This window comes from Lutjanus erythropterus, chromosome 9 (genome assembly GCF_056507025.1).
Source record: "Lutjanus erythropterus isolate fLutEry1 chromosome 9, fLutEry1.hap2, whole genome shotgun sequence".
Lineage (NCBI taxonomy): Eukaryota > Metazoa > Chordata > Actinopteri > Lutjaniformes > Lutjanidae > Lutjanus > Lutjanus erythropterus.
In genome coordinates this window covers 21,540,604-21,684,160 of record NC_139325.1, presented here as the reverse complement: position 1 = coordinate 21,684,160, position 143,557 = coordinate 21,540,604, and the positions used below count along the sequence as shown (strand labels likewise).

The 143,557-nt window shown below is 38.5% G+C and overlaps 10 protein-coding genes across 16 annotated transcripts; 7 read left to right on the top strand and 3 right to left on the bottom strand.

Annotated features, from left to right (window-relative positions):
- Positions 1–1,360: 1,360 nt before the first annotated feature.
- Positions 1,361–7,945, top strand: grinab (glutamate receptor, ionotropic, N-methyl D-aspartate-associated protein 1b (glutamate binding)). The gene is made up of 6 exons (XM_084726551.1): positions 1,361–1,843; positions 3,170–3,270; positions 4,644–4,844; positions 5,241–5,369; positions 5,455–5,598; positions 7,710–7,945. The coding sequence occupies exons 1-6, from the start codon at positions 1,417–1,419 to the stop codon at positions 7,860–7,862; spliced, it is 1,155 nt and encodes a 384-aa protein (XP_084582677.1). The 5' UTR covers positions 1,361–1,416; the 3' UTR covers positions 7,863–7,945.
- A 688-nt stretch (positions 7,946–8,633) lies between these two features.
- On the top strand, positions 8,634–11,908 carry LOC146321411 (speriolin-like protein). The gene is made up of 4 exons (XM_084726550.1): positions 8,634–9,347; positions 10,540–10,749; positions 10,861–10,985; positions 11,536–11,908. The coding sequence occupies exons 1-4, from the start codon at positions 9,188–9,190 to the stop codon at positions 11,866–11,868; spliced, it is 828 nt and encodes a 275-aa protein (XP_084582676.1). The 5' UTR covers positions 8,634–9,187; the 3' UTR covers positions 11,869–11,908.
- Positions 11,909–14,055: 2,147 nt separating this feature from the next.
- smpd5 (sphingomyelin phosphodiesterase 5) lies at positions 14,056–18,843 on the top strand. Its single transcript, XM_084726549.1, has 8 exons — positions 14,056–14,254; positions 15,342–16,558; positions 16,672–16,747; positions 16,839–16,979; positions 17,095–17,184; positions 17,284–17,347; positions 18,100–18,259; positions 18,436–18,843. The coding sequence occupies exons 2-8, from the start codon at positions 15,431–15,433 to the stop codon at positions 18,541–18,543; spliced, it is 1,767 nt and encodes a 588-aa protein (XP_084582675.1). The 5' UTR covers positions 14,056–14,254; positions 15,342–15,430; the 3' UTR covers positions 18,544–18,843.
- A 788-nt stretch (positions 18,844–19,631) lies between these two features.
- Positions 19,632–22,159, top strand: malsu1 (mitochondrial assembly of ribosomal large subunit 1). Its single transcript, XM_084725678.1, has 4 exons — positions 19,632–20,054; positions 21,439–21,614; positions 21,704–21,785; positions 21,897–22,159. Exons 1-4 carry the CDS (start codon positions 19,745–19,747, stop codon positions 22,049–22,051), a joined length of 723 nt encoding a protein of 240 aa, XP_084581804.1. The 5' UTR covers positions 19,632–19,744; the 3' UTR covers positions 22,052–22,159.
- A 4,427-nt stretch (positions 22,160–26,586) lies between these two features.
- LOC146321408 (peptide YY-like) lies at positions 26,587–29,017 on the top strand. 2 transcript variants are annotated; one of them, XM_084725676.1, is made up of 4 exons: positions 26,587–27,816; positions 27,992–28,174; positions 28,268–28,357; positions 28,955–29,017. In XM_084725676.1, coding segments are annotated over exons 1-4 (300 nt in total). In that variant the 5' UTR covers positions 26,587–27,814; the 3' UTR covers positions 28,980–29,017. The 2 variants fall into 2 exon arrangements, with proteins under 2 accessions (XP_084581802.1, XP_084581803.1); XM_084725677.1 differs by lacking the exon at positions 26,587–27,816 and having other exon boundaries at positions 27,832–28,174.
- Positions 29,018–30,233: 1,216 nt separating this feature from the next.
- pals2a (protein associated with LIN7 2, MAGUK p55 family member a) lies at positions 30,234–46,477 on the top strand. 3 transcript variants are annotated; one of them, XM_084726547.1, is made up of 13 exons: positions 30,234–30,399; positions 33,550–33,630; positions 35,146–35,264; positions 38,035–38,187; positions 39,335–39,484; positions 39,717–39,944; positions 42,645–42,776; positions 42,976–43,078; positions 43,588–43,659; positions 43,777–43,938; positions 44,040–44,242; positions 44,327–44,455; positions 45,301–46,477. In XM_084726547.1, the coding sequence occupies exons 3-13, from the start codon at positions 35,148–35,150 to the stop codon at positions 45,475–45,477; spliced, it is 1,626 nt and encodes a 541-aa protein (XP_084582673.1). In that variant the 5' UTR covers positions 30,234–30,399; positions 33,550–33,630; positions 35,146–35,147; the 3' UTR covers positions 45,478–46,477. The 3 variants fall into 3 exon arrangements, with proteins under 3 accessions (XP_084582673.1, XP_084582674.1, XP_084582672.1); XM_084726548.1 differs by lacking the exon at positions 30,234–30,399 and adding an exon at positions 30,990–31,501; XM_084726546.1 differs by lacking the exons at positions 30,234–30,399; positions 33,550–33,630 and adding an exon at positions 34,001–34,290.
- A 1,553-nt stretch (positions 46,478–48,030) lies between these two features.
- gsdmeb (gasdermin Eb) lies at positions 48,031–54,251 on the bottom strand. Its single transcript, XM_084725675.1, has 9 exons — positions 54,044–54,251; positions 53,727–53,919; positions 52,136–52,310; positions 50,618–50,738; positions 50,369–50,488; positions 49,890–50,017; positions 49,608–49,791; positions 48,569–48,642; positions 48,031–48,445 (listed from the first exon to the last, which is right to left on the bottom strand). The coding sequence occupies exons 1-9, from the start codon at positions 54,246–54,248 to the stop codon at positions 48,224–48,226; spliced, it is 1,422 nt and encodes a 473-aa protein (XP_084581801.1). The 5' UTR covers positions 54,249–54,251; the 3' UTR covers positions 48,031–48,223.
- A 3,438-nt stretch (positions 54,252–57,689) lies between these two features.
- osbpl3b (oxysterol binding protein-like 3b) lies at positions 57,690–109,942 on the bottom strand. Of its 4 annotated transcripts, none has more exons than XM_084726541.1 (23): positions 109,752–109,942; positions 88,392–88,531; positions 81,672–81,788; positions 80,954–81,007; positions 79,172–79,285; positions 78,774–78,938; positions 78,443–78,566; positions 76,174–76,277; positions 75,243–75,335; positions 75,002–75,161; positions 74,066–74,196; positions 71,725–71,826; positions 69,764–69,901; positions 67,976–68,069; positions 67,575–67,819; positions 65,836–65,973; positions 65,642–65,705; positions 65,473–65,551; positions 65,180–65,324; positions 61,813–61,957; positions 61,582–61,708; positions 59,987–60,109; positions 57,690–58,595 (listed from the first exon to the last, which is right to left on the bottom strand). In XM_084726541.1, exons 2-23 carry the CDS (start codon positions 88,485–88,487, stop codon positions 58,499–58,501), a joined length of 2,655 nt encoding a protein of 884 aa, XP_084582667.1. In that variant the 5' UTR covers positions 88,488–88,531; positions 109,752–109,942; the 3' UTR covers positions 57,690–58,498. The 4 variants fall into 4 exon arrangements, with proteins under 4 accessions (XP_084582667.1, XP_084582668.1, XP_084582669.1 ...); XM_084726542.1 differs by having other exon boundaries at positions 88,392–88,526; XM_084726543.1 differs by lacking the exon at positions 71,725–71,826 and having other exon boundaries at positions 109,752–109,941.
- Positions 109,943–115,364: 5,422 nt separating this feature from the next.
- Positions 115,365–119,419, bottom strand: spmip4 (sperm microtubule inner protein 4). The gene is given in 8 exon segments (XM_084725674.1): positions 115,365–116,285; positions 116,368–116,456; positions 118,255–118,429; positions 118,515–118,603; positions 118,690–118,880; positions 119,015–119,044; positions 119,153–119,212; positions 119,319–119,419. Coding segments are annotated over 8 exon segments (1,656 nt in total).
- A 6,237-nt stretch (positions 119,420–125,656) lies between these two features.
- On the top strand, positions 125,657–143,293 carry pde11al (phosphodiesterase 11a, like). The gene is made up of 20 exons (XM_084726540.1): positions 125,657–127,004; positions 128,698–128,856; positions 130,163–130,252; positions 131,442–131,582; positions 131,731–131,795; positions 131,966–132,086; positions 132,351–132,426; positions 132,513–132,580; positions 132,707–132,799; positions 134,013–134,063; positions 134,280–134,426; positions 135,365–135,472; positions 136,261–136,370; positions 136,452–136,542; positions 138,272–138,372; positions 138,603–138,680; positions 138,786–138,849; positions 139,629–139,703; positions 139,828–139,911; positions 140,090–143,293. The coding sequence occupies exons 1-20, from the start codon at positions 126,231–126,233 to the stop codon at positions 140,420–140,422; spliced, it is 2,829 nt and encodes a 942-aa protein (XP_084582666.1). The 5' UTR covers positions 125,657–126,230; the 3' UTR covers positions 140,423–143,293.
- The last annotated feature ends 264 nt before the right edge of the window (positions 143,294–143,557 follow it).

Genomic DNA, 143,557 nt, shown 5'->3' with positions numbered 1-143,557 from the left:
ACTGTAATGTGATATTGTAATAACGAAGACTGTCAGACTAATGGTGTGGAGTAACACGTACAAGTTCCACGAAATGATAAAAAATCAGGTGTCTCACATGTGTTTAACACCGGTAATTGGGTAAAGCGACACTGCACCACTTCCTGACAAAAATTTCGCAGCTTTTTCGCAAGTGGTTTTGCACATGTCACTTTCACTTTTACTGACGCATTTTCCAACAGGTTATTCGACAGCTGATCCGACCGGTTTGACATGCTGCGTTCATGTCCATATCGGAATTGTCATCATTGTGATATTCCCACCTGTAAAACCTGGTCACACCAACATCCAAGGCGCGAACATGACTGGGAAAGTCGAGATTTTCACTTGGCTCCAACAGAATTGGCGCTTAATAATAGAAAAGTGCCTTAAAACCAAGGAAACATGTCTTATGTCAGCCGTAGTGCGGCATTCAATGTAATTAAACGCAAATTTAGTAAATATAGTACTAAGGTGCACACTATTCATTCATAATGACCAACTGTGAAATCATACAACCTAGAAGTAGGCGATGAAGTAATCGCTCTTATGCTGTCCACATGTACATAGGTATGTTTTTCATCTTACCACCCATACCGTATCACCTGAACGCAACATTCCGCATCCTGGGGGCGGTGACGTACGAGTTTACTGGAAGTGGTTAACAGTGACCAAAAAATTCATCGAAGTGGGAAAGAATCTGCGAAAAAGCAGCACTTATACCCATAGAAGAACGAGGCGAGGACAAAAACTCTGATTGCGGGCAGTGGTGAGTGATCTTAAAAGTCCTAAATTATGCTAACTTTGTCGATCTTTGTTGTCTGTCCGTTGTCCAGCCGCATTGGCAAACGGTATTGTTAGGTTAGGTGAAAATGGCCACATTGTGCTGCAACGCTTGGATTTAACGAAAACCACATGTGGACTCGTTCTCTGTCAAATTATCATTTATCTTTATACCAAGTAGCCCGTCTAAATTAGATTAAATGGGCTGAATGGTCATTTCTTGGCTGAAAGTGAAATTTGGGGCCTAAATTTTAGTTAGTACGATGAGTTCCCGAGGAAACTCGAGGAAATGAAAGCGCTGCTCGCTGGTATCAAACCCGGAGCACATATATTAACCATCCAACTGGTCTCATTTTAGTAGCAGAAAACCAGACAAAGTGTACAGCGCGCGTGAGCAACTGTTTTAATTAAGTTGCTGGTCGACGCTTATCAATAATTTTACGGAAGTCGGCATGATCATGTGACCATGTGACGTTAGCGCATCCCTCGATGCGGTCTGTTAGCCGTCATCATCTAAACAGTGTTGTTCATTTTACATTAATAACCTATCAGATGATTTCTAATTTTTGTTGTATAATTGTCATACAATTCAGCCCTCCAGCTGGTGTCTAAGAGATGGCCACCGAGAAGAACGCATATACTCCGGTGGAGGGGGGTCTCTCTGCTCCCTCGCTCCCCGGGCAGCCAGCGTTTCCGGGCGGATTTGACATGCCTATGCCTATGCCAGGCCCAAACATGTTCGGAGGCCCTGTTCCTGGTGGTCCCCCTGCCACTGCTGGACTGCCTTTCCCTCCACCTACTGCTTTTGGACCCGGCCCTGTTCCTGGTGGTCCCCCTGCCCCTGCTGGACTGCCTTTCCCTCCACCTACTGCTTTTGGACCCGGCGTTGTTCCTGGAGCTTTTGGAATGGCCAATAACCCTCAAGGCCCAGGGTATGGACCCAGCCCAGGGTATGGACCCAGCCCAGGGTATGGACCCGGCCCAGGGTATGGACCAAACCCCATGGCTCCACCATATTCACCACCGGCTCCAGGCTTTAATGGTAATTTCTAACATTGTGTGGCATTTTATTTAAGCAGAACAGGGAAGACAATTCAGTTTCATCCTGCGATACATCAGCATTGTGGTTTCCCACTTGTAATTGTAAGATTATATAAATGTATCTACTTGTTATCATAGTGTACAACTGTCTATTATTATTATTGTTAGTTTTAGTAGTAATTTAATAATTAACTCTGACAGCAGAAGTCTAGTAAGACAATTGCAAGCAGACATTAAGGTGTATAACAATTATATTATTTAATAAAAAAAAAAAAAAAAAGAAATATACAAAGTAGTATAAGAAGTAAAGTTAAAATACCAGTAAGGGTTGTTTCAAGTTTGTGCAACCTACAAGCAAGGTTTCATAGAAAAATGTATGTTTGTGTAACATTACTGGCTACAACCACTTTGCTAGAGTATTATTGCTGAAAAGAGCTATAAGATATTTAGACACTATTCAGTACAAACAAAATCAGTATAGATTCTGTGACATGTAGTTCATGGACACCATACTCCAGTAATACAGAAAAAGATTATATTGCTCAGTTATATGCTGGACTGTATTTGGCCCGTGGGCCTTGAGTTTGACACATTATGTAGAATTATATTCTTATTAGGGTTGCTCAATATGTTGAAAACAATAATATTGTGATTATTTTAGCAGATATTGTGATTTCGATATGATTCACGATTAGGGGGAATGATCGCTTTTGCACACAAATTTCATTTTCACTGAAAAAATGTATTACAATCATGATGATGTGACATTTGTTGGGGTCTGAGCCAGCGCCAGGTAGATTTATTGGTCAGCTGATATTGTTGGCCTTATACTGGCCTTGCACAGATACATCAGTCTACAGTGGTATTGGTGTATATATTGTATGATAATTTATTACAGAAATAATGCAGATTGTTTGTTTTTTAGGTGTACATCTGATCATTTTTTCTTAATTCAAGCTATTTATAAATATTACAAATATCAGTGAAAGTTTACTCTTTCAGTGCCTTGATGTCCTTTTGGATTTATTATATATTGTCTAATATATCTCGATATTGGATTTTTTTTAAACTCCTTGATACACGTATGAGCATCGGCCTCAAAACCCCAGTGTCAGCCAGGCTCTAGGCTGTCAAACAGACATGTTTTCTTACATCTGGAGATCAAGATTTTTGGGCCAGTGTATGTCTGTACCACTACAGTGTTTCAGTGTAGTGCTGTTTTGTCACACATTTAATTGCATTTGGTCATATTACAGTTTCAATAATATTTCTGTTAATTGTGCAGATATACCAATTCAATCAATGTTTCTGGTTTATGCCACTTCAGATGATGTTTGCCGTAACGAGGATCCGCCACCCTTTCACGAGAATCAAGACTTTGATTTTGGATTAGACAACAAGAGCATAAGAAGAGCCTTTATTCGAAAGGTAAGGAGACAGGTCATGCAAGTATGAGGCCATTGTATGCACTATTGCAAATCAATGAGCAGAACTGCTTTTTACCGTAATACTGTAAATTTGCTGGTTTGTCAACAACAGCTACATATATCTGTCAGGCTACTTCTCTTTTTTTGTCAACAGTGTTTCAGTTCATTTCCCAGAAAATGGCAGTTTACCACATATATATTGAGAAGAACATGTGCAATGAAGGATTTTATTTACAAGCACAGGCCACATCACATTATTTCCTGCCAAGGCTGCACAGTTCTCCTAATTTATTTTCTTAATAATACAAAATGTTAAGATTTTTTCAGTCTTCATTGATTGCAAGTAGATGATATACAATATAATTTAGTGATTAGTGACAGATCAATCGGCTAGCTGATGAATCAGGACGAATATCTGGCATTATGAGATGATCAGTATTAGCCGATGCAGGTGCTCATGAAGCTGATGAACAAAAAATGCTGTGGAACTATGTGGCCATTAGCCACCCTGCCCTCTAAGTATCGGTATCGGCCATTGAAAAATCCCTATCACACGAACACTAAGTAATATCATGTTGTAATAAAGTGTATATAACATATATATATTTATATAATACAATGTAGTGTTTATTGCATAATGTACTACATTTTAACTTGGTGTTAATACAGGCAATTTTAAATATAAGTATGATTTCATAATTGTTCTATGTAATACTCTGATGTACACTATTATATCTGACAGGATCATGTTACTCTTACATACTATATTAGTTGTCTGTACTTACTTTTGTCCTTGTGTTGCTGTCACACCCAAATTCCTCCTCTGGGGCGTTAGTAAGGGATTATCTTATCTTCTGGTGATAAACAAGCATGAGATGCATATGGGTGCAGTTGAGCAAGATCTTAAAAAAAAAAAAAAAAAACTTTTTAAGTTATGAAATTTGCTCGAGGGTTGGGCAATATCTATTGAAATGTCCACAGCAAAACATCTCGATGGACAATGATATCACTGCTGGGTTCAAAAGTGTCTTTGTCTCTGCATCACATGTCTGTAACTTAGTTGTGTTTAAAAAGAAAATAATTATTTATGTCAAAAGTGGAACTAATGCAATAGCTCTATGGTAACTCTGGGGGGACACACAATTTAAAATACATTGGCCCAACCAACCAGTGTGTTGGTATGCTTTTCACCAAATTTCAGCGGAATCAACTTTTTTCACATATTGTGCTGACTAACAAAGAACCTAAGACATAACCTCTTTAGTGGAGTTAATCATGTACTTCGATACGACTTGAGACCCGTCTAAAATATAGACATTCTTTGTTAGAACTGTTGTCTGTGTCTGCTGCCTAACACTCCACTCTTCCCTCCAGGTTTTCTTGGTGCTGACCGCTCAGCTGATGGTGACATTCGGCTTTGTGGCTGTTTTCACCTTTGTGGATGGAGTCAAGTCATTCGTCTCAGTGAACCCCTGGATGTACATACTATCCTATGCGATATTTATTGTTTCTGTTTGTGTGATCAGCTGCTGTGGAAGTGTGCGACGAAGACATCCTTGGAACCTGGTGGCATTAGTAAGCCTGCTCAGACTATTTTTTTTTTTCTTTCAGAATAGGAAATAGAGAGGGGTGGAGGTACAGTACCGGTCAGGAAGTGCAGTGTTATCTGATCTGGACTTGTGGAACACAATTGTATATGACTCCTGCTTTATAAATCAAGGTTGTCTAGCAAAAAATGCAAGTTTTCTAATATTTTCTGTTTTTAAAATTGAATTAGATAAATAACATTGTATTCTGATGTGGTAAAGCGAGTGATAAAAGCATTTCCTTGATGAAAAGGTGACATTTTAAATTCTAGAAAGTTTTAGCCAACGGTTATCATAAAAAACTCAACTCAATTTCATATTAATTTCTTATTCTCTACTCACTCATATGTAGTAGCGCTGATATATTTGTGTTTCTCGTTTTCAGTCTGTCCTGACCCTCAGTATGTCCTACATGGTGGGAACAATCGCCAGCTTCCACGAGACTGAGTCAGTGATCATGGCAGTGGGTATTACAGCAGTTGTGTGCTTCACAGTGGTCATCTTCTCTCTGCAGGTTTGTATCCATCACTCCCTGCCGCTTGCATGAATGTCATGTACATCGATCATTTTCTGATGTGACTCTTTGCCTCCTCCCACAGACCAAGTACGACTTCACTTCCTGTTATGGCGTGCTGTTCGTCTGTTTAATTGTCCTGATTGTCTTCAGCATCCTCTGCATCTTCATCCGTGACAGGATTCTACACATTGTGTACGCTGGACTGGGAGCTTTGCTCTTCACTTGCGTAAGTCCTCAGACAGACAGTTGTCGTCTTGCTTTACTGCATATGAGGGTGATTTATTTTGTTCATGGTTTATTTAACAGGGACGATGTGCAATACATGTATTGTACCAGATATGGCTAACAGGTCATTTTCATCTGTAGTCCTGAGGCAGAAGCTACCACAGGCTACAATATCATAGTAACATCATATCATAGTAAAACAAAACACTATTTAAAAAACCCCTGCAAAATCAACTAGGCACAAATTAGAGGTAGTAGTAGAGATTTCATGGTACTGGTCATGGTGAGTAGCATGAAATCTCTGTCACTTCTGGTCTTATTCAACAAAATTGGGATGATGGATTTTGGCACTCCTGTCTACTTTTGCAATTTATACAAACTAACCTAATGTGGATGTTATAGATTAAAGGCAAAGTGAAATGTTGATTTACGTTGGAAAGATTATAGTGCTCTGGTTGTTTGTAATTTAGACCTTGAAATGCCTTAAGGGTCGCCTTTGGAGTGTTTTTGAACAGTTGCCAGATTGACCACAGCCCAGCTCACAGCATTGAACATTACATCAAAAGTTAAACATCAGTGCTGGCAGTAGTTACATTTCAACTACTTTCTGCTGAATAAATAACTGCCTATGAAAATGTCTGACTGTAGAGCACCCTGTTGGCCTGATGACTTGGGCGACCACATAACCCCAGTGTCCACAGTTTGATTCTTGGCTGGAGGCCTCTGAGAGAGATTTCTCCTCAAATTTTTTTCATAGGGTTAGGGTTAGATAATCTCAACAGGAGTGGCATATCAAGATGCTGATCGAACAGAATGATTATTGTACAGGTGTCCCTTGGACTGAGAGTTAAAGGACAATCTAAAGTGTGCAGGTTTATCTTAAAAAAAAACAAAAAAACATCTCCTGCGCCGAGTTGATCAGGTGATTCAGGTCACTCCTCTTCAGTGGCTGTGTGCAGTTGCTGGACTACAAACATTTGCTGTTTGTTGGAAGCTGAAATTTTCAAGTTTCCAGCTGGAAATTTCAGCATCATGTTTCTTCTTAAATTGTTGTTAACTATTACAAAAAGTTATCCTATCCTAAAATGAATACAAATAATGTGAATATTGCACATAATTTAGAATTACATCATAATATAGACTTCAGCATCCCTGGTGAGAGGAGATTCTATTTAAAATAAAATAAATTAAAAGTGGAAGAAATTAATTTCAAATAGCTAATTTCAGTCTCTGTGAACTGAACTTTGAGCTAGCTCTTGTGAAATGTGGACTTGTACAACACTGATTGTGTACAAATCCTTGCAACATGGGGCTTTACGTTACGCTGCAACATGAGGTGAGTGTGGCAGCTGAATGGCAAGACAACAGGCCTCAGGATTTTGTCTGTGCAAACAAATTGCCATTAAGAAAATGCACCTGTGTTCATTTATGCCTGCCCATACCATAATTCCACCACCATGAGGCACTTTGTTCACAACTTTAACATTGGCAAACCACTCACCCACACACACACCATACACAACTGGGATTTTATCTGTGACAAGAGTACTTCTCCAAAGTGGCTGGGCTGGTGTGGTGACACGCGGTCTGCTGTTGTGAGGATGGCCAAATTCTCGGAAACTGTGTTGGAGGTGTCTCAATTTCGTTCATTTCATGGGCAACAGCTCTGGTGGACGTCCCTCTATACAGCAGTTACACACTTCCTCAAGACTTGGGGCCCTTGTGGCATTGTTGCGTGATAAGCCTGCACATTTTAGAGGGATCTTTTGTTGCCGCAAGTTCAATGCACACTTATTCCTATGCAGTAATCATGCTGTTTAGTCAGCACCCCTATATGTCACACCTGTCAGAAGGATGGATTATCTACATGGATTTTAACATATTTGTAAGGGAAATAAACCTTTTTTTGCATACAAGATCTTTTCCTCAACTCACAAAAAACAGTCTGGAGTTGATATTTTTATTGAGTGTATTTCTATACACTGGTACCATAAGTGAGAAAAAGTCTCCAAGGCAAGAAGACGCTTGATTAAATGATAATTTATGAGTCACATGTTTCAGTGTGTTCATGTTCAAGTGTTTGACCCATTGTGAATTTCTTCTGTGTTGCAGTTCTTGGCGGTGGACACGCAGCTGCTGCTTGGCAACAAGGAACTGGCCCTGAGTCCAGAGGAATATGTCTTTGCTGCTCTGAACCTGTACACAGACATCATCAACATCTTCCTCTATATTCTTGCTATCATTGGAAGAGCAAGGGGCAGTTGAGCTGGAACAACAAACAGAAATTCTCACAGGAATTTTTACTAAGTTCATGTCGAGAAGTGGGTTTCCATAATCTTGATTTTTGTCTTGTAGTGTGCACTGATCACATATTCAGTAATTTTTTTCCTTTTCACAGTATAAATGTTATTTTATATTATAATATAAGTAGATGGTCTGTGTTGTACCTTGGGGGTTAATGAAGTTTCCTGAGATATGTGACTTCTTGTACAAAGCTTTTTATTTAGGTTTTGAAAATTATATCCGTATGAAATCATTAAATCTTGAAATATGTGACACATTTTTACAGGGCTTTCACACAGTCTTCATCAGCAGGAGTTTGCTCGGTTCTCATGGTGATGAGTTTGATTTGTTACAGCTTGCATTACTTTATACAACCCTGTGTTGTGTTTGGGATAATATACAGTGAGTGGATTATTGTGAAATAAACAAGTGTGAAGTAGAGTGGTCCTGCATCACCCTAAAGGGGTTTATTATCCTGCTTATGACATGGCTACTTACGTTAAAATTCTAGATAAAAAAATAAGATATTAATTACAAAAATTAATTTAAAAATAATTGTATTATTCCTCCATGGTCTAGGACCAAAACTGCGTCCATAGCAATGGTCTGTTTTTCAGAAATAACAGTCCTAAGAATGCTATAATTGAACAAACAGAATCAAGTATTTAATAAAGCCATGTAATAAATAAATATGAATAAATTAACCTTGTACCTTAATCAGTTGTCATGGAGATTAAACAGCAGATGAAGACCTTGATATGTGGTTAAAAGCTCTGGAGTGAGTGAGTAGGATTGATTTGTCACTAACTCCTATTTCCTGATTGAACTTTCATGCTTGACCTTGTCATTCTGCTAGTTTGTAGTGCAATGGGTGAAATAATAGGAGCTGAATTTGCACAAATCCATCGCCATGACAACTGCACAAACTACATGCATGGTGAAGACTGATAAGTTTGAAAAATCACAACTGTATATGTCAGCAAAATTGAAGTTCTTTTGTTCATGTACATTTTTTTAAATTTCACACTTGCATTGGCAGTGTAAACATCTGTTTTCCAGGCCAATAAAGCCTTTTGAAAGCCTCAGACTAAGATAGTAAGTGGACATTGAGTTGGGATTTCTGTCTATTTCCAAGGTGAAGACTAACCAAAACTAATAAAAGTTGTTTTATAAAACTGATATGGTTTGTATGGAGTGAAAGAATCCTGACAGAATTGCATTTGTTCTGTAGTGATTTGAAATGCGATTCTGTCTGTCCAGACAGTTTTGGGTGTTTGTAGCTCAGCTGTGAACCTGGGAGTCCCAAAATGGACCCACAGGAGACCTTTGCTGCCTTGGTGACTGAAAACCAACAACTGGGTCAGGAAAATTATCAGCTGAAGGCAATGCTGAGTCTCATGAAGGAAAACAGAGAGCTGAGAGCTAAGATGCACAGCTTCAACAATGACACCCTGGAGGATTTAACAGGTATTGTAGGTGTTTCTCTCCACCAGTAGATGGCAGCCAGGGTGTAGTTCAGGCTAGTCAGGGCAGTGGCAAAGAAATGGACAATAGTTGAGCGTCAAACAGGAGCTAGAATTAGGTAGTGAAACACCATTACTAACTTTAGACTAGAGTAATATTTGCATTATGTTCTTATCTCAGTGACAAACAGCAAATTGAAAGTTTCTGAGCGGTGGAATTTCCAAACAGATTGTCTTTATAATAAATTCTGATAGACATTTTTTTAAACCAGATGAGATCATTCCAACAAAAAAAACAATTTCTTGGGAATGTTTTGGATAAATTTTTAACTTATGTGTGTTTCTAAGAATATTAATCTTTAATTAATTGAAAAATTTACCCCAAAATAAAAAAAAAAAACTATATTTCTCCTCTGGCCTGTAGGGCTATTTTTCCATAAACTTTGTTTTGGTGTGAGTTGCAGAGTTTCATGTAGGAACTACTTTCTTTCTATGGTATGAAGAAAGTAGTTCCTACATGAAACTGTCAGTAAATTATCTTCTGTAAACTGGTCATGATTTCTGGAAAGAGACACTGCTTTCGAGTTTTTATTTTCAAATGTATTTCTTTTTTTTTTTTGTGCTTTTTCGGCTGTTATCTCCAAAACTCACATCAGGGAGAGTCATTGCGATATCTTTACTTCACCTAATATGCATTTTTGATTTTGGAGTGAAATGCCCCTTTAACTATATCATAATAAAATACATTAAAATAATACATTAATGTCACTGTAATATATGATAAGAAGAAATAAAGAGACAATCCAAGTAAAATCATAATAAGGTTTCTGATGCAGGTATGTTTAAAGAAGAGTTTTGAAAGATGTCACCTACTCAGCGAGCCTCATTTCCTGGTTTCAGAGCCTCGGGCTCCTGACTGCAGGGACCTTCTGGTTTTAAACCATCATGAAACACAAAGAGACAAAAGTCCTCTGGCTGAGGATCTTAGGCTACAGACAGGCCTGTAATTGGACAAAAAGTGAGCTAGAAGATTTTATTATCACTCCTATGGAGCCAGTGTAAAGAGGCTAAAACAAGTGAAAAGTGTGTTGCAATAACAAAAGTGTATAAGGTTTGTGTGGCAAGTGTAAAGTATCAGGTCTGCCTGCTATTAATGATAAATGACATGAATAAATTCTTCACCTTGTTTCCATCAGTTGGCTCACCCTCAGGAAGAAAACCATCCTTTCTATTGCAAAACACCTTTGATGAGAGTCAATTCAGAAAAGACTTGCAGCAAACCAAATTCAAACCTGAGCACCGGACCTCGTCCCCCGTCGACTTCAAGTCCTTCATCCAGAACTCGGTGCACACAGACACAAGTGAGGCTCAGAGCAGCCAGGCTGATATTCCTCCTGAGGTCAAAGGTGAGTAACTACTGAATGTACACTTTTTTTTAGAACAGTGACAGAGCTGTTGCCAAAAAGAAACAGATTCTTTTTTTATTATTATTATTTATGTGAATTATTTCATTGCAGGTCCAGACAGGCTGCTGGGAGAGATTGCTTACCAACTGGATAAGAGGATTCTGTCCCACATCTTTCAGGGACGTCGGCGGTTTTATGGTTTCACAGTGGCCAATATACCAAACAAGATCATAGAGGTTAGAGGGAAAGACTTCTGTTTCTTCATTTTTGTCTTTGCAGTGCACAGATAAGAGATCAGATCTGAGCAAAGTTTCAGCCATAACCTGTCCCATCATCGGTTCATTTAGAACAGGGGTGTCAAAACTTTTGCCGTTGGAGGGACAAAAACTAAGCTTACCAATTCTTTTAATCTAAGTACTACATTTGCTATTGATCTAATCTAGCCATTATTTTCTAATTGCCTTAATTGAAGAATGGTAATCTCAGTTCCCTAAAGCCCAACATCTTCAACTTTTTAAAAACTGTCTTTGACCAACTGCCTGAAGATATTCAAATTACTAACAAAGAAAAGCTGCACTATTCACATCTGAGAAACTGGAACTTGAACATTTTTGGTATCTTTGCTTGAAAATTTACTTTAAACAATTCGATTCCTGCCAATCACATTTTTTGACGAGAGTATGAAATTTTCACCATTAAAAAAGTATCACAGTATGGCTATTACATAACTATTATGACCACTTATATGACTCAGAAGGGAGTCACAAACCTGTTCGTCTCCTGCAGGTGAGCACACACCCACTGACAGGAAAGGTAGATGAGGGCTATCAGCTTCATCTCACTCAGAGGTATGCTGACCTCATGGAGAGGTTGAACCAGCTTGGCTATAAAACAGCACTTCACCCTCCCTTTGTTGAATTTGTCATCAACACCTTTGGGATCCTGATGGAGAGGCCGAGTGAGGACAGCACCCAGGCAAGGGAATACAATAATCCAGACTTTCTGATGATGCTGATAACGACCAAAGCACCTAGGAAACTTCAGAAGGACCTGCTGCTCCTGCTCAGCTGCCTCTGCAACATGGCCGAGAAAGATAGAAAGCCTCTCATTCTCTGGTAGATGTGATTTTATCCAGAGGTGCACCGAAGCCAGAAATAAACTGATACAAAATATGATTTTTTGACATCATTTGTGTGGATGAAAAACCATTGTATTGATGGTAGAACCACAAATAAATACATATTTACATTACGCAACTGATTCCATACACAAACAAAGAATGCAAAAAAGACATCTAACAAGTATTTAATACTACACTTGAGCTGTATAATTTCTTAATCTGTGACAGAAAATCAATTAAACATACTGACAAGGATGTATTGTATTGCCTACATCATGGGATGCAGCATCATATGAGTGAGTTTGTCATGGACCTAGCCTGATAATCAGATTAAAATGCAATTTAAAAAAAAAAAAAAAAATTGATGTTGAACAAGCATGTGGGTGGGAAATTCAGAGGTCCGGAACCAGGCTAATATTGACCTTCATCTGAAAAATATAACAAAGTTTGATAAGTGATGGGTTTTGGATTGGAATAATATCACTTAAGGGACTATAAGTTTTAATTTTTAGTTTGTTATCTTGCTACAGGCCTTCCTGCTCTCTCACTATGATATTAAACTGTTCCAACAGGTGAAATTATTCGTATTACTTATTAACCTCTTCTACAGTAACCTGAGTCTGAGTTGCGAATTGCTGGACTATAACTTGCTCCACAGTGTACTTTGAACTTGATTGTTGTCATGCAGGCCGTTCCTGTTAACACAGACTGCTTGTAGGTTAATACTTAAGTTGCAGCTTATTGCCAAAACAGAGATAAAAGCTGTCACCGTGTATTTTGCTTGCATCAGTGGTGGGGTAGTATAGATTAATAATTAATAATGTTAATGACAGCTGGTGAGGCAGTTCCAGGCAAGGAAACTTAAAAAGAAGGAAGGTATATTACATCACAATAGAACCTTGTATGCTGTGTCAGTTGACATGAGCATATCTACATTGTATGACCTTTTGACAAGGAAATCCCTCAAAAACATTAAAGAACACACTGCAGAGAATGCCTGACTGTTTTTTTCCAAATGTGAGGACTCATGTATTTACTGTTGGTCTCCAAATAGCACGATTGACATTGCATCTTCCATAAGCTTCGATAGAACTGACACTTAAGTCTGGAGGATTTTAGTGATGTTATATTTAGTGTCATTGGTTCCACGGTTCTGCATATTGCTTATGCTCACTCACTGACATAACTTACTGTGACACCTATAGGAATAGCGCCATTGTTAATGTTAGGGTCTAATCCACTGGATGACTTTGTAAAAAGTGTTAAAAAAAATTGCAGAGCAGTCATTAATTGCAGATCAGAATACAGTTTTCTGAAAAAACAAAACAAAAAATACTTGTGATCAATACTATATTGATATTCACTTCTAATATACATAAAAGTTTTGTGCGTCAGTAGATCCACTGTTATCAGTTTATTGTAACGCACATGTAATAACAGTAGACTGACTGAATGTGGAAAAACTGAGACGTTGCTGAAATTGCACTTCTCTTGCTGTTCATTGTATGTTTTTCAAATCGATAATACATTAACATTTTCGTAATGTACTTTTACTTCTTTACGCTAATAAAGTGAAAAATTTAGGGGTATTGCTACTCATGGATTATTATGTGGTAGTCTTATTGGTCCCTGTGGCCTACTTGATACCAAACTTTGCTGTGTGCGGCCCGTTAACTAAAATGAGTTTGGCACTCCTGATTTGTGCAATACCTTTTTATACTGCACTGTTTTTGCTGTCTTTGTGCATCTGCCTCATCCAAGTGCCTTTATTTATTATAAAGATACAGTTTAGGGGATACCTCATCATGTTTATTTTGTTTATTCTTCCAGTTGTTATCCCTTTGTTCTTGTTTTCATAGTTTCATTCTTGTTTTTGTCCCATTATTCATGTTTTTATCGTTTATGTTGTTTTCTATTGGTGCTGTGCTCTGAGAGTTACCCATCATAATTTCATTGTATGCCTATAATGAATGTCAAATGAAATGTCCTATGTCTTAATTTGGTAAAATGTCTCCAGAAGTCACTGCATATTTAGTGTACTCGGCTGGTTACAGTAATAATTCATTGTCAACATTTTAAGCAGCAGATTTTGGTAGCCTGTGTAGCAGGTCGCCTCAGGTTGAGTCACGTGACAGATGGGCTCGACACCATGACAACGCCAGTAGGGTGTGGCTTAAGAAAGCCAGTAGCAGCTTTGACAGAGACGAGAGTGGTTTATGTTGAAGGAGCCTACTTGACTGAATTGGTTATTTGCTTTCAAGACAGAAACTGCATACTTTCTATGGAAATGTGACAAAATAATAGATAAATATAATCAATTATTACATGATTAGTTTGCTCGCTGTATGGGTTCATCAGACGGACTGTCCCAGTTTTCGTGCAAAGGTAAGATATTCATCTGGCTGCCACGTTAGCTCAGTGTTTAAGCTAGCTACGCAACAGGACAGGTGTCTGCTTTCATTTGTGATTACTAATATGTTTGTGAAGCATGTATTAGCTAAGTGTTTGAATCCAACAGCCACTTGTAACGGCACAGTAACGTTATGCGGCCATACACTCCAACGTTTATGTAGATTTGAAAGTCTTAATGAGTTGTTTATGAAGTGAAACTGTTAGCTTAGCAAACCTGCTGCTCTGTACAGAGAGCTGACACTCACCTAACCTACCTGTATGAGTGTTTACGGAGCACACACAGCTCACACTTCTTGACTTGTTAAAAAAAAAAACCCAAAAAATACATGACTGCTTAAGCCATTGTAGCCTGCTTTGAATGGGGTCTTTGTGTGTATAATCGGGTTGTTGGGGGTTTGCAACCTCCTGCTTATCTTCTGTGAATAACAGAGAGAATGCCTTCTTTTGTCCAGCTCAGAGGACAAAGTCTACAACAGGACTGAACGCTTAAATGCAAAGCACTAATGTAAAAGGACAAATCCACACTATACTAGTGTTTACATTATTGTCTGACTTTTCACAGTGGAATATATAAAATCCAGACTTCAGCTGGTGTAATTTCATTTTTCAAATAAAATGTGTTAGTTCAAGATTCTAAAAATATTTGTGTTAGGTTTTATCTTTGGCCCACCCATTGATTCAAGACTGTGTGATTGATGTGTAAATACACACAAAGGTGTGGTTAAAGACAGGCTTTTCCTTGCAGTCTCATATCATCAGTGGTTAGCAACACTGCAGATGTTTTGATGGCTGGATTATAGGTCGTTTACGCCATGTTTTCCTCTTCGCCTCCTTAAAAGTGATCATGAAGCATTGCATAACCGTGCAGTAAGCCAGTCTGATCTTCCCTCTTCATGTCAGTACAGCTGCCAATGACTTCATATTTTCCACAACTGCATGTATGGGCATGTGAGAATAAAAGCAGGTTATTCATGAGAACCCACAATATAAATGTTTATATGTGTTGTAAGAATAAAGCATGTTGTAACATTTTATTATTTTTTTCTTCCTCTTGTCATAGTGTCCAGTGGAGCCTCTGAAGGAGAGACGTGGCGGAGAATGTGGCTCAAACAGGAAGTCCTAATGTTTATCCTGATTGTTGCATAGAGAATGGGCAGAGGCATGGCCCTGCGGGCGTCTCCATTTCCTAATGGCTGTGTTGCAGGCATCCATGCTGTTGGATGGGCATTCATCCTGCCATGCTTCTGGTTTCTTGATCGCCTCATTGCTGTGTGCAAATCCACCACGCTGGAGCAAACCCAGCGACTGGAGCAGGAATGCTACCTCCACCCCCTCAAGGTCTTCTTCGGCTCAGTTTTCTTCTTCATTCTTTTTCTTGCTACAGCCCCTTTGGCCTTCCTGGGCTTTCTGCTCTGGGCTCCTCTACAGGCCTGCCGTCGTCCTTTCCATTACCACAGAGAAACAACGTCCTCACCAGAGAGGGAGACACACAGGGGTTTTGAGCTGGTAGGAAAAGCATCATTTGGATTTGCCACAGCAAACCTATGTCTGCTGCCTGACAGCCTGGCTCGTTTCAACAACCTGGGAAACACTCAGCACAGGGCAGCTGCCATTGGTCAGCGTATTGTGCAGGGTGTGTGTCGACCTCATATCCGCATCTTTGTTGACTCCCCCAGCAGCTGTGGGACACTCAGCCCGTCCAACAGCATACTCCCATCACAAAACTCATCTTCATATGGGGCTACTGATAGACAAACACATCCCCCAGTGGGTCACCAGACAGACTTAGCTGATGGACATATCCCAAAGTCAAATAGTCGTGTTGTTTGTGTGCCCTGTGATGATACAGAAGAGCCCTTGGATGATTCTCCATCTCCCATCTTTAATTCCAATCAGAACTCCAACCAGCGTGGCCGAACAGGTCACCGGAGTGCTCCCCGAGCGCTGCTCTCCCAGGGTCTCCGGCAGCAGGACAACATACCCTGGGAAGTGTCATCACTGTTTCCAGCCAATGTGGACATACTGTGTCTAGAAGAGGTGTTTGACAAAAGGGCTGCAAAGAAACTCACTCAAATACTAAGACCTGTGTTTGGACACATACTGTACGACATTGGTGTGTATGCCTGCCAGCCACCATGCAGGTGTTCCTCTTTCAAGTTCTTCAACAGTGGACTGTTCCTCGCTAGCCGATTCCCTGTGCTCGAGGCCCAGTACCACTGCTTTCCCAACAGCCGTGGGGAAGATGCACTGGCTGCCAAGGGCCTCCTTTCTGCTAAGGTACCTTGCTTGTTATAAAGTATGAAGCAGCTGTCAGTTATTGCGGTTGTCCTTTTTGTTTTGCAGAATTCACATTATTAAATCATGCTTTTTTCCCAATGAAAAATTCTCAGGTGCTAATTGCGCAGAATCAGAAACAGAAGAAAGTGGTTGGCTATTTTAACTGCACACATCTTCATGCACCAGAGGGCAAGTGAAATGTTTCTGATCTTGCCATTTTCTATGAGAAAACAACAAGAAGTTAGGTCTGCGATAGCTGATTTGTGTTTTCTTTCATCAGGTGAAGGGGAAATTCGCTGTGAGCAGTTGAACATGTTGACCAAGTGGATTGGCGATTTTCAAGCTGCTAATAGAGAGCCAGACGAGGATGTTGTTTTTGATGTACTCTGTGGAGATTTTAACTTTGACAACTGCTCACCTGGTGTGTCTCCGATAACAATTGTCAATTCTTTTGTCATATAATATGTATGTATTTTTGGATAGCATCTTAACCAAAAAGTTATTTTTTTTAAATTATACGTTTTCTTTTTGATTAGATGACTCCCTGGAACAGAATCACTGTCTGTTTGAGGAATACAGAGATCCTTGCAGGGCTGGGCCTGGAAAAGAGAAGCCCTGGGTCGTTGGTGCGTACAATTTTAAACCTTCAGACTGTAGTAAATACTGCATACACAAAAGACAAATGATGACAATTTATTGGGTATTTCACTGATTTGCATCTAAAGGTACTCTGCTGGAGCAGCCCACGTTGTATGAAGATGATGTAAAAACACCAGAAAATCTACAAAGGTACACTCAGTTCCACTTTGTTAAGCTTCTGTAGAACAGTATTGCTAATGTGTACTAATGTGGTGTGCTCTGAAGCAAGATTAATTGGTTAGCAAAGTATGTTGAGTCTAAAGCCAGAGTTTTCAGTGTCATGAAGGTGGCTCTCTTTTAACCTTGCTGGATCGCTATGGTAACTTATGCTCCACACCTAACAGGGTCTGAACGTTTTGGTCAGAGTCTCTGATTAAATTGGCTGTAACGAGCGCCACTCTTTAATCAGCTCTTTTCGTGACTACATGTATATAATAGATAGAAATTCTCAGCAGTTGGAATACCTTATATATGCAAAGTTGCAGAGCTGTTTGTTAGTAATGTCGCTGAATGAAACTGTGTAATGTAATAACAACAGCACAAACTGTATGCATTGCTGCAGCAACCTACATTCATTCATTTGAAAATGCAGAAAATATATTTTTCTTGTTTGCTTCAAGTCATAATAACAATTTAAATGTACTGCTGATCAGGAATGGTTAAGCAAATACAGACTGCATTTGATGATGTTTTTATGCTTGATGCTCATTTGCTGCAAAGGCTGTTTTGCAAACACCGATTAGAAAAATGATTAGTCTATTGTTGAGCCAGCTCATGCAAAGAAAGTCTGGCTATGTTGAGCTTTCTTTGTTGTACAGCCTCCAAAACTTCTCCCTTACTGTTTATTCACTGAATGTGGGCTGAAGATCTGTCTTCTCTGTGTGTCTGTGTACTCTGTGTAGAACTTTGGAGAGAGAGGAGCTGAGGAAGCAGTATATCTCCCCTCCTGTTCCTGCAGAGGACACTCCGTTGGTTTACCCTGAGACTGGCCAGCCATGGATCGGACGTCGGATCGACTACATCCTGTACCGTGAAAGCTCCATTGCAAAGCACTGTCGAACAGTATGTGTCCCTGTGTGTTTTTAGTGTGTCCTATATTTAGTCTTCTCCTCCTGTATTTCCTCTGTCTCTTTGAAGTTACAAACATTTGCATATGGCAAAACTACAGACAGTCAGCTCTCACAGAAACACAAGTTATTGACAATTAAGAAACATGCACTTTCTTTGTCTCCATCCAGGAAATTGAAGAGATGACTTTTATAACCCAGCTGGCTGGCCTCACGGACCATATTCCTGTGGGCTTGAGACTGAATGTAACTATGGACTCTGACTGTGCTGATGAATGAGGACTAAAGTGAACACAGCATCACCTTCAAACAAAGGGAACAAAATATACAAAAATGTACATTTTCTGATCTAGTCTACAGACACAACAATGTTTTGTTTACATACTTGAAACTAGAATGTACTGACAAATGAGATTATACCTCAGGAATCATAGATTTTATTGGAATTTTATATTGTTTACAATTTTATACATTGAGGTGTGTTCAGAGAGGAGATATTGATTTTGTAAAACAATATATTTGTAGGATTTTTCACTCAGGAATTTTTCCTACAGAAATAAATACAAATAATTAATTTTATAGTATGTCTGTTGCTTTTTAATTTGCCATTATGAGTTGCATAACATGACTGCTATCTGATATAGTGACACATCATAAGTCATTTACGACTTAAAACATTACAGACATGATGACAATTCAGTCACTGCATGCGAGCAGGTTTGACTTTATACATCTGCTTCTCAGGGACATTTTACAAAGCAAGATGAGCGAGCATGGCCTCACAACTTGAGTGTGTAAAATATCCTGAGACATTTTGTCATCAGCAGATATCAGACAGCATCTGCTAGTGTCAGATCTCTAAGACAAGCCTTTATTAATCCCACAACAGGGAAATTTGGAGTATTACAGCAACAAATGGATTGCAAAACAGGAAGAAGCATCAATAATAAAAAAGAATAAGAACAATATAAAAAAGAAAAAGACTCAGTTATAATGACACCATTGCACATAGGAAATATTGATATTGTATAGCTGAAATTATTTATACCTAAATAAAATATAGACATTGCACAGTATGAAACGATACTATACCTGAGTATATTGATATTGCAGTTATTGTTATTGTACAGTTGGTTAACATTTTTTTTTTTTTTTTTTACAGTGAATTAGTGTAAAAACTAATATTAAAATTAACATTGATGTTTTGTTTCACATATAGAAATCTGACAAAGATTTAATTACAAGACAATTTAAATACATCACACAATCCTCTAGTTTACCAAATCAAGACTTCTGAAGCCAATATCGTTGTCGCCTGTAGGGGGTGCTATTCTCTTCTTTTGTAGGCTCAGAATCAAAGAAGAAGAAGCCATATGGACCAATCAAAAGGCAAGGACGAGGGGTACTTCCTGTTTTTAGCCCTTGATAAACTCGTGGATGTCTCTAGCTTTTATATTGTGATGTTAGACCAGTTAAAAAGATGAATAACATGATTCTAAGTCACTGTAAGAAACTGGTGTCACCGGTGTTTAAAAGCAGAGTTTTACTGGAGCGAACCGGTGTTTTAAGAAGCGTCTGTTCAGTCGCCGAAGCTCGTTGTCACAGTCCGTGTTTGTCTCGATGTTTAGCAGCTAATTTATCCTCATGCCAGCGTTTGCTTCATGTGAACAGCAGCCAGTTACACTCAAAGAGATTTTATTCAGAGGTGTTTAGTCAAAGCGGTAATTCAAAGAGCAGCACTGGCGTGTTTCAAGAGGAATCACATGAGCTGGACAGAGACAGCAGTCAAAGTAAGTAGAAGTCGATTAAAATATGAACGGATCCATAGACAGACTACTCGGCAGATGTTTTTTATTTTTTTTATATATAACTGATTGATATATTAAGTTATTAGTAGTTATTATATGAAAATAAAGATTTGATAATTATAGCTTATTAAGTTATATGTAACATGTTCCTTGTCCTTTTCTTGTCTGGATTATAGTAAACTGAATTAAAATTTTCTGGTACTCGATGGACAGAAAATGTTGGATTGTAATATAAATATATAATGGCAACAAATTTGTGAATTTATTAGTAATTAGAATATTGTTTCAGGACATAAGGGGGATTATATATTTTTAAATGTGAGGATTTTCTGCTTTTGATTACAATATATGATAATAAAACTGAAATTATAGTTGCACCAAGTATTTTTTCATTATCGGTTATTATGTCGTTCATTTTCTCAATTAATGGTTTAGTTATTTGGCCCATAAAATTACAGAAAATAATGATCACTGTTTCTGACATCTTCCTTTGTCCACAACACAAAGATATTCAGTTTACTGTTCCAGAAGACCAAACAAACAAACAAACAAACAAACAAACAAACAAAACCTTTCTCACATGCAATAGACTAAATGATTAAGTGAATACCTTTGGGTTTTGTTCATTAAAAAAAAAAAACTAACTAAAATTTTAAGATGTTCCCAACATTGTTTTTATTATTGTTTTCTAGGTCAATAGAGTAATCATGTTTGTCTAGAATTGTCCAAAATAGTGAAAAGTTCCCAGAGCCTGAGGTGACACATTTAAACATCTTATTCTGTCCAAGCAACAGTCCAAAACCCAAATGTTACTATCACTTAACATAAGCTGTAATCAGTATGTGTGTGGCGTTTTGCCACAGCCAGAATCTCTGATGCTAGAGAACAGTGTTATGGGTAACTTGCACATCTGTGAAGGCCCTATTGATGCTGAAAAGTACATAAAGGTTTTGGAGCAACATATGCTGTCACCAGGAGGACGTCTTTTTCAGGAACTTTTATGGAATTGGGGTTGGTATTTTCTGTCATTTGACTAATCAGTTAATCATTTCAGATTTAGGAATTGTGATTGTTTTTTCAAGGTTTTCTGATGGTTTGCAGACTGAACAATTAAGTGATTCCTCAGGAACATAATTGGCAGATTAAAGGATAATGAATAAGTTGTTAGTTGCAGCATTAGTTGCTGTAATGGATGAGGTCCCTCAGTCACTATGCATTGCTTTAGTTATTGTGTGTGACAGCAATTCTCAGTTGACTACCATGCAATGAGTAGAAAAAGACTGACTGTGGAACTCGCATACTGTCAAGCCACATTTATTGCTTGAATATTTTCAGACAAAATGTTTGACCCTTGTTTTTTCTCCAGGATCCTCTGAGACCTTCTCTCTCGATGTGCTGGTGTCTCTACTGCGTCAGGAAAACGCAGTGGACATCTGTGTGATTAAAGTGCCGGAGGAGATTAAATACGCAGAGTACTTCATTGTTGTCAGTGGTGTATCAGTGAGACACCTCCGTGCAATGGGACTTTATGCCATTAAAGTGGTAACTAACACACATCTTCTCATTGTTAAATCTTGATATGTGTGACTTGTTTGTTTTCAAAACTGATGCAAAGGATGATTTTCCTCCAGTACAAGTTTCTGAAGAAAGACGGAGAACCGAATGTCAAGATTGAAGGAAAGGATTCAGAGGACTGGATGTGTATTGACTTTGGTATGTATGTAAAACATCTTGTCATGTCCAGTTCAGACAGCTTTTTACATTAACTTATGCTTGTCAGTAGAGTTGCCAGCATTCACTTTCCTGCTCCTTTGTCTGTTTCAGGAAACATGGTTGTACACTTTATGCTACCAGAGACCAGGGAAACGTTTGAACTGGAGAAACTCTGGACTCTCCGCAGCTATGACGAGCAGCTGAAGAGCATGCCTGCTGAGACGCTACCAGAAGACTTCATATATGATGTTGAAGTCAAAAAGTGACAACACAAGACAAACTGTCTAAGTTGTGCACAGACTTAAGTACTACTTTCTAACTTTCGATGCTTCCTGTTCTCCCCCCGTGAGTTGTCACTTAAATTATTGGACAAAAAACATTAAAAATTTAAATGGACTAATCTCTCATACAGCAGCTGTGCTGTAGCAATCACAGCCGCCTTCATATTGATTCACTGTATACACCTTTCTTCTTTGTATTATTTGACCATTATAGGGAATCAAATGAAATATGTAAAAAGTGTTTGAATGTTTTTTGAGGGCACTGAAGAAACTGTCTTTTAACATATTCTGAAAGTTGAAAATAAATTATTTTAATATCATTATAGATATCTTTGAATTATTCTCCAAATATTTCCTTTTCTTTATGACAGTGTTTTTACTCAGCCACATTTACTGCAAAATAAATATTGACTCTGATGACATTAATTTTAGTTGTGTGCAGGCATGTAAATATATTAATTATAAAAGTTTGAACACTTTTTCTCTGTCTCTCTGTAAATGTGGCCTTTTTAACATTTGAACTAACCAGTAGGTAAATGAGTATTCAAATCCTGAGTAGAAATCCTGCATACAAAATTCAAGCAGTAATTTTTCTGTAATTATTTAAACTAGAACAAAGAATGGTCCCATTCTCCTTTTTGTTAAAATGGCTGACATCTTAAATATAATTATTGACCTAAAAATGTTGTGGAGATTATGACATCTCATCAAAAAGAAACACTGGAACTTCAAAGTTGTACCGAAGCACATTACTATAGAAAGTTCACATTCTCACCTGCCAACCACAGTTCCCAGTCAGTGAGCGGTTTGTTGTCTGCAAAGAGCAAGTTACATTCTCTAAAAAAACAATTATGTGGGGTGAACAAAACAAGTCATTCCAGTTTAATCTTTCAACCAAATCAAAAAAGCCAATTCCTCCTTCCTGGAAAAGAGAAGTTGTTGGCCAAAGCATCAGTCACTCACTCAGCACTTGTGTGTGATAAAAGATTGCTTTGGAAATTGGTGACACACAGGCAGATTGGTCAGGACAAATCAAAGCGTGTCTGCAGTCTGCAATTGCAGTCTGGCAAATAACCAGCATTCAGGGGACCACTGTATGCTAAATTGTACTGTATGTTTTGACCACGTTATGAAACCAGTGTGTTTTAAGATTTTTCCATCATTGGGGTTTCAACACACATTTGAAGTTTCTGTTGTGAAATCACACTGAAATACACTGATAAAGTATGATTTGAAGATTAAAAAGTGCAGTTAAATACCTGTATTTCTGTGGGGATTTAGAGCCTGAAGGAAGTACAACAGATACTACATGAATGCATGCAGACGCACACATACATACACACAATACCGTCAGAACGTCCTTGCAAGTGACCATCCCACTCCATTGACTTTATGCAAGTCATGCTGGATCTGAGCATTAGCTAAATGTAAAAATGCAATGAAGCGGGAGATGCCTACACAGAGCCTGACACGACTTGGTATTTGTGCGTTGTGGCTTGTGGTCTCAACAGCTTCACATAACTGGCTTTCCAGCTTTACAAAATGAAATGCAACTATGTGGGTGTCAAATTATTGATCGTACTGAAATATTTATAGTTAAACAAAAGTCAGACTGTCAGGTAACTATCTGCACTGAACCATTTGCATGCTATTTAGAAAAGATGGTGGGATATGTGTGAGATTGTACAAAACCAATTAACACAATCCTTTGCTTAAAGGGAAAGTTCGCCCCCAAATCAAAAACTTTTTTGTCTTATCTGTAGTGTTATCTAGAATGTTTTGGTGCGCCGAGTTTTGGAGGTATCAGCTGTAGAGATGTCTGCCCTCTCTCAAATATAATGGAACTAGATGGCACTCAGCTTGTGGTGCTCAAAGTACTTTTTATTTTTTTCTATGGTAGAAAGAAAAAAGTTACTATGTGACACTGCTCAGAACAAGGTCTGGATTATCTTGAGTAACTGGGTCTTGATTTCTGATAAGAGGTATTGCAGTTTTATTTTTGTGTTGCTAAGATGAGTGACATCTAGTTCTATTATATTTGAGAGAAGGCAGACATCTCTACAGCCAATGTCTCCAAAACTCGTCAAACAATCTAAACGGATAAATAATGCTACAGGCCAGGGGACAAATATGTGTTTTTGATTTTGTGGTGAAATGTCTCTTTAACCATAGGACCTTTTATGTCATAAACTGAATTAAACCAGCTTCTCTCTACTTAGCAAAATTAGCAAAATGACTCTGATGTGAAAATTCAAATGAGTGAAAACAAAAAGATTAGTTTTTAGTTTGATACTGGGGCTAATGCTCTCATTAGCTGCACAGACATTTTACCAGCTGCTGTGCAGCCATTAATGACCATGGTGTTAATAAACTCTGATGGAGGAGCTTGTGATAAAAAGGGAGATTAGTTAGCTTTTGGAAACAGCAGTATCTGTCTTGCATAGTCAATTTATTGCTGTGTAAGGTACAATAAGAGGCACAAACCTGTTCATTTCGTTGCACGTAATTGGACTTAATCGAGTGCAAACATACAGTATGGAGCTTATTTGCAAATATAATTCTGTCAGTGTATTTGCATGGAAACCTTACATTGCACAGAGAAAAGAGTAAATTAATCCATAGCTGTTATTACTCCCTGCTATGCAAGTGGTTGGAAATAAATAATTTAGTTCTACAACCCCCAAACAAGACTTTCTGCTTAAATCCTCTGAAAAGCCTCCTCTAAAAGCTCATCTCCCTGCTATGCTGTTAGTGGTCTAATATTATTTTTGTAGTCTAAAAACAAATAGAAGAAGTGAGTATTTAGGTTCTTTGATATCAGTCTGTGTCTTGCAGGTGGGTTGGCACTTGGCTGCAGTCCTTGGTGCTCTCCCAGTGGAGGGTGTTTATGACAATTATTACCAGAGAGCACATCAACCGTATCAGACATGACACTTAAAGGACTCTCTGTGTTTTATCCACCTGGACCTCATTTGTCAACAAGGAACGACACAGACTGAGTATTTAAATGAGGCATTTATTACCGACCACCCTCCATACAGCAGATCCATTATTTCAGAAATAAAGGTGATAAATAGTTCTTAATCAACACCATGACTCTAAGAAAATGTATGACCAGATAGTAATATCAACAGAAAAATAAACACAACAAATAAAATGAATTAAAATAGCTCCACACTGTATAAGAAAAATCCTTAGCATACCTTATAAATATAAGATACATACATACATGTATCTCTAGAATATCTGAGTATCTACTGGATACACAATATAAAGAATATGCAAAAACACAATATACTAAAATATAAATATAGGATTATATACAGGATACATTAGACGAGTGTTCAAAGTTATAATTCTCCTATGCTCCTTGAGCTGCTCTTGATAGAGGAACGAGTCACCGCTGTGAAGAAACAGATGGAAAAACAATATTCGCTGCATGTTCAATTCATTTCTAATTTAATCGTGTTTTATTACTTTGCTCTCTACAAATGTTGGAGTGTTCATCTCGATTCGTATTGATCGTCAACAGGATAGCTTGAGAGTCGTGCTTTGATGCATGGTGTCTACTGAAATCATTGTTAAAACACTTTTTGCTGAATGAAGTAAGTCATTCTGGTGTAAAGCCATCCAGACATTTGATGGATAATGTGAGAAAGTTTTTGTGTGCCGTTGCTATGGAGTTCTTATACAACTGTCACAGGAAACAACAGCACCAATCTGCTGTCAAATTTCAGCAAAGTGTTCTTCAAAGAAAATAGTTGCCATTAAAGTTATCTTACCATTTTGGGGCTGAAGGCTTTTTGTGCCCTCTATCATCTGGAATCGAAAATGAATGGGTTTGAGCAATTTACTGCCCGTTCTCGTAGGATTTAGTGTAATTTGGACGTATGCTAGCTGGTTTGGCCAGAATGGTTTTGTTATTGTCTTAAGACAGATATGTGTCAGTCAGTGGTGTTTAAAGTGGAGTTATTGTGCCACTGTTATGCATTCATATAGATTAGACACATGAGAAGAGAATGCAAAATAAACAGATCAGTTAACAAGAATTTAACCCTTCAACCCTTAAGAACATCTGACTCAATCACATATTCTACAAGGATTATTGAAGGAGAAATCTGTAATATATTTACTGTATGAAATCATAAAATGACCATTAATGACCAGATTAAGGAAACGTTACGGCCATGGTGTCCTTTGAAATTTACATTCCAGGCTGGAATAACTGTTCGGATTAATGGTGAGTGTTTGCCGAATGAGTTTATGAGTTGTAAGAACTCCTTAATAAGCTTTTAGAAAGAGTAGATGTTTATAACGTCACTGAACTCAAGTTCCACAGTGTGTTTTTAGATCAGTGTGCTTTTGTTTTCAGGATAACAGGCCAAGCTTTACATTGACAGACAACTGACAGTTATAAACCACTGATCAGCTTTCAGTGTAGGACTCATCATTGCTTGTTATCGTCAAATTACAATGTTGTGCTCTTTTTGTGCTACTGCAGTGGAGGAGGAGGAAACAACTCCTTTCAACCATAGACCATATATTAAATATATAAACATATAATATATTTCAAGCTATTTAATATACAGTCTATGGCTCCAACTCACTATTTGGACTGCTGTACTCATTTTTGGATATGTATTTGTTACATATTGCTCAACATTATACCAATATCCTGCAGAAGTTTGATTATATATTTCAGATTATTCATGCGTTATTAAATTGAAGAATGTTTTAGTTTCTTGATGGAGACCCCCTCTGCATTTCTCTGTAAACCAAAACATCATCTTTCCAAACACCTGGGGAATTCTAACATATTTCAATTTAATGGGAAAACAACAGACCATCATAAGCCATCTGAGGCTACACATCATCGATTTTATTGAAACTTATCACGCTGCTTATGACTCTTAAGTAGACTCTCTGCATTAATGAAGGTTTGTCTCTGCTTGTGCCAGTACTTTCTCAACATCACTGCACTTAATAATTAAAAACTTCTTTTTTGAAGAGAGGGGAAATTTGCTGTGATCAGATGCATTCTTTTCTACCCTTCAAACATTTAAGGTCTTATGGCTGCAGTTGACAATTTTTATTTTATCAATTAATCTGTCAGTCCTTTTTCTTGATTAATTTTAATTGTGTGGTCCATAAAATGTGGTGACAAAATGTTGACCAAAGCTCAAAGTGACATCTTCATATTTGAAAGAACTGAAAGAGAGAATTTGAAAGAAATATTGAAAACGATTTACTGATTATAAAAATAGTTGCAGATCAATTTGATTATTGACAACTAATCAGTTAATCGACTAACCTTTGCAGCTTTACCTTCTAGTGTACTTAATGCACTACTTAATGTATATTTAATGTGCCTCTATAAATTTAAGTGTAATTAATCTCATTGTTTGCTGTAAATTAGTTTAAAACCACAAAATTGTTATTTATAGTGTAATTCAGGAATTATTACCCCCTCAAAGCACACATGTTGACTATCAGCAGTAAATTTCTAATGCAGTTAAGTTTAACATGTTAAAAAACACCATTTTCTTTCATTCAATTCGTTTCACTGTCTACACATTGAGGGATTACTAAACTAATGAGGCAATGGATATTTCTCAGGAGGACCCTAAAACTGAATGAAATCTCCCTCCCTCCCATCTGACATACACTCTATAAAACACGGCAATGCTGGGAATCTGACAGAGGTGCCTTGAACAGCGAGAAAACAGACTGCAGCAGTGTTACATTATAATGTAAGCAAAGTTTTTATTTCTCATCTTTTAACTGGCACATTTTCTGTCTCAGACTAAGTAATGTTGGACTTAGTAGCTTTTATAGTTGAATATCACTCCAATATGGAGCTCTTGTTTCTGATTTTGGCATTGTGACATTGTTGGATAATAATTTTTCATTTTCCTTGTGATCCAGGACTCGCTCCAGGGCTGTGATGTCGCTGACCGCTCTGGCTCTCTGCCTGCTGGCGTGTATTCACCCTGGCTTAAACGCATATCCAGTCAAGCCTGCCAGTCCCCGTGAAGGTGCACCCCCTGAGGAGCTCGCCAAATATTACTCTGCACTAAGACACTACATCAATCTCATTACAAGACAGAGGTTAGTTATTCAATTTCTATAAAATACTGTAAGTTTTTTGAAACCACATCCAGTGAAGTACTGATTTGTCACTTGACTCTTTTTGATACATAGGTATGGGAAAAGAGACACTCCAGATACTGTATTTTCAGATGTGTTGATGAGGGAGAGCACAGAGAGTATTCCAGGATCAAACTATGTCAGGTGATTATCTCAAAATTACACAGCTAAGTTGCTTATTATATATTATTGTTTTACTAATTTCTGTGGCCTATGTCAATTTTCATGCAATATAATCTGTAGTATAAAAGATGTACAAGTAAATACCAGAAAAATACAAAGAAACACAAAATCTAGTGTAATTCAATACAGCTGTCGTGCAATAAATCTGTTCTTGTGCAGCTGATAATGTCAAAGAAGTGTTGATTTATAGGCTGTAGTTAGTGGTCGTATTGTATTGATTCTTATTAAGAGATTTTTCAAATACACTGTTCTCCTCTTACATAGTTTTAAACTTTTTTACTTTAATGTAGAATCAGTAGGACTTGTCTGAGCTGCCTGTAAACACACCAGAAAGGTACCAATTGTTGAGTCAAATTAATATTGATGTTTTGGGTTGGTAAAGCGCCCCGAGCGCAGTAAAATAATCGGAAAATAAGAAAATACAGGCAGAGGCCAGGCGGTCTGCAGATACAGCCATCACCCTTACTGATGTACTTAATGCTAACTTAACTTTTTTTTTTTTTTAAGGAAAATGACACATACCATGCCTTTAATATCCTGTTCCTCCTCATGTTGTAGGTATGATGGGCTGCCACTGTGGTGATGCTGCTGCAGCTGTCATATCCAGACTGAGTTCACCTCTGCCATGTCTGTTACTAACATGAACTGAACTTGTGTTGCATGAAATAAACATTGTGATTTGCAAACACTTGAATTTGTAATGTTTCCAGTGCTATTATGACACATTTTTAACTGTAATCTTACTGACTTGGCTTGACAACTGTACTGTCACTAACTCGCCCTTCTCATATAGATGTGTCTTATGTTGCATTCACTGATGGAGTAACAGCACTCTCTACTGGTGGACGACCATCTAATCTAATTTTTATTTATTTATTTTTTTCATGTGGGGCAAATAAACCTATATTTGTTGCTAATGCTCTATTTGGGAGAGAGTAAAATAGAAATTAGCTGTAAATTGAGTACACCACAGTGTTTCGTTTATTGCACTTGTTATATGAAGCCTGCTGAGATGTACCTGCACCCTGCCTGAAAACAGATTAACAGTTTAATCCTATCAAGTGACCTGGATACATCAAAAGCGAATTGCGTAACACTGACAATTTGGTTAACTCTGTTATGACACCTGGTCCAAGCTACTGGTTCTTTGCACCAGCAATTCTGGTTCTCTGTAAGGAGCTTCAAGTGAAGCTGAACTGATTTGGTGAATGGTGCTTCATGCTGACCCGTTTATGGGTGGTGCAAATTAGATTATTTGCAGCCAGATGTGGGTGTAGTATATCACAGGTGCCATTAAAGGTAGTAAGATCTACAGTGTATCTTCCTCATGGGGTAAGTGTAACCTCAAAATTTGATTCTTAGCTTTATTTTTGTAATGCAGCATCTATTGATTTGGTGCGTGATGTTTTGCCAGCTACAGAAGACAAAACTCTTACTACTGGTACACTGCCACTGAATAGATTCAGTGAAGACGTTTAATTTTCCATCTAATTTTGGCCAATTTTTAAACTTCATAACTACAGATTTCAAGTCCTGGTAGATGGATAAGGTGAGCACAGTCAAAGGAATTTATAGTGACGTAATAGTGAAACTGGGCTGTAAACTCTCAATATTGCAGTGAGTGTGTACAGTCTACCATCAAAAGCAGCCAAAGGGTATTTCACATTTATATTTAGGGGTCATTGAATTTGATGGGCAAACGATGTTTGATTAAACCGTGGATGCAGTTTGTCACCACACACCTTTTCTCAACTGCCAGTAGCTATTTATTTTAGAATTGATATGGGTGGGCTGTGCAGGATTTCAGAGGGTTAGAAAGGCGTTGGATGTTATTAGCATACCGCTGTCTGTCTGGACGGGGAACAACTGAGGGAAGGGGCGCAGGCAGCAGCCGCACTGGCGATGCACTAACAAGTTACTATTGCGCAAGGGATCTGCGAATTAGGACACTCTGAAATGAAGGGAAGGATGAAACCGTGACTGGATTATACCGATTAAATTAGGTAAAGTATCATTCATTCATTTTACAAAACAGTGAAGTAACGGTCTCATCATGGGACCCTCTAGTTTCTCGGCTATCACTGCTCCGCCAGTTAACGTTAGCTAGCTAGCCTGAACCACATGATGCTACTCTTAGCTTGCAGCTAGCGTTAACTGTACCTCATTGCTACAACTGATTTACAACTGAACATTAACCCGCAAAGTTATCTGGGTTAATTTGGGTGGCTTCTTTGTTAGTGTGTGGTAACGGCAATTTGACATGTAAAGATTCTTTACATATATAAGCGCAGTGTTTGCTACCAATCATTAACATTGCTAACCTGCTAGCAATGGCGACCGTGTCTAGAAGGGAAATGTATATTTGTGAAGCTCTCGCGAGATTTAAGCGCGTTATTGCTTCACTGTGCACCGTGCACTAAATGTATATAATTTATGACTCGACGAAGGTGTGGTTAATATCTTGGTAGCCTGAGGGACAGAAAACATTTCATTGAGGTTGGGGGAAAGATCATGGTTTGGGTTAGAACTGTCACCCTCGCGAGATTTCTCGTCGGTCTGGGGTTCCCTTTTACGTACGACCAGCGATAGCTAACACTAACGGGAACGGGACGGTCACGGGTGGAATTAACGCTAAGAAGGACCTGTCAGCATGTGGCCACAGTTAAACATGCTTCTAATGATATTTCATCGATGCTTATTAGCGCTAAAATTAGTGTTACTGCCCGCTAATTAGATACCAAGGGCTAGTTATCACTTAAGCTAAGTTACCTCACATTGGAAGTGGTTACACGTGCCCACTGCGTGTGTAGCTTGACAAACTTTAACCAGTGCAGCCAGCAACACGTTTCTTGAAGGCTCTTTTTGACTTAGCTCCACTTATTGTTTCTTTAGTGTTCCTCAATGAAGATAGAACCACTAATTAGGAACTTATCTGTCGTCAAGCTTCACTTCCCACGTAGCTGCTCCTCGTCATGTGTTTGATAAAGAATGAACGAGTGTAGGCGGTGTTTCAGTCTCATGCAACTGAGTGCTTTTTGCCTCAGCTGAGACCCATTCAAGACTGGCTGAAAGGAGAATCGTGAATATGACAGCAAAATGTCGAAGGTAAAACCCCTGTATCTTAAAAGTTTGAAAGCCTGTAACACATAAGTTACCAAAGTTATGTAATATTATCATATGTATCCCATATTTAACATAATATATGACCTACAGTTAGGTTTAGACTGGTTTTATCTAAATTACAGCCTGACCGATGCTGGATTTTTAAGGCCCATATTGATGTTGGCAGAATGTATTGGCTTATATCTGTTTATTTTGTAAAAACTCATAACATTAAATGACAATACTGATATGGATCCCTTAGCTTTTAGATTAGCGACTAAGATTAATACTGAGCAGTAGGGTAGGTACCATTAGGATACCGACAGGATACTAACACAGCTTATTGATACTCTTTTTTGATACTAATCAGCATAATTTGGTAGGGGGAAAAAAGCAAAAATGACATGAAAAAATTCAACAGTTTTCAGCTTTTCTGCAGAAGTGACAGGGCGAATTGCTATTTTTCTCCTCTGTTATTGTATTTAGCTGCATTTTCATTTAAGTTTTGCCCTGACAGCAATTTTTTTCTCAGGTATATGTATTAAGTTTTGGATTTTTGTGAAAACACAAATAACAAACAGCTCAGCAGAAACATTGGCCTACACAATCGACATTAATAATAGTTATAAAAATGCATGGGTGCTCTTTAGAAAAATAAATAGTTAAAATAAAATCCAACATACAACAGCCAAAGTTCAGATGACAAAGGGGGCATTGTAATTACAATATCATAAGCACAAAAGGGGCGTGGGGATGGATCCACAGTCAGTCAAATACAATGTTTGCAAGTATTGAAGCCACCGCGGAGGTATGGAGTCCATATTTTCATAAACTATCCTTTAGATGAGTGGAGTAGGCAAGTCAAGTATTAAATAGGAAAACATTCCAATATTATCTTATGCCAGTTTGCTTTAGAAGGAGGTTTGTCCTTTATCCATGATAAAAAGATGTTCTTTCTGGCAGTATATGCAAGGATACTGTACAGCCTGTGAGAACTAATACCAACAATTGGATCATGACTCCGATGCCTGGGTTCATACACAAAGATGTACCAAATATTTTTTCCATGTCTTGTATAATGTCCATCCAATATACTTGAATTTTGGGACAGGACCACTCGCAATGAGTGTAGGTCCGCACAGAGATTTTACATTTTAGACACAAAAGGGAAACCTGATGCTTCATTTGTGTCTTTTCTGTTTATGTAATGTTATATAAATGCAGATAGCAGTATTGTTTGTCCAGGAGCTTATTAATACTTCTGTACTGACCTGTCAGGAGTTGATAACAGCTGCCAGTTGTCAATACCCATCCCTACTCAGCACGACATTTTACAGTTGAAAAATAGTGATGCCTGATTTATCAATCTACTTCTAATTTAAATATTTCCTCAAAGGTATGATGAGATCAAAACACAATTGCCCAAATGACCTTAGTCTAATTTGTGACAGAACGGTGTTTTTCCCAGTGTATCTCCCGTGGGTATTTAAAATTAGGAATGTGTGGGTAATTGAAATTAATTGTCCTAGATGTATTTTAAAAATTACTTTAATTAAATGTTGAGCTCCTTGTGTCACATTTAATTAATTACACATTTCTGAAGGATGCATCTTCCTGCATATGGAATGTGCTTTGTATAATGCAGGGCAGCTGCAGAACAGTAAGAAACTGCTGGTGGCAACAACTTGAACAATCTCCCCACTAATTTTGTGAAACAAATTAAAATGAATATTTTCTTGTAGTTATAGCTTTTGATCTTTTAATCCACAGAACACAATGAATCCTCTAAACTGTTGCTCTTTGGTAGGTGAACTTTATCTGACTTGGTGGTAGTAGTGAGTCTTTTCAAACACACTTTGGTCATGTGATTGACTTGGCCAATCATAATGGCTGCATTACAATACTACTGAATGAACAGGAGAAGTCTGGGCATGAAGGCAGGTTGGGGTAGAGAGGAGTTCACTCACACCAGCATGAGCTGCTTTCATGGATAATTTCACCAAGTAATAATAATAATAATATGATTTTTTTTCTTTCCATCCCGTTTTTAGTCAGTTCCAGATGAGTGTTCTGTAGAAAACGTGGGGCTCTGTGTCGCAGCGCTGCACTGATGATTTGAGCGCAGTTCCCAGGTGAGTTTCCTTGTTCTTTTTGGATGATTATCTGCCTGTTTGCTGCCTTTGTTGACATTGTGTTCATGGAGAACAATGTTGCATTTATGATGTTTATACAGTTACAGTTAAATCGGGCTGCCTGTGCTCAAAAAGCCCATACTTCTGTTTGTCCACCTACCCACTGAGGCATTGGCAGAGCTGTTTTTTCCTCACTCTGTTTGGAGATCATGTTTGCACAGAGTCCCCTGGGGCCTCCCTGTGTGTGGCTGGCACAACCTTTAGCCAGAAGGATGGGATACTCATCCTTTGTCATTCAATGGCTGTCTTTGTCGTTCCCTTATTTCATAAGAGCCCTCTGTACTAACGTGCATGAAACACTGAGACAAACAAATGTTTTCTGTGCTATTTTGTGCCTCATACTTCAATACTGTGTCTGCATTTGTTCAACAACAACACAGTAGTAAGTGTCAGCTTGTTCATGACATGGCTTTTTCTGTATTGTGATCTTAGCATACAAGAATACTGACTTGAGTGGGTCTGCTACCTTCTCCAGCCCTCCAGTTGCTCTGGTTTCTGTAAGCGGGCAGTTGGGTGGCTTTTGGCCGTGTTAAGAGAGTATCACCGTCCTGAACTGAGGAATATTAAACATGACTGTGGCCAATGCAAAGTCTGGCACAGGTAAGCTGTCACAGACTAAGTCCTACTAAGCTTTTGTACAGGGACTCTTGCAATGTTGAGTGAAAATGTGACATTTCGTTACCATTTGAATGTGCCCACTGCCCGGAGATAGTTGTGTGGGTGAGTTTGCTGCTGCGTCTGAACTTTCATGCATCCCTCTGTGAAATACAACAGCCACACTTGGCAAAACAAAATCACATGATGTACTTACAAAATAGCAATATGTGTCAACTTCCGTAGAGACTGCATTTATTTCTGAATTGTCCTGTCAGATCTCAGACGCTGTCTACTTCTATTTTCAAACTATCTGGAAGAAAAAAGGGGAAATTGACTGCTTATTCTGCTAAAAAAAATAAAACCGAAGGCATGGCAGACCATATTTTAATGGAAAGATAATTACCAGGAGGCACAGAAAGGTATATGATTAATTTATTGTGTTAAGTTGGCTGATTAATCAAAATCAGCTGTATGCGTCAGGATTTTTGGCTCCAGCTTCTTGCTGTTTGGTCTCTGCCTCTACAAGGCAGATCTGTTAGTAGAACAATCCCTTTGTGACTCTGTGCTTGTTGCTGCTGCTGCAATGCAAAGTAATGGATGTTCTCTGTGAATTGGCCCATTGATTGACTGTCCACTTATTGTTCTGGCCTTGTAAGCTCTTACTATGAGCACATAGTTGTGTTTTTTTTTTTTCATCAGAGCCTTCATTGGCTCAGAAATTTTAAATTATTTTCATTATTACTGGCACTTCTGAGTATTTGTGACCAACATTTCTGCCTACGTTCATAAAGTGGTAATTTGCACGCTCAAAAGAGGCTTCTTCTCAGTCCAGTCCTTGATGTGTTTTTTCCCCCTCAGCCATGCAGCAGGTACTAGACAACCTGAAAGACCTACCACCAGGCTCAGGAGCCAAAGACATTGACCTAATTTTCCTCAAAGGCATCATGGAGAGCCCCATCGTCCGCTCCCTTGCTAAGGTAAGAAACACACTCCCTCAGACTACACCAGTACTAAATACTACACACACACACACACACACACACACACACACACACACACACACACACACACACACACACACAGTTGAAATATCATTAGCTATAGTTGAGAGGAGGAGCAACTGTTAATGTGAGCCTGAAGAAATGAAGGTGTCGCATGTCGCCACACGTCCAAGATGATGACTAACTCTGCTGGCAGTGTATCTTGTCTGTCTCAACAACATATTTTAATCAGGTAGGCAGTTGGCAAATGCTTATTGTGGGCTGGAAGGAGAAACTGTTTAGGCTGATGTCTCGCTTTCTCTTCAACATACACAGTTTTTCTCATTTTGTTTATTATGCTTATTTCAGTGTATTTTCTAATACCAATTTGGCAAAACAGATGGTTTATTAACACAAACAACTTATGCACATTCCATGATTGAAAAAGGAGCAGGATGAAGATAAATCTTACATTACAAGCCCATTTCTTTGTGATAACATAACATAAATGCAGATGGCTGTTTTGTTTTCACAGATCACATAAAAAACTTAAACAGTACATCATCAAATACAGTCACTAGAGAGATTCAACCTTACTCGAGTACCTTGACCTTAACCTGACCTTAACATAAATATCATACAGTAAATGTATAATATCTAAATGTTTTTTTCAGTATAATTTTTCCCAAACTGAATAATGTCTGTATGTCATTTTAAATCATTGTCCAGTTCCACAGTTTCGCTCCATATACTGAAATACACATCTGCTGTTGTACGTGCATACGGACATTTGAAATTAAATTTCCTTCTGTGACCCTTAATATAAACAACTTCTCTACAGTTTCAGGTAATGATCTTTTTCTAGCTTTATGTATTACTGATCATGTTTTTAAATCAACTAAATTTTCAAACTTCAACACATGATTTAATAAAAACTCTTTTTTTTGCATTCACCTTGTTTATAAGTATTATTGCTCTTTTCTGTAATGCATACAAAGGTTTAGTATTTGTCATATGTATATGTTACCCCACACCTCTGTGCAGTATCCAAAATATAGCAGAATATCCAGAATTATCCACAAACAAATTGCATCTTGTAATATGCTACCCAGTGACGTTATCTAATCTTCCAGCGTGCCCACTGTTCCGGTTTCACGGTTTAAATTACTTGCAGGAAATGTCTCCTGGCCTGGTATAACTGTACCGGTCATTAGAAGAGAGAAACAAGCATCAGATCTGCTCTGTGCAGGGTGGTGCAGCACACCTCCTCTAATTTTTTACAGTCACTGAATTAGAATAGATGTACAACATGTATACAAAACCTGAGTATTTGTTTAAGCTGTGCAGACAGAAAATGTTCCTTTTTAACACCAGACAAATCAATTTTTTACATAGCTTAAAGAGTTTGACAGCATGATGAATAAATGGCTTACATAACAGAACAAAATCTCTGATGCAGATTGAGGTCATTAGGTGCAGCTACTGTATCTATGAATAGAATGATTTCTATAGAAAATCTGTCACAAAGGCAAGCTCTTGGCCTCATTTCCGACACTAGTATGGCTTTTTTTGGATATGACTTTTTTCCTGCTAGATGGGCCTGTACTTTTTAGTGTAATGTCATTCAGGGTGTACTGAACTGTCTCTTTGTCTTCTGTGTATCACATAGACGGTTTGATTTAAGAGCCATTAATGTTTTGCACACAAGTCATGCGAACATAAAAAAAAGCTATTTTTTCCAAACAATGCAGGAAAAAAGACAAACATAGATTCAATATAAACTACCCTACCTCCCCCTCAACATACAGGAGTATATCAAGTGGAGAATAGTGTACTTCACTACAATTCTTCAGCTTCCATATTTGCCACATGCAAAGAAGTGCATAGCTCATCCCAAGCTTGGCATTTTTGTGGTATCTCACTTCTGTAATGTGATATATAGTATGTGGACAAATGCAACACCTGAAACAATGTAGTGTTATAAGATGAGGATTAACTCTCTGATCTCATTTCCTGTAAGGTAAAACTAAGCCTACAGTAGGGTGTTAAACTCCTCTTAGTAGTACCAACATAGCACAGAGGTTTCTCAACTGAGCTCTCAGGAATGTCTATATCACTATATACATCAATATTGAGAAACAAAATTACTATGACAGTGCATTTTATCCTTTTTGTGCACACTACTGTCGGGTGTCCAGTCTGTCTCCCTCTTACTTAATCTGTCTGTCAAAACTTAACCAATGACCAATGTGTGCTCAGCGTTGCTGGTGAAGGAATTCACTTTGAAATGCTTTTCATATTATCTTGACCCCGGTTCTGATTTTCATATTCACCAAAATGATGAAATTCCAGTCAGTGGGATGACAGCTGCCTTAGGGCGAGGAAATAAGATTTACAAGAAGGGAATAGTATTACATCTCGGAAAAACTCCATTGACTGTGGTAAACAGAGAGGGACTCTTTCAGAAAATCTGGCACCTGGTCGTCAATCTGATTGAAAAATTTAGGCGAAGGATTAATGTTCTAACTGATTAACTGTGTCATGGCATCATAGGTCAGTACCTTGTAACTTATGTGGTAGATTATGTCTAGCTTCTTCTTTTTTGTGCTGCCACCAGTGTTTTTTGTTTATTTTTTCCCTGTGCATTTGTTGTTGTTTTTGTGTGTTGTATTTCTATACCACTTGATTTTCATTTTCTTTACCAAGTAGTCTTCTACACAAACAGTCTGATGAAGTGTTTATTTGTTTCGTGTGTGTGTGTGTATAGGCTCATGAGCGTCTTGAAGAAGTTAAGTTACAAGCTGTGCGGGATGATAATGTTCAGCTGGTCAAAGAGATCCTGGATTCCCTCAACAACCTGCCAGAAAAGGATGCTGCTGCCACTGAACTTGCCAAAATCCTTCAGGGGCCTCACTTTAAGGTATCATACAGTCCTCTTGTACACAGTTGTTGCTGGGTTTAACGGGTGTGAAAAGATTAGGTATTTGTAGCGTGAATGGCCTAACTTGTCTTACTTGTGTGCAAATGGATGTCAGAGCTTTTTAAACCAACCACCGGCTAATAGTCTCTGAAGTGCCTGTAGCTCTGGAGGTCAGACAGCCTCGCTCTCTTGTCGCCCTTTATATTCTTGACCACTTACAAGCTGCGGAATGGGAGGATGGGGGTGTATTTCCTTGGGCCAATAGCAGGCTGAGTTATGTGGGTAAAGTCAGGGGGAGAATACTGTGTCACCCACTGTTTCAGTAAATCTTCACATTTGCTGATGCAGTTTATGGTCTCTGACCAATGCTAACTCTGCTATGTTGTGGCAGCCAGGGTAAGAACAAGCTGACTTATCTTCACTATATATCACTTTGTTGTCTATCGATACAGTCATAAAAGTGTCTTTTTCTTAAAAGGAATGTGAACAGTGAAGTGATTTATATCTTCATTCTTGCATGGTAATATATCAAATGCCAGTGCTAGTGCCAGTCACTTTTATTTTTTATTATTCTGGTGGACGGACTGCATGGTAGCAGTGATTTGTGTCTTTCCTAGTCAGAAAAAGGTTTTGGAAATGTACTTTAAGATATCTTAAAGTAGGATTGTTCCAATACAAATACTGCCTTCGAATACTGCCCGAAATGCTGGTATCTGTATCAGCAAGTAAAGTTGTCTCTGCACTGATCTGATTTATCAAATACCTGATTTTAATGTATCTGACTGATTTTTATCACTGTGTTTCTTGCTCTTATTCTGGTTTTAAATGTAAAGCACCTAAAGCTGCATGCTTTGTATACAATTCTCCATATAAAGTCTATCATTATTATTATTATTTATTGTCAGTATATAACTTATTATACACAAAATGGGACCTTGTTATATCCCAGTGGCATCTGATTAAGGCACTGGTATCAGATCAGTACTCTGTATCAGCCAATATGCAAAATTCACATACTTAAATCAATTACCAGGAAGGAAAAAACGGTATCGGGGCATCTCTATCTTAAAGTACAGAGATTGTGAACCAGATTTAGTCTCATTTCTGTCTGTATTTTTCTCTCTTGTTCCTCTTTTTTCTGCTTCAGTCTTTGATAGAGGCTCATGACAAAGTGGCTGCAAAGTGCTATGAAATGCCCCACACTGCGATGAACAGCGATGCCTCGATGACAAGTTCCCTTATGCCAGCCGATGCTGTCAGGATGATTGGCATCCAGAAGAAAGCTGGAGAACCACTGGTAAGTTAGCCAGGCATTCATATCAACCACAGAGGAAACATGTGATCCTCTGTTAGGCTGTGAAGTGTTTTACACGTGTCCTCTTTTATTAACCATCTGTTAGAACAGAGCAACTCAGTTTTAACTCAACATGAGTTGCTTCTTTCACAGCAACCAGCCCCATGAAACAGACCTCCTGTATGATTTATGAAGTGCAGATGTATGATAGTAAATGACTCTTACTCTCTTTCAGGGCGTGACGTTTCGTGTGGAGCGGGGAGAGATGGTGATCGCACGGATCCTGCACGGCAGCTCGATTGACAGGCAGGGCATGCTGCATGCAGGGGACATAATCCGTGAGGTGAATGGTCGCGAGGTCGGCAGCAACCCCCATGAACTCCAGGAGCTCTTGAGGGACTGCAGTGGGAGCATCACGCTAAAGGTCCTGCCCAGCTACAGAGACACACCGGCACCTCCACAGGTGAGCAGAGAGGAGGCTGCATTTGATGGTCTCCTGTCAGGCAGGCTTTCCACCTGTGGGGAACTAATAATAATAATTAACTTTATTTATATAGCACCTTTCATACAGGGGGTGTAACTCAGAGTGCAAATACTGTGCGATAAACCAAGCAGTCAAATGACTAACAAATAAAAGGAAAATGTACGCTAAGAACAATAAAATATGTAAAATATAAGAACTAGCATAGTTAGAGAGACTCACTGATCATTTTCTTATTTTTTCTGATCGATTGTAGTTCAAAAAAGGGCAGCAGAAATTCTAATAGGCTATGAAGGATTATAAAACGACAAAGTATCCAATTCATTAAAAACATTAAACCACCTGTAGACAAGTAATAAAAGTGGGAAAAAAATCGTAAAAGATATTCGGAGCCACTGCAAATTCGCTGAAGTTCTGATTGTAGTTTTGTAGATTATCTTGGCAGACAAGTGAAAAGAGCATTACAATAGTCAAGTATACTTGAAATAAAAGGATGCACAAGTTTTTCAGCATCTTGTTGAGATAGTGACTTACCTGTCTAATATTCCTCATATGAAAGAAAGTTGCTTTGGTCACGTGGTTATTCATGTGGAATTTAAACTCATGATGCTCTTACACTGGAAAATCAGTAAGATTGAATACAGTTTTTTCTAATCGATTGAAATTTTAAAATCGGTGTGTTAAGCGCACCCCAATACAGGATGTGTTGACATGTGCGTCCAGGTGTGCACAAGGTTGTACCTGTCAGGGACTGGGTTAGAGCTGCCTGACATGGGTGATCCCAAAATGCCAGGCTTCTGAAAATTGAGCTCAGGGAGGCTCTATTAATAACACTTCACACACTATCTGGGACATACACCACTCTATTCATTGGAGCACTGCCTCCCTCCGTCTTACAGTAAAGGGCGCACACACAGCAGCTGACACGGAGGAGCAGTATGTAGGGTTATGTCAGACACTGACCTTTGTGCCGGCGAGGATCGGATGATCTAATTCTACTGTTTGGTTATGTGCTTGTTGGGTTTCAGTTGTGGTGAGAGTAAAGTTTAGCTTGTAAATTAGGCTTAGGTAGTAAAACTGTGATAAATCTGTCAACAACTTGTTTTAATCACTTCATTGTGCTTGGTGAAAAACTTTCCTGATTTCTTACACCAATCTCTTTTCAATGTTGTGGTCAATGTTCCACCACTTCAGTCCTTAAACATATTGTACATAGACACCTCCTTGGCTTGTTGCTGCATCACGTCAACGTTGCTGCCGTATTGGACAAGGAAAGACTGTCCTGAGAAACAAATGAAACAAACAAGTGATCTGCATGGAGCAAGAAAAACAAGTTTTTGTCTTTTTTTTCCAACTTAGTCCACATTCAGTACTAGTCAAAACTTTGGAGACATCTTCTCATTCAATGTCTCCTCTTTCTATTTTTATAATTTTTCTACTTGACAAGGCAAAATATGTTTTTGCTTTTCAAGAATCTAAAATATAAAAAACTCTCATACTGTCTTCTGCACTTGCAGAACTTTAATATCATTGTTATTAAATCTTTGATTGCAAGTACATAGGACGTTGTGCAAATGTCTTTTTCTTTTTCATTGTTGACTCTCCTACACACCTGTTGACCTGCAAGTGTGCAAAAAAATTTTTGTCTTTTATATTTTAGATTCTTCATAACAGCCAAATTTTGCTTTGATGACAGCTTTGCACAGTGTTGGTGCAATCTGAACAATTTCTTATAAGAAATGAAGAAAAAACATTCACTAAGAAGTGTGTCCAAACTTTTGATTGGTACTGTACATCATTGACTCTTGAATATAACATGACTCACAGAAATCTGTTGATATATGTAGAGCTTTTTATTCAGAAAAACCGCAGATCCCCTGTTCACATGTATTTGACCATAGGTCAGTCTTTCCCTGTCCAGTATGGCAGAAACGGTGATGAAGAATCCAAAGGTCAATTCAGCCTACTGCTTTTTAATGTTTTTTCTTTTTTAAATAAATATTTGATAAATGATATAGTACCAGTCCTCTATAGATTGGATTTTCAGCCATGTTCTTGTAATTACTTCCAATCCCAACAATGTATTTTGTTGAATGTAAAGGCCCAAAAAAGCTTGCCTCAATTAAAAGTAATTTTTGTCTCAGATGTAGTCACTAATTCTGTGTAAATTTTGCCCCAAAAAGTATGTGACAGGTTTGATTAAAATATCTACTGAGACTCTTGTAGCGAATGGTTCTCCATGAAGTTCAACTCGATGTCCTGTTTTTGCAATTCAGCCTACTGTCTTTGAGCATTGACAGAAAGGGAAGTACATATACAAAAATGCAATAAAATCTGTTACAAACAAAAACCTGACACCAAAAGCGCTGTTTAAAAATTGTGAGACACGACACAGAAAGAAAGCCCAGTGTCAACACAGATAACAGCAGCAGTTGTGAAGAGGAACATTAATGCTTGAATGCTTTAACTAAATTATTAATGTGATGATTTTATCAGTAAAAATGTGTTATGTAACATTATTTTGATATGATAAGAGCTGTCAGACACGTTTGTTTGTTTTATAGGCATGGTACTGGTGATAAATTATTTATCAACCAAGATAAACAAAGACTTTTATTAACAACATTGTGTATGCCCTCTGTACAATTTAACTGTCTATCTTATTCTCATCCTAAATTGTAGGTTTATCTGAAGCCACACTTCAACTATAATCCAGCCACAGACAACTTGATCCCTTGTAAAGAGGCAGGCTTGACATTTTCCAAAGGAGACATCCTCCATGTGGTTAACAAGGAGGACCCCAACTGGTGGCAGGTGAGTAGGTATAGAGCTGCTTCAAACAGAGCTGCATCGTTAATTAGATGTGGGTGGAAACAGTTTGGAAATGAAAGCTGCAAGAGGCAGCTAAAGACCAGGAGGAGGATGTTTGTGACAGATATCTGGATATGGAATTATTTTTCTTTGTTAAATATTTAAACCAATCATCTCTCAACTACTCTTATTTTCCACAAAGGCACGCAAAGTTGTTGGTGGAGCTACTGGTCTCATCCCCAGTCAGTTCTTGGAGGAGAAGAGGAAAGCTTTTGTGAGGAGAGACTGGGATACGTCTGGTACTGGTCAGTGCAAATTATGTTAACTTGCACCATCAGTGTTGGGAGCGTTACTTTTAAAATATAATCCACTGCAGATTACTGAATACATGCCTTGAAAAGTAATGTGTTTTTAATATGTTGAATCATGCTGAGCCTCTCTGAATGTGACCCAGACAAATAGTTGCTTTTGGAGAGATTATTTTATTCGTTTCACCAGGTCACATCAGCTCAACTAACAAGCAAGTCAAGTTGAATTTCATTGCCCAAATCACAATTTGCCTCAGGGTGCTAAACAATAATAAAGTAATACCTTAAAGTGATCGACCTTTAAAACCACTTAACTTTATTCAGAATACCAACTGTATTGGAATACGGTCTCTCATATTTTATATTCTAAATACGTATTTTAAATACTTGCTTACTCCCCAACCCTGCTCACTGTGCTGCTCTTGTTCAACTATCATGATAGTCAGGAAACTCTTGCCTTGGGCACCACCATGTGGAGATCTGACACTTTTTAAAATTTCTCTCAGGGATGCTCTGTGGAACTCAAACTGGGAAGAAAAAGAAGAAAAAAATGATGTACCTCACTTCAAAGAATGCAGGTGTGTACCACCACCACCAGCGGTTTTAGTTTTACTTTTTACAAGAGATTTTTTTGGAAAGCATGCAGAGTCTTAATGACCATATGTTACTCATCCAGCCTGTTTTGCCTTGAACAGAATTTGACCGTTATGAGCTGCAGATCTATGAGGAAGTTGCTAAGATGCCACCGTTTCAGAGGAAAACACTGGTTCTGATTGGAGCCCAGGGAGTTGGGAGGCGTAGCCTGAAGAACAGACTTATTGTGATGAACCCTCTGCGATATGGAACCACTGTACCCTGTGAGTGTGTGAGACTGACTGCTGAGGTCGTTGCGTTGTCTGCAGCTACTAGTTTTCCTGCCAGGACACATGTAACACCGTTCCTCACCTTTTACCTTCAGTCACGTCACGCCGTCCGAGGGAAGAGGAAAGAGACGGCCAGAACTACTGCTTTGTGACACGGGAGGCGATGGAGAAAGACATCAAGGAGAGCCGTTACCTGGAGCACGGCGAGTACGATGGGAACCTTTATGGCACCAAGATCGACTCCATCCATGAAGTGGTGGCTGCGGGGCGCACCTGCATCCTGGACGTCAACCCTCAGGTTAATCGAAGCCGCGCGCTCTCAGTGTGCAGATCTCTGTTTTTCCTAAAACTTTGGTTGTGACGTTATATATTTTCTCCTCAGGCCCTGAAAGTGTTGAAGACTGCTGAGTTTATGCCATTTGTGGTGTTTATTGCTGCTCCTGAACTGGACACACTAAGAGCTATGCACAAAGCTGTGGTTGATGCTGGACTTACGACCAAGCTACTCACGGTACGTTTTTAGGAGATTTTAAGTTCCTAAATACTAGAGATGCATAGCACTATATTATTACCGGTATACCAATATCTTCCAACTAATTCTGGCCAATTGTTATGGTGATAGCCCTCTGATAGAAGCAGACATAAAATGCACTGATTCCAATTCAGATTTTTTTTTTGACCTGCTGATTTAGAATTTCTTTCTAAGAACTATAATTGATAGTATATATAATAAAACAACTATTTAATAACTTATATTTTTTTCCAAAAGTGCTCCAGTTTACTGCCAGGCCTTGTCCTCTTTTCTGTCTGTCTCCACCTCTTCCTTTTTCCCTCTGTTCCCCTTACCTCCCCCTGTGTGCTCTTACATTTTCTTGCCCTCTCTACTCATGTCCTTTCCTCTATTTCTCCTTCTCGTCTTCCCCCTGGCAGCATGGCTGCAGAGACTCTTCATCTAGAGATTTGCTGTCTTGCCTTTTTTTCTGTGTGACAGGCACAGTTCACATGATTGCCTACCAGCAACATGACACCTTTCACTACAGTTTCAATGTTTATATATGTAGAATATGTCATAGAAATGAAAAAAAAAATCATGTGAAGGGCACAATTTTTGAGACCAACTTTTCAGGTTCCAAATCAAGTAATCTTAGATGGAAATGCTCAGACCGGCTCACAATTAGTTGTTTGACTGGTATATACCGATATTTAATTTAATAGCTTTTATGAAAGCCTTTACTGGTAGGGATGAATGTTATCTGGCATCGTACTAAATACTTCTAAATGATGATGGAGACTTCATTACTCATAAATGGTTGTTGCTGTCATCATTCTAACGGACTGAATGTCTCCTTGTAACAGGAGAATGATCTGAAGAAGACTGTGGATGAGAGTGCCAGGATCCGCCGGGCATACAGCCACTACTTTGACCTGACTATTGTCAATGACAATCTGGACAAGGCCTTCGACAAGCTGCAGGAGGTGGTGGAGCGATTATTCATAGAGCCGCAGTGGGTTCCGGTCAGCTGGGTCTACTGATGTTTCACCCCCTGCTGGACAGACATCTACTGTCCAAACTTCTGGGCCTGGGATGAAAGGGGACACCTGAAGGGAAGGAGGATTCAACACTGTACTTCACACTCGGACATAGTGTTGGACAACAGCCCCGTGTGAATTTGGGTCTTGCACAAAACTGCATCACAAAGCTGAGTCACCTTGATCTGAATTGCCAGATTCCTTTCTAGCACACTATGCAACTCACAACACACAGGAAGTGTACTTATTTATTGGCAAAAATATTTTTTAAAGAATACTTTCTATTCGTGAGGATTGGAAGAAAATACTGGCCTGTGTGTCAGCGCGTTTTAAAAACAAATGCAATTTTTTGTCATGTCCTGTTTTAATTTTACATCTGTATGTAAGATAAAGTGTATTTATTCTGCAGAAATGAGGAGGGCTTGTTTATTGAAAAGAACGATACCTCAGTGTCACAGTTTACAGTGCTTATGCCTCCAGTAATTCATCTCATCGCTACTGTACAAACTTTCAGACTCATTACAAACTCATTCATGTAGCATAGTGTCATATTCCTGAGTCCTTTTCCCTGCTCAGGGTTTATATTTATAATCTGGTGTCTTTGCAGTTCAACTTCATTAATGGGTAATGTCATGCCAGTCAGATGTTGTACAGAAAGTAATACTGTAGTGTTTACCCATCTTGTCTCTTTCACTCAAGCACAACAGATTACATTAATTATGTTGATTGTTTGTCAGACGTTTGGATCACGTGAGTGTCTCTGACTGTTAGACCCGTTGATATGGTGCTGTGTTTGTGTTTGTTTGGAAGAACGAAAGAAAACTTTCCACAGGACTCTTGAACAGGGTACTGCATCTCAGTGAACCATCCCTTTTGATGTGATATTACTAAAACTTAACTGTTTTAAATAAAGTTCATATTATTGACTTAAAGGTATATTTTACAACATTTCAGAAAAGATGTATTTTCAGATGTCAAATAAATAACTGGTGTTTTCTAATGATCTACGTTGGTTGTGCTTTGTTTTGGCAGAATTACAGGACAAAAGTTGTGTGTTCGCAAACAGGAAGAGAAAAAACATTAACAACAGTGTAAGGTTGATGTTTTTTTTTCCACAATATGGGTATAAACATACAAAAATGATACAGTTAAAAGGCTGAAACAGTTTGTAGTCGTTAACTTTGAATCTTGACAGACTCAAGCTCCACAATTAAAGGCACACTGAAACTAAAAAAATGTGCAATCAAACTGCATGAAAAGTTAAAAGTGGAAACAGACAACCTTTCAGCCCCCTAGTGTTTCCAAGTGGTATTGTTGTGTCACAGGTGTGTCAAAATCTTGTGCTCTTCTCGATGTTTCCCCTTACCTTACTCTGCTACACCCAACCATAACCTGCCTCAAGTGCAGAGGGAAAATATCTGACAGGGAAACGCACCTCAACACCGGATCACTGTCAGAGTCAGAGCCCTGCTCTATAAAGAAATGACCAACACCACATTGCAAATAAAAGAGAAAAACAAGAAAGCGTGAGAAAAAGTGTGAATTTGTTCATTCATGTAGTCTATAATGGAGACATACAATAATCTTCCTGCCCGGCGGCAGACAGATTTGCATAATGAAAGTGAGGTTTATAGGGAACCAGTCTAGATGGAGTCATTATTCTATTGTCATTACACTGTCAAGTTAAAGCATACAAGGCTGTCTATTTCCACTTCAAATAATTCATATAAAAAGGTGCTCAAGTGGTTCAGAATGAGGTTTGTAAATGGAGCATTAAAAAATACCAACAAAAGATTAATCTCTTTGGATAACAATGCTATGCATCCTGCATGGAAGTGCCAAACACAGTTTTCAAAACTAATGAACATTTAGTACGACAACATTTAACAGGAAAATAAAGAAGTGAGGTGAAAAGTTATTTTAGACAAAAAAAAAAAAAAAAGCCACAAAGAATGAAAAGTACAAACTAGACAAGCCTGGACTATACTAGACTGGACAAAATACCCTCATATAGTGTATATTTTAAAACATGAGAGGACTAGGGGTTTTCATGGGACAATTCTATACAAATCTTAATCTAGATTTAAAAAATGTAATTGTAATTACGTGAGAATTGCGTGAGAAAAGTGATGTTTCTTTGAGTTACTGGGCACATTGATCTCTGGTGGCGTTACCCCCTCAAAAAAATCAGATGATAAAAGAACCAGGGGCCTGTCACTGAGACTAACGTCTGAATATTATAATTAAATGAATATTAATACTGATGCCACCAGTGGATAAAATCTAGGCAAAGTTTCACATCAAAGATTGTGCACATATATCTGCATTCAGTTTTAACCATAAAATATATTTCAGGGCTGCAGCTAATGGTTATTTTTATTATTTCATGGCACCTGAAAATTCTCAGTGTTGATTGGCAAGAAGGTGTGGATTAATTTAGTAACACACAGGGATTATCCTTTACTTAAATAATATAAAAGTTGGTCATTTTATGATCATAATTAATTGACTGTTTTTTTTAAAAAATAAAATCAAAAACCAATGAAAATGACACAGTCCAAAATACATGATGTAATCTGATTGTCAACATTTCCGACTATTTGATTGATGATTATCTTTTGATTGACTTCAGTAAAAGGGCATTCTAGTGCATCACAACTGGCCCAAAACACTGATAAATAAACACTATTTGATCCCCTTTACCTCTTTCAAGTATAGTTGTGGACATGGAGGCGTCTTCAGTTCAAACTCAGCGAGCCAATGACATGAAACCTCTCACAGCGATACACAGGACCAGAGGACGGTTTCCTGGCCGGTTGTTTACTTCTGTCTTCACTGTGTCCCCGTCTTTCTTCAGGGACACATTAGAGAAGGCAAACAGATGCTCAGTCTTTTCATAGATGTCTTCTGTGAGTGCAGCCAGGCCTGTGCTGCTCAGAGGCATCTCTCCCTTCCCCGAAACACACTGCACCTGGAACAACGACAAGAGGATAAAAGGCAGCTAAATCATCGTGATGCAAAATTTAAAAAACAAAACCGTCGCAAAACATGTTGTTGTGTGGTATTGTTCTTTGTAAAACCTGATATTACTAACCAGTTGCTCCAGAGTTTGCAACACTGTGAGGCTGCAGCACATCCCCAAGACAGCAAGACAATCATCTGTCATCTCTGAAAGACAAAGACCCAGATACAGAATGAAATGAGGTTTTCAGGCCATTCGCATGCTTCTCCTCCTGACCTCAAATGAGTTTTGTTCCCCACAGATTCAAGACTTATTCCACTTAAAGGGATAGTTTGCATGGGGTTGTATGAGGAACCTTTGTATGAGGAACCTTTTGGTGGTCAGTGTATTACCTACAGTGGATGGTAGTCAGCAACAGGAGTACCAGCACAGAAGAGTCAGAAACAAAGCATTTTTTATCCACTTAAATAAAGGCCCAGCTAACAAAATCAATATCAGTTTAAGTATACACTGTATTTAGAATATTTTCCTTTGTTTTCTTCACTTACTTTGCTGTCAGACAGCCTTTTCTGGGGGTAAACTGCCATTTTATATGCCAAACATTGCGCTCTCCAAAGAGACTCCATAGGCAAAATCAGTAATTTTATCTTGCACAATTCTACAGTTGCTGATTTGCAGCTGCCCCAATCAGTTAGTTTGTTTGACTTATTGTGTGACTTTGGTGAATCTGAACTAACCTTTAAAAACACAAAGTGAACAAAAAGTCACACAATAACACAAATAAATAAATAAAGGTAACAAATAAATCACAGAACAGAATCATGTTCTGCATGGTAAAATGACTGGTTTTGCCTATGGAGTTTGGTTTCTTTGGAGAGAGCAATATTTAGCGTATGTAATGGTGGTTTCCTGTCAAAAAAGGCTGTCTGGTGGCAAAGTAAAGCAGTGAAAATATTCTATTTATAGCATACACTTCAGCCTTTTTAAGTGGCTAAAATACATTTTGTTGCTGATCCTGTAAACAGCCATGGTCCATAGTACATTGCTTAGCTTCCTACACCCATACTCCTGCTGCTTCACCAAACTGAGGGTGTGCCAACCCTAAAATACTTCAAATAATCTGAACTATCCCTTTAAGTAATGAACGCTGCGCAGAGCACAGCTTTCTCACCGTCCATGGCGCTGGTAATGAGGTGAAGGGCTGTGAGTACTGGTGTGGGCTGGCCTGCCTGGGCTGACTCCAACTGACCAGACTGCTCCAAAAGGTCCAGAATTGCTTGGATGTTCTGTTTTTGAGAATCTGTCGTTGCAACATCGCCCAGGGCAGGTCTCTTACCCAGGCACATCTGGTCCAGCTGAGACAGAGAAAACACCCAGACTTAGAGGCTAGTGTAATGTTTATGTAATGTTGGTAATGCTAACTCCACAGTATAAGAGTATCTCTTCCACTTACTACACTCTGAAGTGAACTGACGGCCTCTCTGTCCTCCATAACCTTTGTGATGTGCTGGAGCAGAGAGGACCTTGTGGTAGCAGGGAGAGCAGAAAGCAGCTGGAAATGATCATTCAGTCGTTCCAGCTCTGCCCACGAAAAAAAAAAACAACGAAATGGACACTTGATCATTCACCTCCATAAACAACGTGCGCATGCAGCGGGTCATAAAAGCTAAGACTGAACCAGGACAGCACAACATGTACTAACAACATGGACTCTTGTTTTAAAGAGACTTCATAATATAGGTCAAAGCACAGGTTAACACACAGTTATCACTCTGTTCCGATAAGACAGCACCGGGCTAACAATCCTTGGGGCCTCTTTGTTATTTGAAAACAACATACATTTCTGAACATGTCATCAGCTGCAACAATGATCTATATTCACGTGTTTTAAGCCTGCAGGGAGGAAATTCTTAGGAGTAACCAGTAATTTACCTTGTCTAAGGTGGATATTTTTAGAGGTGTCCACAGGAGCTCCCGAGGCACCAAACAGTCCTTTCCAAGCATGGCCATCTACTTCAAAACCTCCGTCAGTGTCTGACATCAGACACAGCTCTGTGGTATATTCAAGTTCAAACACCCAGATATGAAATGTAACTATAGAAACAGTTTCAATCAATTGTTGCTGTCAAATCTGCAAAAGACTATATAGTTCATCTAGGAATTAAGCAAATTATTTCTCACCGTAGTGTCCATCATGTTTGATCTCTAGCTCTATAAGGGCATAGGCAATGGTAGTATGGACAGGAATCTCCATGGTAACATTACTGTCATTACTCAAGCTCCCGTTCTCCTTCAATGAAACCTGCAGATTTGTGACAATACGGCAGACACGTGAGACACAAATAACGGGAAAATCCATTCTAAAACAACTTATTTCTGCTGAACAACAGCTGTTGGTGAGGCATGGTTCATTTGCAGACCCAATTACTACTGTATCTGATTCCAAAGGAATTTAAAGGGATAGTTCTTATTATTTGAGGTGGGGTTGCATGAGGATCTCTTTGATAGTCAGTTCATTACTTACAGCAGATGGCCATTGGCACACACCAGTTTGGAGAGGCAGAGAAGCTTGGCAATGTACTGCTGTGGACAGGGTCAGCATCAAAACAGACTGTAGCCACATAAAAAATGGTCCAACTGGGAAACTGCTGTTATGTAAGTCAAACATTGCTCTGTCCAAACCAACCAAACTCCATGAGTGAAACTGGTAATTTTACTTTGCAGAATATGCGAGTTGCTGGTCACCCTGGGCTCTATCTGTTAGCTTGTTTTTGTTATTGTGTCACGTCGGTCTTTTAAAGGGATAGTTCGGAATCAACAAAGTCGCTCAATAACACAAACAAGCTAACAGATTGAAGCAGCAGTAAACCAGCAACTCCTGAGCTCTGCAATGTAAAATGACTGATTTCACCCATGGAGTTTGGTTGCTTTAGAGACAGGGTCATCTAACAGTGGTTTCTCATTGGAAAAGGCTGTCTGACAGCGTGGTAAAATGGTGAAACTATTCCAAATATTGCGTACACTTAAACTCATATTGATTTTTTAAGTGGCTAAAATACCTTTTGCTGCTGACCCTGTCTGAAACAGTACATGACTCAGCTTCTATGCTGGTGCCGCTCTGTCTTTCACAAAACTGGGAGCATGTCAGCCACCATCAAATGTAGGTAATACAGTGATTATTGATAAGTACCTCATACAACCCTGCATTAAATAATCCTAAATATTCCTTTAATTCAAAACCTTTTCATCTACCTAGGACATGAATAGTGAATACTCATTTTTGAGCTCAGTCTCTCTGGAAAGGTTTCTTCCAAGACTGAACGTTTTGCAGCTACAATTAATAACTCAGTGAGGAAGCAGAAGGGAAATCTAATTTTCCACCAACAACTGGCAAGAATTTCACTTCTTCTAAACTAGAAAAAAATATAGTGCTCGCTCCACCTACTCGTACAGCTCACAGTTTCATGCAGAACTGATACTCATTCTGGGAAAAGTGGGTAACCGCTGCCTGAGAGTGAAATACTAAAACATTGAGGGGAGGGTATGCACAGCACAAAGGGAAAGTATTTCATCACAAATAACTCCTGGAAAATCATACGTTGATTAAATAAGGGGTATAAGGGGTTGATGCCAACCTTCAGACTACATGTAAATCCCATTTCGTCATAATGAATGAGTTTTTCAGCACTGATACTGCACCTTTGGGTTCTTGGGCCCGCAGAGGCTCAGGCCTCCTCCACACTGTCCTCCCTGCTGCACCTCCTCTATGACTGAACATGGCTGAGTAGTCACAATACGCTCCTTCACAATCCCAAACGACTGTCTGTGCTTCTCCTTTGTCTGCTTGACCAGACTATGGGACATGTCCAGGACCCTGAGACGTTGAATTCACAGCAACCATCAGTGTTATGTTTCACACAGAACATTCTCGGAAATGTGAAATTTATATTGACTGGGAATTGCATGAAATATTGTGTTGGCTCATTTGAAAATTAGTATGCATAAATACATAATTAATCATCATTAAAGGGTAGCTTTAGTATTGTTCAGCCTGGACCCTTTTTCACATTTTTTCGTGTCTAAATGACTAATGGGGACAATAGTTTTTTAAATTGGTCCAGTATCATCAAGAACAGTGCAGTCGTCAGCTGCAAAATGGGTTGCATTGCAATCCTTATGGGCAGCTGCACCCTTCAAAGTACATCTACTAAAAGTGCTTGTTTTGACAGTGACAGACTCAGATTGTTATTCCAAGTGTCTGACTACATTATGCAAATTATCCAAATATTAATAGATCTTTTTGCTTGGTTTACTGCTTTTTGCCAAAGCCACCAGACTCCATTTACAGAAACATTATTTTTAAGAAAAAATATAACATCATATCATCATCATATCTTTCCACTGCCCCAGCAATCACAAAATCTGGTTTATTGGAAATAAAAAAAAAAGAAAGAAAGAAAGAAAATTTTCCTGCTGCTTCTCTGATGTCAGACCTCACTTTTGCTCCTCTAGCAATATTTTAAAATCTAAAAATCTGTAAATTAAGGGCCAAAAAGGAATCTGAACACTCATTAATGCTCCTATGAACATTTATTCTTATGCCACCATGTGACATTTTGTGTTTGTGCCTGAAATGTCACATGGTGGTATCAGAATAAATGTTCATAGGAGCATTAACTATTGAATGGACTCTATGTTCAGGACCTGGCATTTATCAGGCTTGGATGTGCATGCATTTTCTTAACTTTTTATTTCAGCCAAACTAGAGCTGGTGGAAAGACAAGCCAACATGGTTTTGGTGAGTTTTATTTTGTTTCTGTCCAGTTTGAATGAAATGTGTTTCACAATTTCTGTTTCTCTAAATTGAGACTAGTGGCTTTGGGGAGAATGATAAATTGGCTGTTTCTCGTTAAACAAAACATATTTTTCTCTTAAACAAAAAGGTCTCTGTAGCAATCCTTTCCATAATGCCATCAGACACTTAGAATAACAATCTGAGACTGTCAGTGGCAAAACAAGCACTTGTAGTAGGTTGTACTTTGAAAATTGAATTATATCAATGTTACCCTTTAAGCAAAACAAACACTCTTATTCTGAGTGTTAATATTCAGCCCAGCATCCTGTTTTGTATGCAGCTTTATGGTTGGACAAAGATCACTGCTGCTGTTTGCAGATCTATAAACAGTCTGAATGTCAGGTGATATTTTGTGGGGTTTTTTTCTTCATTTTAACACAGTTTAAACAAACTCCATCAGACAGGCCGGACAGTGGGGACAGGTGTGGAACTAACCTGTCTTTGGAGTCTCGCAGCAGCTTCTGCACATCCACTTCCTCTTTCTTCAGACTGCCAAAGGATGACTGAAGTTTGGACGAGTCTTTGCCCTCCAGGCTCACATTGGAGTGCACAAAATTGACATCCATGTTTCCCTGAATGTGGTCACCATAAGTCCCATTGTATTTGATGAAGTCCATCTCTACAATAACTGTGGACGGTGAAACATTTAGATTTTCTGTGATCTCAAAAGAATAAATCAATGCAACTCACCAATACACTAATAAAAAGATTAAAGAGATGGATATGCTAATATACAAGGGTTTAATGTTTACCTGGTTTTATAGGTGTGTCTCCACTTAGTATATCATTGAGGTTAAAATCAGTGGCAACATATCTGGGCTTCTGAAAGGGCCAGAAACGCTTTCGCTTCACCACAACTGTCAGAACAGCAATAGTGTCATTGAGGCTGGACACTGGGATCAGCAAACCTCCACGATCCACCTCCTCCACAAAGTTCCTGGTGGCCGTGGCAAACATCTCTCAGCCCGGACACAACCTGCTGTGAGGGTGATTTTGGGGTGTTTGGTTTGAAAGACAGGACAGAGAATAAGTTTATCTGTTTAGAGAAGAAAGTTACCACCCATGTGAGCTCCTCCACAGGCTCAACTCTGACTTTAATCCCTTCATCAGCCCTTCATTTCCACATAACACAATACATTATAGCACTTCACTGTATTTTGACAGCATATCAAGCAAAACAACAGATATAAAGAATATTTAAAGAGATAGCCACGCTGAAACAGTAGCTACATGCTAGTAGCATCAACAGACGCATCAGTCTGAAGTTGGTGTTACCGAAATCGGAAGAGTTAAAAAAGCAAAGTGAAACTAAACGCAAATGCTGTTACCGCTTACCACGTTAAGTCCTTGTTTAAGTGACAACCCGGACGATAAACTTTGTTTATGATCAGACTTTCAGTGTAAACAGCTTCCACAAATCAGTCTCGGCTGTACACAATGTACAGCAGTGAAGCTGTTGTGGACAAAAGACGCCCAGACGCTCCGCCCACTCTCCACAGGAAGGCGTGGCTGTGGTACTGAAGTACTGTCAAGAAAATAATAATAATAATAATAATAATAATAATAATAATAATAATAATAATAATAATAATAATCATAATAATAATCATAATAATCAGAACAGTGGTTTCTCATCGGAAAAGTCATAAAACAATGCACCTTTGTAATTGTGAATTACGTCTTTTTTTTTTTTCAGTTGCCTCTCCTAAATTCCCTGTGCTTAAACAGCCTGCATTTAAACAGCTTTTTAAAATAAAAAGTACCCATGCACATGACATAACCAATGAATGGGCTAATTAGTTAGTCTACCAATAAAGCAATGACCATCTGATGTTAGTAGGTTTTTTTTAAATAAAATCACAAAGATACTATACTGCACTTACATATACTTAAGTATTTCCATTTTATGTTACTTAATACTTCTACTCCACTACATTTCAGAGGGAAAAATAATAAAGCTTTTACTCCACAACGTTTATTTATTTTGATGGTAAACTCACAGTTGTTGCACACTGCTTAAATAAGAATATCTGAGTAGTTATCCCACCACTGAATTGTTTCTTATTATGAATCATTATATAAAACATTTTATCACCCACACCTGATTTAAATATTGTATAAAAAACTGTTACATCTTTGTCAAAACCTGATGTTGTCTTTATTAAAGTGAAACTTTTGCTCAGTGCAGGACCAGATGATCCACACCAGCACTACTAAGGTCACTGTGGGCACCACTGATGGTATTTTATTGCCACCTAGTGTCTAGTTCAGATTCACCAGGAATTAGGCAACTGTCTGGCATCCCTTAACACATTGCATTTCATATTCTGTGATTCATATATTCTTTTAGTTTTAATAACCCAACTGGTAAAGGCTCTGAGGCAAAATGATCAGCATCCTGTTCCTTCATTATACCAGTTTTGTAGTGTGGGATGTAATAAACATTGCAGGTTCAGTAATGTGGACAAGAAGTCAGAGGCACACAACAGAATCAACCACAGTGAGGTGTCTAAACCTCAAAGCTCAGTACCAGCATTTAACAAATTCTCATAGTGACCTGAGAGAGTGAATGATTCATCTGTGTGACACAGCCACAATAAAATCTGTAAACACTGTAAGCTGCACGTGGCATTTCTGTCAAAGTTCTTGTTTGAAAAACAGTGTCTGAGGCCAAGCAGCGAAATGACCATGGTGGGAGGAGCCCAAAACCTGCAGCCCTGAGCAGAAAGTATACAATTTATTGAGTGATCTTTCACCCTTGTCCCATGCCCCTAAAGTAAACACAGTGGTGGATCAATAATGTTACGGAGACTCACCTTAAGAGAACTGTTACATCAGATAATGAACGTGTGCAGTTGTGTAAGAGGCAAGGCATTATGGCAGGGCCTCTTTCAGTGTGATAGTGTTTCATACACACTCAATTATCATGACCACCGAATATACCAAAGATAACATAACACACTGGTTCCCAACCTGGGGTCCAAGTCCACCTTAGGGAAGTGCCAGAAATCACAGGGCTTCCTCAAAACTTCGTCTGTTCTGAGATCCACAAAATCAGATTTGCTCATGTCAACTAAAATCACAGTTTCAGGGTTCATATATCTTTTCCTAAATCAAATTCGAGCTCTTCAGCTTTCCTTAGATACAAGAAGGCGGGGTCAGCAAGGAAAAAAGGTTGACTGACGCATACTGACATAACATAATTTTCATGGTGTATTCTTGTTGCACACAACATGATGGCCAGTGTTGCTCTGATGCCACAGAATGGACTTCCTCCTCTGTGAAAACATCAAGTTTAAAAGTGATGATTCAGATATTTTGTCTTTTCCTGTTGACACAGCAACATTTATGACACACTTGTCTGTCTGACAAGTCAGCATCTCAAGGGGGAGAAGAAAAAGGACCAAATTTCAGCAACAATAACAAATGATTCCATATCATTCACATCCTTTATTTTGTCAATGATATATTGGATGACAAAGGAGATTTTCTTTAATTTTTTAAGTATGAGGACGTAAGTATGTACAAGGCATTATTACATGCAGTTATTGTCTACAATCTCTATACAATGTAGAAGTTTAACTAAAAAAAATCTCAAGATAAGTTAGGTGTCTGTCACTGTTGCATTAGAATTTATAAATGGTTGGTGAACTTTAAAATCAACTCTGATATTTCTCATTTGTTTATGTACTTGACATTCCCCGTGCTTGGCTAAAATGTTTTAGGTTTATTTATAGGTCATCTTGTTCTTCTTATGGGCTTTCTTATGGAAAAGTTTTTGTGTCAATGAGGAGGAAAGTATTATGCATTCACTTTGGTATTGTCCAGTTGTTGCATTTCTCTGGGTTTTCAGGATAATCAAAATACACTTAACATTATTGTGCTGCTTGGCAAAATGTATATATTCAACACTTCAAATATATTATTTGCAAGAAATATATAATTTAATAAGGTAGAGATAAAGAAATATGTGTAAATAAATGGGTCCTGGTAATAACAAAGACATGGGATACTGAGCTGTGATTACTCTGATTTTATGGCCTAAAATGAGCTGGTCTTTTCTTTTATTTCCTGCAATAAGATGAAATGTTTTATTTGAACTCCTGTAGAAATTATTTGATATAATACTGATTTAAGATTAATGTATATGTATGTAGGTATATGTGTGTATATGTTTTGTGTGTTTCAAAATGTATGGTTATTATTGTGTTCGTAAGGCAATTAAGTGCTGCTAAAATAAGACATTTCTTAACAGAACAGAATCCAGAGAAATTTTATTGTTAACTGCTCGGACTACTGTAATGCACTGTTTGTTGACCTGTGAAATAGGCTGATTGGGAAACTTCAGCCAGTTGAAAACTCTGCTGCCAGACATTTAACAAGGACAACAACAAAAAAACACTCCACAAAAAGAAAGCGTCAGAGATTTTTTTATTTGAGCTCACGGAGCATCATTTTGGACACTTTTGGTCTCAAAGCCCAGGGTCCAGGTAGACAGTGGTGCAGTGGACAGAGTGAAAAATGGCTGATATTTGCTACTGCTGCTCATAGTTGCACAATCATTCACACAGTCATAGCAAAAAGCATGTAATTACCGTTATGAGACCAAAAGAAGAGTCAAGTAAGGATTTTTTTTTAAAGATCATTTGAACAATTCTTGTTTGGTCTTAAGAATTCTTTACAAAACATGATTTAAAAAAATGTCAAGGACGCAACAAAAATAAATTAACCATACAAGTACAACAAGTAAGGCATCAGGCAGGTGCAGAATAAATACTGGATGTGTACACTAAATCAATGGCATATCAAGGCTAGTTTATCTCAGAGGTAGAGAATGTCCATGATAAGACGACAGCTAAAGTGACCAGTTGTTCTTTTTTACATTTTAAGTAGTGTAGACCAGTTAGGATCTATCAACCAAGTAGTTTTCCTTTTCTCAGTTTAAGTGATACAGTGTAACATATCAGGTGAAAATAAGGGCAAATTTTGCCAAAATGTATCAACATTCTCATAATATGTTTGCATAACCATGTTTACACAACTTATATAAGCACTTGCTATTAAGGCAATAACTTTGATGGACAGCAATAAAGAATACCAGTACTGAATGTGGATGGTAAGACTGGGATACAGACGTCACCAGAACCAGCCTGGATCACAGTAAAGGCTGTGCAGATCGAAAATGTGTGTGAGCCGCAGTTTGGGAGTCACCACAGTGTAGGAAAATCTATGTGGGTGAAATCAGGGTCCCTCCGCAGCTCCCAGTACGTGTTGTTGCTCACCCAGGTGTCATCCTTCGACTTTCTGTGGAGGCAGAAGAAAAGCGACCGTAGTGAATACTGTGAAAGAGAGTCGTGTGAACTGGAACTGAAATTTTGACACATGCTGGTTACAGCTTACACCGTTTCCAAAGTCAAATTCATGCTCTTTTCAAGCAGTTTAAAGGTGTGTTTTCAAGCGTTTCCATCACCTTTCAGCTGTGGTAAATTACACATTTATGTAGAAAAGTATTATTTCACTTTTTCAACACATTAAAGCAGATGTTATTGTGCTATACACAACCAAAATTATGTTTAGTGATAGAATTCTGCAGAAGGGAGACAAATTAGGACAACACAAATGTATAAGCAAATGTGTGTAGACTTGGCAGTCTAAATAAATAATAATAAATAATAACCTGACTGAGCCAATATAAAACAATTACTAGACAAATAACTTTTGTTTTCAAGCCAATGCAACCTCCGGGCATGTTGTCGTCTGTTAGCCTCCCACTCATCGTTCCATTTGATGCCACACACACACAAAGACTGACAGATCACACTACACAACGTGTAGACACATGTACAGAGTGGCAAGCAAGGCTTGAACGAGCTTGTCTTTGTTTTTTTTGTATGAAAGGCAAAAGCAGTTAGGTTCTCCGACTTATTTCTTTTTTCTTTAACTAAAAAGTAAACTAATCAGTCAGAGAGTGATTTGTTATGAAAGTGAAGCAATCACAATTTCAAGAACTCTATCCACAATCCAAACACTTGCCAAACCTTGAAAATATTAAAATAAAATGAAAGTGTTTCCAGGACGCATAACACCCTTTTAGAGTGACGAGCTGCATATAATGTTATTAAAGGGATAAGTTGGATATTTTAAGGTGGGAGGACGGCCTTTACCTGTCGTTATATAAGCCAAATAAAGCAACCAGGCTCTTTTGGTAAAAACAGTAATTTTACCTTGCACAACACAGGAGTTGCTGGTCTACCACTGCCTCAATGTGTTAGTTTGTGTTATTGAATCTGAGCTAACTCTTCAAAATGCTTAAGTCACAATATAACACAAACTAACTAACCTATAGAGGCAGTGGTAGACTAATAACTCCTGTGTTCTGCTAAGTAAAAGTCAGAAAAGGCTGCAAGGAAAATATTTTAAATATAATGTACACTTAAACTGATATTGATGTTTTTAGGTGGCTAGAATATGTTTTGCTACTGACCCTTCCACAGCTATGTGTTGCTTAGCTTCCTAAACCAGTACTCCTGCTGCTTCTCCAAAGTGGGAGTGTGCTGACCGCCACTGACTGACTACGGATAAGTACCTCATACAACCCCACTTCAAAAAATCCAAACTATCCCTTTAAGAGCAAAGACTGTCTCCCTTTCTCCACAAATGACTTTCTTGGTAATAAATCTGGATATTGAGGCTACCTGAAGAATTTAGGTTGATGTGTTTCGTTGTTCTCCTCCAGGACTCTCCGCCTCTCTCTCTGTAGCTGCTCAATCCTCTGTTTCTGCTCCTCTGCAGCCTCCAGGTTCCCCTCCTCCAGCAGTCTGCCGGCCAGACATATTCATTATGCAAACACGGCCGAACATTCATCTTCAATATTCAAATTTAATCTTCACTCATGTTTTTTTGGCTTTGCATCGTTACAGTGAGATAACCTAATTATGCATAATAAGAAGACAAATAACTCAGAATATTTATGGACTAGAGGCAGTGTCATTTTTTACTTTGTTGGCAAAAGGGGCAAGAGCTTCTTCTGTCTGTGGTGCCTTGTGGAAGCAGTGTGCACTTTACAAACTTTTAAACCTTAAAAAAATATGAACTAAAATTAGTTTGATTGATCGGAAAGCCTCTGCAGTGACTTGCTATTCTTAACATGAGTGTTGATGCGCCTATTTCTGTGCTATTCTGATCATAGGGTTGGGTGAGCATTTTTCATGACAGCATATCAAGATGATGCAATTGATGTCCAGGACGTCAGACTAGAAAAGCTGCTCAGATATTCACTGACAAAGAGCTAGTTTTCATATCAGATGCCTAAAAAAGTTATCTGGCATCTGTTTAAACCAGGTTTCTCATAATATTTTAATCCAACACGACATTGAAGAAGTAAGTTTATTAAAAGGCATCAATTACCACATTTAGTAGTAGTACTTTAGTTTCACAACTTTAATATCTTGTTTTTACAATGGAAGGTTGTATAAAAACATTTTACTGAAAAGTTTGTTTATTTGGTTGATTTTTGGATCCTTCTAAAATGGAAAATAGTGAAAATCTGGGCTTCTCCAAAAGGGACAGCATCTGCCTTATAACAAGAATCTCCAGAAATATTGATCAGAATGTCACTAAATTGTGACTGGTTGTTAACAGACGACACATTCAACATCTGCTGCTGCATTTATTGAACAAAAATGTGTTTTAGAGGCATGAAACTATTTTTTTTCCACAAGGTGTATTTTTGTCACTTTTTTTTAATTAATCAAAACTTAATGCGTTTGAATTATTTTTTGTTGACTTCTAAGTGACATGCCTAGTGCATTGCAAATTGCTCCACTTTCCCCGTCTCGCACAGAAATATAAGGACATTCATAAGGAACAAAACTCAATAACTGTTATTTTATGGACAACACATACATATTCAAAATACTAGCTTATTGGGACAAAAAGCAAAAGATAATTAGTGAAATTTAAAGCATTTTAACATTTTGTAATTGTCCCTTGATCATATTGCAACTGTTCTCGGGGTTGGGGCCACTTGCAGCATCTGAGTTTGTCTTCTCTTCTAAGATATGTCAAAAAATAATCCTTAAATGGTATGGGTGATTATCAGACAGATGCAAGTTTAACAGAGAATATTTTGGACTACACCAACCAAATCTTTATATGAGTATCTGAAATAAATGAAAAAAGTGTTGCAACCATCCACAGTCTCCATACTTAATCACATGAAAATAAAATTTTTGTTTGTTTGTTTGTTTAAAAGTTTTTGTTTTTTTTTTGTTTTTTTTTTGGCTCTCACCTTTGGTCCACACGTAGTCTGGTGTCTGTTGGTGGCAGCAGCAGTTTCAGAGATGGGTCAAGCTCATTAAGTTCAATTGCGAACTTGGTGAAACCGTAGTACTGCTCATGGTCTACTGGCATCGTATCTACATTACACACAAATAACATCCACCGCATCAGACACTGTCACAGGGAGATATCCACTGCAAATAAGCTTTTAGTGCAGTCTAATAAAAGAAACGTGTCATACTTGCTCTCCAGATGCACGTGGCTGAGGGCGGGTCTCCACAGAAAACTGCTTCGTGCCACTTTCCAAAGAGTCTGTGGACGACCTTTCCTTTATTATCTGTGATGGTTCCCTCCACCTCATTGACACTTGAATTCCAGTACTTGGCCTGTGAGAAGAATAAACAGGATTATAGTGTTAAAGAACAGGTAACACAGTGAGGTATAATGTCCTCATGCAGGCAGCAGATGTTGCTGTTGCATAAACTATCCTTAGCCCTGGTTTGTGTTGCTGGGCTACTGAGTTTAATGAGCACTGAGGAAGCATAATGACTCCTGACATGTCTTGACTTGATATCCTGCACAGCTTCAGGAGGTCTTTCAAATGAGCACATGTTAAAGCAATTAACCTTCTCCTCTCAGTAAAGGCTTCACACATCAAACACTGAAAACATGGAGGGGTTCTTGTTGGCATGTAGGTGAAGACCGCCATCTGTATCGAAGGTTTATGGACTAATGAAGAGACTGCAACATTTACTTTAGAAAAATACATTTTTTTCTGCTTGGAGGTTATTTTGATCACACTCCTCCTGGGGTTCACAGAGGGACGTTTACCAACACAAACATATGGCAAATTAAAGAGAAAGGAAAGAAAGAAGGAAAGAAAGAGAGTACTGCAGTACAAAGAATAAACCAAAAGCTACTGTGCAGACTTTTAACTGATTACATAATCTGTGTTAAGATCGGCTGTTTCTTTATAGTTATGTCTGCCACTGGGTCAGATTCTCCTTGAAATCAGATGAAATGATCCTGTGTTTACATTTTCCCTGCCAAACCTACAGTGAGTAGTATGTTAGCCAGTTAAATAGAAGCACAAAGAGATTTTTCTTTAGATAATTTAATTTTTGACGTTATATTTTGTGGTTTTCGTGGTGGAAACACTTGTCGATAGGAGCCTCTAAATTCAACAAATTTTGAAAGTTCCTCTACGTACGTTTAAATATTGCATCTTTATTCAGTTAAAATCAGTATATATGTTGTATTTTGTGTGTATTGTGAAGGAACTACACCTCTAATTTCATGCACAACCTTGTGTTGTATAATGAAAAATTACCTTGAATTCTTGAAGTATAATTAACAGTATTGGATACACTTGACTGGAGGTGGTATATGCCAATGTGAATGCTTCTGCAGCGAGGTTCTTTGGTATCTTCATGCAGCAGTTTTGTAGCTATGTGGTGGATCTCACCATAGATCAATTCAATAAAAAATGTTTGTCTATTTGGGTTGCCATGTATTTTCTCAGACATGTTTCCAGAGTCCATCTAAGTAAATCTTTGTTTCTTCTATTATTAGACCTACAGGCAGATGATGACACACCAAAGCTTATTGAGATGTGCCCCTACCCTGAGTCTGGCCCCCAGGTTCCTAGCTGCTCCAGCTAACCATGAAACTAACTAGCCTCCATTCATTCTTCATCCCTTTCCTTGATTCTTATCATCCCTCTGTACATGACCCTCATCCCACCCTGCCTGCATCCTCTCTCCAATCCAGATAAACGACCTTTTATTCCGCACACATGGCGTGGTCTTTGTTAGTGAAGTTCAGGTATATAATGAATGGTAGACACTGCCTCATAATTTCTTACAAATCCATCTGGTGTTGTGAAAATCCTCAGACAGTCAAAGGTCAAATCGTATTCTGAACCATTAATTTAGCTCACGGCGTCCCTGAAAGATGCTACACAAATAATTAAGTCTCGTCTTTTGGCTCCTTGCAGAGAATCATAATTCAGCCTTAGGTGTGACATTTCCAAAATAAAAAAAATCATTTGTCAGTAGAAATATAAATGGGAAGCTTGTGTAGCTCAAGTGCAAGGCCCTCTCTACTGGCAGCATGGTCGCTATATTCTCAAAGAGGGAAGTAGCGTCACTAAAAGTCAATGTAGGGGATTTGTTGTAATGAGTCATGTAACGTGTTACGTTTGCAATTAAATTTATCTAGTTCTGTTTTCAAACAAGAAATCTATTACTGTTACAAATTCACTGTATTCCTACCACTGCAAGAACTAGAGGAGGCTGGTGGAGAGGGTGTCTTTTTTGCATTTGACACAGACACAGCCTATGGTCTCAGCAGACACTGAAATCATGGAGCATCTCAAGGCGGGTCTGTATTATACAAATTTACATTGATCAAATCTTCCTTCGAGTCAATACTCCAACACTGTCCAGACTAGTGCACCTGTGAAGAGGCTTTTTAGCTACTGAAGCCTTGTTAGAGGAACCAATTATCCCACACACATTTTGAAAGACGTCTCCCATGTTATGAACGACTAATAAACAGGGAACATTTGTTGGGTGAGTTTATTTAATTTGAAGCATCTGCACCCATTGTCTGGGCTGTACAAGTGTGAGAAGCACAGGGCCTTGAGCTTGATGCAAACAGGATGAAAATCAAAGTGAATATACCCCAGCCCCAGAGCATGCATAATGGACTACTTTATTGTGATAGTGGACCTTCCTTACTCGAAGAGATGCTGATGGTTTCAGTTTTTCCCAAAGAGGATGTCCTAACCTGCTCGGAGCCTCAGTGAACAGGCTGACCTGCATGTCGCTTGTTTGAAAAAATACTTCCCCGGTTCTATTTTAGTGAAGTTTTGCGCTTTACCGCCAACATATTTTATCTGGTCAAAATTGATCCTCGTATCGTTAAAGTTTCTGTTTCCCTTCATTAAAGCAGTCAACAGGGAGGAGGAGGAGAGACTAATTAAGTTGAGAAGGGGCACCTTTTATATGAGCCACAACAACCTTTTTATGGGAATATCCTCAAAAAGGACAAGGTTTTTTGGAGGAAAACAGGGAATTACTGGGAGTTATAAGTAAGTTAACTGTCCTCCAACTATATAAAGACAAGACAGACTTAAGAAAATTATGTTACTTGTGGAATAAAAAGACATTTAACTTACTCATCCTCAGAGGGAGAAATCACAACCTACACTGCTGCAATAATGTTCATATTATATCTGGACAATGCATTGCACCTAGAATATGCATGTAATAATGCAGCAGAACGCATTGGTCCCCTGCAGTGATCCTGCATGTAGGCATGTGTTTTGATGTACTATAGGCTATAGAAACAGCTTCTGCCCAGTGTGCTGTTAACTTGTCAGGACAATATAACCAAGATGCACAAGGAATTGCTAAGAGTTTTTACATTTGGTGACACAAAAATACTTGAGTTACTTTTCTTGTTAGGTATCGCTGTAATATAACAAGTCACTTTTTAATGGCAGCAATCCTGTAATCTGTCACACTACCCAACACTGATGGTAATACGGACCTGCACACTGCTACTAAATAAAACTTGTTCACTCAAAAAGTTTTCTGCCTCACCTTAACAAAAGTGATCTTGCACTGACAAACATCGCTGTTGGTGTTTCTGATGGAGATCTCCCCGTAGTGCTCAATCCAGCGCTGTCCACTGAGAATGTTGTGGATGCAGGACGTTACCTTATTCCACTCATAGTGGTCTCCATATCTAGGAAAAGGAAATTAAAAACCACATTCCTTTTAACTTGCTTCTTAATTGCATGATCATCGATTTGTACAGTGTTTGTGTGTGTGTGTGTGTGTGTGTGTGTGTGTGTGTGTCTGATTGTATAGTAAATGAGGCAGTGGAAACTCACCCAGGCAGAGTAACATGAGTGGTACCAACGGGAACAATCTCCATTGACTTGCCCCAGAACTTGTTCTTACACCTCACATCTACAACAACAGAAATCATTCATATTCATCTCAGACAACCAGACACTGCTGTAAATTTTATAGAACCAACTAATTTCTATATTTGACTACCTTGCCAGAAGATGAAGTTTTTAGACTCTGCATGACAGGCAGAGATCGGTGGGTGATGGCTGACCTGACGATGTAAAAGGAATAAACAGCTGGGTTAGGGAATTGTTCCAAGTAATGCTTTCAGTGCGTTGTTATTATTAGAATACTGTGATTGTTGAGTTCTTGATAGCACAGAATTCAGGACTCATGCATACCTGCTCTGCAACAAATCGAAAGCCTTTATCTGGCCGGTCACATTCATATGTCTCTCCCAGGACAGGGTTGAAAGGCTTTCCCCCAGTTCTGTAGTAGCTGGATGCATAGCCTGATACAACAAACGTAGCTATGTATACCTACACAAAGAGAAACCAACGCAGTTAGTATTGGTTTTAAAAATATTTCTTATTACAGAATAATGAGTCACTGTCAACCGAAGTGGAGCAAAAAGCATAACTGGGACATCAAATTATAAAATCCTTTAGGCCACCAGACCATTGAAGTGTTCGGTTTAAAGTATCCAATATTATTGGTTCATAACGGGCGTCAAATGCCATTCTGATTCTCAGCAGTTCTACTTTTCTCTCCATCTCACTGTAATGAGCAGAGTAACTGACTGAATACTCCTCCAATAGTTGCACTGAGCCAAGAGAGCACTCATAATTACATCCACGTCATAATGGGAGGCCACAGATTGGAGCCGCCACTTTAAAGTCAGTCAATGCGAAAGAGCAACACTGAAAGAGACGGTCATGGCATCTTTCTGCTTGAAATTTACAGACAGAAGAATACGGCTGCTGGCTGAAGCTCCAGCACTGGACACGACCACTGCCAGCAGGCTGCTAGATCTGGAGGAATAACAGCCAGAAACAAGTAATGGCGAATTCCTGGCTCTTACAATTTCGTAAGACAGTCGCTTAAATCTGTCTTATCTTGTAAAACATCCTTTTTCATGTTGATAGACTTGTCAAGCTTCTGACAAAGCAGTTAAAGAATAGTTTAACAGTTTGGGGAAATTCACCCGTTACCTCTGTGTTATTTGCACACACCACAGGCGTTTTCATCAGCATAATTAAAATTACATTAGTAAAAATTACTATGATAGATTAGGGATGATTAGTTTAATGCACCCAATGACAGGCCCAGTTCCAGAACAAAATTACTGAGGGTGCATCTGAAATTAGTAGAGGTGAAAATAACATTCAGTGTGGTTAAAGCAGCAAAGTCAGTTAATCAGTCTGCATTGATCTATGAACAAATGTGGGTGATTCTTACAGCTGTTCAGAGCTGCTTTATACTGTATCAATAGCTTATCTTCAATTCATGAAATTCCTGTGGCACCTGAAGGCAGCTGATACTGTTACCAGAGTGGTGAAAATCAGAATAATTTGCTGCTGAATTGTGAACATTTAGACATTTTAGTATTTAATAGGTATTTGTCAGACTTCAGGACGCCCAGCTTGAAACTGGGACAGTCCCAGATGTCCCAAATGTCTCTAAATACATCAATCTTCTAATCGAAACTCCTGGCAAGAATGTGAATAAGTATATTTCCTACAATGTCAAACTATTCCTTTAACAAAGTAAGAAAACTAAGCCAATAATCTTTTGATTTCTTTGTGGCAATCCATGAAATATCCTTTCCTCATTTAACATGGATACATCAGCCGCATGAATTCCCTAGTTTAAAACTTGCCTCTTTCTGCTCTGTCTGAACGCTTTTCCTTAATTTCTAGCTACAAAAAAGCCACTGAAATCTTTAAAAACTTTTCGGTTTCTTTTTTTAACAAATCTTAAAACTTTTGCAGAGATTGCCACCCTAACTTCACTATCAGCAACTACTTCTGTCAGAGGAGACCCATTAACTACTGACAGTGAACATGTGATCGGAGGAAAAAAAAAAGACTCTGTCCCCACACGCTCACTCAAACAGCAAACTGTGAATTTGCCGCCTCACCATACGTTCAAAGGGGTCCTCTGTGTTAGCAGCCCTGTCTAACAGCTCGCTGTACTCCAGCTCTTCGCACAGTCTCTGCAGGGTGTTGAGCGGCTCATTAAGCTGCACAGGCATCGTCACTTTGGAGAGGTCTTTGCCGATGTTGTTCCTGAGGATGTTCCACAGGCTGATGGTGCTGTTGTTGGGGCTGGGCGAGGGCAGACAGGATCTACGCTGACAAAGGACGGTGACCTCCTCCGCAGAGCCTGGGAACAGATGTAAGGTGTAAGAGATCAGGTAAGACACCACGGCTCTTTGTGTACTGAATACAACTAACAAATATGGAAATTAAGTAAGTGATAAAATTGCATTTCATTCTGTCCTCCAGTACATGTCCCACAGCTCTTTAGCCCGTAGTTTACCTGAATTTTGTCTCTCACTCTCTGTCTCGTTACTGAAGTTGTCCATGGAAATGTTGTCACTGATGTCACTAATGTATGAGTCATCCTCTGATGCCTAAAAATAAAAACAGACCCAAACTTTAGCTAATAGATGAGAGATAAATTTTTAATACCACCTGCAGAAAGGGACTGGGCAGGTCTCTTTCAACATCCTGTCACATCAGCAGAAGATCTAATGTGTTAGAGATGGATGGTCTCTCAAGACCTGGTAGCAAATTTGCACTTTGGCTTGCTGTATTTTTAGATTAAAGTAATTAACTTTCATTTTCACGTTGCTTCCGCTCCAGCTGCTATCTGATCAGGCATGCTGCATGAACACTGAAGGAAGAGGAGAGGGCAGACTTGTTTTATAACACACTTAATAAAAACTTAGCTTTAAGATGATGTTAAGGGAAAAGGCACGTACAGCATCATTAAAATGTTCCAAAGGTTTTTTGAGATGCGATTTTTTGAGATGCTTTTGTCATTTTATTTTGCTAATGGTATTTATTTAATGGTCCGCAGAGTGAGGACCCCTGCTCATCGACGCTCTCTCATTCAGTGGCACAGTACACGCCCACAGGACCGGAGGACAAATGACCGAAAAACAGCCAGAATATTTCCTTTCTTGACATTTTGTGAGTTCATTTTGTTTGTTTATTTGACGTAGCTAATGTAACTCATGGTTTGCACACATCTCCCAGCAGAAATGGGGGATGGTGGATAGATGGCACTTGTGTGCTGATGGTGGAAAAAAGAAATAGAAAATTGAGACATCTTACCCAACCCTAGCTTGCAAGTAGGCAGGGTTGGAGAGAAAAATACAATACCATGAGAAACACCAATCCTCCTTTGAGTTTTCAATTAGCTTAATTCAATTGATTTTCAATTTAGAGTTGAAATTGTGACACTCCTAGTTATAAGCACATTATAAAGCACTTTATAATGGCTTATGTGGTCGAGTATCATATTATTTCATAGTTGCTCATCATTCATTGACATTTTTTTTGCTTTGCTTTTTTCCTTTTTGCTTGCTTAATGTACTATAGTTCTCATAGTTGAAATACGTTATAACATGCATTACAAAATGATTATAGTGTATTGCAAATATGTTTTTGGGAGGAAACATTGCATTAATAACATGGAAATATTCATCATTAAGTTCATCAAAACTCAATATTATACTTCATACTTTACTTTCTTACTTTAAGCAAATAACTGACCACTTAGTGATTTATAATCACATTATAATGCACATGGATTATAATGCAATATAAAATTGTTATAATGTATTACAACTATGAGAATTATAATACATTATGATCATTGCCAAAAAGCAACCAGCAATTATGATACTTGACGTTATAAGTCACGATAAAATGCTTTGTAATGTGTTATGATTATTATTATAAAGTGTTATACTGTGCATATAGCAATGTAAACATGCTGGTTATAAGCAATCAAATATTTATAACACATTTAATGCATTTTTATGCGTTGTAGACATAGGCGTCATGGAGTGTTACCCAATTATGAACATCTGGTGTTAATTTAGTTTTAAACCCAGCTGTCTGGATTCATTTTCCTCTTTTCCACATTTGCAGCATTAAGGTTTTGGTTTTTAACAAGACAAATTATTCCAAACAACAACAGTAATTATAATTCCATTATGCAGGCCTAAACGTCAGTGCTGAAAGTTGACGCCACCGCCTGATTCTAAGTAACTGACACATCAGTACGCCTACTGACAGTAACAGTTCTCACACCTACCTCGTTTTCAGAGGAACTGGCAGACAGCAGAACTTCCTGTGCATCAAAGAACTCAGACAAAGACTCTGTGATTGAGGCTCTGCTCTCATTGGACACTTGGTGTACGAGGGGACGGGATTCATCAACAGAATCCTGTTTCTAGGAGACACAGTGTTCACACAGCTATAATTAAGAACAGGAAAAGGGCAACATCATCACAACCAGGAGTGGTGGCAATTACAGGGTCATTCAGAATACAATACAATCACAGTTTGTGGATAATGAGACAATCACAACACACAAATGATATGCAATATATTGAGAGACAGTCTTCTATAATATAATATAGTGTTATAATGAGTATTACTGACCAGAAGGAAATAACCTTAAAATTTTCAAGAAGCAGATGTCAGTCCTACACTACATTAGCATTATGCAACAAAGTGCATAGAAAGACTTTTTAATAATGTTCATAAAAATCTGAACGTTTCACGATTAAAATTTGTGAACAGGAATGATATTACTACAGAAGACCACAATTGCTATCTTTATCTGAAGTAATCAGATTAGCCGCCCCTAATATTTTGTGTCAATCAAACATATGTCTAGCGACTGTATCACAATATAGTACTGCATCAATTATCAAGAGCCAGTCAGAGATACGAGTGTGCAACAAGTGTGCACACCCACTCTTGTGCAACATTGCAAAGTCTGACTGACAAGTTGATGTTGTTGACACAAAACAAGATGCACATTTAAAATGGACCCAAAGCATTCATAAAAAACAACTCAAAACCAAACGTAGTACTTTCGACAGAATCACACATGGATCCTCTGCTGCTGCTGGAGCGTATTAATTAGCCTGGAGATAATCCCACAGGAGGTACATTAGTTTTGCACTGTGTGTTCAACAAATTTCCAGGGACGCGATTAAGCAGATCAGCTCACACTCTCTGGTCAGCCAATCTGATTATGCGAGCAAAGAGCTTCCTCCAGGAGACAGATGATAATTTGGCAGGTAGTTAGAAGTCCTCCACTGAGCCATGTGATAGTGAGACACTTCAGCGCAGTGCCTCGGCAGGGGGAACAGGTCCTACCCAACTACCCAACAAACATGAAGTTGTCCCCACCAATTAATTATTTCTAAACCAATTATGTAATTGAAAATATACAGTATATATAAATCTGAACTGTTTCATCATCCTTTTAGGGTAAATGCTGGTGTTTTTAAACCTGGACTCTATATTTAAATATTTAGGTGTATAAAAGACTACTAGATACAAAAACTACCTCCTGTGAAAGTGCTTATTTTGCCACTGACAGGCATCTGACAACATCACAGAAAGGATCCCTACAGAGATGTTTTTTAATGAGTAAGATCCTTTTTGTTAACCTTCAAAGCCACCAGACTTTATTGACAAAAACAGTAATTTCACCTCACAGGAGTTGCTGGTCTACTGCTGCCTCAGTTCGTTAGTTTGTTTGTGTTATTGTGTGACTTTGTTGTTTCAAAGCATTGAGTTTGGATCAGAAACCACCTCCCCACCCACCTCCCGGAGAAGTCCAGGCCTCACTTTCTTTCCCAGTACACCACTGTTCCCCTTTAAGTTGTAATGAGATCTGCGCTCATGGTGAGACATGCGTGTACACAACCACAGGACAGAGAGGAAGCACTTTCTCATAGCAATGTATTGATATATTACTTATTTTACTGGGCAGAGTTCCCAGAAAAGTGTGTAGTGAGGAAGATGACAAAAACAAATCAATTGTTTATAATCATTATCATGCTAAAACAAAGTGAGTGGAGTGAGGTGGACAGAGGAGAGCAACATTTGTTAAATGAGGATGAGACGGAAAGGACAGCTCATTCACGCTGTGATAAATACTAGACTGGGTGGGACGAAAATAAATAAGATGGAAATAATAATCATCACGATGGTGGGAAGGGAAAGGGAGTAGAGACACTGCATTCCCGCACCCACCTGCACAGGGGCAGTTAGATTTATTAGTGTGGGCTCTACGATGTGGGACTCGGCGTGAATCTTGCACAGGCGCTCTCTCAGCTCAGAGTTCTGGGCTAAAGCCTGGAAAAATAACCAGTGTAAACATTGTTTATAGCACACATCAATAATGCCCTGAATTGTAAAACTCTACACTTAAAGGGATAGTTCAGATTGTTTGAAGTGGCGTTGTGTGAGGTATTTATTGATAATCAATGTAATACCTACTGTTGATGTCAGTCGACATACCCCAGTTTGGAGATGCACCAGCAGCTAAGCTAAGCAATTTACTGTCAGCAGCAAAAGGCATTTTAGCCGCCTTAAAAAAGGTCCACCTAATAAATCTGATTTAGTCTGTGCTATTTTTAGAATTTTCGCAACTTTACTGTGGCACCAGGCAGCATTTTCTGACGGGAAACTGTCGTTATATAAGACAAATGTAGCTCTCTCCAAACCAACCAAACTTGATGGGTAGAATCAGTAATTGCAGAACACGGGAAGTGCTGATCTACCACTGCCTCGATCTGTTAGTTTGTCTGTGCTATTGTGTAACTTTTTTTTTGTTTTTTTTAAGAGGATAGTTTGGATTGACCAAAGTACAAGGTACACCAGCAAATCCTGTGTCCTGACAGGTAAAATGGCTGATTTTGCCTGTGGAGTTTGGTTGATTTGAAGGGAACGTTCTTTGGCTCATATAATACTAGTTTCTTACGGGAAAAAGCTGCCTGACTGCAAGGTAAAGCAGTGAAAATATTCTAAATATAGTGTACATCTAAACTGATATTGTTTTTTTTTTTTTTTAGGTGAACCTTTTGTTGTTGACCCTGCTTGGCTTCTGAGTGTGTCCCTCTCTGCTCTCTAACCTGGGGTGTGTGGACCAGCATCCACTGTAGCTAATACACTGACCATCGATAAGTATCTCATACTGTCCCACATAAAATAATCTGAACTATCCCTTTAATTTCCATCTCTTAAACCTATTTCCCTTCAGCTAAACGGTCTCAAAATCAAGCTGTAAACATGCAATTTACCTTAACTATAGAGACATGACTATGTGTTATCACTGCAGACATCTGACAAGAATCCACAGGAGTCCAAACTATATTAGTCACCCATTACTGACTCTATGTGAGGTAGAGTAGGTAGAAGCTGAGTAATCAGGAAAAAAGCTAACACCCAGCAGGATATTTAAAGTCAAAGGAACGTGTTGGCGTAGACAGCACAGAAGTTCGAAATGTGGTGAGAGAAGTCAGCATGACAATGAACGTGTGTGTAACCAAAAGACCGAAAATAGAAAAGGCCTCTGGGTGGGAGGCACCAGCAACAGGAAACATGATTGTTGAACACGGTTCAGGTGGGCAGACATCATACCAGCGGCTAGTAATCCCTCTATGAGGCTTGTCAGTGTGTCATGCCTGACAAGTGGTGTGGGAGGACACGACATGTGAGAGGAGTGTAACTGTCTAAAAGAAAGTGGAATACCTAACCTATTTCTACTGGCTGATAACATGTCTGAATAACACTTTATTTGAAGGAGAGGGTACATAAGACTGTCATTACATTTTCATAACCATGTCATGAAACCTGTCATTATCATGAAGGAGACTTTATGAATGTTTATGCCAGTTGTCATTAAGTGTCATTCGGTCAATTATGTTATCCTTAAAGCAAAGCTGAGATTTCTTGAGATGTCTTTGTTATGACAACTTGACATTAACCAAGACAAAAATGAGACCATTATAAGTGTATCATGAATATTTTCCTTGATGTCAAGTAAAGTGGTACATTTTGAACTTCATAAAGATGTCACTGAGTTTTATGACACTGCCAGATGCTTTGTAATGGTATTCATGACACAGTTTAATGTAATAAACAAACATAAAGCAAACATTTCCTTTATGTTCGATAATGTCAAGTTGGTATCACAAAGACACTTAAAGGTAGAATCAGTTACAAAGATAAAGTAGAATTTGTCACAGCTGCACCAGATAGATCGTTGATGGTTAAGTCTCATTCCCAGGAAATACTGACGTTTTGGGACGGTAAAGTGTCTCGATCACAGCAAAATAATGAGGAAATAAAGAAACACAGGCAGAAGGCAGAGTCTCTGTAGATACAGTCACCACCACACAATTCATAAGTGATTATATTAATACAAGTAGACACTGTTTTGTTTTTTAGGAAAATGTTACAGATCATGCCTCTTTCATGTTGATGGCAGGCGTCATGACATGTTTATGACAGTGTAATGACAATCTTATGAATATGCCTTTAAATACAGTGCTCCCTATGTCTGAGTGTGATTGTGTGTCGTTTCACATACCGTTGCCAGTGCGTTCTTCAAACCAACCACCTGTGGTGAGGTAGGGGGACACGTTTCATGGTCCAGACATTGTTTTAATCTCTCTCTCTCACATGTTAGTGAACTCAGGGCTGACTTCATGGTCGCATGTACTGCAGCAACAAGAGAAAAGAAGAGGGGTGTTTTAACTGCAGACCAATTTGTATTCGTTTCAGAGTGATGCAGATGAAGTCCCAGTGGATCCAGTGACAGTCTATCATACCATGCTCCTAATAAAACGGAACAAGTATGAAATTTTGATTATCTCCGATCGCTCAGCAAGCAGCAGTCTTTATTTTATGACATCCATTTTTACACGCACTTCATAATTGGTGCTTGGGAGGCCACATTATTGAAGGCGCTCACAATATTAATGCATCATCATGTTAGATTAAGCCCATCACACATCATTATCTGCATCATTTTGAACGGGCATAAATTTGGCATTTTAAATGCTAGCATAACTGACAGCTGTTCCCTGCAGTGACTTTAAACCCATTTTGCAGAAAAAGTGGGAATTATGTGAAACACAAATCATTCTTGTTATGTCATGTCAAGCTTCAGGTATCTGAACATACAATACATTTTAATGAGGAGCTGCAGAAAATTAATTAAGACACCTATTTTCAAAGCTTTGTGGTTTAGAAAATGTAAACTTCTCACCACATCATCAGAATCCTAATGAATGAAAACTGAGGCAAACAGTTTATCAGTAATTAACAGCTGCCATGGGTGCACCATTGTCACTCCCATTTTAACATAGCAACACTGTGCCAGACCTATCTTACTTGCAAAAAAGACAACAGGACAGATTCATTAGGAGTAACTTGTGGAGTTTCTCTCACAAAAATATATCCTTATATCCTGAATGTGTCACTCATACTTACCAAAATCTAACTGTGAATTAAAATGACTCACAATTAGTGGCAACACGACAGAAGTCCTCCTGCAGCTTGGCCACGTCAAAGGGGGAATCCAAGGATTCAGGATCGACCTTGTCATTGCCGAGTGCAGCGGTGGAAAGGTTAGGGTTAGAGGCGTGGAGGCGGATGGAGCCGGAGGAGATGCAGCTGGGTACCTACAGCAGAGCACGAGGAGTAGAGCTTTAAGTGACTCACTCTAAAAAAAAATAATCACACTTTGCTGTCATGTTGATTACCTGCAGAGTTGTTTTGACATCTTTGTTGTAGTTTTTAGTGCGCCATTTCCTTGGAAGTCTCTTTTCCTTCTTCGGGCTTTCAAATGTAGATGCCTAGTGAGCAGAGATAGAAGATGCGGATATTCTATATTTAGTCACAAATGACTTGAGGGCAACTAAAAATACCGGTGGAGAGAAATGATAAATGATGAAACAATTTACTTAACATAAAATTTGGAGTCATCTAGTATTTGGATGTGATCAAGTTAATTTACTACATGGTTTTTCAGACTAAAAGGTAATCCCAGTATTTTTAGACCTAGGCCCTATTTTTTTTTTTTTTTTTACACATTTTGGGGTATAAATAATTATTACGTACAAAAAGTTAGTTTGGCTCCAAATTAAACTTAAAAAAACAGGAGAGGTACATTGCAGCCTGTTTCACAACTGCTATGATCTACTGGACCAGTTCTAAAACTTTTTGTACCTATTAGTCCTTTAGACTCTGAAATATGTAAGAATAGGGCCCAGGTTTAAAAATACCAGAATTAATCCTTCCTAAGTCCCACTCCCTTTTGCTCTGTGCTCCAATTACAGCAAATCTGGTACTTCAGCTTCATTTTCTGATTGACATCAGATTACCAAGCTAGTTAGTGTTTTGCTAACATGAGGTAATTTAGATGTAAATATATGTAACTTTTATAGGTTCCCCATCTTTTTACCATAGAATATGGTATTCTTTTAAACAAAGATGAGCCTTGCACAACGCATTTGTACAAAAAAACAGAAGGCGAAAGCTGCGAAGGTGGCTAGCTCAACTGTCATTGGAGCACAGAGCAAAAAGGGGCAGGACTTAGGAAGGGTCAGTTACACATTGAACTTAAATTGCAGCTATAATGAACCACCCTGCTTTGCATGTTAAGGAGAAAAGGATTAGAAATGAAGTGCTGACCTGCAACGCTTGGATAGATGGAGCAGAATAGGTACGGTGGAGAACTTCCATACTCTGCAGCAGGTGGCTGAGTTCCAGCAGGTAGGCCTCACAGACTGACAAATCTGCAGAGAATCGGAAAAAGATCTATGTTGAGATAAGAAGGTTAAGAAATAGGAGGAGCTTAAAAGAAAGGAAAGTAAACAGACGTCAAGGACATCAGCCCATCAACCACTCCCTGTAAAGCTTGTAAAGGCTGACAGACCCTAACCTATAATCCATTCAGTTATTGAGTCCAGGTGCACCGAGGTTAAGTAAGTTAAATGTCTCCACATATGTTCATAAAACTACAATTACAACATGTATCCTTTGTTCAAATAGACCGCATAGGTTTAAGAAAAGTTTGCTTCTCCTGCCAAGACACGTGTTTTTGCACCCTTGGTCGGTAACAGCAGGAGGACAAAACTGCAAAAAACAATTCCCACCTCTGTCTGCCTCAGAAAGAGGAGAAGGTGAGTCAAAGAGAAGAATGTATCAAGTTAAACCGCCCAAGACTCTGACGTTTGTGGGGACAAACAACAGGTGACCAAGCAGCTCGGGTTGACCAACAGAGCACACGAGCTGCTTATTCACTTTGCAGAAGTTACTGTCCCTTAACAGACAGTAGGTTGTGGAAAGCTTCCTTGATACAATTCTCATCTAAGCCATTTTCCCTCCTCAGTGTTTCAGAATAATTGGAATATAACTTTGAATGAGGAGTGGCAACCAGAGAGTTGCTACATTCAGTAATTACAACTGCCACTTTTTTAGCTGTATGACCAAGCTGTTATTCAGCTGCGGACGCAGGCTGTCAGAGGGGCAGGGGCAACAAAAGGGGAACCACCTGTATGTGGCAGGACACCAGTGCACAGAAAGCCATGATGCATTTATAGTGAAACTGTTCCAATACCTGGCCAGGATTATGTGAATCATATTTAAAGTAGAATTACTACACCTCTGTAATAAAAACACACTGGGAAGTATTAATTATCTAACCGTTTAGAGGCATGTAGGTCAGCCTATAAGTCGATCTGAATCTCATTTCCTCCACTGGAAGGACACCCTAGAGGCCACTTTATCATGCTTTCTTGCACCCAAGGCCACCATAGAGGGTATTTTAACATGTTTTATTTGCCATGTTTTTAACATGTGGTTGATCACCCCATATCCCCACATCTTCTCCTGATTTCTTTATAAATTTTCCAAACTTTCTGGTTTAGAGTCATAACTGCTCACTTAACCAATGGGGTAAATATTAAGAGAGTGCATCATCCGAATCTTAATGAATGACAACAGTTCATCAGTAATCAACAGCTTCCTTTCGTTATAAAAACATCAAGCCTATTTTACTTGCAGCTAAGAAAACAGGCTAATTTTAAGATTTATTCAAAATAACTGGAGTATTTTGTGCATTTAACAAATGCTCAAATGAAAAAGATGGACTCTCCAAGGTTAGATCTCCAACTTCTGTCACTGTTGGCAACTTGACTGTAACTGGGAGACTTTCAACACAAACTTCTGAACACTGAATAATCATCCAATTTAGAAGCATCAACCTCATCAGTGTTGGTTAATGTTTTTTTATTGTTTTTTTTTTCTTTTACCTCTATCAAGGTTATGTTTTCAGTGGTATTTGAAGGGTATAGTATGTGCCAAGGAAGAACCCATTAAATTTTGGAGTGCAACATAATCATGGGGTGGATACACAAATTATTTATCACTTTCCTTAACATTATGAGATGGAGCATTTGGCCTTGGCAGAATAATGACAAAACACAGCCAGCTGTAGCAAAACAATGACTCTGTATCACAATCCACATTCACAGGTAGCAGTAATCCTCTGCACTAACCTAAACATGTAATTACTCAAACTTCATACAGGAAGAAATTGTTATGGAGCATTTGGGAACAACATTTGGGGACTGAGAACTGATTCCAAATTGTGAGCTTGTCAGTTCCTCTTCTCAATGCCTGTGTGTTTTGCTGACAGTTGCACATTGCAAAACAATCACATCAAATTCATGTCTATGCTGCTGGAAACTTGCAAAAAGAAAAAGTCATGGCGGAGAGCAAGAAACTGTCCACAACAGGACTTCAATTACATGAAGAAAGAACAGTGGTATCAATAAAATCTTATCAATTCCCAACCCCTCTGGCTTCCAAATCTAACATTTTACTAGAAAGGTGCATCAGGTACTAAGTGTAAACAAAACTCCACAAGTCATGAGGTCTCACAAGTCTGTTGTCTCACCTTTGGAGCACTTGTCCATGTCGTCAGATGACTGAAGCCAGGCTGCTACTTTGGCCTGGCTGGTGCAGCCTAAAGGGAAGGCTGCTGCAGAATGCACTGTGGACTGTCTTCGTATAGACATGCACTGCAATAGCAAACAGACCCAAAGGTCAGTTCAATAACAATCTGCTTTCTTGATGAATTTCTTCTTTAGGGGGGCTTTAACTTCAGTAAATATTGTAGATAAAATAACGACATTTATGAGCAGAAACACAGCAGAAAGCATTTATTGAGTTTCTTCTTTAAACAGACAGTTTTTATTAATAGTGTGCTCCGCAGTGCACAGGTATACCTTCCTGATAGAGGCACTCTCAGCCACGCTTGGCGAGCTGGGGGAGGGGTAGTGTGGGTAGTGGAAGGACTTCTCGTTAGGGTACATGGCAATCTCATTTTGCCGATAGAGCCGATGGTGACGCAGCTTCGACACCCATTCATCAAAGAGCTCCTGTGATTTAATCTGCAGAGCAGATACCACAATCAGAAATCAACACAAGGACAAGTCAGGTGGAGGAAGCGTGAAGGTGGAAAAACACACAGGTACAGTAATTCTCCCTCACAAACATATACAACATATGAGGTCATTTTAAAGTCATTTTCCTGTTAGTATCTGGGAAGGGAATTCATGAGTAATCCATGTTTTAGCTCACTTACTGTAAGTGTGTGAGGGAATTTACAAGCCTTGCATTTTACCTTCAGGTGATAAATGTTCTCCTCAGCATCCAGATCAATGCACTTGGCTTTATTCTTAATGGCCATGACAGAGAGACCCACGTCAATGCAGCCATGTAGCTTCCCTTTGTCAATCTGCAAATCAACACACGATGTGGTGAGTATACAGTTATATGATCAAAACGCCTGGGACAGAATCATATGGTAACATTTATAACTACACTACAGTACAGTGTTATAACAGTAATTCTTTTTCTTTTTACTTGACTTGCACGATCCTGCAGCCCATAGTCTATTTTACTGAAGCTGCTGTATGCCAATTGTCAACCTTAAGACCTCAAAATGAAAGGAAAGATGGAAAAGAAAATAAGTTTCTCTCAATGAAAAATGCAGTTCTCTTGAAGGTTAGGACAAAAACAATGAGATGCAGCAGTGAAACTAGCAATATTTTATAGCTATTTTTTAGATAATACTGTACTGTATTATAGTGTGTTTTAATTATACAATGTACAGTAATTTAAAGTGTTTGAAAAATTGTACCATATTTTGAAGCAGTAAATAAAATTCAGAAAATGCAGCAATTCCAAGTTAATGTAGCAATTTTTAAATTCAGAGTAAAAACATTTCTCTTTTCATGTGCCTATGATTGAGGGCTAAAATTTGCACTTAATGCATACTTTAACCCTGATGTTTAGTCACTCCTGCGGGGAGCAGCGTCTCTGGCTCACAACTAAGCTGTATACTCTTCTAATGACTGCTGTTTAATTACTAATTTCCTTTTTATCTGTGTGAAGCACACTGACTTGCCCCTGTACTGTGAAAACTATTTGTTTTAAATTTTTAAAAAGTTAGTGTCTGGACTGCCTTAAAATCTTAAGTTGACTGAATTTGAAAAGACAAGTTGAGGTCATTCGACACAAAAAACTTGATATTAATTCAGTTGTACCAAACATGTTCAATAAGCACAAGACATTATGTTCTTCTTTAAAACCTTAATTTAATGAGTTGATTGAAGTTTGTACAGCACATTCATTCAACTCATCTTTTCAAGTCAAAAGTCTAAGTTAGAGGGCCTCATGTTTATAAGCGCTTAAGTGTTATGAAAGTGGATACTAATAAGTTAAATTGAATTAAATAAACAAAACTTGTATATTTAGGTTCAGTTAATTGAAAAAAGATTAGTTGATTCCACAAATTCCTGTGTGATTTTTTAGTGTGTGCATAAAATTTGCTGTATAAATAATCATACTTGCTTGCTAAATAATGAAGCTGTCCAATTCATTACTTTATATTCATGTAATAAATATACTGATGTCAAGTAGATGGTAATGTTCATAAAGAATAAAAAGAAAGAGAAAAGAGAGGAAAAACATCTGTCATAATAATCATCCACTTATAGTAATCAATTTGACGCAGACAGACACGATGATAAGAGGTTTCCACTGCATTACACTGGAGATAATACAAATGCAACACAATACTGTTCGGTTTTAAAATGGGCTATTCTGTGTTTAAAGCAGCAATAATAATCCTTTTATTTGCTCAGCTGCCCCGGCCAAGTGGAGCCTCTGCATGGCTGATGTATAATTATGTGAGACTGGCAGGTAAAATGCACGGTGTGATTCCAATCAATGAAAATGAGATCGTGAGAGAGCGAGGGCCTTTTGTGTCTACAGGCGGAGATAGATCATTGTGGGGAAGACAGGCAGCGGTACAACAAGAATGATACAGAATGTCCTTTTGTAATCTTCTGTAACTGACAGGACCACATATCTGCAGTGGCCGGCAGGCTTTTGTACTCACATCAGCGCTACACTTTCCATACTTCAGGATGCCCTTGTCCAGGAAAAAATATCTCTGTGGGGAGAAGGGAGGACAATATGCAAGTGAGATATAGCCGGGATGATATGCAACATCGCTGACAGCAAGTCAGAATTGTGATGCCATGATCGTGACAGCCTCCTGTTAATGTATGATGTTAATGTCTCTGCAGTGAGATGTTTGTCATCCCAGGCTCTTGTCTGCTTCTATTACTCTTCCTCTCACTCTGTTGCAATTTTCCTCCTCCTCCACCACCATCCTAAATGTGATTCTTGGTGCTCTTACTGTACATCACCAGAATCAGACTGCCGAAAGCACAAAGACCTGAAATGCTCTGACTGTACATCAATACTAAATGTATACAGCTCTATTAACCAACAGGCCATCAGCTAATGCATCTGAAAAGGAACACCAAGAAGCCAAGACAGCATCATCCCAGTGAAAGCTTTTAGACTGAGCATGAACAGGCAGTGACCTAGGCAACATGTGACTCTGTGGGTGAAATCATCTACAGAATAACCTCATTCAATTAGGTTAAAACACAAATGAGTCATGTAGAGGGAACCCGGGAAGCACTGGGTAAAATCGGGAAATAGAAATTACGTCGAGTGCACAAAGAAATACGTCATGAAGTCTATCATTCTGAGACATGAGTGAGGCAACATGGGTCATTTAAGGACCTCGCAGGTGTTGGATATACCTTATGCCAACCCTTCATGGGCCACTTTCTCCTCTTCAGCATGTAGCCCTCCTGTTTCTGTGGCTCCAGGACGTTGCTGAAGCCTCCACGCAGGCCCTCCACGATTTCCCAGCTGTCCTGTGGGCAGAGATGATTTATGAGACGTTAGCAGACACTCATCTTGTGCGTACACATACAGATCAAAGTTGCTGAGAGGTCTGGTAACACTAAACAACATATGTAACATAAAATTAATCATACACTCAGCATGCAGATGCTGTGGCCAGTAGCTCCCTCAAATTTCCCTACATTTTTGTCTGAAACTGTTATTTTTTCAGCTTTATTGTAGAAACAGCTACACTCTTCGAAATAAAGGTTCAGAATGGGGTCTTTCCTGAAGGGCTAAGGTTCTACCCAGAACTATTTGTTTCTGAAAACCCCCTTTTTTGAAGAATAGGTTCCTCAAGGGTTCTTTTGTAAGAACGATGGTTCCATTAAGAGCCCCTTTCTTTCAAAGAACCTACTGTGGAACAAAGGGTTTTGAAAACTTTAAAGATCTTTTTCATCAAGTGATCCTTGTACCATAATATAAAACAGTTCACAGTTATACTTAAGGCTGCTGGTGGCTAATGGCCAGAGAAATTAAACAAAATGGGACTCAGACCGGCTGTTGTATCCACATCTTACTGCTCCGACACAACAATTCGAATCAAGGCATTGCCGTTGACGGGTGGAACGAACTCTGAGCTGACAGGATGCAACACCCAAGACCGCAGCAGGATGAGGGGAGGAGGACTCTGCGTTTACATCAATGATGCTTCACGCTCAAACACAGTAAAAACTGAACAATGTTTCCCTGATGGCATGAAGATATCGACCATCACTATGTGGTTGCTGTGTATGTTGTTTCGTTTTATTATATATTTTATGCTATTCTATACTGTTTTTCTGTGTGTGTGTGTGTGTGTGTGTGTGTGTGTGTGTGTGTGTGTGTGTGTAGAAAGAAGGGACTGAAAGTTTCTTTTCTTTGTGCAACCCTGTTTTCTTTAATGATAAGAAAGTAGGCTATCATGTGCCCTTGATAGGTCAATAGTCAAGTCAAAAGCATATTGTAATTTGTGGTATGCAGTGTCGTTCAGTCAGTGGGAGGCTGTGGGAGTGGGAGATGAGAGTTTCACTGCTGAAGGGGAATGCCCTTTGAGGTGTGGTATCCAGTGTGGGGCTTTATAGACTACTTTCACCTCATGGTTCCATTTGCAAAATTAGCTTACCTGTCTAATCTCACTCCTCACAATAATCATTTCCTGGCTGGGATTAAATCCAAATCCCCTGCAAATATAGAGATTACGATGATATTTCATCATAGACTAATCCAGACAGCTCTGTCGTGTACTTCAGCAAGTGAGAATTCCAGGAATTCCAGCGACAACAGTGTGAACAGAGGGTTTTGTAATACCTTTATGGACACAGAGAGTATTGCATCATTTAGTGGTTTATATCACTTTTAGTTGATATAAAGTGATGAAATAATTGGCCAGTAGATCAATAAGTCAATTGGGCTGTGAGGCAATTTTGGCATCATGACCACTCTCTATATTGCAGTATCAGGTGAGGCACACTGGCCAAAAAGACTTTTTACCATTCACATCATTAGAAAAGGAGCAGCAGTCAACAGGAAATCAATCAGCTCATCAAACACAAGTTTCTAGCATGCATGCTTTCAGACAGTTGGCTCTTTTTTCTAATGTCTGTCCCTGCTTGTTTTGTTTGTTGTTGTGCTGTTTGTTTTTGAATAGTTGCTCTGTTTGTTGTTTGCTCTGCTCTTACTGCTGCCATGTCTGTGTTCTGCTTATATCTGTCTGTGTTCTGCTTATATCTGTCTGTGTTCTGCTTGTACTATAATTATAAGGCTGAACAACTGATTGAAATCGCAGTTTGGTCGACTGTTTTCAAATTGCAGAAGGTGCAATATTTAATAAAACCCAATTTTGTATTTTTTGTAAAATTATTGTGGTGCTGCAGAAATGTGCTGGCTTACACATCAGATTCTACAGACTTAAGAAAACATTTTTGTAGAGCTGCAACTAGTAATTGTTTTCATTATCAATTAATCAGTCAATCATTTCTATGATTAATCAATTAATTGTTTGGTCCATAAAATGTCAGAAACTGTTGATCAGTGTTTCCCAAAGTCCAAGATGACGTCCTCAGATGTCTTGTTTTGTCTACAACTTAAAGATATTCAGTTTATTGTCAGAGAAGAGTAAAGAAACCAGAAAAAAAACATTTAAGAGGCTAAAATCAGAGGGAGGCTGAAATCAGAGGGGAAAACCCCCCAAAACAAAACGCAAAGGTACATACTGATTAATCAATTATCAAAATAGTTGCCAAGTAATTTAATAGTTGACAACTAAGTGATTAATCAACAAATCAGTGCAGTTCTACATTGTTTGGTACAGATGGCCTCAAACATCAGACCTTTCAATGAAAATGAGAATACTTATGAAAAAATTGGAATTCCCTCTAATATCATAAATCATATTGCAATTGCAATATCAGTAAAAATAACCAGAATTAGATATTTTTTCAATATATACATATTTACAGAAATGCTTAATGATATGCCCTGTCCAAAAGAAAATAAATAAATAAATAAACTGAACTAAAGTGTGTGTTGATTTTTCCTGTGTATGCACCCAATGAACAACTTCCATAAGAATGAATGAGGTGTCACTGAGGGAAATCTGGGATGCACTGTTTTTGGAGCTTGACCCATATTAGTGACTAAAATTCAGGACATTCTCTGCATTTTCGTCATATTTGTTGGTTGATAGCGTATAACTAGACAGAAAAGAAGGGCAGATAGAGGGGACTATCATATCATTGCTGTCCTGTGAAAGCCACTTAAATTTGGGGTTTTTGAACTGTGTAATCAAAGCTCCTGAAAAGATGACATTTTGGAGATAAGTCATTTTCACTGGACAGAGTATGGTGGCGTTTTCACCATGAGATCACCGGTCTATCTCTTGTGAGTTTTCAAACTTTAAGGAAGAGCAACAATAAATTGTTGAAATCTTACTCTGGCTATCCAACATGATGCTTTGCTGCTTTTCTTTGTTTGATATCACTGTAAATGGAATATATGTGGCTACTGTTGAATGGACCAAACTAGACGAGTGCACTCACTAGCAGTTTAAAGGTTTTTAAAACAGGCTTTTTTATACACTTATTATAGTTCCAGTTTTCTTCAAGATGCATGAAATAGTGTAATGGTATCATAACTGTGCATCCTGGGTTCAGTAAAGGAAAAAAAATAAATAGGACGATAAGTCCAAATTTTTCAATTTAAACATTGTTATTTATTTAGAACTTTACAAGCAATCACATGGCTTTACAACATTATAGTAGATATAGACATCTACATTTTTGAAGAATTTCACAAAAGCTAAAATTCTGAATAATTTACACTTGATGTTGCCTATTCATAGTTTGTAGCCTGCATGATCGAGTGGAAGCTGCAGCTATTCATTAGTTAATGTTTTGGCATAGAGCTGATTAGATCACCCCCAGTAACTAAATTTAATTCCAACAACTAACCACTATCATGTTCAATTTTGAAAAAAATGGTCTTGTTATAATAAAATGGCTACTAATTGGGACTAACATCATCACACATGAATACAGTTGGGCTCACTGGATCTTCAAAAGCTCAGCTTTTGAGTCTAAACAAATTTTCAAATTTAGACAATTCCAATACTGTTTAGGGGTCCAAGTATGCAGAATTACTCAAATACACCATTTTTAGATTTTTGTTTTAGAATAAATTATCTATACTGCATCCAAACAAATGCATGGTTGTTGCCCATGGTACCAGTATCTTCATATGAGCTTTACAGCTGAACCCATTACAGCCTATGAAAGACGCACTTACCCACTTACACCCAGCAGAAATAATAAGCAAATAAAAGATGTCACCTTGAGCTTGTGGAGATTATGATGGATATTTTTCATAATTTTCTGACACTTTATAGACTGAAGAATTAATGGAAGATAATCAGAAAACTGCAGCCACTTGTTTGTATGAAGTAATTCGGCTGGTAATGTAGTATTTTAGGATTTTACCCTAAACCTCATAAAAGACAGATTTATCCAAGTGGGACAAAAACTCAAACACAGATGACATTCACAGCTCAGCTCTCTAGAGGGACTTTAGGTTCTTGGCACACGTTTGAGGTGACTCTGTCTGTTATCTCAGTGTGTCCCTGACTGTTCCAGTGTATAACCGCTCTGGCTAAACAAACTATCAGTCAGAGAGGCTGAATGCTGGAGGCAAGGCCGGCTAAAATAAACCCTCATTTCTGACGGGTGTTGGGGGATGGAGAGGGCGTGGCTTGTGGGTTGTGTTCACTCTCCCCGAGCACTCGTCACAGCTCTCTTTGACACAATCACACAGTGAGTCATTGTCACACACTGCCTGAGCACTTTTCTTCAAGGTCATGAGACCCTTTGAAAGACAAAGCAGTGATATAACTGACAAAAGAGGACATGTATGCTTACAGGGATAGCTCTCAGCATAAGAATATGTCCAAAGTTGTCCTAATGTACACCCTGCTGCAGCTTTAAGATGACTTGTGTCAAGAGTGAGCCAAATCATAAACCCACATAATGCAACTAGTGTGTTACTACCCATATTTAAATGTTTAAAAATATCTAAATATGAAAATAAATAGCTCAACATTTTAGGATTTCATCCCCATTTGCCCTGGAACACTAGCTAACAAGCTAGCTAATCCACATGAATTGTTACCTCAATAATGTTTTGCTCTGTCAGCAAAACTCTAGCAAAACCTTTTTTTTAAAACATTGAAATTTGGTTAAATATAGCTTATCTAAGTACAGGAAACAGGAAACAAGATATTTTACTAAGGTTCCATTTGTCCGCATAGCTTATCTTGTCAATATATATTTTTTTTTAGCACTTTTTTCTTTTTATTATGTTGTTTTTATTATAGTATTTTTATCTCTTCCTGCTGTTTTAGTACTTGTATATATCTGAGAGAAATTTGTTAGAAATTCATTTAGTGGGAATGATCTTTGCATCACAATGCTCATTTTCACTGAAAAGAAGTGCAGCCCTATGCTAATCTAAGCCAAGATAATTGCTTCTTGGCTTTTGGTAGGGTTTCCAACCATCCCAGGTACAGTTTTGCCTCGTATTAAAAAATAAAATGCATTGTCCCTTACAGAATCGGTACGGGAAACAATCTGTCTTATATTTTCGTGCGCACCCTACTCTAATGCGCACTACATTTTCAAATGCCTGGAATGACATGAGAAATAATAGAATCAAATCAGGTTAAAATTAGATTTTTTTATAATACCTACAAATACGTATTGACAAGATACAAGTGGATTTCCTTTTACATTCTTGTTGAGAGTACCATAGAACTTTGAAATTGATGCACAAAAAGCACAAATTGGTGAAATAAAATTCACCAGAAAGCAGAAAATGAAGTGTCTGACACTCAAAATCTCATGGGTGAGGAGCTCAGACTCTCTGCTTGATTTGTGTCCTCTCCCCGGGCAGGTGTCCCTTTATTTTCCACACTGATGGTGGCAAACCAAGCTTACGGCAAGAAAGCGAAGAAGCATATTTCCCAAAATGTTGAACTATCCCATTGAAAAGTACTAACTTGAATTGAAAAATGAACTGACCACTCATATTGATTGAGACTCTGCCAAGTAAAAAAAAAAAACACTGTACTTCAGTGAGTGCAAAGAAAACAATCAGTCGTTTTTTTACAGTAAGTTGATTAGAAAGAACATGACATTCTTTGAAACCTCACATCTGACTTGTATTTTCTTGGAGGGAACGCAACTTAATTTTTTTTATGGGTGCATAAGCATGTTGAGACCTGAGTGGTTTGAAATTGATTTTAAGAGAATATTTATTCCTTTATAAGTTTAGAGGTTCTTTGCTAATGAAAATACTTCTTCAGTCCTTGGATTTGTTGATACTCTTAAGTGATGCAGCGCTATTGTCTGTGTGTCCTGTGGGCAGGACCAGGGAGAAACTTTATTACTTTAATTTCTGAACGGAAAAGCTGTTGTGAGCAATGAAGAATTAATGAGTCTGCCGCCTACAGATAAACGCTCAAGGCAAATGCAACAACAGTTTGTTCATGGTGCTAATATTTCCCCTAATTTGCGTGTCAGAGAACTACCTCTGAGGGAACTGTTCCAAAATTGCATTTTAGAAATTCAGAGCAGACCCTTTTCAGCATTTGGAGAAAATGCTGTGGTCTGAGGCAGGAAACTCTATTAAAAAAAAGTCCTTCTCATTTTGGCTGTATTCATTCCTTGATGCTGAAGATATAAAATGCAAAATGAGTCTCAAATGAGGTTGTCTCCTGTGGCTTGCCTTTACAAAGAGCCATACAGAGCCTTGCAAGAGCATCTGAGAAAACCACAGGATCTATTAGCAAGTGTGTGTGGTAAAGGCATGTCTTGTCTGGTCACTTTCCTGACACAGAGAGGTCCTGCCACTTCATTTAGAATAAACTGTATACTATAAATGTTAATTGCATACTGAGAAAAGAAGAATGTGGAGAAGCTAATAGTTCAAACTTTACCCCCCCTGTAACATGATCACAGACTTATTTAACCAGTGAACAGTGCATGAAGGAGTAGTCGCGTGCTTGTTAGTGATGTCTTACACTGTCTGCGGCTGGTGTGTGTTACCTGTCGGCTGTCATGTTTGGACGAGGAGCTGCTGTTGCTGCGTGACAGGGAGGATATCTTCTGTGACATGGCTGAACTGCGCTCCTCTGAGCCCATCTCACTGCAGACGCTATGGCTGGAGTACCAGGACCATTCCTATACTGAGGAAACAAGGGGTGGAGGTGGGGTCAGGAGGAAGAGGGGGTGGTTAGAAAGAGGGCTTTAAGAGGCAAGCCCTCTAAAAGCCTTTTAGCCCAGTCTCACTGAAAAATGCATTAGGTTATTTTAGAGTGATTAGTTTTTCCATCTTCATGTAGCAGAATATGGGATGTAATGAGACAAGCTGCACAGACGAGATCTCAACATCAGCAAACGATACTGACAGACAAGACAGGAGGACATATATTGGTCTGCAAGTGATGAGACCGCAAGTTTAAATAATTCATACTCACTCTTACAGAGAGTGATGGATGTCAGCATTTAAAGACTGTATGAATCTAAAGCACCCACTATGTACGTAAATGTGTTGGAGGACGTGGCCAGACCCTACAGTAAATAATGCAATAAAAGTATTGTACAGGCAAAAGTCCTTTTTCAGTTCAATTAAGGAAAACTGCACAACTATTATCAGCAAAATTTACTTGAGCATGAAAAGTAGACATGAAGAAAAATGCCCATTTTAAGATGTTAGATTGTTTCACAGTGTCTAAACGATTTATCAAGTAGTTGATGGACAAAAAAAATTAATTCCCAACATTAATGAAGTCATTCATCAAACCGAAATGCAAAACAAGACAAAAAACATGTTGTCAACTGATGTTCTGGGAAACTTCAACTGACATTTTTACTGTCCTCTGACAGTTGTCTGTTTGCATGATCATAACAGTATCATCTGCCTGCAGGTGTGTGTTGATTTGTAACCATTCAGGAGTCCTGCATAAAGCATTGTAGGTCTTGAAGCTTGAACAGCAGTCACTGACATACGGCATCATGGGCACCTCAGTTACCATGATTACACTACAATTCCATATTATTTTAATGTTACTAGACAGCATTAATGTCAGTAGTTACCTAGCTTAGCTAATACAGTTAGTCCAAAATGGCTGACAAGGTTAATACAAAAAAGAAAACCAAACTGGTCAGACGATGATGATGTTGTTCTCAGTGTAAGAATATGCAAAGCACAAGCACATACTCAGATATATAAAGTAAACTCAACTAAGCATAACCATAACAAATACACACAAGGGAGATGTGGTAAGGAGTAACTGACAAAATGTAAGAAATCTGCTCGTAATGAAGTAATGAAGAAATATGAAAATATTATTGTGACAGCAGACACAAACTGGTGAATTTTCAATGAAACAACAACCTTTTACTAATGTTGATATGTAAGAGAGTTATATTAACATTTGGCTAGCTAGGTACAAAGTTGCTAGTTTACTGAGGATAAAATCTTTACTGTCTAAAAAGTTGCACATTGCTTATACTGTTCAGTGAGTTTTCCCTGTCAGAAAAATGCATCCATCTCCTCCTTCTCCTCAGCCATAATCTTGCATTCTGCAAGTTATTTCAATTAAGTGACACTTAAATAGCTAGGGGTAAACACTTTGACTTCAAAGGCTTTTCCCTTGCAACATTATAAGGAAATCCCCATTTTATGCACCTCACTTTTTCAAAAGCACCCTTATATGAAAATTTAAGGGGAATCTAAAGTTTCGTGACACTGTGCACAGGATACTAACATGCATGTAAACCCACTCAATAAAAGGATAGTCAGTAGTTTCAGCCATATTATTTTCTACATACTGTATTACATTATTACTGATGCATTAATTTGTAAGTTGCATTTTAAAGTTGAAGTGAGGCACTTTGGGGAAGATGATCTCAAATTTTAATCTGCAAAGTAGCTAAAAAATATATTTCCCTCTTAAATGTAGTTAAGTGCAAGTACCATATAGTGAGCATGCTCAATATAAACAAGCTCCTCAAACATATACTCAAGAACAGTACTTAAGTAAAAGTGACTTACTTTCCATCACTGATGTACACTCAACTGAATATTATTCTCCTCACTAAGGCTGAGCTCTTTCTGAAGCTGAGTTTCATCCCATTGTTCAGTATATGAGTAGATGACACCGAGTGGTGGTGGATGTGACTCCACAGCCCAGTGACGAGGGAATAAAAGACAACTGTGACATGTAAAGATGCAGCGAGATGTGAGATCATTAGCGAAATGTGATATCATCACTTGAACAGAGCGTGAAAATAACTGGGCCTCTTTAGGAAATGTCAACCTTCAGTCAACTGCCACACTTCACACAGACTAATTAACATTATGCGCCTGGTCTACCACGTCAGCAGCACACACAACCACATTTGGCTAATGCATTGTGAGTGAGTGGCAGTTTGTCATGATGTGGAGAGCTGATCAACGACCTCACATGATGTGTAAATCATGAGGTCCATGTGGGAACGAGCATCACTTAGTTTAGCTTTACCGAGGAGTGTTTGGATCGCTGTATCTGAGTTCATTGCTGTGTTTGATGTCCGTCTGGGAGATTCTGTCTCAGAGACGAGGTCATGATTATACAGCTAGTTTGGTCTCAAATTTTTTCTTTTTAATTACTGTAGTGTAGTGTGTTTTTTCAGTTTTAACTGGGGCTGAATAAGAATATATATTCTCACATACTCTTTAGGAAATATGTTTGCATCAGATAAATAAACAGAACTGCACACTGACAAGCTCCCATTATGGACTTTCCTCAGATGTCACTGTCATGAAAAGTTTTCAGACCCACCAAAGGTCTATGTGGTCGAAATGTCATTTACTTGCATCATAAATCCTTGTAATGGGAGCTTCTGTATACGTTGTCCTACAATAAAAAAAAAATCAAACAAATATACTATAGGTCTTCAAATAAGACTAATTTTTTTCTAAATTATTATTATGTTTTTATTATTATATATTTTTTTAACAAACAAGAGCCCAAAATCCAAAAATATTTAATTTCAAACATAATATCAGCAATTCTCACACTGCAGAAACTGAAAACCAGAAAATGTTTGGCATTTTTGATTGATAAAGTTCATCAATTATCAGTTTTATCGCTGACTAATTTTTAGTCATTTGTCATCTAAATGATTGATCAACTAATTGTTTTCAGACAAGTTAAATATAACAAACTGTGTTCAACTTTAATGCATGAGCAGCCAAAACTTTACATGTAAATAAACAACTTTAATGACATTTTTGTTTGTTTTTGTTTGAAATTACAAACTTCTTCTAACTAAAAATTGGATGATTGACTTGAACGACAATTGTTTTTGAAAACACATCTGTTTACATTATCATTATTTCACATATTGTCACAGTTCCATTAAAAGCTGAAAACCTTTAATAATAATACAAATTATTGTCCAACCTCTGGTTTCTGCTTGAGTTAGAAAACACTTATAATAGTCCAATATGTCCAATATGGCTCAATGCTGAAACACCATTTCACAAAAGAACTGACCAAACTCAATCTGCGGATGAGGTGAACTGCAGCTGAAAACTCTGGAAAAACCTTTTGTGATTTATTTTCTTTCAACCAATGAAACTATTGGACGATCAACAGTTTCTTGTACCATGAATCAGTCATGCAACATGTTGACAACCACTTTGAAGCAGGAGCAAGGTTAATCACATTACCTGCTCTGAATCCACAAGCTTTGTGCTGCATCATGGCCACAGCCTCTCGTGTTGGAAAGACAAAAGCGTAGTCATTTGAAACCTCCGTCATATGGCCAAGCCTACACCACCACCACTCTGTCTGTGGACTACAGGCTGTGGTTTACACTGACAGAGCACGGTGCCCAGAATGTAGCTGAGACAATGGATCAAAGTGGCAGGACACACAAAAACAGGAGCCCAACAGCAGCATGTCTTGTGCATTTTGTCATCTAAATTATGGCTGAATGCATTTAACCAAACCAAGACAGACAGACACAAACCTACAGACAACTGTGATTTATGAGACACTAAATGTAATCTATCCACACTATGTAAGCATCTATCTAACCAACTCCTGCTCTCCATCTCCTATGATTTATTCATCCACTTTCCACTGATCGCACAAGCTATGCGCAGGTCCGTCCCTCTGTCACTCTTCAGGGCACCCTTTCATCTGATACAACAACACCACTTCTCGGGCTTTCATGAGGGTGACGGCAGTATTAAACGTCACAGCTCAGTAATTACCCTTTCTCACTGAAGAGCATATGCTGTTTGATGGCAATGAAGAAATGCAGTAAGTGACTGCAATAAAACTGTGATTAGATTACAGAGGAGCCGTGCTGCAGGGGTTAGGGTTACTGTTAGTATGGATTTTTTACTTCACTCGACAGTAGCGACTGTCATTTACAGACTGTGAAACACAAGTAAACACACTCTTAGAAACAAGGGTTCCAAAATGGCTCTTCCTGAAGTGCCAAGGTCCTACCCAGTACTAAGAAGACTAAGTGTTCTATTAAGAACCCTTAATGGAAGAAATAGATTAAAAAAAAATCACCACCCTCAAATATTCAAATGTTTATTCACATTTCAAATATTTTTAAATGTAGATGTATCTAGAATTCCCTCAATTAATTTTACTTGTGGTTACAATCTGCCTCGCCTCATCTGTAGAACACAATATGGTTCTTTGTAGAACCTTCAGACAAGAAGATTATAGGTGAATCCATTATATAAAGAAAATTATTCTTGGTATAACCCCTTTGGTGGGTTCTAGATGAAACCCCTGGAATATCAAGGGGTTCTCAGTTGAACAGCCAATGTAGGTTGTAGAGGAAATCTTCAAAAAATGGAAAGGTTCTGGATAAAACCTCCAGAGAGGGCACCAGGTGGAATCATTGCCCAATAGAAGGGTTCTGGTCCAAAGTTAAGTGCTTGAACCAGAGTGGGACTGGTTCCCTGTTGGTGGCCTATCACAGGGGATTCTGGGTGGAACCTTTCAGATATGGTTCTAGGTATAAGCCCTTAAATGGGCTTCAGGTGGCACCTTCATAAAGGGTTCCACGGGGAATCAAAAAGAGGCAACCCTATATGGGTAGCACCTTTATCTCTAAGAGTGCAGATATGAGAATCTGAGAGAGAAGCAGACATAACAACAGAGAGTACTCTAACATGAAGACAGTGGACGTCTAACATAAGTGGTTGTGGCTTGTTCTAATGAGCAGAACAGTCAGCCCGAGACCACAGATTGGTTAAAGGTGGAGACTGACAGGCGGTGAGTGCTGACTGTGTTTGTACAGTTGGTCAAAGAAACAGAGATCACATGACAAAACAGACTACAGGGGAAGTTCTACTGTCATCACGATGGTTGTCCTTTCATTTATGGACACAGAAAGACACATGGACACACGTACATTGTATAACACACATATGTACAAGCAAACATTGTTAAGGCCACTAATCTGATGGAAGCAGACACCTTTTCTCTAATTTAAATGAAAAATAAAACTGTCTTGTGCTTCACACAAACTGCTGACTGCTGTATTTGAATAAAAGAGTCTTTTGTAATAAAGATGGTGCTGACATTTACAACGAATGATTCATGTATCCCATTAATAATTATATCTACCAAGCAGTAAAGACAAAATCCACATAATGATGCACATTGCAGAATCATCTCAATATTAATAGGAGAACTGAATGATTTTCAAACAGCACACAATATCTCTAGCATTTAAAACATCTCACTACATATTATTTAAGATCTAATTCTGGGACACACTTTAGTAAGTTTTAATTTCTCATTAACCATCCAGACTTTTCAACAGTGTGTCATTAGAGATTGGAATCGAGAACCATTTTCAGTTTAGGACTAGTTCCAAATTGTTCATCCATCAGAACTGCATGCCTCTGAGCTTATCAAATCCAATTATTAATTGACTTGCAACAAGTAAGAGTAATGGTGGAGAGAAAGAAACTCTTCAAAGGGAGGATTCATTTCACATAAACATATGACAACAGTGCTAGTTGTAGTATGAATGATAATGGTGTAATCCAATTCTCCTGAAGCAACATGCAAAGTTGGCTAAAAGAATATTATTCACACCATGTTTTTAGCTTGAATCATCATTGCAGATTCTTAGCTTGGAGCCACATGGACATGCACACTGTCTCAACTGGGTGTGTATAATGTGACAGTATGCAAACAGCATGTCAGGGCTTCAGGAAACTTGGATTATGGCAGATAAGCAGTATGGAGGCATTTTATGTCTTTTTCCAGTTGTTTTTTTCATGTATATAAACTGGTCACCATTCACTTCCGTTGTTTGGACATTTCTGCAACACTGTTTTCCTGTGAAACTCCAGCAGTGTTTCTCAATCTCAATCGACATGAGGGTGAGTAGATAATGACTGAATTTTTATTTTTGAGAAAACTATCCCTTTAAATTCTAGGAATGATATGTATTTGACATTATGCACATTACGCACAAGCCCACTGCTCCCCTGTGGTGCAGCAAGTCTAATGCCAAAGGTAAATATCCTATATTTTAACTAGAGGAGTGCACTCAGTAGAGTGCAGATGTCCACCAGACAACCTTGGAAAGTAACTGTAATTTAATTACATGTAACCAGTTACATGTGACCAGTTACTCCCCAACATTGCTATAGTTAAGCCTGATTTTAGCTTGGCCATTGTTGATGAGCTGTATCTCATGTATAGATTTGGTTTTACAAGGTTTTTCAAAAATTATGAATCACTGCGACTATAAGAGGTCCCTGAGCATACAGCATACAGTCCTTTGAGAAAATATTAGGCTTATTAGTCCAGCAGTATGCTACACAAGCTGCGGACAATCTCCAGCCCTGTTGGGGCTGATCTCCTCCAGGCATAAAGAATACTTGTACAATGCTAAGGAACTGACTAAGAAAACCTAAATGAAAATAAAATGCCATATGAATATTCTCCCGTTTCCTTCATTTTAAATATTGACAGACTGACTGTTGTTACAGCTTGTTTTTGGACTGCAGTCAGCTCAAGAATGAATTAGGGTAGGGGTCTTCAACAGGCCATGAACCCCTTAGCTGTTAGAGACGGAGCAGTGACCTTCTACTACAAACTACTATTGGACTGGATATTTTCAGGTCTTCTATTGTTTGTGCTTGACCACTGTTGAAGACCCATGAATTAGGTAAGCACAGGTGATAATAAAATTCAAATAAAATTTCATATCTTCAAATGAGAAGTTTTGTCATGATACAAAAATAATAATGATAAGGATTTTCTGGGCTGGATAAAGTAACAAAAAATACAGAGAAATTTGTAGGACATTGGAGCATTATACATCTCTTCAGACTCTCTGCATAGCAGCAAAGCTATAATTTCTCTGAGTGACAAGCTGACTGAAGTTCAGTCTATTTGCAGTATAATACTCATGTAAATCATTACTGGCAAGTTTGCAGGCCATGCAGTACATTATAATCTCCATGTTAAAGGAACAGATATACATGCAGCTGTTCTTTTCAAGATGTCTCTTACACAAAAGGCTAAATGATTAGTGTGGAGAGGTGACAGACATCTCTTAATTATTCCAGTAAAGTGTGGGTGGATGATACCCACACCTGTTCTGTAATGAAAAACCAGCATGACACTTGGAGGAGACAGATGTGGAACTAGAAGGAGCTTAAAATTTATACTGGCCGTCCTGCTTTTCTCAGATAGCAGAATCTCCATCTTATAGGAGAACCTCCATCTGGTCAGAAAAAAAAGACTACATGTTGTTTATAGCTTCTCTGCAGAAGCAGGTCAAAGTATCACCCAAACATATTCATTCTTTAGGGCTCTGGGGACGGCAGTGTCAACCTCCGGGTCAGTCATTTGACCAGTTTGGTCCAGACTGAAATATCTTAAATGCACAATATGTGAATTCTGCCCCAAGGGGTCTCTCTCAAAAAAGAAAGAGAAATCATGTTCATGGTCTTCCTACCTCACTCTCTGATGTATCATATGCCATGTGTGGCTAGCGGCTAGTAAGAAACATGTTGAATAAATTACTACTACTACTAATAATATTTTTGTGGGTTGGACATTTTTGGAAACATATGGCATATTGTAGAAAACAATACAGTAAAATCTATACATCTGGCATAATCCTCTTAGTATTGACGTTATGAGCATTTTGCCATGTTAACATTAGCATTCTATTAAGACATCTGTAAAACTGATGACAGGACACCTCAAATGTAAAACCAATTATGTCAATTACGGCTCTTTGTATTATGAATTTTTTGAGTTTTGAGTTGAGTTTTTATATTTTTATATTTTACAAAACTTTCCTCAAGCAAAAAAAAAGCAATTTAAAAATCTCAGATGTCATCACAATATAAATTCTAGGGGCTGGGCTGAAACTTGCGGGCAGAGGCGAGGGGGAAACACTCTTGTGCATATTCAGTGGGCTGTATTTACACAAAATCTGAAATTTATGTCTGACTAACACTATAAAACTCAATATCTTACATTGGAGAAGCAGAAACCAGTGAATATTTATTCATTACTATCAAAATAGCTGCAAATTGTTTTTCTGTCAATCAACTTATCATTTCAGCTCTAAATGCAACAAAGGTCTCAGCATGGACTCATGACTAATAGCACAATAACATCTCGTTTAATTTGATGAAGAGGTGAAATAATCATGTTGTATGTAAATATGTCATTTACGAGCTGTAAAATGCTGGAAAAGCTTGAAATTGAACATCGAAAATGCTTGAAAGGAGCTTGAATTTAATTTTGGAAAAGATGTATGAACCCTGAAACTGTGATTTTAGTTGACGTGCAAATCTGATTTTGTAGACCTCAGAACAGACAGAAAAGTCTTGAGGACACCCTCTGATTTCTGGTAGCCCCCTAAGGGGGGCCTGGACCCCAGGTGGGAACCAATGCTGTAACCCACACTAAATGCTGAGATTTTTGCTTTTCAGAGCTCTGTTATGGATCACAAACTCTCTAGTTTTGTTGCTTTTAGGTGTATCTGAGAACTGCCAACAAATCCATGGTCAGCTAAGGATCTCAGTTAAAAGTTATAGATGGTTTAATGTCCTTTTAAGCTGCACTAACTAGATTGACAGAAGCTGAAAGCCCTCTATTACATTCTGCAGTTCATGTTGCAGATGTTCCTCTGTCCACTGTCTTCAGACTCTGCCAAAGGGCTGACAAGCCTAACAGGCTTTCAGGCATCATTAAGCTGTGACTCACCAGAATAAACATCTCTCCTGAACCCCCGGCTTTCTTTGGGAAAGAGAGTCATGTTTGCAAAAATGACAGCAGGCACTGATGCACCACAGGAAATCAAACAGTTGGGTTGGAACGTACTCTCAAAGATACTCCCAAGTGAAAGTATGGATAGTGTGTCTTTTTATGAGAGACACAATACTGCCGAAGCTCAGTAATAACAAGTGAGAGAAAATGTGCCTAAAGCTACTGGAGAGGTCAGAACAACCCCAGGTGAAAAATGAGTCGTCTTAAAATAGAGTTAGAATATTGACTTTTACCAGGCAGATAAGTTAATATTTAGATAACCTTTAAAAACATAGAGGTTTATATCTCTAATAACATTTCATATGCAAAACAGAGCTGTGACAGCTGAATTTTATTCCAATTCCAAGCAGGAAAAGCATCCCACTGTTCACGTTTATGATCCTTATGTTTATAAAATAAAGTTTATGTATAAAGCAAACAAAGCTGCTGTGAAAGACTATTAACAAAAAAAAATGCTTTTTATTTTGTTAGATAAAAAAGAATGGCTTTTCAACTTTATCTCAGTAGACTCACGCTGATGTGTGACAGCGAGCTGGTTTGATGAAACAGAATTATCTGAATAGAAGAAAATCAATGTTGATTAAAAAATTGCTCCAAGAAGTAAAACCCGCTGTGAGCTCCTCACTGGTCTTTTCAGTTCTGGAACAATCAGCCTAAAATTGACAAAATAAATGTCCTCTGCAGTCACCAAACACCTATCACAGTATTGCGGTAACTACCTTATCTCTGCGGTCCACCAGCCATTCTCTGACACATCATTCCTCTTAATACAAAGCTCTTTAGCCACAATGCAAACTGGTAGTGAGGGAAGTCGTTTACCTTTCCATGTAATGCTGCCATCCATCCATCTAGATAAGCTCCAATCAGACCCCTGCCTTCTTTAATATCTGACTGTCTTTTATTTGCCTCTACAGGATTAACTCATCAGAAGTTGACATCAAACACACAGATTATTCTTCCCGTTTGCTTTGGAAACAATGCAGTCGTTAAGAACAATTTCTGATAGCTGCTACCCACCAATGGAGACACACTGGGCTCTCATTTGCTGCATCTAAAACTTACCACTTTAATAACAGTAATCTTATTACGTTTGTGCATTACTCTGCTGGGATGATCCCACTCTGTCCTTGTTATTTCATTATTGAGCAACTCCTTCTTGGAGGAGGAAGAGAAACTCTGGTTTGAAAGGAACAAAGGATGGGGTGGGATCAGAAATCAGCAGAAAACTATTTTCTCCTAATACATTGGGCACATTCGATATTTCTTTACTTTGACAGTAGTAAAAGGGGATATTAAATTTCATTCAATAAAACACATTTTGTGTAATATTTAAAAGGTCAAGCATGTAAAATTTACAGGATTTTGTCAGAATATGACATAAATGGAATATAATATAATACAATACTCACAAGGTGATGTCATATCCCTCTGTTTTGTCAGTGAATTTACTACTGTAAATGAGATATGACTTATTATGACCATTACCTTTGGACAGAGCCAGGCTAGTTGTTTCCTCCTGTTTTCAGTCTTAATACTAAGCTATGCTACCAGGCTGCTGGATGTACACGAACAAACAAGTAAGTGTATTTCCCACAACGTCAAACTATACCTTATACCACAGCGTGTCAAATAGGGCTGAAAATTATCATTTCCAAATGACATGGGCAGCAATTTTTTAATGAATGTAAAATGTGTCAAAACACTGTGATGGTAGAGAGACATTAAAGAACCATTAAAGTGATTTTCAGAAGTTTTTCAGAAACTCAGCCAGTAGCCTACACTTGTGTGAAAATCAAATATATACAGTCTACTTCACTGAATGAACCCTATTTCTAAAGACTGACGTAAACACAGATGATTGAGCACTCTTCAGTCTCTTATAAATGGTGTCTCACTCTTTTCAGTCAACAAACTTGATAAAATGATGATAACACCATCAACCATAGAAACTGGTCTCTGATTAAGGACAGCATAAGAGAGGAGGATGAGCAATTCACATCTGAAAACAATAATTCTTTAGATTGTGCCATTCAAAACTGATGTGATTAGAGTTTCAGATAAGGTCCTTCAACAAGCTGCAATCAGTCGGAGAGCTGAAGTAACACTGCTGTCTCAGTCTCAATCAGCTTCTTATCCGAGTCTGAAGAGCGATCACAGTGAGTAGAACAAGTCAGTCCAGAAAATCTCTGGCTTTTCCCCTGTGAAAGACCGTCACTTTTATCAGACGCAGTCATTAATCGCCTTCTCCAGCCATTACTTCTGCCCTGTATTCTTTCACAAAAAGTTCAGAACAGTAGGAGTAGGGCAAAAAAAAAAAAAATCCCTGTTCCTACATCCATTTGCAGAATCAGGGCAGTACAGAGTCGAGGAGAGATCCTTTCTTAAAATATATTCTTCAAGCAACATCACAGGTCAGCCTGGCAGCACCCAGCAAGCCATTAGCTGAGGGGATTGACACAGAGACAGAAACTGGCTTCATCCCAACATGAGATCTATTATTCATTAGTACATCTCTTCACCAAGCAGGGCAATGTTTGCCGGCCCACGTCTGCATGTGTGTGGCCACACCTTCTCCGAAGAGACACACAGATGGTAACGCCTGCTCCTGATCTGCTTAAGGCGTTGTGGTGAAAGGTTGCCAATTAGGCCAGAGGGAGCCCCTCCAAAAGCCAGGCTCATGATGCTGAGCTTTACGTCCGCAATCATACATTTTTAGCAATGGAGTTTGAAGCCTTCTCTACTCATCACATTCACCCTGAGAGGAAACACTCGCTGAGTTATGTTTGTTATAATGAGGGAGAGACGGACAGAGTCCCTCCTCGATAACTCCCTGCTGCATCTTTTTCATTTATGCACTACACTGTTAGAAATAGAAGCACCCCTTTCATTTAAAGAACCCTTTTTTGAGGAAAGAATTCTTCCAGGATTGTTGAAAGTATGGGCGTTAAAAGATCCTCAGCCTCAAATATTCAAACGTCTACCCATGTTTCAAATGGTGTTTTTAAATGTAGATGCATCTGGAATCCCACTCATTCACTTTACTTAAGTTCTTTGTGTTTTTGCCTCATCTGTAAAACCCTTGGAATGTAAAAGGGTCCTTGGTAGAACCATCTTGATGGGTTCTAGATGAAATCCTTGGAATGTAAAAGGCTTTTCGGTAGAACCCCCTGGGTGGGTTCTAGTAGATGAAACCCTTAAAATATTAGGTTCTTGGTAGCGCTGCCTTGGTGGGTTCTGGATACAACCCTTGGACTATAAAAAGGTTCTCAGGAGATTTCCCCAGGGTGGGTTCTGGATGAAACCCTCCAAAAATGTAAGGGTATAGATCTGTAGATCCTCTGTATAACCGTTTATGTTGGCCTCTATTTAGAATCCCCCGAATGGGCTCCAGGTGGAACCTTATAAAGGGTTCTACCAGGAACCAAAAAGGGTTCTCTTGTGGGGACAAGCGGAAAAACCCTATGACAGGCTCTGTATCACACACTCTCACACCGCATCCTGTTAATCAACCACATCCTCGTCAAACTCTCTCCCCTCCCACGCCTCTGTCCTCTGTCTCTCTGTCTCTGTTTCTGTTTCTGTCTCTTGTCTCCTCTGAGGGTGGCACAGGTCCTCTCTTTTGTTATATTCTCGTTGTGGGGGAGCCTGACAGCCTCATAACTCAACACCACCTCATTAGGACGCAGAGCGGAGTCACAACTTAGCTCGGCACGCAGACAAAAGAGTGGGGAAAAGGCATAAATTTGCTGAACCGCGTGGTACAAAAGTGCTCTTTGCGATGTGTTACATGTAGCGTGACAGTTGCAATCCAGCTGTTGCTATCCCCAAATCAAAGATTACAGTGCGCTGCTCTGATTAGAATGAAACAGCAGCATCCCCACCTCCATTCTCATATTAATTCAGTGGTGCTGACCTCATTGTTAGCATGCTGCTCCTTTCTCATAAAAGAGGATGTGACAAAAACTGGAAAGAACATCTGCACTGCCACAAGCGATCTCTAAGTCCTTCAAGTGTAGATATATTTAGACATGGCATCGTCTTCCATTACCTTCCATTTATGGACAAAGATAAACTGTCTGACTGAGAAGAGTTGCCGCATCTTGAGAGATTTACTTCATGCCTAAACTCTGTCAGCCACATCGGTAAACTATTCCTAACTCACAGGACTGGAGAACGGGAGAGTTTTCAGTATGAATCCCACACTGTTGTAGTGTAAGACTGTCACAACAGCAGAGGATGACTCAAACTGGAGCTTCCTTCAAGAGACAACAGGGTTGGGAGTTTACAAAAAGCAGCACTGAGTTTTAATCTCTGACAAGCTTGTGTTTTTGTGGTTTGACTGCAACCTTGGAGTGTTTTGGAGGGCAATATTTTGCAGTGTATGGTGTGATCACATCTCACCCACAGATCTTTGAAGCTGGTCTGTTTTTCTATTTGTAGAGTTTTATTGACCTAAATGTCTCTCTTTACCTAATTTACAGTAGTAGTACAATCCTGCAGTGAATTTTTCACTATAAGATTTTCTCTGGCTAAATAACACCTACATAATTCACACAAGACTGAGATTATGACTGAAAAAAGATAACAAAATGTCATTTTAATACTTCAGATGCACTAACATCATGACAGTTGTCACTGTGTAGCAACTAAACAAATCTACAGCTACACTGTCAGCTCTGTGAGGCTGCAGGCACAGTGGTGCTCTGAGCCAAACGCTGTTTTAATGAGCATGCTAACATGGTCACAGTAACAGTGCTAACATGCTGATGTATAACAGGTTTTATTTCCCAAGTTTGCCATCTTTGTATAGCTCTATAGCATGAAAACATCTACTAACTACCAGAGTTATGGATTCAAGTCACAAATATGATGACTTGACAAAAATCACAAAAGGCTTGGAAATTGACTTGGAATTTAACAACTATGGCCTGTTATCTCACCTTCACATAAGCTTTTTGACTTGAAAATACACACAATCCACCATATAATGCTATGTGACATTTAATTACCCAGACGTACATTGTTTGAACCAACTGGATGGCATCCAGTCAGGTTGCAGGAGAGAACCATGAAGACCTACTATTGCCTTACTGAACTCCAGTTGGAAAAAATGATACCAAAGGTAATTTTGTTTGCATGCAAAAACATGCAACATGGAACACCTACACAAGTGCACTGATAAAAGTGGGCCTGAGCTTCGATGGGAATTTCTAAGCTCACAAATCTCGACGTCACCTGCTCTAACAGGTGCAGCGAAGGTAACTGGAGTCTCAGGAAGGTGTCAATCAATTACAGTCGATGCAAAGAGTCCTGACCAGTCTTCGTCATCCAGCCAGATTAACTGAAAACACCAGTGTGGTTGTTCATAAGCTTTAAAATGGCATTATAATTGATGAAGATCATATTGTTTAGGACTCAAAAGTCAAAGTTTAGGACTTGGGACTTGTCAATCTTAAGTTGTGACTTGACTCGGGACTTCAGTACAAAGACTAGAAACTTACTCGTGGGTTGCCAAGTAGTGCTTGCTACAGAGCAAAATTTGATCTAGCCTAGCCCCAGCTCTCTGGACCTAGCGAGGTAAAGGTAGTGAGACTGGGTAGGGTGAGGGTAAGGATTGGATGATATAAGGTATTACAGTATACCAGGGTATTAATATATCCCAAGTATGATTTTCAAATTTCAATACTGTTCTAAATACAGATGTGCCTCTTTCTATTGTGAAAGGGATGCTCTGCGTTGTAGTGTGCAGCTTACACGACTAGGGGCCTGTCTATGTGCAATAGTCCAGTTGAACAGACAAACATTGTGTCTGGCTGACAAAGTTACAGAACTAACTAGTAAAAGAAAAAGAAGAGAAATGACTCTGAGGTTATTTTGGATTCAGTTCTGATGATAAAGGTAAGCAAACAAACACTGCGGGCTACTGACTGGTCTGAGTAGTGTTGCTGAGTGGAGACAAAGGTGAGCAGTGAAGTTGTTGGTCTGGCTGTAAATGAGCACCGATGGTGAGAGTGTGGGTTTGAGTTTGTCAGTGAATGAAAGCTGCAGATTCTCAAGCCAAAGCAGAGGTCCTGAGTGTGTGAGTCTAGTTAGGGTAAGAATATCAGGGTAAACAAATCAAACTGGCCTCTTTTTTTCAGTTTTGTACATTTTATTAAAAATACACATCTAATCATTGTGTATTTTTATATTTTTTGCTTGTTATTCTGTTACTTACTAACTGTTATTTTATAGTAGCATTCAAGTTTTTCACACGATTGTACGTATACACCTCATGTGACTGCAAACATCTTGAATCTTGAATCTTGTTGCTGGACCTAGAAGTGGAGCGGACTGCGTCACTGCGTAACACAATGTACAGGTGAAACTGATGAAAATGTAAGTACTTTTCCAGGTATTTGGTCACAAAGCAAAGCAATGGGCAGATTAGAATCTGACCTAGTGATGGTACTAAATGAAAAGTCATCAAAATTATTTTGGCTGCATTTCATTAGTCGTCCAACATGTCCTTGCTGTCTTCCCCTCGGCGTTTGCCCTTGGGGGAACCCCACCACCATCATAAGTGTCTTTCCATTTGTCTGAAAAACTTAAATGAACTTTAGATCAGCCCTCAGAGGGCTGAGGGAGGGACCATGCATTGGTGAAAAAATATATATGTTTATTTATTTATTAACCAGGGACAATGCATATTAATCAACATTTCATGCACGGAAAAAATATATTATGCAAGATATTATAAGCCTGCAGCAATAATTGTTTTCATAATCATGATATAGATCACAAACAGATATTTATCAATCAAAAACGGATGCAGCTCATTACCAAGTGCAAAAGACACTTTTGCCTCTTTGAAATGAGTATACAGGTATTTCTGATGATTTTTGAAAAGAAGTATAACATTAAGCTACAACTGGCAGTCGAGTCATGATAATTTGTGAATGAATGTGAAAAGGGTGAGTGTGTTTCATTAAAATCCCCTGCTCTTCCCCCGCCCTCTGCTCTCCAAGTGGCCTCTGTGCAACATAAGCTGTTACGTCATACCAAGGGCTGAGGGTAAGTCAATGAGGGGACACTGAACTGCTAATGAAATGCAGCGAAGGTTTCATCCTCTGGGCGACATGAACAAAAAGTACAAAAATTCATAGCAATTCACCCAATAATTGTTGAGTTCACTGGATCAAAGTGGTGGACCAGCTAACCAAAAGACATTGCCATCCTGAGAACCTCCATGCCTCTAGCACGACTAAAAATGTTGGGAAACTCCCAGAAAGCCATCTTTACACACTGTGTGAAATGTCTCTATAAATGCATTTGCTGCTGATGAGGGATGTCATGGTTGGGTGAACATGAGACCTGAGGACCAGGGACCCTGGAGGTTTCTGCATATTATGCTGCACAACGTTATTGTAAACTACAGTACAAATTCAGAGAACTGTGTCACGAAAATATGATCCCGCGACAGTTGTGAAAACAAGCCGGGATGAAATTAAGCTGATCTTGTGCAGACGGAAACAAAATTGTTCCCACATTGGCAGAATTTGAACACAGAGGCCACTGGTCAAACTCTGACAAAGACACACACACAAGACAAAGACTGCTAGCATCATATTCTTATTATTCTCATATTCTTAGAGAAACAACATTTACAAGCCAGAACTGACTCACCAATTACCATTTGTGCAAATGTAAAAATGAGTAAAGATAAATTGAAAACATTATTTTCAGGGTCAAAGCCCTACATTATTTAAGTGCATGAGAGCTGCCATTCTTTAAGATGGTGAACGTTTTGAATAATTCAGCCCTACAAACCAAAGGCCAAGGCTATATGGAAGAGTTCAGTGAAAACACGTCTTTGCTCGTGGAGTGAGCCATTGTTTTTAACTTAAAAGTATCTGCTGGTGCCACCCTCGTTAAAATTTCATGCTGATATCTGGCAGCCTGTACAGCAGTTATGAAATCAGCCTTTGAGCTTCTTTCAGTCTCTCCTTCAGATAGCTGGAGGAGGCTGGAGACAAGAACAGTAACCCGTGATTAAAAAAAAATTGTCACTAAAAAGGACAGTCCAAGAAGCCGCTTTGATCGGAAACAATCACACAGATAAAATTAGGTAAGATCAAGGCAGTTACTCATCATCCTTTTCATCTAATGCAAGTGTAATATCATTGCTTCTTGTGCTTGCTTCTACCGCAGGGGAGAGCGGCGTGAACTGAGTCTGTGGGGAAGTTGTTTTTAGAAGTTGTTTTTAGACAGCTTCAGATGAAGTTGGTCATGTGATCAGAGGAGTCATCCATTTTTACTCACCCTGTGATGAGAGACCCAAATTTAAGTATGTGAAACTGTTTTTTGCTACTCAAAGTGTTTTTTTTATGTTCAAGGAGTCATGATTGTTTACAATAATTACAGGCAAGTTTGAAAAAATGCTTTAGGAAGTTACATCATGAAGCTACACTGTTAGCGTGATGTTATCGCTAAACTGCTGGATGACACAACTCTGTTAAAAAGGTGGAGATGGGATAATTTGAGCCAAAAGGCCGGTGGGGAAGTTGAACCATTGGCTCAATTTGTCCCCAATGATTAAGTATAAGTTAACTTAAATTCTATATTTACATTCTTATATTTTCACCAAAATGATGTGACCTCTTGAATTTTAGACCAGAGACCAAAAAATGAAACAGAGTTTGCAGACCATATAAAAAAAATCTAGCTGGAATGGAGAATATTGATAATTATTTACCCAGGAAATGGCAACCACCACCTTGTAGCTAGCATATTAACAATTATAAGCTCACTTCACTCCTCATCAGGGGCAAGTTGAGCCAACAGACCACTTTTCGGAAGATCATATTTTCAAAACTGTTCATTTAGATTCAAAGTGATTCTTCCCAGGATGCACCACATCCTGAAATATATGTACATATGTTAGTTGGCGACATTACTGTCATGCCCTCACTTTAAAAATGCCACAACTCACCCTGCTCTCCCCTATATACAAACAGCTTTTGGCATTTTTTTTTTTTACCAAACATTTTTTTAGACAAATTAGACTAAATCTGAAATGTAAGAAAAAAAGCAGACATGGTCCACAATTTCAGTTCCTCTATTGCGTGCCCAAGACCACATCTACCTGTTTACATATGAAACCACATGAATTATTTATGGAGGCCCACTGCCCACGCAAAAACACCTGCCACATGCACGAGTTGCTCACAACAGCTGCTGCACTGGGTCTATTTATCCGCTTCCTGCATTATTCACTTGTGGTTCAGGGGATATTCAAAAAAAGTATTATTTTTCTTTTTAGACATGACCATGAAACAATGCAACACATAGCAGCAGTGAACATATATAGTGACTAGGCCAAACCAAATAACACACAGGGGGAGAACAGCTGAGACAATTTCAATCCAAGGTTTAACTGCCAATTTCACTGATTGTAATTTCTACTGTTTTACTTTCCAAATAGCGCGGTTCAAATAAATAAATAACAATAAGGTGGCATTTACTTATACTTTTACTACTCTAGAATACATCCCCTATGATCTCAATGGTGTTAATCAATGCAACAGAATTATTGATTGGTAAATATCAATGCATTTGACCGGCTATACGTGCAATATGACACAACACACAGCAGGTGACCTGAAAAACTGCAGAAACACTCCATCTAATGCGTAGACTCAGGACAAACACACATGATAGATGTTCACAGTGGAATCTAGATTACACGTTGTGCTCATTTATTCAGAGATTCAGCTTGTTGCCGTGGGGAACTGAAAATACAGTGGATTTGTTCTCCTGCAATGCAAAGTCCCACTGCTGTTTTAAATACACATCTTGAACAAACCAAAATGTTTTTTTTCCTTCTGCTGCTGCTGCATTCCACAGATTCTCCCGATTCCTCTCCTTTACAGTCTCCCTGTGTTTGACTGACCTGGCTGGGTGTGGTAGGAAAAAAAAAACTGCAAGAGGGGCAGGAGTAAACATTTCAACCACCAAACAGTCCACTCAGCCATGACGGTGGAAACAAAAAAGTAGTCTACGTCCTGAATTTTAGGAAAGTTCGTTTTAACATTTAAAGTCTCCAGTAGGGCTCTGATTAATGATTATTGCCATCATCGACCAATCTGTCTTCTTGATTTATCAATTTGTTGTGTCCATAAAAGGATAAAACTTCAATTTTAATCATAGGTTCCAAAGCTAAGAGAGAGAAACTGGTTGCAAAATTTCCTTGGACTTAATCCAAACCATCAATCAAGAAACCTCGGTGTGGTTTTTTGACACAGACCTGAATTTTAAAGCTCATATGGGGTTTGTCAGAAAATCTGCATTTAATCATCTCAAAAATATTTGAGAAGATTAAATGCAGATTCACACATTTTGACTGCAATTATCCACCCTCTGGTCGACACAAAAATGTCATAAATCAGCTACAGCGCATCCAGAACTCTGCAGCCTGTGTGCTTACCGGGAACAGAAGAGAACACATCGCACCTGTTTTTAAGTCTTGAAATTAGTCACCTGCCAGTTTCCATATTGAATTTAAAATTCTTTTACTTGTTTTAAAAGCACTTCATACTTTTAGTTGTCCCAAAGTGCAGAACTTAAACCTTTGGGGACTGATAAAATGTCAGAAAATTCTGAAAAATGTTGATCACTGTGTTCCAAAGCCCAAGTTGATGTCCTCAAATGTGTTTTTGGTCCACACCCTGAAGATATTCCGTTAACTGTTACAGAGGAGTAAAGAAGAAAATATTCACATTTGAGAAGCTGATGAAATAATTTTGACAGTTTTTCTTAAAGTGGATGCAAAACAAATAAAAAAATTTGCAAAATAGTTGGTCATTAATTTAATCGCTGACAACTAATTCATTAATCGCCTAGTTGTTGCAGCTCTAGTCTCCAGTCTTGAAAATGAGTCATCTTTTTTTTGTTTTTTTACTTTTTCCACTGTATGTAATTTTGTTTTTAACCTGTATACCATTCTGAGGCAGGATGTGGGCACCTTCCACCATCTTTACTCCACCGCAGGCCACAGACAGGCACAGAAACTCTCCCTTCTTGAGCTTCACACGTTCCAACACACACACACACACACACACACACACACACACACACACACACACACACACACACACACACACACACACACACAGGCACAGCCCAAGCAGCACCTGAAAAGAGTCCTCTGTTGTACTATTGGCACAACACCCACAGGAGCCGAGATAACACTGTGCAAGTCCAAAACTTTACAGCTGCAGTAACATTTTATCAAACAAAATAGCTTTGACTCACCCAGACTTTTTAGGATTAACATTTACCACAAGCTCCATATTCAGCACGATAATCACTATTATTATGGTGGATTTACACAGACTTGTATTTGTAATTGTAATTATCAAGGTGTGTGCTGATAACATGGTAAAAGAAATACTGTAAAATCCTCCATATTCCTGTTTTTTTGACCCAGACAATGTGTAGTGAGTACGAGATGCTGATTAAATCTGAAAATGGATGCTATCTGCACTCACTGTCATCATCACACACACCTACATCCACTCAGCATGAGAGATGCAGCCACTCAAAAAGGCACATTATTCATAGTTTTGGCTTGTGACTGCAGGTTTACACTGAAAGCTTGCTCCTGTTACTGCGCAGACGTCCTGTATATATCATGCTTAAATGGAAACACTGGACTTATCCTCTACAACTTGTATTTACCTGTGAAAGGGAAGAGGAAGAGTTACCATGGAGACTGAAAGGACCTATTTGAATCGCATACTCTAATCATACCTGCTTGGTAAACCCTTCATGTGAGTTTAACCAAGTGTGCAAAGTCATGTGATGGTAAATATAGTTCAAGGTTGGCTTGTTTCACTGAAAAGCTTTTTAAGTGAGCACTCTGGTTAACTAAAGCAAAACGTTTCAAGAGCAAGAACACTGCAGTGCAACTTTTAAATGACTTATTCAGCTGACATGATTTCCAGGTAGAGACACGACATTAAAACAGAAAGAAATTAAACTATCTAGTAAATCTAGAATTTTACCTGCCGGGTGAAAAAAAAAACGCACTCACCTTGACAGAGTTGCAGATGTGAGTTCCAGGTGATGAAGGGCGGAGATGTTGGAGGAAACAGTCGGTTTGTTTATCTCACCCAAAGCAGAGCAAACAGATGAGGAGACGCTCCAACTACAGCCTCAGACAGACTGCCTGTCCCCTGCGTCCTGACATGCACACACATGCACCATCCGCGCTGAAAAGCATCAGTTTCTCCACCGCTGTATGGAGGAGGAGCAGGAGGGGCGGTGGCGCGTGACTGACTGAAGACAAACTCCAATTAAAACGCAGAGCACAGCTAAGCGTCACCCCCAGAGGGGCGGGGCTTGTGTCATTGACAGCATCTTTTCCATGACGCGGTGAGGAGGACCCCAAACGCAAGGACACAGAGCAGCTACGGTCTCATCACATTGTCAGTCATTTAATTCTAGTCTTTTGATTACTGTTTAATTTCAGATGCAATTTAGCCTAATCTTAAACTTACATGTCCACGTGCAGATAAGGAGTGGAATTACTCTTTTTTGTTTCTAGCTGCTGTATTAGATAGAAAAAATGAAGCTGAAATCATCAAATCAAATTCGATAACCTCTATCGAACGAAGTGAAGTCCAGTGATGAATGAAAAAAAAATTAGGGCTGGAAATAAATGATTATATACTGCCACCTGCTGGACACATGGCTGAATCACAGCTTCTCAGTCGTGCTAATGGCATAATGGGAAATACACTATATATTCGAAGAAGCAGAGCATCTTTTGCAAACAGTTTCTGAGAGTAAAAAGATTAACATGCTGAATGAATGAGTAAATGCACTGCAAAAAACAAACAACAAAAACACACAGTAATTTAATGGAATAAACCATTTTTTCCTGTTGACTTAACATAAATTTTAAATACTTTTCTTCCTTAGATAAATTTGAATCTTTGAGTTTTAAGACCTGTCCACCACCCCTCAAAAACATGTATTTCATTAATTCAATCAATTTTTGAAATGCAATTGTTGGGGGGTTTTCTCAAAGATTCAAGTTTATAAAAAAGAGTAAAAGTAAAAGATTATGTCACTAAAACTTTGTTTAGTTTATTTAAAAACTTTTAAAAGAATGATCAAAAACTGCCATATTAATAGCATTAAAAAACCATACAAAGATACAGATGTTGATTTACTTTTCATATTTTGAAAAATATAGAGTGAAATTTGGATCAGTGAAGTCTGTAGATGATCCTCACTTTCAGGACAGTTGGCCCAACATGGGGAAAATAGGATTTTGATAAAACTGAGAAACAGTCATAAAAGAATTTTGAGTCGACACCATTTAGACTAAAGTTATTGCAATCAAAACCTGATGCCACACCACGGTCACGTCCTTCAACAATAGCTAAATCTTTTACTAACTCTTTACAGAGGAGTACAGTAGACTGATAGAGAGCTGTGGTCTCACAGTGTGCTTGACCTTTGACATTTTGGGTTAAAAAAATTAATAAATAAACAACTGCAGCCTTTAAGCTACACAGCGACGATGAGGGCGCCCATCCATTGGTAGATAGGCAGATAATTAAATGAAACTGAGGGGAAAGTAGGAAAAAAACAGATTAAAGCCTCCACATAAGGACTGGAATCTAATTTTAACCAATAATTATTTGCCTTAATGTCTTTTATAACCCCGCCTGTTTCACTGACATCAAAAATAGTGCCTACCTTGTGTCAGTTGCTATGAAAGAGAAAAGTTCTGAACGATTGTGGAGTGATGATCTGAGCCTGGCCTCCATGTTGGAGATGACAGTGATATTTAGGAGAGCTAAACAAGGCAAGTAAAAGGGGTTAGCCTCCATTTGTCACTTCAAACATTAAAAACTAAAAAAATATTTCATACAGTTCATTAATTAATTCTTGAACGTACCTGTGAGTCCATTAAAAGCCTCTTTCATGGAGCAGCTGTCTCTGTGACCAAGGTGTTATGGAGTCAGCAGTGAACATATGTAGTGACTAGGCCAAACCAAATAACACACAATGGGAGAATAAGATTGATGCCAACTCCAACTAATGCAGGTCTAAAACTAACTAAGGCCTGATCCCCCCCTCTGACTTGGCAGCACATGGTTTGGTCTGATGAGTTCAGCCCTCACACACACCTTGAGCTCCACCAGGAAGAGAACCTCCCACCAACAACCACAGTAACTCAAAGACAAACCCCACAGTGTGAGAATATGTGCACTCCGTTTAAACAGTGTGAGTATAAGAGCAAAGCAATATGATTCATATTAAGCAAACTGTGTAATGTGAATTGTTTTGGTGTGGCTGACTGCAGATGAAATGAGATGAAATCTGTGTAGGTGAGTGTGAATGGCTGTTAGCATGAGTGGCTGTGCTCATCACAGCATTTGGCACAGTTTTTAAAGACGCCACTCATACAGAGCAGCAAAATATTTTCTGCATCTCCAGCCATGTACAGAAATGTACATCAAAAATGGAAAAAGTACAGCTGTTTAAATGTTTAAAATCCAAAGCCCATTTTTTCCCCCTCTCATCTCCTGTACTATTTATATATCTAGATAGTTCTGGTGCGAGCTGCAGTTTTGAAAATACCTGTCTTCTCTCCAATATAATGTAACTAAATGACCCTCAACTTGTGGTGCTCATGGCACCAAAAAATCAGTTTAATGGCCATGTTTCTTTCTCCAGTTTCATGTAGGAACTATTTTCTTTCTGCAGACGTATCTACGGGGCTTAGAGACTTACTTTTAATGTAGTCAGCAACATAATCGGAGTATCACAATATTAAAGTAATATAACTTGATTACTTTCCCTTACTTTTGGATTACCTCCGTATAAAACATGCTGTAATTGTTTAACCTAATATAGTGTTTTTAGGGCTGCAGTTAATCATTATCTTCATCATTGATTAATTGGTTTGAAATATTATATGACCTTGAATGCAACAAATGTTTCATAATTGCAGGTTTGTTGCACAAATAACAACAGAAACGGCAATTACAGCAACAAAAATGTCTTATCTTGGTTGCCTCTGAGAAGTCTCCTCACACTGTCTACAATAAATACACAATATTCACAAGAAAATTGTCCAGGTCCATGTTGCTGCGAGAGGCATTATCATTGGGTTTTTTTTTTTCTGAAAGTCTGAATGAGAAGCTGTTATATCACTCAAGGCTGCAAGCTTGTTGCTCAAGGACTTAAAAACCTTTCAGAGCGACTCAGCCTGACTGCAGCAGAATATGTGTGAAAAGGCATGTTTTCATTTCACACTGGTGAGCTGGAAGGTCACTGCAGCACCCACAATAATACACAGAGCTGGATTCCATAACACAAACAACACAATGGATCCGTGGTGAAGTCTGTCGCATTTTTGGTGAAAAAAAATCATCGTCATACAAATTTTCCGCTCTGTAAAATGAGAGGTTACAGTCAAGACCAAGGTATTCATCTGCGCTGCATTATGACTTTACTGGCGCTGAATATTCCCCCTGTGTGGACTGACTGTACAGGCAGGCTGAACTCACGGAAGTTGGCTTTGAAGGCTGTTTCTTTTATTTTGCCCTTACAATCAGCCATGGCTTATGGGAGCGTTATATAAGACCATTGTTGTATAATACATCCTGAGCTCTAATTAATATTGCATAGAACCAAAGAGCAAATTAACAATGCTACCAAACTGGTTTAACTGTTTAATGAAATACTGAGCAAGTACTGAGTGAAATAAACAGTCTGTAAAGCTGCTTGAAAGAAATTATGAATCAGAGTATTTCAAGATCCAATTATTTTATTGTGAACATGTGAGAAATATCACAGCCTCTATAGTCACTCTTTGTTTTGTGCTGGCCACTTTTTGGTGTGAATGTGATGGGAGCAAATTATAGCTGTGCTAATCTGAGTCGGAAGGCACCGAATATGTTATTGAGGAATTTAACCACGACTGTAAAGGTAACGTTGAAACACCTCTGAATTTATAGCATTCAAATATTTTACTCTGAAAACCATCTGTCATCTGAATTTATGCTGAATTTTCTAGGTTCTTTCAAGGTTAATATTCAGTTCAGAAGGTGGAAGTTGCTCTGACTCTGATCTAAAAATTAAAAGCAAAATCCAAAATGAAAACTTCAACATCCGTGCTACCAAGGATCCTTCCTCCTCTTGTAATTTAAGCAGATTAGACACTTGGATGACATGACTGACAGTACTAGGGGTGGGGATTGATGAGATTTTGCTCAAGATTCAGGATTCAGGTCAAGAGGTTTACTTATCACCACATAGCTGGGTTGTATAATGATTTTAATGTACTTCTGTACATGCCATTATCATTTTTGTCTGATTCTGTATCAATTCCTTTATTGATTCCTGATCAGTTTCCTCTGTGTTTTCGGGTTTTAGACACTGGACTGGACTCAGCTTTCAACAACACACTAATGACATTCAAAAAACAGACTATCAGTCAGCTGCAAGTGTAAAGAACTCCCACCTCCTCTGCTGAACCAGAACATCATTCAGCCCATCCTACTGTACTTTTCCACCTGCATCTTCAACATGTTGTCTGTATTAACTGGTTCAAACTCACATGCATAACCAATACCACTGGCAGAATAATCAGTCTCCACACACCCAACCTCACAGAACTAAACAGTAAGATTATCACATGCGTATGCATAGCACAGGACATCACAGACCCACTCAACCACCATCTGTTCTTACTGCCCTCTTGGTGCAGGTACAAAGCACTGAGGTGCAGCAGGGCTCGCCAGGGGAAGTTGGTTAAATTCTGTTGTCCTGGCTGTTACTGTGTTGATTTTGACTGATGTGTACATTGATGTGGACATGAAGGAATGAAAGTCTGAGTCTGTACACAGTGTAGAGAAAAAGCTCCCCACCATTGAGTCCATCTTTTTTTTAACATTTGCAGTGTAGATATATGTGTTTGACCTCATTTTTTGCAATGTTCCTTTAGGCTTGATTGCTTATTATTGGTAGCCAGTAGTAGCAGCATTGATAGTTTTAATTTTGACCAATCTACACCTTCAGCTAACTTGATTAATCTGACGATTATTTTCAGTCTCAACTGATGAATCGATTAGTCTATAAAATGTGGAAAAACTGTGATAAATGCTCATCACAGTTTTCCAGAGCCCAAAGTGTCATCTTCAGATTGCTTATTTTGTCCAACCAACAGTCCAAAACCTGAAGACACTTTCTTGACTATCATAAATTACAAAGAAAAGCAACAAATCCTCACATTTAAGGGTCTGGATGCAGTAAATGTTTTAAAGACAATGAATCGATTAGCAAACTAGCTGGCAACTGATTTTCTTTGTAATAACTAACTGAATAATAACCTAACTGCTGCAGATCTAGAGCAACCTGATTTTCAGACCAGTTTTTAGTATTAGACACCTGAATTTTCTAGCCAAATTTGTCATCCCTAAAGCTTAAAATTAAGTTTTGGAAACGTCACCATTTTTTCAAGGAAAATTCAAAGCTCATGCATTTATATTAACAGTAAAATATTTCCAGTGCTATAAACTCAATGGTGTTTAAATATTCAGTGGTGGTTAAATTTTACAATTAGGTATTAAATGATTACGGCTATTACAGCATGTTTCCTGGATGTTAATTCATGTCCAGGTGGCTATCCATGGAGGTAGTAACAGTTGATCCCATAGAAGTCGTGTTTTCTCCCTGTGACTACATTGTCCCTCAGGTTCACAGCAGCATGTGTGATGGAGTTGTTAAAGTTGTGATGAGCCGCCGTCTTACTGAATGAATTTTGAACATCCAGGAGGCTGAGAGCTGCACCTTCTCTGTCCACTGGGCAAATGCCCGGCAGGACAGAAGGCCTTGGCAGGATGCAGGGGTTAGAGATGCTACATGGCAGTATCTCTAACCCCTCCTCTGAGGCTGCCTTTGATAATAACTCTGGATATGATTCAATACCTGACAGGTCTTTGGCTACATCTGACTGACCAAGGCTGGATACTTTTCTTACAGCTTTAAAATACTCCTTTTTGCTGCTTGCTTCATCCTTTCCACGCAGCTCGATCAGGCTTTTCTTTCCGTTGGCCTCTGCCTCTCCCTGGGAGAGTGGGCGGTTGTGCAGGTCCACGGGTCGCTCTGTGTCTGTGATCCGGGCAGCGTTCGTCTCTTGGCTGCTCTGTGACACAGATACTTGCACGAGACTTTCATCAAACTGAACTCTGCAGTTTTCTCTCTCCCTGCCCTCACATGCAGAGCTTTTGCTCTCAGTTAGTTGTGTGTGTGAGACCTCCTGGGACAGCTCAAAGCCCTGTGATTCTGTGGCGCCTGAACTGTACTTTGATTGACTCTGCCCCCTTTGGTTTGGATCTGGTGCCTCATTATGCTTAGCTGTGATCTCCTGTGGTCTGTGTAGGTTTATAGTAGCGGAAACATTGCCTTGGTCTGGAGATGGAGATGGATTTAGGAGTTCGGCAGCAATGGGACTGCAGGTGCTCCTCCCCACACTGCTCCCCTGTCTTCTTCGCAATCCCTTTCTTGGTTTCGAGGGAACAAAGACAGGGAAGGACTTTTCTCTCTGTAGGGAAACAACCTCATTAGGATTAGTGTTGCACACTGTAAATGTTGTACAAAAGGTACAATGTTGTCAAGGATTTTACCAATGGTGCAGAATGTGAATTCGTCCTAGTGAAGTCACTCAATTTTTCCTTGAAGTCATCAGTCTCTAAAGGATTTGCTGGCCCTGATCCTAAGAGAAACAAATTTCAAATATGAGATAATATTATAATATTATTATTGATTTTAAAATCATGCATTTCCCCTTTCTGCAATATGTATTACTTTGCAAAGTGATTGTTGGCACAGGCTCTTCTGTCAGCAAAATGTAGTCTGTGTTCTTCCTTAATCCTCCCATTTGGAGTACACAGACACCAGAAGTATACTTTTTTGTCATATTTCACAGCTTCATTTTAGCAAATCAGTTTTTCATGACTTTGTCAATTTATTCTTAATGACTTTGTATATATACAGTAAATATATACATACACACTCTTGGGAGGTAGGGGCAAACTGACATTCATTTTGAAGGAGACAGACAGATTTACTCATGTACTCTGTCAAAAGTATTATTTTTGTTCTGTATAATATGTAAATAACTGCAACTTCACGAAAATAATTGTCTTTCTTCAGATTACATTAATTACATAACTAATAGGCCTAATGTTTTGAGATGAATTAAGATAACATTTTACTACAATGGTTGTTTCTTACAGGAGGTTTGGGGTTGTAATTTTTCCTTTCGGTTAGGGGATATGGGGAAAACGGGGGATGAATTGTAATTTATTTTACCCTTTCCTTGTAATAGGGGCAACTTTCATGTGTGCCATAGTTCATGAAGGTGTGCTTTGCCATATGAAGAGAACAATAGTCCTGTCTTTGTGTCAGGTCTATATTATTCCCTTTTTATTACATAGCCTTGTTAAATACTCAATTCTGATTGGTCATTTATAGTATCCCAAGGTCTGTTATTTCTGAATAACAGACTTGCTATGAAGAACAGACTGTTGCTATGGACACTCTTGCAATCAGAGACTGTGCAGGGGCAATTCAATTAAATATTTATGTAAAGTAATATTTTGTGTCATTTTGTTATTTTTTAAAGGACATAGCCATTGAATGAGTGAGATAATGTATAGTGAACAGGTCATTATGGCAAAATAAATTGATTCAAGTGCTGCACCACCCCGTTGGGATTTATTTTGCAGTATTGACCCACTAACTGCGCGGTCTCCTTTACATAATAGCTAGCAGCTAATAGGACCAATATGGCAATTCAAAGAAATGTATATAACACAACACATTTTGTTTGCTTGGATATTAGTAACTGGAGTTCCTAATGAGAACATTATGTCTCTAAAGCAAATGTCATTGTTTCCCCAAACTGTTGCTTAGCTTCACTTTAGTCTGTATCTGAACAGAAACTACAGCAAAGTGTTATATAAAGTTAAACTATAATATGATGCACAGTCAGCATTGCATGTAGAAACCTTTTGTAAACCAAGTGAATGGTCCAAGGTAAATATTACATGTAATTATGTTGGTGGAAAGTCTTGTTTTATATAATGTTTGTCTAGTCCCTAACTATAGTCCCTGGTTCTGGAATGATCATCTGATGAAGCTCAGACTCTTGTCTCTGTAAATGATTTTAAATTAGATTAATGGAAGTGGTCATATGATTAAACATTTCTGCTTTGTTATTGCACTATAAAATTTGTTTTTCCTTTTAATTTAAAGTGCTTCTTCTTTTCCTCTTCAATAAAATAAAATAAAAGTAGCCAGCTATGACCTACACATTCACAAAACAGTTGGCATAAAATGTCTTTGACAATGAATGTTTGAATTATAATTGCAAAACAAAAACAATGCAGCAGTCAGTAGCAGTCCTTTTATAAAAGAAAATAAAAATTATACAATTCTTAAAGATTGTGGTACATATTTCACAGTCTGGTACATATTTGATATATTGTCACGTCACTATACTTCTTTACCTGTGTATTGCATTTGGTAAGAAGTGATCCAGTGAGTCCTTTCCAAATTTCTCAGCATGTTACTCGTCCGCTCAGATAACGTCAAATCCCAGTCACGAAGTTTAGGGTTGGGCAGCACTGTCTTTGGAGGAGTGGGGTAGAAAACCTGATTCCCTCCCTTCAGTGGCTTTGTATGCTGGAGGAAGGTGTTATCAGAACAGTTATTTCATGTACTGGACAACCTCCATGATAACATGAAGCCGCAGTATTTCATTACTCACATCCAAGAAGCCGTGTTCTCCAGCCCACGTAACAGCTTTCTTCCTGGTTTTCATGGGTGACTCTAAGATCTCATGTCTATATGGACTTCCTGTGCAGAAATGAGGACATTATAAACCGCTCTGTAAACATCTATTCTACCCTTCCCTCTTACCACACAGCATGTTGCCTTCTTACCCTTAGTTTTGCTCAGCAGAGTGACGTCTGGTGCTCTGTTTGGGATCAGGGGGTTAAGGAAAGGTTGGGAGGCTGCTCTCACCCCTGTTTCGGGGTCGTCTGGAGAGCTGTAGGATGGGAACATTGCAAACTTGGAGATGTGGGATGAATAGGGATGCTGTTTTGGAGTTGCAATCTTTATCATTTTCTCCCTATTAGAGATACCAGAAAATTAAAGACACACAAAAAAAAAAAAAACACAAATACAAGTGAGATATGCAAAAAGGGAATCAGCCTATCATCTGTTCATGTATCTGGAGAAAACATTTTTGCAGAAAATACTTACACCATATTAATATCAGTTGGTTTTGGTATGCTGACAGAAGAAACAAAATGTATGTTATTGTTCTGTGTCATCACCGAGGAAAACATGTTTATAAGGATTTCAGTGAATTTGTTCATTGTTAATATATAGGCTACTCACAGCTGGTCATTGAGACGAACTTTGCTTTTATTTCTGCCTGTGTTGTTATAGTGTTGTTGACTGATGATATGCACATGAAGGCAAAACAACAATATGTAAATTAGGCTATGTTTGACATAATTTAAGTTTAATGCTGCAGCTATCAATGACTTCCTATGCAGAATACTTTTACACTCACTCAGATATGATGTTTCCTCCACAACCAAAGTGATAATGTCCATTTAAATCAGACGGGGTGTCGTGGTTTCGTGAAGACTTAGGCTCCATCTGGCGGCTGGAGCTCTGACTCTTACTCTCCAACTCTGAGAATAAAGGAGGGTGAGCGGAGGATGAAACACTATGGATGTATTTTACATGAGGACAAAAATACAGAGAATTAAGCAAAATCTGGTATGACCTTGTTATGTTTGCTATTCAGTGCTGTTGTTCTGTCTCATTGTTTTCTAATGAGTGTTAATTCACAGTAATTTACAGTGTTGGTGAGTAGTGAACTACATGTCATTAAACTAATAGTTAATATTTTGAAGTCTCTTGTTAGTAGTTCAACTACGTTGATTATTGCATAGTGACTCAAGTAGTTAAATTACTGTTTTACCATTTTTGTCAAGGCCTCTAATGATATTACAATCAATTTTGGGTGGGAATAGTTGGGTATTTATTATTTATTTATTTATTTATTTATTTTAGTTCATGTATGACCTTTGCCCTTGCACTTTTTGTGGACACAATTAAGTGGCATTTTTTGCTGCCATGTGACTTTTTTTGTAATTATAATTTGTTATAATTTTGTACAACACCAATCAGGAGAAAATTTACACCAGATTCAACTTGGCTCATAAAATGAATGGTATGTTCACACAAATATAAGTATATAGCGTTTTAGTGTAAATAATGGGCTAGATAAAATGGCAAGCATGAATGTTTCTAAACATGACATGAAACCACAAGACTGACTATGTGACATCTAGCTTCTATTTTATTCTATTTCAATAACCATTGATGATTATAAAATACAGCAATCACACAACAGTTAATGAAACAAAAATCATGAAACAGTCATATTCACTTACCTGGGAAATGGCACAGAGAAAACCAATGGGATGCAGAAGAGTTGCCTTTATCAGTCTTTTGAATTCTTTGAATGACAGAAAAAAGTATTCTGGATAACTATTTTATTCTCCTGGTGCAGATATGAGAAGCAGCCTTTTTTAGTACCAAAGGATAAAAGTTGAAACTTTCATTGACGGAACAGGACTCCCTCGTCTTCGCTGGCAACCAGTGAGGTGGGTTTGGATTCCTGGGACAGCCGGAGTGACGGTGTTACAATAAACAATAGGATCAGAGTGAGTGACACCCAACCCAGCCCATGGCGCATAGTGTGTGAGCAGAGGTGTAGCTTAAAAAGTCTCTGTAAGACCAAAGACAAAAGACTAGAACAACATCACACAATTGGTTTGCTTAAAAAATATGAACTATAACCTATTAAAAATCACCTCTGTCCTTATTATGTACAGCTGCAAGAACTGGCGGTCAAGATGTGCTGATATTTCATATTATGTTTATATTTTTGTATCCAATCACTGCTCAGGATGCCCATCAACCAGTCATCAAGTGTGGATCTGATAATATTACACGTTCACAGTTTGATGAACTCACACAACTAAGCATGGGGTGGAATGAAAATCAAGTTGGGTCTGGTCGGCTGACACCGGATACAAGCTGTGTGCAGGTGGTGTTTGGTTACAGGAATCATGTTTCGTTGTCCCCATCCCTATGCAACATGGAAACAGTTATACATTCAGACTGCATGCCTCAGACAAAGCCACAAAACTTGTTCAAAGAGAGCCTCAGGAACAATCGAGGAGATAATTTTCTTAGTCGGAGAGCCATCCTGTTCTTATGTTGATTTAGAGATTGTGTGCTCATTTTGTAGAACATCTCCTTCTAGGACTAAGCGGACGTGCTAGACGTGCCGTTACTCTGCAATGGCTGAGCTTACATGAATAAGACCAATTTATCACTCCTGACTACAAATAAGACTGATGAAAGTTAAAAAATGACGAAAGTAATGCAAATCAATTTTCCCCATTTTTGGAGAAAAAAAATGGATGTCTGTCAGGAGAGTTCCTAAAAATTTTCATATCAAAGGACTCGGTTTTGTATTAATCCTCTAAGTCTATTTGATGAGATATTGTCCCAATTAAAGAACCTCATTGTGTCAGCCCTTAGTGAGTGAAACAAAACAATCCCTGATTTTACTAAAGGACCCTAGAAAACCCGATGGTTTCCAGTCTGCGTTTTGGGATTAACTGAAAACTAGTTCACAGTAACATTAAATATTTACAACTAAATAAATAACAGCACAAGTTAAAAAAAAAAAAAAAAAAAAAGTATTATTTATTAAGAATTTACACTTAGCTAATCTGCTTCATCGGGGCTGTGAGGGTGTGATTTCATCAGATTTTATAAACTGTGACCAAAAGGCTGCTGGTACATGGAAGAAATAGGCAATTTGAGAGGGAATGAGGGGGGATTCCATCCTCCCTGTTAGCAAAATGACCCAAATGCATCGCCCTCCCATTGTTAACCTGCCATCTGACTCATTGATCTATGATCTTACTGAGGTTTGAATCTATGGCCCCGACCACAGCTCTGAAATATCCTAACTATGCTGTGTATTGGTAAATCTAGGGCACCGTCCATGGTGCTGAAGTAGCAGACAGAATTATAATTGCACATTTTTTCTCTCAGTTCTGCCCTTGTGCCAGTTTTGTCTAGGATCTAAAATATTCTCTAAACATACTAGAAATAGTAAATTCTATATTATATTGTGGCCTATATACTCTGTAGATCAAAGTGATGAGCAGCAACATGTAGTCACAGAAGAGAAAGAGGATCAGAGAGACACACTGCTGCCTGTATTATTCCTGTAACATTTCTATAAGTCAGTAGTATGTGTGCTGCTGGAAATACACCTCCAGACTAATCCACCTCTGCAACAAAATATTTTAGGGGATACATGTCTACAGACATAGTTTTTACTAAGGATAAGTTTAGGGGTTAAAATTAGGATTAAAATGTCAAACTTAACAAATCACCTGCTGCACAGAGTTATGCAAAGGTGGGAAGTAACATTTACCTCAGTACAATTTCGATATACTTGTAGTATACTTGACATTTTTTATTTTATGCTACTTTATGCTTTTACTCCACTACATTTCAGTGGTAAATATAGTCATTTCTACTACATTATATATTTTACACTGATAGTTATTAGTTACTTTTTTACACATAAAACATGAAATTCTTATATGAAATGATATAGTATGAGCTACTTCAATCAGAAGAGTCTTCATTCTGAATATACAAAATATATTTATGGAGACAGTGGCTGCATCTGTTTGAGTAACTGACCAGTGAACACCCATAGTTAGCTGATTGAGAATAAGCAGGAAAGAGAGTAAGAGAGAGAGCAGTGAATGAATGAGGCGTAAAGATAATCTTCCTGATTAAATTTAAACTTTAACATTGAGCTTCATTAATCTACCCAGCAGAATACAAAACATCTCAAATTGGCTCCACGTCAACAAACTTCAACATTAAAATCCTCTTACATGTTTTGTGTTAGTGTTTTTATATTAGTGTTTTTATAGTGTTATTATATTATTATATTTTATATTATTTTATATTCTGTAGTACTTGTAATATAGCATTGTGAAAGAAAACACTCTATAATGAGTACATTTGCATTTGACACTGTCAGTACATTTTGCTGATAACACTTCTGTGCTTTCACTTAAACACACTACAAGGAGCATTTAACTGATTATGAAACAGTCTCAATTTCATACTGATACCACTGTATGGCCTGAATGAGACCATATAGTTATTCTTAATGTCTGCCTGATGTCAGATTCTTCTTAAATTTGAGTAAACTATTTACAGCAAGCAGATCAGGTGAGCCAATGTTTACATTTTCCTAGGTAAGGTCACATTAGCAAGTTAAGAAGAAGCAGGGGGAGATTTTTCTTTAAATCATTTTTATTTTTTATGTTATATTTTGCAGTTATGGTGGTGGGAACACAGGGGGCTCCAAAATGAATGCAATATGAAATTTCCCTATAGTAGCTTTAAGTAACATTTTGAACATAGGTCTTTTAGTTGCATTGAGTATTTTTAGACTATGCTAATTCTACCTTTAGCAAAAGAAACGATCTGTCTTACCACTGGACGTGTGTCCCATCACTTTTTCCTAACTGACCCATTGAGAAAAGAAGAGACACATGAATCTCTCATGTGAAATATTCAAAACTGTTCTCACTTTGGCAGAAAATACAAAAATACATTTCCAGAGCCTTTAGAGTAGGACAGCACACCTAATCTGCTCTTCGCTCTTTAAAACATCAGAAACCTGAAAACTGCACCTAAATGCCAGTTTTCAATCAGGACACAGCCAAGACTTAAAATCAATGCTGCTGCCTCTCCTTGGACTTGACATGGACTGCTTTCCAAGCAGCAAGGTTTGCCTTGTTTGTTGGCACTCACAAGACCCATATTCTGCATTCTGCTTTTTAATTGGGATTCCCAAGAGACCTTGTCCAAAGTCTCAGCAAAACACTCAAGTCCTATCAAGCAGCCTAAGCTAAGTCCAGTAACCAATTACCCTGCTCTGCCCCAGCGGAACCGCCGCTCTCCGGATTACATTTCCTGCTGCTGCATTGTAAATGTGCCACAGCCTGCAGTGATTTCACCTAATATAAAGTTATTGTGCAGATGCAGGTTGATGTTTAACCCCTACAGGGTTGTACACACCAACAGAAATTCAGCTTAATCACTACTTCTAATAGTTACCTCAACACACCGCTCTCTAAAGGAAAAACACAGACTTTGGTTATTTTCTCCATTCACAGTGCAAATTGCCAGCTTAACCCCCCAGGCCAAAATACCTGCTAGAGAAACTAACAGTGAAACCAACTAGTAGCTACTTCCAACATACTACCTGGACCCTGGAGTCCAAAGGCTGTATTACAGCAACCTCCTATCTCAAGTCTTGTGATAGGAAGAATCTAAGATAGGATTTTTCTCAATTTAGTATTACGGAAGCAAATCTTATCTTATCTGACTTTATTCTATCTTATATCACGTTAGGAATTCCTAAACACTCAATCCAACATCATTTATCAACTTAGATGTTTGTTACCTAGCAACTGACGCTACAAAAAAACAAAACAACAACAACAAAATAAAAGATGGGCACTTAACTTCAAGACAGATATGTTTGAGGTTTTGGTAACATCTGTAGAGAAAAGCAAAGATGCTATATATGGGAAATTTACAACAGTACTAAATTGGGAGGTAAAAGAAAAAGAACTAAGACACAGTGAGCAGATACAGTCTCCGCCATATCCAGCATCCATTGAGTAAAGCAATAAAAAAACAGCCGTACAAATGAAACAAGTTAGCTAACACTGCTGTTAGCTACTGTTCCTGCTCAGTAACAATCCCATTATCATTACTGAAGAGTGCTGTTAGGTACTGTGTGTGAACACTTCCATCTTCTACCATTAGCTAGTTAGTAAGTTGGCTGCTAATGCAGGTGGGAACCATATTTACCCTGGTCACCAAACATCTAAGACAGGATCTACAAGTGAGGAAGTTTCTGTAATATAGCCTTGGGTAGTTGAGGAATATTTGCCATGTAAGCACAATATAAACTGACAGAATTACAATATAAACTAAAATAACAAAGATCTGAAAATAATCTTTCCACAGAGAGCCTTTGTAGCAAGTCTGCAATACTGTAGATTGCTTCTCATTGCCTCCCAAGATACACCACATGGCCACAGAACTATTCATATGAGCATCTAATCTGCAACCTATAAAACCAGTGGTTTATTTGAATATGTTAAGGTGGACATTTCATCTACTTTATATACTGCTCGGTAATACATAATGTTTTGTTAGTTGACTCATATTTTGCATAAATAATCTGAATCTGCAAAGTAATTAGTAACCAAAGTTCTCAAGTAAATGTAGTAGAGTGAAAAGTACAGTATCCCCTTCCAAAATGTAATTTTCATGTACAAGTACCTCAAAATTATACTTAAGTATACTGCTTGAGTAAATGTATTGAGTTACTTTCCACCACTGATTAAAACCAACTTGGTTAAGGTTAGAAAAACACTGTGGTCATAGATAAAAGACACTGACTGTTGCAGTGGTCACAACTACAGAGGTACAGCCAGTGTGTGGGTGTACGTGTGTGAGAGTGTGGTGAGATGTGTGCGCCACTTGACTTCAAGGTAACACACACATCTATCTATCTATCTATCTATCTATCTATCTATCTATCTATCTATCTATCTATCTATCTATCTACCTTCTGTGTTTAAAGTATTTTACCCGCAAGCATTATTCTATGTCTGACACTATTACAATGGTGTATTTTCATTATGTATACTTTCTCTTTTATCTTTACCCACCAAATTAATATTTTATTGTTTACATTAAATGTACTTTGTTGGCTTACAGTAAGCTGTCCCTTTCAAACGCGCACTCAGCTTCCACTGCACACTCTACATTGAGAAAACTGTGCCCTGCCTGCACGTTTTAAATGTAAATGAAACATCAAATTCGTCCTCGGTTCTGATTGGAGCCCTGCACAACGGGTCTCTGGTGGTACAGAATATAGAGAGCGAGTCAACAGCCTGCCCTGCAGTTTTTTTCCCTCACATTTCTAGGGAGAGAGTATGTAGGCGCCTTGTTTTCTCTACACCTCTGCATAGTATTCCAGAGAAGTCCCTGGAGACACTCAGCTCAATCTGGCTTGACAGACAGCTGTACTGTTGCTCAGGCGTCATCCATCCGCTCAAATAAACTGCGTCTGTTTCACCACTTCTGCTCCCAGTATTCCAGGGAAGAGGACCACGATGGACTGGCTCATACTGAAGAATGACTGAATAAATGTTTTGAGGACATCACTTCTCTGAGAAGCTCGGCTGCAGCAGCATCCCTCCTCCTCTATAAACTCTTTTGTTCCATCTGAGTGTCTCCTTTGGTCCCCACAGCTGCTTTCACCATGACAACGTTTGACTTCTCGGACATAGAGGCGTTTTTGGACTGTCACCCGGATCTCTTCGAGGAGTACCTCGTCCGGAAGGCGAAATGTGACCAGGTGAGCAGATGGTTGAAGGAGCACCAGCCGTCGAAAGTGTCCACAGCCGAGGAGCGGCGCGGCGCTGCCAGGGACCCGCTCTGGCCCACCAACCCGGACGGGCTCCGGCGCAGATCGTCCCACATGGAGCTGCGACGGAACTTCGCCCGCTCCAAGGCCACCACGGCACACCGGACCTACGACGAGCATGTAAGCCTGAGCGAACACGAGTCCCAGTCTAGCATGAGGCGCCGTGCGCTCCTGCGTAAAGCCAGCTCCCTGCCGCCGACAACCGCGCACATCCTGAGCGCCCTGCTGGAGTCCAGGGTCAACGTGCCCCAGTACGCGTCCAGCGCCATCGACTACAAGTACAGACTGAAGGAGACCAACGAGAGGGAGTTCTTTCTGGAGTTAGTAAAGGATATCTCCAACGACCTGGACCTGACGAACCTCAGTTATAAGATCCTGATCAACGTGTGTATCCTGGTGGATGCAGACAGGTGCTCGCTTTTCCTTGTCGAGGGACCCGCGCACAAGAGGACACTGGTGTCCAAGTTCTTTGATGTGCACTCAGGCACCACTGTCAGACCGTCCTCCAGCACCCTGAACTCCAATGAAGTGCAGGTGCCCTGGGGAAAGGGCATTATTGGATATGTGGCAGAGCATGGGGAGACTGTGAACATCTCAAACGCATATGAGGTAAATGCGAGACATGGTCTTAAACATATTATTATACTCTGACATAAGTTTATGCAGAGGGATAGGGCTGCAACTAACAATTATTTCATATCTGTCGACCATTTTCTCTATTAATCAGTTAGTTGTTTGGTTCTTAATATGTCAGAAAATGGTGTAAAATGTTGATCACTGTTTCCTAAAGCCCAAGGTGACGTCCTCAGTTGTCTTGTTTTGTCAATGTTCATTTTATGGTCATATGGAACTAAAGAAACCAGAAAATATTAACTTTTGCAAAGCTCAAATCAAAGAATTAGAACATTTCTTCCTAAAAATGTGTCAAAAACAACTGATCGATTAGCAATAGTTGGCTTGTAATTCAGTAGTTGACAACTAATTGATTAATCAATTAATCATTGCAGCTAGAGGGATAAACAGTGAATGTAGCTATTGATAATCTATGTATGACTCCTGTAGAGCTGCAATGATTAGGTGATTAATCAATTAGTTGCTAATTAAGTTAACTGCGAACTAATCAATTAATCATTTTGAGTCAGTAAGAATTTGAATTTGATTTCAGCTTCTTAAATGTGAATACTGAACAGTATTCAGTACTGTAGTATTTTTGGGTTGTGGACAAAACAAGACATTTGAGGACACCATCTTGGGCTTTTGAAGACAGTGATCAACATTTTTCATAATTTCTTACCAAACATTTAATCAATTAATTGAGAAAATAATCAACAGATTAATCAACAATAAAAATTGCAACAATAACAATTTTATTGCAGCCCTGACCAATTCATTGTTTTGAGTTATTTTGTAAGAAAAAAATGTCCAAATTCTCTGATTCCATCTTATAATATTTCCTGGTTTGTTCCTCCTCTACGACAGTAAATTGAATATCTTTGGGTTGTGGACAAAACAAGACATTTGAGGGTGTCAGCTTCAGCTTTAGGAAACAGAGATCAATATTTGTTATCCTTTTCTGGCATTTTATGGACTAAACAACTAATCTATTAATTGAGAAAATGATCCACAGAATAATTGATTATGAAAAAAATTGTTAGTTGCAGCCCTAGACTGGTGTGCAGACATGCTTTTTCGCCACTGAGAATAAACTTGAATAAAGACCATAAACTCTTTCATGGCCACGTTCATACATGAAAAGCACATTTTAATCAGCTGTTTTTGAAGTGCCTCGTAGGGGTCGTTCAACTTGAAGAAAGGAGAGAAGACAAGTAATTATCTCAGTCATGTCAGAATAAAAAAAAACAACTCTCCCTATAATAGTCAAAGAAAAAGGAAGGAAAGCAAGCGTTATAATCCTCTTCCCCACAAGCCAGATCCCCTCTTATACACTACCAGTTGCGCTCCACATCATTATATCATGGCCCTGGGCTGCTTGGGAGGCTATAAGGCAACAGGATGATGTTGAGCCCCCTGAGGTCTATTACTGCAATAGTGTAGATATGTGTCAGCTAGAGGTATTATAGTTTCTGCTTATAGTAAAAACAAGAATTTAAATAGCCAAAAAGCACCCCCAATAATTGCGTCAGGGCAGCTTTATTGTACTTGACACAAGCATGAAAAACCCAAATAATGTAGGAATGTGGTTATGCAGGTCATTTACTGGGCATAGTGGAATGCATGTGTGTTAATGTGGGGATCATATATGTTTGATATATGTGTAATATATGTTTTATGTCTATTCCAGGACCACCGGTTTAGTGATGAGATAGACAAGTTAACAGGCTACAAGACTCAGTCCATCCTCTGTATGGCCATCTGTAACAGCGATGGAGAAGTCATTGGTGTTGTGCAAGCAATCAACAAAAATCCCATGGGTACACCCTTTACTGAGGATGATGAGAAGGTGAGGTTCTGTTATGTCTCTCAATTATCAGATCCATGTGCATTTTCACATGCAATTTAATGACTATTTAGCATCTTCAGTATTATTATATTGTAGTTAGTTTGAGCATTAAGGGCAATTTAGAGATGGAGTTAAAATTGGATTCTAGTGGAGCATTGTGTACACACTAACACTTATTATGCAGAAAGTCTTGGGCCCAAACCACTGTTTGGATTGTGAATCTTCTTAATAGCCGTGAAGAGGGGCAAAGTGTTCCATCGGAAGCAAAATGTGAGAGAAATGAAAGGAGGAGGTCAACTTCTTACTCGAGTGTGGAACATTAAATATGTCTGGCTGTGCAATATATATGCACACTTAGGAAACACATTTTGAGTGGATCCACTCGCAATTGCTCCTAGAGCAATCCATTTGAAATAGGTTTACTAGAATATGCATGTTTGCGCTTCATTGAAAGGTCCACAGCTTGTGAATACAATTTCATTCTCCCAGTTTGTTGATGAGAAAATAATGTATTGTGTATTGTACATGTGAAAAGCTCTGGATAAGATAAGATAAAATGAGACATACTCCAAAACATACTGATGAATACATACAACACATTTAAAAAACAATGGGGAAAAGGTGTAAAATCCATAAAAAGAAATGTAAAATATCATATTTTTAATAAATAAGTATGTTTCCAACAATTCAAAAAAAGCAAAGGAGGTCATTTGACTCATTCAGGGTAAATACTGGTGATGCTGGTGCAGCAAAACTTTGTTGTTAAATCATCAAACAGTTGATGTTTATTCACCTTTGCAAGAGTTCAGCTGTACAGAAATACAAGAAGTTGTCCACAAGGTGGCAGAATAAAATTGAAGAAAATCATTTATTCCCCATTGTTCTCTGGTCTTTACTTCAAAGAGATCTACCTGAAACAAAGTTTTGATTTTTCAGTATTTTAAGCATAGCATTTTTATGATTTGGGAATCATCTAAAATAAACCTCTAAATTAAGCTTGAGCAAAGCAGTAACTACCTTTAAGCAACAAAGATGCTTAAAATAGAAAAACACATCTTGATCTGACAGCTTATTTAGACATTTTAGGGCCATTGGTGTCTGACTAAATGCCATCGGTCTTTAAATCAATACTTCATTAACAGGGAATCTATTTGAGAGAAATCTGTGCAGAGAAGCAGCAATTCCATAATGACTTTCCACCCCCATCCCCAAACACTCTCTCTTACCTAGTTGTATACCCTTTTGTTTAGCATAGAAATAGTAGATTATGCAGGCCTTTCATCACTTTTTAAAATCTTTTACTCAGGTACTGCAGATGTATCTACCATTCTGTGGAATATCGATTTCCAATGCCAAGTTGTTTTCAGAGTCTCGCAAGGAGTACGAAAGGAGTCGGGTAAGAGAATGTAAAGTGTGCATTTACAGAAAGATTTCTGATTATTTCGTAGACCCTGGACAATTAGCAGTAATGTCACAGTTTTTCTGTCCTTATTTAGAAAAAACAAGTAACAGCAACTGAATATCACTGAAGACACTCCAGCATACTTTACATTTATTATATTCTAACATTGTATTTATAGTATAGCTAGTCATCATGAGATCACTCGTGTGTGTACACATGTTTGTGTGACCAACAGAGCTGGAACTACTGTCCACAGCTAATCTTGTATACTGGATCAAACAACCAACCTCACGTGTTGGCAGTGACTCAGAGTTTTTTAAAACTTAGTGCTGATTCCTCCCTCTTCTTAACCAGCCAATAGGGGCTGCAAGTCATCAACAACAGGCTAAAAACAAGGCTTACCTGCTAGTCTGTTACAGGTCACATTTTGGCCTTTGTTTGTTTTGGCCCCCCAAAAGGTTTTGTTTCATCGTACACTGGACCATCTGCAGATTAATCCTATACCCAATATCCTATGATCCACTTTAGTTAGGCTTGACACGAGATGAATAAATCCTTGTTTTATTAGCTTTTGTTAGCTTGTTTGACAGTCACCATACTGCTGTTGTTCAAGGTCTGCTTGTAAACAAATGAGAGATGCAGACTTCACTACAAATTGTCTACTTGTAACTCACTCTTGAACCAGTGAAATTTGGTTTGTTGTAAACCTGAAAAATTACTGGGGGTGATCTAATCAGAGCTAAACCAAAACATGAGTCTTCTGAATAGCCACAACTTCCACTGGGCAATGCAAACTCCGACCAACATCAAATGTATTTAGAATTTCAGCTTTTTTGAGTTTCTCCAAAAATTTCCAAAAATATTTGTCTGTTATATTGTTGTAAAGCTGCCTGGTGGCTTAAAATGTTAGAAATATATAACTGTTTAGATTTAGATTTATTGTCCAGTTTATTGTTTCCTTATTAAGTCGATACAGTTAGATGAACCCAGGATACTTGATTAGAATATCATTACACTGCTCTTTGCATCTGCACTAGTGAGTGTACTCTTCTAGTAGTCAGTAGTTATAAACATATTACCACCAAAGGGCTCTCACCTAATGATTAATAAAACCCTTCAGCTGCAGTCTTTAACAACACTTGCAAGGAGCTTAAGTCACTAGTGTCCCTTCTTGTGGCCTCAGGCTCTGCTGGAGGTGGTCAATGACCTGTTTGAGGAACAGACTGACCTGGAGAAGATTGTTAGGAAGATCATGCAGCGAGCGCTGACCCTGCTGCAGTGTGAACGTTGCTCTGTGCTTCTACTTGAAGACATCGACTCACCTGTGAGACCTCTGGCTCTTTATTAGCTTTTAAAGTTTTTCCTGTCTCACAGATTTATTTATGTTAACTTTTTTTCATTAAACCACATAGCCTTCCTCGTGCAGAACTCTGTCACTGAGCTGCCTGTGACGATACATGTCTCTTCTGCAGGTTGTGAAGTTCTCCAAGACATTTGAGCTCATGTCTCCACTGTGCAACATGGACCATGACATCAGGTGAAAGAGGCATGATGAAAAAGACACTGGCACACAGACACACAGACCACAACAGCAACACACACTATAAATGGATACATGGATATACTTAATATTTACTGCTGTTGTGTTGTACTTTTAAGTTCCTGGACCTGACCAGTGTTTCCTGTTTGTGTTATTGGCCAACTCAGCATGGAGAAGCTATCATGCTCCGATTGGCTGATCAATAACAGCATTGCTGAGCTGGTGGCTTCCACAGGGCTGCCTGTTAACATCAGCGACGTGTGTCAGGACCCACGCTTTGATGCTGAGGTGTGGACACAGCGGTCTTCCTACTAGACCTATTAGAGGTCACACAAATGCTTGGACACATACATGCTTGTGACTGCAGTAAATAGACAAACATTGCAAACACCATCAAACACTAGAGAATTAGCATTAGTGATATGTTCAAAATCAGTCATGATGGCAAAAATGCTGTTAATTCACTGTCCTGTCAAAGAAAAAAAAAAGTGTGTTAACAAACATAAACTGTTTTCAGTCTAGCTCCATTGTCACTGTCTCTTCTCTTTACAGGCGGATCAGGCCTCAGGGTTTCACATCAGATCGGTTTTATGTGTCCCTATCTGGAATCGGACTCATCAGATAATTGGTAAGTTCACCAGAAATAATCAATTTGTTATCACTGGGAAACCAGTTTTCATGTCACAGTCAGTGATGCGTGTGTGTTTTCTACAGGCGTTGCACAAATTCTCAATCGCCTGGACAGAAAGACCTTCAATGATGCAGATCAAAGACTGTTTGAGGTTATTTTTTCAGTTCTGTTTACAGCTGTTCCATCAAAACTTTGTTCAGGTGTTCATTGTTTCGTTGGATACACATTGTGCCAAATTTTTAAGTTCCTTTCATGTGGCTTATGTTTTTGTGTCCAGGCATTTGTGATATTCTGTGGACTTGGGATCAACAACACAATGATGTACAATCAAGTTAAGAAGACGTGGGCCAAACAGTCTGTAGCACTAGATGTAAGCACTGCAACATACTCATTACAGCAATTTTTTTTGTTTTAAACTTTTTGTTTTGACCATCACCCAACTCTATTTGTATGTATGTCATGTTCTTATAGTTTTGAACAAATAAATTCTTGGTTATAATGAAAGATTTTACAGAAATAAATCATCCATTAGCTAGCATTGCTTCATGAACAAACCATGGTTGCACTGTAGGCCAACGGTGGCCAGTCTGACAGGGAATGCAGCACCAAAGTGATTTTCTTGCTGTGTTTGGCTCCTGACACCCCAAGGCTGAGTCAGCTAATTAGGCAAGTAGCTTGAAGGCTAACCACGCTAACTAGCTAACACCAGCTTCAGATGACAGCAGAAAGTGATTGACCTACTTTAGCAACAGGTAAGCAAGCTAACCGCTTTCCGTCCCTCAGTTAACTCTGAACTAAATCATCTTGGTACTGCACTCTGTTGTCAAACTGGCTTTATATCTTATCAATGACATCTTTGTGACAAGTCCAAAACATACCACTTAAGATCAAGGAAAATATTTATGACACTATTGCTCTCATGACAGCCAGTGTCAAAACCAACTACATATGACTAAAAATAATTAGCCCAATCTAAATTACTCTAAATAAAATGCTTATTTTTTTTACATGCCTTAACAGCTATTAAAAAATAGTGTATAAGAAATTAATAATTAAAGCAGATAGTGGTGTCACAGCTTAATGCAAATCTTACAGTAATGAGGCTCTTCACATTCTTTAGTGTCTCCGTCTGCGTTCTGCTCCACTGCCCGGTATCTAACCTGAGCAGTCACATTAACCTCAGCAAACATGGTTCTGCTTCACTACCATAAATATTTCAGCTGCTTTTAATAATTCATGATGAATACATGTGCCAGTCTGCTCACCTCTCATCAAAGGCAACTCACACTTCTGTATTTCTGTCACATAATCTTTGCTGTTTCCTTAAACACCTGAACGCCTTTAAACACGCCAGATTTTTCTTTCTGTCAGGAGACGCAAAATATAGCAACAAATTGGTTTTAAAAGCAGAGATGTACTTTCTTTGATCCTGTTTATGTAACAAGAAAAGAAAAATAGATCACGTCAAAATTCTTGGAACATATTGATCATCTTCTGCAGCAGTGAGGGTCTTTTTTCACATTAGATCAGCCTCAGAATAAGGTTTCTAGATCTCACTGTTTTACGTGTTTTCTTTTTTTCAGATGTTGTCCTACCATGCAACGTGCTCCAAAGTAGAAGTTGACAGACTCAAGGTACTCCACAGGAAAGGAAGATTAAGAAAAAACAACATTCGCATGATGCACATAATCACTATACTATACTAATATTATGAAATGTATTAAATCTGATGCTTGTGAGTGGTTGAAGGTGAAGTGCAATTTTAAAACTGTCTGCAATATGTTTTAGTGCTTTGCTTCTTCCCCTGCTGGCACTGTGGTGATTGACAGCTCTGTCCTCTTCCCCTCAAGGCAGCTAAGATCCCCCTGAGCAGTGAGTTAGGCATAGATGAGTTTCACTTCAACGACTTCTCTTTGGACAACGACGCCATGATCACTGCGTCACTCCGGATGTTTCTGGAACTTGGTGTTGTCCAGAAGTTTAAAATTGACTATGAGGTGAGGCCCCGGAATTTGCTCTGTAATGTCAAATGTCCATAGTGTATAGACCCTTTTTATGCCAACGTCATGATTACATCATGGTGTTAGCTGGAGGCAAAATGAACTTTTTGTGTTGCTGGGTGTCAGAATCAAATTACTAATAGCTCAAAATGGAAGTTTCATTGCATACTAGCTGCCACTGCCAGTCCAAAAAAAAACTGAAGACAACTATGGTTAAATATGATACGAACTCACAAATGCCAGCAAAGGAATCTTATCACACTTATTTTCATTACAAACAGAAAAATACAACTGATCACATGTTAATTCAAGTTTCTCTCTTTTAACTAAGATGAGGTTGAATTTCCTTGTTAAGTCTGCGAAACACATTTCATTTAAACTCAACACACCAAAACAAAATAAAACTCACCAAAACCATCATGACCAGTATTTCCAGTGTTCCAATAACCACCAACTCTGGTTTAGTTGAAATAAATCCCTTAATTCAATTGTTAGCAGATGTAGAAATAGTCTGGCTCTGCAGGTTGTCTTCCTCTCACTCAGTGCACCATAGACTGGCCATGTGCAGCTTGCTGAGCTAGAGCAGCATATTAAATTAGCAAATTTAGCAAAATAAAAAGACAAAAATCACCCCAAAAAACCAACTAGTGGTGGTGAAATTAGGCAATTGTCAATATATTTGTCCAACCCTACCCAACCCTATGGAAATTGTAGAAGACCAGTCTGGTCCAATTGCTTCATGTGAACTTTTTCACTTGCATTACTGAAGAGTAAGTGACTGTACATATACAAAACTATTTTCTTCAGGTATTGTTAAGAAACAAGCCAACAAAACATGCTAGCCAGTGTTAGCTCATGTGTTTAGGCAATGTTTACGTCTACATCTTACCCTAATATGTACGTATGTCATTTGTATGTCTGTCTTCCTCTTGTAGGTTTTGTGCCGCTGGCTTTTGACTGTGAGGAAGAATTATCGAACTGTGGCGTATCATAACTGGAGGCATGCTTTCAACGTGTCACAGTGCATGTTCGTTATGATCACAGTAAGTCTCAAGAGGCATTAAAATAGCAGTGTATAGTTGCTTTGTATGCCTAGAAAGAGTCTGAATTTCACAACACGTGCTGCCCCCTTTAATTTACAAAAGAAGCCATCCAACCTTCTATCCAATTCTCGAGCCATTTTTAAAGCCTCTCCTCAGAAAAGTAAGTCTCAGTGGACTCATCATTAAACTAATCAACAGTCAGTCACTTAACAAAACATCATTAGGAGGAAACTTCACAGGGGAGGCATCAAAAAGAGAAAATTCAAAGGAGGAATATTCGGGTAGTCTCAAAGTCTCCAAGAGAATTATAAACTCTACAGGGTTAACAGGTATTCTGAGAGCCTGCAAACATCAATAAAAAAATATCTGTCCTGGTCAAAAATGTCCTATCCTATCCTACCATATCCTACTCTCCTCTACTCTACTCTACTCTACCATACCCAATCACAACCTACCCTGCTCTACAGTATTCTACCTAACCCTATCCTACTTTACCCAGCCCTATCCTACCCAACCTTACCCTAGCCTACCCTATTCTACCCTTTGTATTCTACCCTATTCTACCCTACTCTGCCCTACTCTACCCTACCCTATCCTACCCTACTCTACAATGCTCTACTCAACCCTAGTCTACCCTATCCTATCATATCCTGTTCTAATCCACCCAATCCCATCCTGTCCCATCCCATCCCATCCCATCCCATCCTGTCCTATCCTATCATATCAAATGACAATAGTTAATTGTCAGTGATGTGTAAGAATGTGTATTTCTGCTTTACTTTTCTTAGACAGCCACTTTCCAGGATGTCCTGTCTGATGCAGAGATACTGGCACTGATGGTTGGCTGTCTGTGTCATGATTTGGACCACCGAGGCACCAACAATGCATTTCAAGCCAAGTAAGTGATCTGTGCATTAAGTTTGATGACCAACAGGTGACTTATAGTTGACTGAGTTTCACTGCTCTGTTGTTCCTGCAGGACTGGTTCTGCTCTGGCTCTGCTCTACGGGACGTCAGCCACTCTGGAGCATCATCACTTCAACCATGCAGTCATGATCCTACAAAGTGAGGTCAGATCAGTATTTCTTTTATTATGATAATGCACACATTATTCTTAGGTCTACTGTATTTGCTCTATCGTCAAGGTTTTCTTTTTGAAAGCTTTCTTTCATTTTCATTTTTGCTTTATTGGGCAATTTGAAAATGGCATATGAAAACACCATGGTGGAGGAGCATCAGAAGTCCATGATGGGCCAAAGACTCAAACCACATACCTTCTAGTATATTGTATTTAATGTCTAATTTTTATCTATACAGTTTTGGCTCAATGCCTCATACCACAGCCTGAGGCTAGATTGCAACATTGGTCCTTAGATAGGCCAAATATACTCAACTTAGCAAGAAAATAAATAATAAACAGCAAAAAACAAATGTACAAAATAAAAATACCACAAAAACACTAATTAAAAGCACCTGATCACATGACTACATGTCAGATCGATCCCTCTTGTGTCTTAGCCACAGAAAGCTACTGGTGTGCAGTTTAAGCTTTAGGATGATGCTAAGCAATGACCACTGGTGTCATTATGAGGCTGCTTTGTCTAAGAGGTAGCTCAGTTTGATCATTCTCTCCATCAGAGGTAAGTCTGGATCATGCGTTTGGTTGTACATGTCTCTATGTGTGAATCTGTCCATAGCTAACCTCACATACTACTGGACTGATCAGGTCTCATATTTTTTTGTGCAAAGTTTAGTGGCTGCTCAAGGATCTCTCATGGTCGCTTTTGAAATTTCTGAAAACCCATTTTATTGACTGCTCTGTTTTATACCACCATTGACTGCAGACTCCTCACTCCTATTAACTAGCAGTTAGGGGTCCCAAGTGATCGACAGCAGCTTCAGTTTGGACTCTTGTTTCCGCTAGAGACAACAGACATGACGGTCACCTTAATGTTAACGTAGTCTTCTGTTGGCCTTTTCACTTCTGCATTTTCACCCATGCAGACCTGATCTCAGGAACTACTTTTAAAGGAACTAAAGGTTCCTTCAGCCCATTGGTGTCTGTGTTTCAAATGTGCTCTAAAGACCTACAAAAATTTGGCAAATGCTGACATATGAAAAAGTGATGACTCTTACTAGATTCCATACACATGTATAATACACAACTATACAACAATAACGATGCCCTGCGTGGATTTGAGTGTTGGTAGCTGCATGCTGCAAGAACTCAGTCAATCAGAAATGTTTGCAGTGGAAACACACTTCCACCAAAGGTTCCTAGTCCCCAGGGAAAGTTGCTGCAGCGGGAACTCAGTTGTCAAAATTGACATTTTACATCACTGGTGTTTTGAATTTGTTCCTGTCCAGTTTTCATTGTGTCTGCAGCTTATTTGTATGTAGCGTATAGCCTACTCTGGCCACACACTGATAATGTAACCTGCATATTGTTTCCCTTTCATTTTTCTACTTTCCTACAGACTTACTGGACACACGGCCTGTCCTGCACTCCCTGCTTCCCACCCACATGCCCTCATACACACCTGACAGAGATCTGCACTCTATTGAGTCCCCTCTTTAGTTACTTAGGGACTGTGTTTTCTATTGATTTCTTTTAAGAGAGGACAGAGAAAGTCTATACACATTGCTAATTAACATAGATAATGGGAGCTTCATTTGACAGTGAGCGATGACTTTACCATTGTATTGGCTGTAAGGACACATTTGAGCCACTATTACTCATCCTTCCCTGCTTTTGTCTATGTGCCTACTGTATACTATTGTGTTTTATTTTTTTCACAGGGTCACAACATCTTTGCAAACCTCTGCTCTAAAGAGTATAGCAATATGATGCAACTATTGAAGCAGGCTATTCTCTCCACAGACCTGACGTTACACTTTGAGTAAGTGGTTGTTTTAATACATTCAGAGCTGAAGCATTTCATGAGTTGTAAAAAGTAAAACAGATATAGATTATTACAGATTATTGGATAAATTCTGTCATGTAATTAGAAGAATTATCATTTAGATTTCTGTGTGATTACAAAGTGCTTCTGTGGTGAAATAATCCTTGGAGTCTTTTCTTTGCCTTTTAACATTTTCTGTATCCTTGACTGTCTCTTTGCATTATAAGGCGCAGAACCAAGTTCTTTGAGTGTGTTCTGACTGGAGAATTCAGCTGGACAGATGAAGGACACAGAGAAGTTCTCAGGTTTCTGCCTTTGTGCTACATAAATAAAACTGTCCTTTGCCAAAATGACTTTAGCTGTGAAGAACAAAACAAGTAGCTAAAAATGAGTTTTGATGTCATCAACAGGTCAATGCTGATGACGGCATGCGATCTGGGTGCCGTCACTCGTCCTTGGAAGATATCCAAACAGGTTTGAGTCCATATAAGAAAGTTTCTCACATCTGTGCTTTCATGTTTCAAGATGCATAAGTATAGGTGCAATATGGTACAAAAAAGATGTTCTATCCTGAAAAACATTTTAAGTACACAAAAAAGGAACAAGTGAGGAATAAATCAGGAACAATGTAATTAATAATGACTCACTGATGAGTAATAACTGAATAGTTGAGATTTGAGGACTATATAGTAGTAAATAATGACGAGTTACTAGAGATAGGGACTGGGAGATGCCACATTAATGAATCATTATGTAATGATTACTTAATAAATGTCTGTTAATCAACATGTTGACTACTTTCTTCATGAGTGAACTATGAACCAACTACTGACTCATTGGTTACTAGTTACTAAATTATCAGTTACTCTTCTTGTGATGCCTCAGGTAAAGTAATACATGATGCTAAATACCACTGAACACTAAGTATTTCCTTATTACCACATGATAAGGGACTGAAAAAGAGTAACTAATAATTAAGTAATTAGTAATTAATGAGTCAGTGGCTGGACCATAGTTAATCAATTCATAGTATGTAATATTATGTCAATTTACAGATATTTCTGAACTAATTATTCATTAATTAATCAATGTTATATAGCCCTTAAGTCGGTTAAAATAAGAAATGACTCATTACTGATTCATGAATTATCTGGCTGTTCCTTCTAGCTTTGAGCGGATATTTTAACATCAAAAAGTTGCAACATGTTTGACAAAAATAATGAAATAATGTTGGTTGGTTTTGATGTCCCAAGGTTGCAGAGCTGGTGACGAGTGAGTTCTTTGAACAAGGTGACAGAGAGAGGTCAGAGCTTAAGTTGACCCCAGCAGTAAGTAAGCACGCTTTCAAAGTCTTACCCTTCACTGGGATTTTTTCCTAAACCATGTCCTTGTTGTGACCATATGATAAATGTATTTAGTCAAAGATGACAAAAGATTATCATCTCTCTGTAGGCCATATTTGACCGCAATCGTAAAGATGAACTACCTGCCTTACAGTTGGAGTGGATAGATGGAATATGTAAACCTCTTTACCAGGTGGGTAACCACAACTAATTTTGATTTCGTTTACATCATAGTCTTCTGACTACAATCAATTTAGTTTTATACCTATTTCAAGTATCTGAATTATTTTAGATTTTGCCTAGTTTTAGTCAATTAAATATCATTAGACTAATCAACTAAAATCTACATTAACATTAATTCTCTGTTGCAGGCACTGCTGAAGCTAAATCGGAAGTTGCAGCCCATGGTTGATGGGATTGATGCCAATCGAAATAAATGGCAGGACCTCTGCTCGTCCTACCAGCAGACACGCAGGGCCTCACTGTTCAATGAGAGTGCCGATTCAGACCAGAGTCCTGAGTCCCATGAAGATGCAGAAACCAATCAACAACCAGATTCCACAGAGACTCTGAAGCCAGTTGAAGACACCAAGTTTGGGTCAAAGTCTCAGTGCAGTCATGATGTGAGGAGCAGAGTGAATAAAACTTCCTGTGATAATAAACCAGCATCAGCTGGAGACACAACTTCTGCAGGAAAGAAGTAAAGCAGGGTAAGTTTTAAGTAGAGTTTTATCCATTAAAATGGTTCACATGAGACTCTTGCCACACCCTGTGATTTTCTAACACATGCACTACCTTCACAAGATTTTTTAAAATCTGGGTATATGAAATGCAGTCTTCATCTGCTGAGCACATTGCTTCCCCCAAGTGTCACTGTGTTAAACTCAGGAGCGTGAATAATTCCTGCTGGTCAAACTCTATTTAAAGGGCAGTTTCCCATGTCTCTCCTCATCTATCTATCTATCTATCTATCTATCTATCTATCTATCTATCTATCTATCTATCTATCTATCTATCTATCTATCTATCTATCTATGCTTTTAATTACTGAGAGATGAATGAGAGACCACCGTTGAAACCAAAGAGGGCCACTTATTACTGTAAAGTTTTGTAATGGGAACTGCCTCAAAACCACAAGCCCATTGGAATGCCTTTACAAAACAAAAAGGAATCACTGTGATTTCTCTCTGTCACATAAATTGCTCTTTTGAATGTAGACTGGAGCATGATCTTGTTCCTGAATGTTTCTTACTGATAGGCTGTCTTACCTCAGTTGCAAATCCTTTGGCTGCATGGCGTTATTTTCAATGTTTTGTTAGTCGACTGAGCCTTCGGCTGTTGACTTGTTCTGTGAATTGCATGCATGTGTGATGTACATCGCCACATTTAGATGGAAACCTTGTATATCCAGGTAAAGAAGATAAGTGTGGAAGGCAAACTGTTGCTGTATTGATTTTGTAAGGATATACACAGATATACTCCTCAGGCTGATTGTGTGTGTGCGTGTGTGTGTGGGTGTGTGTGTGTGAAACCTCCTAATTCCTTAAACAAATGATGACACAGGAATACAAATGGTTTTATGTTATGGGTCTGAAAGTAACTTACAAAAGGTATAGTTTGGGTTTTTGGAATATTTATTGTTTGTACAACTAACGTTAATTCGTTAACACTTTATGAAAGGGAAAATGTACAGTGAGTGGGTCATTATAACAGAATAAAAACAAGCAATGTAGTTCAGGACTTGAATCGGCCTGAAGGGGTTTATTTTGCAATAATGAGTCACTCATTGCACATTATACTGCTTATTACACAGCTAATTAAAATTATTTTATTGATTTAAAAATGATTTTATTTCTTCTCCAGAGTCTGATATCAGAACTGCATCCATAACAACAACCAACTATTCAGGAATAACAGACCTTAGAATGCCATAATTGACCAATCAGCTCAACAAAGCCGTGGAATAACTATCATTAATAAATGGTAAATTGATAGTTAATTAAACTTCATCACACAGCTATGTTAAATACTCGAATCTGATTGGTCAGTTATGACAATCTAAGGTCTGTTATTTATGAATAACAAACTGTTGCTATGGACGCAGTTCTGTTCATAGACTCTGGAGAAGCAGTAAAATAATTTTTAAGTCAGTAATCATCAATCATTTTAAAATCAACATTTGGTGTCAAATTATTGTTTGTTTTTTTTAAAGTAAGTAACCACAATAAGTGTGATAATGTACAGTGAGCAGCTCATTATTGTGAAATAAACACCTTCAGGGTGATTTAAGATCCCTCCACTTTGAGCTGGGGTCCTGCATCACCCTGTGCAATAATGACCAGCTGACTGTATATTATCTCTTACTTTGTTTATAATTGTTTCACTATTAACAAACACTGAAATTATGATGTTTTCTAGTGATTAGTAATGCTCTAACTGACATTGTTTGAGATGTTTTTGTTAAAAGTGCAACAATAAAATAGTTTACTAATGTAATCTGAATGTAATTGTTATCATCTCTTATCAGCTATGATGTAAAATGTAATTTATATTTTATATTAGGCAAACTAATGATATAATAACATAAATTAATAGTTAATTAATTAAGAATTTTTACTTTGTAAATATTATTTTATTATAATTACATTTTTATTAATACTTAAATAACTATTAATTAAGTTTAATTAACTACCGTTTTACCATTTCCAATTCTTTATTTCTCACCTGAGTGAGACAAACACATGCCATGTAAAAAGGAGATTTTATCAAATGCCTGATTCACTTTCACTTTACATACGCCTACACGTGACTTTAATTGTTATTGCTAGGCTCATGAGTACAGCGTATTACAGTAAACCCTCAGGATGTGCATGATGACTTGATACATATGCATCAGCTGAGCAAAGTTAGGCTGATTTTATTGTTCAGTGTGTCTTTAAACTGCACACAACAACATAAAAAACATCAGTTTGTGTCACTCATGGTAAGAGGAAAAAAATCTCCAAAAAAATGATCAATGCCTTTAGAAGACTTCAGTGTTGTACATACAGTATCTAAAAATGCTTAAATAGAAGTGTTAAGGTTCTTATAAAGCAGAGTGTGTACACATGTATCCATTTGTTTCTATTATTTGAGCTTCATCGTTGTGTTTTGTAGCTCATACTAGGCAGCATGCTGATTATGTTGAAGCTGCATGTATCATTTTTGACACTGTACATTATCTTGATGCCTTCTTCGACTGCCCTATGAGATTTGCTTTGCATGAAATCACTGTAAGGGAAATACTAAGTGTCGTTATGTAAGAATATTGTTGCTGCACTGTTGTTGTTGAGAACAGATAAAGATTTCTATTTTCGATCACAGACTGTACCAAAATTATACATTCATTATTTTTCATACACTGGACTCTATATTTATGTACAATTGGCATTTTCTCTTGTTATTTATAGACTGTCCACTAAAAATACAATAAAAAATACACAAGAGAAATCAAGAGAGAGCTACATGTCAGATAAAAGGGAGTGAATCAATCTCCAGCTGATTTCGTGAATAAAAAGCTGTGGCATGGAAACTGATCATTTGTTGTAATTTGTGGTTTATACATTTATGTAACACAGGTGAGGTAAAATTTTGTCGATATTGTTCACAATCACTGTGACTGTTATATACATGTAATATGGAGCAGACAGTAGGTTATAGTAAAATGTAATGACAAAACTGTGACACTCATTCTGATACTGAAGGATGAACATACAACAGACTGTGAGCTAGACTCTTCACCAAAATCAACTGTACTGTGACAAAACAAATAAAATACAGTGAACAGATTGAAGTAAACC

Excerpts from the sequence above, each read along its gene's own strand:
- grinab (XM_084726551.1), top strand. The coding sequence starts at position 1,417 with ATGGCCACCGAGAAGAACGCATATACTCCGGTGGAGGGGGGTCTCTCT. Across the intron at positions 5,370-5,454 it reads TGGTCATCTTCTCTCTGCAG|ACCAAGTACGACTTCACTTC; the intron begins GTTTGTATCCAT and ends CTCCTCCCACAG. Across the intron at positions 5,599-7,709 it reads GAGCTTTGCTCTTCACTTGC|TTCTTGGCGGTGGACACGCA; the intron begins GTAAGTCCTCAG and ends TCTGTGTTGCAG.
- LOC146321411 (XM_084726550.1), top strand. The coding sequence starts at position 9,188 with ATGGACCCACAGGAGACCTTTGCTGCCTTGGTGACTGAAAACCAACAA. Across the intron at positions 9,348-10,539 it reads CACCCTGGAGGATTTAACAG|TTGGCTCACCCTCAGGAAGA; the intron begins GTATTGTAGGTG and ends TGTTTCCATCAG. Across the intron at positions 10,750-10,860 it reads TATTCCTCCTGAGGTCAAAG|GTCCAGACAGGCTGCTGGGA; the intron begins GTGAGTAACTAC and ends ATTTCATTGCAG.
- smpd5 (XM_084726549.1), top strand. The coding sequence starts at position 15,431 with ATGGGCAGAGGCATGGCCCTGCGGGCGTCTCCATTTCCTAATGGCTGT. Across the intron at positions 16,559-16,671 it reads AGGGCCTCCTTTCTGCTAAG|GTGCTAATTGCGCAGAATCA; the intron begins GTACCTTGCTTG and ends AAAAATTCTCAG. Across the intron at positions 16,748-16,838 it reads ACATCTTCATGCACCAGAGG|GTGAAGGGGAAATTCGCTGT; the intron begins GCAAGTGAAATG and ends TTCTTTCATCAG.
- malsu1 (XM_084725678.1), top strand. The coding sequence starts at position 19,745 with ATGAATAACATGATTCTAAGTCACTGTAAGAAACTGGTGTCACCGGTG. Across the intron at positions 21,615-21,703 it reads GACTTTATGCCATTAAAGTG|TACAAGTTTCTGAAGAAAGA; the intron begins GTAACTAACACA and ends ATTTTCCTCCAG. Across the intron at positions 21,786-21,896 it reads CTGGATGTGTATTGACTTTG|GAAACATGGTTGTACACTTT; the intron begins GTATGTATGTAA and ends TGTCTGTTTCAG.
- LOC146321408 (XM_084725676.1), top strand. Across the intron at positions 28,175-28,267 it reads AATCTCATTACAAGACAGAG|GTATGGGAAAAGAGACACTC; the intron begins GTTAGTTATTCA and ends TTTGATACATAG. Across the intron at positions 28,358-28,954 it reads CCAGGATCAAACTATGTCAG|GTATGATGGGCTGCCACTGT; the intron begins GTGATTATCTCA and ends CTCATGTTGTAG.
- pals2a (XM_084726546.1), top strand. The coding sequence starts at position 34,260 with ATGACTGTGGCCAATGCAAAGTCTGGCACAG. Across the intron at positions 38,188-39,334 it reads TTCAGGGGCCTCACTTTAAG|TCTTTGATAGAGGCTCATGA; the intron begins GTATCATACAGT and ends TTTCTGCTTCAG. Across the intron at positions 42,777-42,975 it reads AGGACCCCAACTGGTGGCAG|GCACGCAAAGTTGTTGGTGG; the intron begins GTGAGTAGGTAT and ends TTTTCCACAAAG.
- gsdmeb (XM_084725675.1), bottom strand. The coding sequence starts at position 54,248 with ATGTTTGCCACGGCCACCAGGAACTTTGTGGAGGAGGTGGATCGTGGA. Across the intron at positions 50,739-52,135 it reads GCGGGCCCAAGAACCCAAAG|GTTTCATTGAAGGAGAACGG; the intron begins GTGCAGTATCAG and ends ACAAATCTGCAG. Across the intron at positions 50,489-50,617 it reads CAAACATGATGGACACTACG|AGCTGTGTCTGATGTCAGAC; the intron begins GTGAGAAATAAT and ends AATATACCACAG.
- osbpl3b (XM_084726541.1), bottom strand. The coding sequence starts at position 88,487 with ATGGGCTCAGAGGAGCGCAGTTCAGCCATGTCACAGAAGATATCCTCC. Across the intron at positions 81,008-81,671 it reads CCATGAAGGGTTGGCATAAG|AGATATTTTTTCCTGGACAA; the intron begins GTATATCCAACA and ends TTCTCCCCACAG. Across the intron at positions 61,958-65,179 it reads GCAAGATCACTTTTGTTAAG|GCCAAGTACTGGAATTCAAG; the intron begins GTGAGGCAGAAA and ends TTCTTCTCACAG.
- pde11al (XM_084726540.1), top strand. The coding sequence starts at position 126,231 with ATGACAACGTTTGACTTCTCGGACATAGAGGCGTTTTTGGACTGTCAC. Across the intron at positions 135,473-136,260 it reads GCATGTTCGTTATGATCACA|ACAGCCACTTTCCAGGATGT; the intron begins GTAAGTCTCAAG and ends TACTTTTCTTAG. Across the intron at positions 139,912-140,089 it reads TATGTAAACCTCTTTACCAG|GCACTGCTGAAGCTAAATCG; the intron begins GTGGGTAACCAC and ends TCTCTGTTGCAG.